Source organism: Calypte anna, chromosome 4 (assembly GCF_003957555.1).
Source record: "Calypte anna isolate BGI_N300 chromosome 4, bCalAnn1_v1.p, whole genome shotgun sequence".
Lineage (NCBI taxonomy): Eukaryota > Metazoa > Chordata > Aves > Apodiformes > Trochilidae > Calypte > Calypte anna.
Window position 1 is genome coordinate 1521239 of NC_044247.1, and position 144179 is coordinate 1665417.

At 43.5% G+C, this 144179-nt stretch overlaps 1 protein-coding gene across 1 annotated transcript; it reads right to left on the reverse strand.

The window, feature by feature from the left end:
- Positions 1-4364: 4364 nt before the first annotated feature.
- Positions 4365-85596, reverse strand: MAMLD1 (mastermind like domain containing 1). The gene is made up of 5 exons (XM_030449271.1): positions 85428-85596; positions 35908-37665; positions 7702-7848; positions 6164-6245; positions 4365-5868 (listed from the first exon to the last, which is right to left on the reverse strand). Exons 1-5 carry the CDS (start codon positions 85479-85481, stop codon positions 4847-4849), a joined length of 3063 nt encoding a protein of 1020 aa, XP_030305131.1. The 5' UTR covers positions 85482-85596; the 3' UTR covers positions 4365-4846.
- Between the last annotated feature and the right edge of the window lie 58583 nt (positions 85597-144179).

Consider the following 144179-nt stretch of genomic DNA (forward strand, 5'->3'; position numbering starts at 1 on the left):
TTTGTTCTGTGCAGTGTTACAAAACCATTGAGTGAGCAGGGAGGGGGCAAAGAAAATGGCTGTGATTAACTACAGCTCTACTTGTTTCAGCCTGGCTGCTTTAATAAGGCACCTTTCCCAGGTTTTATACAGGATTGTACACAGGAGGCCTCTTGACCAGCCAGAGTCTTAAGTTCTCAGGAACTCTTGCAGCTGCCAACCAGCACTTCTGTTTTAGTTTGCCCAGGAGAGACCTTTATTGGTATTTAAAACACCTCACTCTCCTCCAGACTGTATATATATATATTTTTTTTTTTTTTTAATAAACTCTGGTATATATATAGCAGGGAACAGAGGGTGAAATAGGCATCAATTTGGCATTAAGCAGCAAAAACTGAGTTCAGCCTGAATAGATGTCTGGGCAGATGTGCCCAGCCCCAGGAGGCTGTGCCACCTGCCCTGCAGCAGCAGCAGGAGGGGAGGCAGAGCTGGCACAGCAGCTGTGTGCTCACCCTCTGCCTCCTCTCCTCCTTCCCTGCCCCCCAGTCAGGTGCCAGCACGGAGCGGGTCCTCTCCTGGGGCCACCCTGCACATCTGCAGGGCTACCAGGGCAGGACAAAGAGGCAAGAGCCAGACTCTCACCAGGTGCCCACTCCTGCTGCCAGAGTGGTGTAAATCAGGGGTTACCCTGCTGCAGGCAGTGGAGTAGCTCCTGATTTACAACATCCTACACAAAAGGAGAACTTGACCTTACACTTCAACATCAGCGCAGCTTCCTTTGTTGAAAGCTTCTTAAGCAAGACATGTAATCAATCCTGGAGAGCCTATGAGCAGCAGAGCTCAGGGCCTGCATAAGCCAGGGATAGACTTCCCAGGGAAATTGCTTGATCCACGCTCCCCTGGAATCTATTCCTAGGTGTTCCCTGAATGCTGATAGGAATGAGTGTGTTTTTCTGTTTTGACTTTGACGAAAACGGGCTGCTTTAAATTAATACAATCCACAAAGAGAATTTTTCCATAATAAGTCCGACTTACCTATGCTACTAACCTTTCAGACAGGCTTTTAGTGGGCTCAGGTCTTTGGAAATTCTGGCAGTTTCAGGCATTTGATGTTATTTTAGAATCCAAGAGGAAAAAGCTTACTGCCTTGCCTCTGTTTTCATGGCCATAATTATGAGGGCAGTCTGGTGACGTAACTTGTTTGGGAAATAAATGATAGCTTTCAACAGCCAGTGCTGTCAGACACTTCGTCCCTTGTAACTATTTTAGAAATCCTAATTCATTTTGTGCTTCCACAGCACCAGATGCTGCTCTTATTTATGCTTCTGTAAGTCCTGTGCTGCAGCACTGCCTTTAGGAGACCTATTCCATGTTTACACTGCCTGCAAGACAGCAGAATGGAAGTCTATGTACACCTTGTGGTGTGATCTGCTGGTTCAGTAAGCACAACAGGACAACCACACAGACATATTTAGTCTTATGCCCTCACTAGTTTGAACGATTCATCTTGGTGATACAGACCATGAAAGCAAAGGCAGGATCAGACTTCAGGCATTTTCAACACTTTAAACCGGGGCAAGGGGAAGCAAAGTACAGAACAAGACATTTTTTTTTTGCAGAGCAAACCAGACAATTCATTGTGATAGAGGTGTTACCTCTATCACAGCAGCCTGACCCCAGCCAGAAGTGCAGTGCTAGTGCTCCAGTTGTGGAAATGTCACCCCACAGCCCTCACGTCTCCACCCTGCACATCCCTGAGCTGTCGGCTCAGCTCTTGGGCTGCATCCCAAGCAAAGCACTGGCCACAGTGGTTGTGTGCCACCCCCCCCAGAGGATATATTTAAGAATCAGCAGTTACAAGTACAACCAGAGACAGCAAGATAATAATACGACTATAATACTGCTTAGTCCTGTTCCTCTTTCAAGCTGGTAGAGTCCCGGCTCCTCACAGCACTCCTGTGGCAAGGAAGGATCAGCTTTCCCTTTGAGATACGAGGAGCTGAGACACAAAGGGGTCAAAAGCTCTGGCAGCTTGAAAGCTAGACAAAAAAACCCAGAGTGAAAACAAGTGGGTACACAACAGGTACCAGATAAACCGTTTTCCCTAAATCCTGTGGGAAACAGTTGGCTTTTGTAGACATCTCCTTCCCGTGTTTGTACCTCAAATCCCACAGAACAGAAAAGCTGAAAGCCAGATTGACACAAACAAAATGAAGGACGAAAAGAGGGCATTTCGGTTATTTTTACTAATATCCAAAAGAAGAGTGTGTGGGCAGTAGCCTTCCCTGCCATCTGTGACTGCCGTGCTGCCAGCCTGGGGGGAGCCAGGCACTGCTGGCTCCCAGAGCCATGGTCAGAGCCGCAGCTCCAGCGGGCAGGGCAGACCCGGCCCAGCCAGTGCTGCTCCCGGCAGGACACAGCTCACGGCTGAAAAGCTGCTGAAATGGTGCCAGTGTTCACAGCCAAACAAACTCACCTTTGTCCTCACCACAGACGTACTCACAGGCATTTCTCCCCCCCCCTCTCTGCTGTCTGGAGGTGAGTCGGCATTTCTGGCTTTTTCAGACACTTGCCGAGTTTGGGCAATTGTTTGGTGGGGCTGATTTGTTCCTTTGCTGGAAAAACTGGCTTCTCCTCCTCCTCGCCCTGCTCTTACTCAGGTGCATACCATTCCCCAGGTGAAGCTGGTTAGGGCCATTTCCCTTGGGGCCTGATGTAGCACAAGAACTTGCCTGTGCCATTGAGAAGCCACAAGATCTCTGACAAGGGCTGGGGTGGCTGTGCTCCTGTCCTGGTTTGGGCCAGAAACTACAAGAAAGCAAACTGGTTTCATCCTGGCCCAAACCAGGACAGCTTGGGAGAAGTTTCTCACCCTCCTCAGCACCAGAGCTTGTACCTGACTGCTTCCCTCTCGTTTTTGATTTCAGGAGCTGATTTCTGCCTTTTTCAGCTCTGGAGAAAGGGTTTCTAGGACTCCATGGTGGGGATGACCTTGCTAAACCCCTCGCACCAGCATGGACCCATTTGAGGGAAATCCCCTCCAGGATTTTTCCTCAGTGCACTCAGGACAAAGGGCAGCACTGATGTTTTTCCCCAGCAGCCCCAGGAAGCTGGACCAGCGTCTGGGTCTGTTTAAATGAGGCAATTTTAGCTACTGATTCTATTTGTGAATTTATTTAAGACTGCTAAAATTTTCCTGTCTCTTCCTACCCCTCCTCCCAGCCTCAGCTCCTCCAGGGCAGGCACCAGCTCTCCTGTCAGATGATTTCTGTGTCAAAAAAAATGAAATTCTGTATCTGCCATCACCCTCGCAGGAACTGATGAATGAGCAAATGAGCAAGGTGGGACTGCTGCAGCTCCAGCCCTCCTCACAGCTTTATTTGCTGATGGGCCAACTGATATGGGCATTTAAACACAAGAACTGTCACTTAAAGAAAAATGCAAAAAAAAAAAAGCAAAACCAACAGAGATTAATTTTGTGTTCACCTATAATTCCACTGGAAAAGGCAAGCAGACATATGAAATTCCACCCGAAAATAAAATTAAAGCCTGCTTCAATGCTTTGTCTAGCCTATTTCTTCTACTAACAGCACGCGTGCATTGTAGCATCCTGCACAAATCAAATTAATTCAAATATCTGCAGGTACGAAATGTCAGAGCTGAGAAATGAGGACATAAATATATGCAATTTTCCCCTGGCAGTTTATTATGGTATGAAGAAAAAAACATTCTGTGCTTGAAGCTGACGTTATATTACAAATGTATTGCGAAGTATGACGTGACTATTAAAATATGATTACACAATGTATGAACATTTTAAGAAGTTTACAGTACAGTGAATCTTTTATAAACAGACTCTTAAATATACATAGGACAATAGTTGCTGACAGAAAAACATCAAAAATTAACTATTAATGTTTATAGACTTTTCCCCTGAAAAAAAGGCTCACGTTAAAACAGAAATTATGAAAAGCCTTAAAACCAGGAACAAATCACCTGTACACTACAAATATACATGGCAGAGGTGAGCAAACCAGAGCTGCCTTGTCAGGTCCATTCTCTGGGGAGGCCCAGCCCAGGCTGCCCGGTGCCACCCGCCCCGGTTCGGCAGCGCGGTGCCCCGCACCCTGCCGCACCGCACGTACCGGGCACAGCACCAGCACACACTCACTGCATGACTGTGGATGACACGTTGCCAGTGCCAAATCAACATGTTGGAGTGTATCGTGGTGAGAACTTGCCCAGGACCTTGCAAATGGATCTCTGTGGGCAGATCCCTGAATGCACTGGGAGCCTGGAGGGGACCCACATACCAGAACAGAGCTGCGAGACTGAGGCAGGAGAGAATCAGCAGCTCCTCGTGTGGATTTAAAAAAAAATTATTATTTTTTTTTTTAAATGCAACTTTTCAATCTTTCCTCTTGATATGAGAGAACAGATGCCACATTTGATTTCTGCTTCGTCTGGTTGCAATGACACCCCTAGTTCATGTGTTAAGTTATGTCAAAAACATAAGTATTTTATGCTGTAATACACAGTATTACTGAAACTAACAATATTATTTGCATATTTATAACAAGGTATAATGAAATCCCTATAATAATACCAAAAGTTATGCTATAGATTTATTTACAAACAGTCCAGCAAAGAAGTATAAATACTTCTACATTTAAGGTTTAGGAAAACATAATTTACAAAATATTCAAATATACACAGTCATCTGAAAAAACGCCAATATTAAACTTTGATGCGGGCAAAGGATTGGCTGAGTCTTTTCATTCTGTATTGAAAGAGGCTTCCACGGGTTGTCTGTTACTTTCCAGAGCCATACCTAACGTTATTTACAACGAGGATGCTTCTCTCCCAGCTAAACGTGTCCGGAGCTTTGAGCGTGCTGTCCCAAAATGTCATCTATCATTGTCAGATTGTTCAACCACTCTTCATCATTGCTGCTGCTGCTGTTCTTCATGAGGGAGTCGAGGAAGTCGGTGTCAGTGCAGTTGCTGGGCATGATGGCACTGCTGTGCTGGGACACGAAGTCATACTGCGGCAGCTCAGCAGCAGCGCTCATCCTGCTGAAGGCGTCGGGCGCTTGGCCCGTGGCAGGGTAGCTCGGTGGGCCCAGGCCCGAGGCAGGGTTGAGCTGGTTAAAACCAGACACTCCTTGTGGCATCGATTTCATAACATTCATAGCTGGCAACGGTGCTCTGGTTAAACTGTGTCTCAAGTTCTGATTACTCATTGAGCTCAAGCCCTGGCTGGACTGACCCATGCTCAGTTTTTGCATCTGTCTGACCTGGACGCCGGGAGCGATCTGATTCGGTGGCACCACAGCCTGCTGGGAGAACTGCTGACCCGGCGCGCTGGGTCTGGCGTTCTGTTTGGAGAAGAGAGTGTTCCCGGAGAACTGCTGCATGCTGGTATCCATTTGGCTTTGATTTGGCATTCTTGGCACAGCCGTCGGCGTCCACATCTGGGCAGATGAGCTGGGGTAGACGTTAGGGATCCTTGGCACGCTCGGCTGCCTCAAGTGCTGCTGAGCTGCAGAGTGGTTTGCTAAGGAACCAGAACTGAAGCCTGCCATCGGCATTCCTGGCCGCACAGCAGAGTGGCTGTGTGCTGTTTGGCACCCTGAGTTCATGCCCAGCGAGTTCTGGCTTGGCCTCAGCGGGATGTTAAAGTCAGAATTAGGTGGAAAAATCCCTTGCTGCTTGCCAGGGTTGTGTGGAATCATCACCATCGTCCCGCTGCTCTGGCTGGCAGGCGCTGGGGACATGCCAGAGCCCAAGGTGCTCTGGAGCATGGCTGGATTAGAGGGCAGCATGCGGTGGTTGGGCGGAGGAGTTGGCATCACCTGGCTGCAGTCAGCAGGAAGAGGCTGCTGCACGGCTGTGTACAGAGAGATGTGTTAGCTGAGGAGGACACGTTCACCCTGGGAACATGGCAGAGCCTCTAAAGGCTGCTGCTCCATCTTTCTCTTTCATTACATGGGCCTCTCCTCTGTGTTCTTTGGAACAGAATTATAACTGGAGTGATAAGGGAATGGGTGAATATCATGACACATGGTAAAATGTGAAATGCTTTTATTTCAGGGCAGAGAATCATTAAGTGCCCTGTTTTTAATCAGCCCCCAGGCTCCAGGTCCTAGTATAAGTTCTTCAAGGGACACCAATTCCCTCCTTACCTTGAAACTGATTTATCTGCTGAGCTGCAAACAAAGTCCTCTGCTCAGATGTTACTCCCAGCATGTTTTGTCTCTGCTTTTCCTGGAAAACAAGGGGCATAATAGTTAAGTTGCAGCCTCCTGACAAACAAGAATATCAGTAGACACGTGAAGTGTAGCCACTGTCACCATTAACAGCCTCTCCCATACACACACACACCTCCACACCCCTGAGGAGACTCAGCCCAGACAGTTCATTTCAGACCAGATCTTAACTGCTCCCATGCTCCTTCTTTCAGAGGTGTCTGACAACAGCACCAGGAAGCAGAGCCTTTGGCACACACTGTGTAGATGGTCCAAAGCCGAGGGGGAGCTGGACAAAAATAGAGACCCTTCCATTCCCCTGCTTATGAGTGCAGCACAGCTGGAGGCTGCAGGGATCCTGGTGTCTCCCCAGCACCTCTCCCGCTGACTATTCTCTGACGTGGGGACAAAAGGTGGCCAAAAGTCTCTTAGTGACCAGAATCTGTGACAGCATTGCAGGGGACAGGAGACTGCTGATGTCCATTACCCGAGCTGGAGGTGGCTCTGCTCCTGGGTACCAACATGTTCTGTGCTTCTCTATCACTGCTTCTAACTGAAGCACAGCAGTAAACCACAGGAAGGCAGGGATCCTTAGCAGGTGCTTCTTGAGCAAGGCACTCATGACTTACTTCAAGTGATCCGATTTGCATCTCCCACCACTTAACCCCAGACCCTGCCACCACACTTGCATTCCTGCTGTGGACAGCAGCTGTGACCTGAGAAACTCTCTGTGGGCTGTGGAAGCTGAGGCCTGGCTCCTGCTGTGTTAGAGCAGCAGAGATAAACTTGAAGCCAATTGGTGATAAGGAAACAGAGTTGATTTTGAATGGAAGTTTGATTAATGAACAGGACAATGCTTTGTTGAGGGTTTTACATTTCCCATCCAAAGAAATGAGCTTCTTCAACCCAAATCCATCAGTAAGATCCTGAGATCAGAAGTACATGTTCAGTGCTACCTCACCCACCTCCTCTTTGGGATTTCCCCATCCCTGCTCCTTCACACAGCATGTTAGAAACCTCATACAGGGACTTCTGTTGCTAGAGAGACCAGCCAAGTCCAGGACAAGCTGGAGTCTGACATCTGCTCAAGTAAATCCTCAGGGAACCAGAGAGAGAAAGGCAAGCAAGAAGAATATCTCTTCTGGGGCTGACTCACTCTCCAAGCCTCCCTTCTTTACATCTTCCCTCCCAGTTTTGTGGCTGACCAAGGATGACAGCAATGATATGGAGGTGACTGAATCCTTCCCTTGCATACAAGTGGGCAGATCTGCACTTGGACTTGCTGAGCACCACTTGGCCCTGACCTCTCTTGGACACAACATCCTGGACCTGCCACAGCCTTAGTCTGACTCAACCCAGCAATTCTTGGTCACTCCTTAGTATTTGTGAACTGGTGATTTCCCTGTTCCAGTTATTCCTGTCCTTCCCCGTGAGGTGGACTGCACAGCAACCCACAGAGGCACCCAGCATCATACCTGCATCAGCTGTCGTTTCATTATTTGCTGCTTCAGTAAATGGTTCCTCATGGTGTACCCATTCACCGTGGCTGGTGCCGGCACAGAGCCTCCACTTGGGATGGAGCTCGGCTCCTGGAGCCTGGCAACAATTCCAGCATTTTGATCCTGCCAAGACAGATGAAAAAAAAATAAATTAATCTCATCAGGGAGATAACAACAGAAGCCCTTATCCCTTCTGCTGATGCCCTCTCTCTGGTCTTTGGCTGTCCCAAGGCCAAAACACCTTGTGGATTCACATGGACCCACGTGTCACAGGGAGGACACTGAAGGGCTGGGGACCTCTCTGATTTCTGAGGATCAGCAGAAGAAGTGAGAGAAGCAAAAGGTTAATCCAAAATTCTTTGTGACTAGCCCCAGGCTATGGGACTGATTCACTAGCATTACTGGAGTCACATGGCTGCCTGGCTGGCAGAAGGGATGTGAGTAAAGCGTCACATTTCCCACCAGTTCCCCAACTGTTACACTGAAAGACATAAGGGAAGAAAAGTTGCATCAGAGTAGGATTTGGCATGGAATATAAAGGAGAAGCTACAGTAAAAGCAATCAGTAAACAAAATGAAGAAGAAAGGAAGAGTGACCTGGAAAGACTGGGAAGACATGAGCTTGGGACTGAAATGGTTCTTGTGGGTTTGAGGATCAAAGAGAGCTAATTGTGAAAGGAGAAGAGAACATGTAAAAATGCAGGGTCAGATTGTAGTCAGGCACAAATCAGTAATGCAGTGAGCCTGATTTCTAGATGGTATAAACTAGCCTTGCTGTAGACTTCCCACTGAATGATCTGAGTTGATTTTCACCAGCCAACCACTTGCCTCCAAAGAAAGAGGGAAAAAAAAAATCTCACAAGAATACCGTGAAGACATAATCCCAAAATATGAATTAAAAAAAAATTAAAAAAAAGAATTTAAAAAATACTGAAGTCTAAACATCTTGGGAGCTAGAAGGTAGTCAGGGAAGTAAAAGAGAAAATTGAGGGAAGAAGTTGAGGACACACAGGGGAGTGACACTCTAAGTGCTGTACTAGGCACAGCAGTATCGGTGTGCCGTGCCCCTTTCTCCATTTTCACATCCAGCTTCTACATTATTTATGATGTTTTGTTATTATTGGCAGGGAGAAGTACATATATTATATCCAGCATCCTTAGCTGTGCCACGCTTCCTTTGTTTTCAGAATGGAAGCCCACATCCTTTGTTTGAGAATCAATGTTATCAGGAGATAAGCAAGAAGAAAATGGTTGTTGCCTTTTGACATCTGACAATTAGAAGCATGCTCAGCTGGAGAAAACAGGATACAAGCCATGTTTTAGAGTGGCCAGAAGAAAGCTTTGGGAGGCATTTGTCAGCAGGCAGGCTCCTCAGGCCTGGGGCACCTTTCCACAGCTGCTTCACCATGAGGAATCACCCAAGTCCTTCCAAGACATCCCTTGCAAAAGCAATTACCAAGAAGGTCACTGAAATTACTCATTTTTATGGTGCCTCCTTTTGTTGTAGCACTTTTGTCCATCATGCAAAAACACAATTGATGAAATGTAAATGCCTGTTGGATAATTTACTAAAAGACACAAACCTGGACCTCATCACTGCTCTCATTATCATTCCTATTCATGGACATTCTTGTAAGATTCGATGTTATTACTGGTGCTTCTGGTGCTTTGGTTACTATTCTGCTGGATGTCTCTCTTCCTCCCCCTTTCCTTCTACTCATTTCCCTCCCTCTCTCCCATGGAAAAAAAAAAAAAGAGAAAGGGGAGGAAAAGAGTAAATATGATTTACTACAGATGTAAATATGAAAGTTCATGTAAAGCGAGCACTCTGCTTTCATGTCAGACAGGATTCTGCAGCCACAGTTAAGCTTTGAATAATGCAGATTGCCTCTAGGGGAATATTTGAAAGTGCAGGGATTCAGTTTGTGTACTCTGCACATGAAAGACACTGAAATGTTCATACCACCAAAGTCCCTGCCATCTATCCAATTTCCTCCAAACTTGTCTCCTTGCGTGCAGAGGGCCTGTGCTTACTGAAGCAAATGAGTTTAGTGCAAGGACAATCATTCTGATGTCTCGCTCAGGGCTATTGCATTAACAAGTCATAACATTAAAGTCTCTTTTTCTAATCATGTCCACCTCATTCTAATTTCTCCTGAACATCATCAAGAAAATAATGTTGATTTTCCATAGTATTAATGGTAAAGAAGTGTAAATCACATTACTAATTACATCTCTTGTGCTGTGGTAGTACAACAGCTTAATTATATGGGATTGTCTGCAGGCACCCCATAGCAATAATGGCAATCATCAAAGTTCATCTGCAAGTACACAGGATGGGTTGCTGAGTTTTTCAAAGCAAAGTTGTATAACAATTAGCCAGTAAAGAAACAATCTCAATCTATAGATATAAATATTGCTTTGGGGGAAATTAGGACACAATAGCATAGATGGGAGGACAAGGAATGAATTAAAAATCTTGCCTTCCATAGTTCACATTTAGGTGAACCATAACAGCCAAAAAAAAAAAAAAAATAGTTCTCTCTTTTCACCACTAGTGGGAACTACTGTATTCCCTTACAATAAAAAAAAACCAAACGTCATGACTAAGAATAGCTCTCGTGTACTCTAAAGGACACTGCTATATGTACTAAAGGTTAATGAACTTCAAACATTTTTCCTTTTCATCACTCCCCAAGAAAAATCACTTTCCTTCCCACAGTAAGGTCGAGCCAAACAAGCCACCATCTGAATCTGTCTGTAGTTTGGACTTCCCCGTTTTAAAATCCAGGAGGACAGCAGAGAGAGGAGTTGTCCAGCATCAAAGTGGGGAATGATGGAAGTGGGTGTTCACACCCCAAAAGCTGTGAAGCCAAGCCACCTATAAACTACTCTGGGGGTACAGATGGCTAGGGGGGATTCTTACTCTTCAACTTTAAAAAAGAAAAAAAAACAAGTTTGCATGCAGGTATTAGGCTTTTTGCCATTTTCTCCTAACATTGGTATTATAACATGAAACGGGCCGAATCCCTAAAAAACAGAACCTGGAACTTGAGAGGCAGGGCTGGAGAGGGTGTGTTCCTGTTGCTAGAAAACTGTCACACAGCAGGACCCCAGGCTCCAGTGTGGCCATTTTGGTTCAAGAGGCACTGGGACCACACTTTTAACTGAGTATGTCGTCTTTTCAGAGAAAGGAGAAAAGAATCAGGCTCCAGGTTTGCAGAAATGTGCACTGTTTGTGTCAGTGTTCAGCCCCTGTCACTATAAAAGCCCCTGCAGAGCCCAGTGTCCCCAGTCCCTCCCAGCACAGGCACAGGAGCTGTTCGGGGCGAGCACATCTGCAAACTTCTGCATCCAGTTGTGGTGAGTGTGGGCCTGGCCCTACAACATATTCAGGTACACACTGAATGCAGAGGGTGCAAACAGTCCCACTGAGACCTGCTACCTATAGTTATGAATCTTCATCCTTCTGAAAAACCCACTGATGAGCCCGACCTGCCCAGCCCCATCCCCTGACAACACAGGAGATGCACAACTGCAGTAAGTGGGGAGATGGATTGCTCTGTGTGGAGGCAGCTGATAAACTCCAGTCCTCAGCACTTGGTTATGTATCCAGTAATCACTCTGTGCCTTCACTTAGGTGAGAATGAAGAAATCTATGGCTCCTAATTCCTCTGAATCCTCATTAACAAATAGTCCAAAAAGAATTTAAAAGCAAGACTTTCTGAGGATCTGAGCAAGAGCCTTAATTGCTTTTGGCAAATATGTAAAAACCCCTCTAATCTCTAATAAAGAGCATTCATTGTTTTTTAGGACTATGTGAAAACACTAAACTCATTTATTATTATTAAATTTTCCCATCTGCTCTTACTGTGTAACTCCAAAGAATGTAACAAAGAAACGTACATGTTAAATTGTATTGACTTAAGCCCAGAGCTATTGGAGATGTACAATTTATTTCAGTGAGGGCATGAAGGGGACTGCAGGCTGCTAGACAGAGTCATTTGTCCAATGCTGAAAAGACAGTTATCTGCACCAAAATGGCTCTTGGAAAGGCACATTTGCTTTATAAGAAATAAGCTGCCAGGTGAGACCATTCAGCACTACCTTACAGACCCAGACAATAAAACTAAACCTGAAACTGAATTTCAATAGTTAACAGATGGACTAATTAGAGACAGAATTCTTTGTGGTTCTAACAAACAGATAACCAGGTCACAGCAGGGTTACTGAGAGGGAGACAGGCAGCTTGGCAAATTTTGGTAGGTGTTTGCAGAGGTGGGGAAGATCAGCACTGCCTAACTGGAAGCATTAGCAGTGGTGGAAGAACAGCAACACGACTAATTAAAAATGCACCTAGTACCTGCATTTACAAAGCTTATTCCATTTCAAAAGACACTGCTGATTTGAGAAATATTCCCTCCACTTTCAATGGAGCATCCAGCTGAACCCAGTAATTACAGAGCTTAAACCATAAGGGCTGTTGAGATGAGCCACAGCAGCCCAGAATAAAAGGAAAAGACCAAAGGAAATGGGTCACTCAGGGTAGATGTTTGCTGTAAATAGGAGGAAGGGACAAACTGCTTTTTCCACGAGTTTTTTTTTTTTCATAACCAAAGATAACTTAGCTTGAAGTATTTACTGAGACATCAAACAGTAAAAAAAAATAACCAACAAAAAACCAACCCCAAACCAGCCTATTGCTCTGAAGTCAAGGACTAAGACTCCTAGGCACAACTAAGGCTCCTAGGCACTCTACAAATACTATAAACTAAGCAATTAAAACACTAATAGTACTAAAGTTGTCTCACCCATAGAATTCCATGCTTGTAGGAGTTCCATGTTTAGATCTACAGAGAAGCCACACACAGACTCCTGGTGTCCAGTAACCTAGTGCAGCCTGATAGAAAACCCTGATGCTTCCCTTACAAAGGAGGATCACTGCCTCCACAACTGTTAACCAAAGTAGATAATAAGATGATCAATCTATTTGGCCAGTGCACACAAATGAAACAAACAGAATCCAGGGTCACATTCTGAACACAATCCACAGTCATGGTTTGGCAGAATAATCATGTCAGCTCACTCCTGAGTGTGATGGCTGTGAGATGCCACGATCATTTGCTTCACAGAGAAGTCAGAGGTTAAGTATGTTTCTTGCCACTGCTTCTTGCTTTTTAACAACACTCTCCATTTGCAAGTTTTCCATCTTTTTTCTCTCCTCTATTCTGTTCACAATTCAGAGACACTCTTCAAGATAAAACAACCTTTCAGAGCAGAAATGCTCCAAAGCTTTTGGTTGTCTGTTTGTTTTAACACAATGTATGAACACAGATAAACTGTGTGGCTCAGTGGCCGGGTTTTTTTTACCCATTTTCACTCATTTACTTGATATACAAGCATGTGAAGTACTACTAGACTCAAGTTTCTAAGCTTATCTTAGGGCTAACAGTCAGGAAAAGGCTTTATTTGAAGACTGTAAGTGATCTGTGAATACGGTTTTGTTTTTTAAAAAAAGTTTGTTTAATTTTTTGTTCTTTTCATATAGCACGAGCATGCACAGCTTCCTTCAAAGGTAGTCCTCCTGCTTTGCTAGGAGCAATGACAAGATCACCACACCTGGCTAGCAATTCTATCAGGATATCCTTCCTTCAAACAAAGCAGATGAAACACTAATTTCCCTATAACTGCTCTTATGCTTCACGCTGTTCAAAACAAACCAAAATCCTTTCAAAGTATCCAGAGCACTTTTCAAAACACACCCAGAATGTTCAGATGGAAACCGAGTCCACTTGGACTCGCAGAAAAAAAAAATAAAAAGCACTAGTTAAAGCTTTTTGCAAAGACTCTACCAATGTTTTCAGAGCTGGTTTTACCCATCAAAACATGCCAGTGAAGAGCAGCAGCAATCAGACCAACAGAAAAACAGAAAACCCAGAGTGAATCATTGCAACACTGATTTTTCTCTTACATGAAAATGCATCCTGCTAAAGCAGGCAAGTTGAAATCAAACTGTAAGGCTACTTCCAGCACCATGTTTTTAGAAAGAACAGCGGGAACTTCTTAAGCACAGATGGGAGAACGGGTGTATCACAGCCACACATAACCTCCCAGGGACTGCAGTGTGTGGAAGGAGGCACAGTCAAGACTCCAGCAACACCAGCTCCACTGCAAACAGAACCTTTGGTCTAGACAAACTGCCAGGCCATGGGTGAAGGTAGCCTGGAGAACAGCTTTGCTCCACCATTCCACAAGAAAGGCAAACTTCCCAGCAGGACTAAGGGCTGCAGAGGCTCTGCCAGATGCCTGGTGGTGATGGGACCTTGGTACCTGCAGTGTTAAAACACTTCTCTTCAACCTGAGAAAAATGCTCTAGGGTAGAAGTCATTCCCGCCAGTCTTGTATCTGTTACTGTTTTTACATGTATACACCCAAAGATGCAGAGATGGATGCTTTGTACCTGTCTCTATAACATACAGTCAAGATTCAAAATGTAATTCTCTACAAAGAACAAAACATTTCTATTTTGCTTGTTACATCAATCATGATTCTCCAATCCTTGACACCACGCTCTTGTTCCCGGGGAGGGCAGATTGCCTATAAATTTAATGAGGTAATCCAAAACTGCAGTTATCTCACCCAGTTTCAGCTGGTAGTCCTTCTGCCTGTCTCTAGAAGGTTGCACTAGTTGTGATGACAAACTACAACATCTTGTATCTATAAAGCTGTCTGAGTCAAGTAATCCTCGTGTTATGTCAAGGTGTATTCTCAGAGGTGTCAATGAGATTCAAAAGGAGCTGGGTTGGTTCAGCACCCAGCAGAAGATGTGACAAGAGAAACACAATGAGTGGCTGAGGAATTTATCTATCAGGGAGAGCAGAAAATACCTGACCCAAAATAGGTGAAGATTTCACTTTAACAATGTGAAAGAGCTAATGGCAGAAATCAGTTCCCTCCCTGCCCATTTCTGAATAGTTCTGTGAACTGAAGAGAGGTTTGCAAATCCCTCGATTTCTCCAGGTCCTTTCCATGAGTTTCTTTTTCCTTTTCATGCAAAGGTTCACCCTGCCTGTGGTCACCCAAGTCTTGTTAACTTACAATACCAATAACCCCAACTGCTTCTGAGAAGGCCTTTGCATGGAAACTTGCCCCCCCCCCAGAACCCAACAGTGCATACTCCTGATTTCTCATATAAGTGCAAAACCCAAAGCAAGCTGTGGCACACACTATCACATCACTTTTTCAGTCACAACCTTACTCCTTCCTGACAGGTGAAACTAAAAAAAAAATGGTTGTATCACCTGCCCAGTCAGGTGCCAAAAATCACCACTCCAACTTACATAACAAAATCCAGTGATAAATAATATGCTAAAATAATGGATAGAAAGTAGGCTGTGACTAGGTACTCCTTATGATAAAATTTTTAAAAACATGGCATTGACAAGTTAAAAAGAAAAAAAATATTAAGGTGACCTTGAGTATGGGAAACAATGAGTGATTCTATTATTTTTTTAATGGAAATTATTATTAAAACACCTGAAGCTGAACTGCTGCAACCAAGTCAACTCAATCTCCCCTTTAAAATTCTTTTTCTCCCCTTCCATACAGATTATATTTACAAACTGTAGATGTCTCATTTTTTTCTTGTGTCATTTCATTATTACAGAGTTGAGATCACTAGCCATCTGCAGCTTCATTTCATCAAGCTCTGATTTGTCCTTGGAGCAAGGTCATCCGGGACAAGAACATAAAATGCTGCTTTCCTCCACCGACAGTTCTTTATGCCTTCCTGTAAATATTCCCCACTAATTTCCAATAATTTTACCACTTCATACTCCCCCTCACACACACTGAAAAGAGTGATATACACGCATATTAATAAGGATCTTGTCATTTAACCACTGCATGAACTATTAGAAGCAATTAATGGTGTTTATTTGCTGGTAACACAGCCATTTCCAACTCCAGCTCAAGAATCCTTGGTAGCTTCCTGTGACTTGTAGGATATTAGCTATGGGTCAGAAGTTGGGACCCCCCATTCAGCATCAGCATATGCTTGCAGCAACTCTGCTTTCCATTGAGCAGAAAAAAATATGCAGTCAATGCACAGAAATTACGAGCTGCTATACACCCTATGGTGGCTGAGTGATAATAAAACATCACTAGGTGTCTGTGAGTTCATTCATTGAAATCAACAGACTGGTAAGGAAAGATTTTCAGGCATATCATACAAGGTTCCAAGCTAAAACCAAAGAAAATCTGATTCTACTCAAATCAGATTTGAACTGTCATAATTTCTGAAGCATATTCTCCAAAGCAGAGACAGCTGCTCTGCATTATGGCAAAACCAAACTGAACCAAAAAAACCAACCCATAAAATAAATAAACAAAAAAACCCCAGCAGGGTAAGTTAACTCCAGACTAGAAGCACAATCATAAAGCAACAGGGAAGAACAACTGAGTGTCTGGCTGCAGATGCTGACAACAGTAGACTGAAGGTCCCAGCTCTCATCTCCAGCTCAAGGTGTCTGTCTTTTGGAACCTGGAAAATTCACTCTTGGGCTGATGTAGTGGATTCTGAGCTATGCTCTGGTGCACACAGCCACCTGGCTCACAAATAACAGTGGAAGAGTTTTTTATCAGTGTTCTTTTAATAGCTCCCATAGTCCAAGACATCTGAGAGTTCTGTTTGCAAATACACCTGGATGTATGCAGTGCAACAGGCAGACCTGATGGGTTTACCTGCACAAGCAAGTGTCTCTTTGGGTGCACAGCAGAGGGCTAGCTCATGAGACTGTGAGTGCCCAATTTGTCAGAAGAAAACATAGAAAATGGGACCACTAAAAGTGAATTTCCAAGTCATGCCTAAAGGAGATGATCTTGAAAGGTGGGGAGTTTGTTCCACGGCCAAGTCACAGGATAAAAGCTGGCTGTATGAACTCAGGCTCACACAACCAGGTTCCATCATACCTAGTTACTTCAGGTGACTACGGACAAGTAGTTTAATTTCTTTCTCTGTCTCAGTTTCCCTCTGAAAGCAATTGAGTTTCTTACTGTGTAGGAGGAGGAGGGTCATCTCCTGGGGCAGCATGGGGTTGATGTCTTCAGTCTCCTGCATCAGTGCCTCGCCCATGCCCTTGGGTTACGACTCCAGAAACCTGAAGCAGAACTCTGCTCCACTGGTGAGAGCTGGAAGGCCTTTTCCTGCTTGATGCCGCATACAAGGTTGTGTCGTGTCCTCCTCTCTGTGTCTCTTCTCCTCCAGGTCCAGCCACAGCTGGTTTTATGTCAGAACAGCACTAAACTACACCAGCTCCTAATGGTTCCCTAAGGCCTCTAACCTGGGTGCACAGACCAGTGGAGCGCAGCATGTCACAGCCACACGTCCTGTGATCCCATGACCTGCCTCTTATGTGCCAGCAAAAGAAGTAACTGCAACAACTATGGAAATCACAGCATCTGGAGAATCCCTGGGTGCCCAGCTGGGAGGGATGTGTGCTATGAGAAGCCAGTCTTTTTGTGTGTTGGCTGCTAAAAAAGGAGAAGAGGTTGGATGAGGTACTTACTGGTGAGGATCCTAGGATCTTCCTGCAAGTCCAGTCTGGTATCTTACTTGAGAGCTTTTACAGCACTGAGAACAGTCCCTGGCTTCTCCCCCCTACCATCCTCATTATATATCCTGCTCTGTCCTTTGCATGGCAGGAGATTTCATTCAAAATTTATCCACAATATAAAAAAACCATCCGACTGCCTCCACACGCCGTTCTCACAAGTCAGCCAACATTTCCCTGAAATTCTGAGGGACTTGGATGCCTCTGTCATTTAAGATAATAGGAATCTAGGAAACACGTGCCTTTGAACATTTGGCCAGCCACACTTTTGCCTCAAGGAAAGAGGGAAGCGTACAAAAGAAGCAAGGAGGCTGGAGCTCATCCATGTTCCCTGCCAGGCAGAGATGTTGCAGAGCACTGGCGCTTCTTCTGCAGAGACATTGTATGTCAACAGTTAACTTCCCTTTGTTCCCATCCCAATGATGAAGGTTAGAAGCTCGCCTGGTGACATCACCAGAGTTTAAACATGCTGGATATGGTCCAGGGAGCCAAAGTTATTGCTGACCCCACGGTTACTGATCCGCTCCGCAAGTAGCTGATGTCTGCTCTCACTTTATGAATTATTTAATGGGTTAAAGATTGGTCAGATCTTCTTTATGCAATGTACAGCTATACAGTGGGCAGGAGGACGTAAACATGCATTAACAAGGTTAAAGTCATATACTGTAACTACACTGTCTGTTTTCAGCTTGCAGCTTTATTGACTTAATCATGCCGGCACTGCAGCCAACAAATCATTAAATCCATTCCATTCTTTTGCTGGTTACCAACCACAAAAACAGAGGCAGGCAAACACGAAGCAAAGCTGGGAGGGGGTGGGGAGCAGCGGCGGGGTGCGGGGCAGAGGGAGAACAGTGGGATCACTATGGAGCTGGCCTGTCACTGCCAGCACAAAGACGCCAAATCTGTCTTTACGGACTAAGTGGTTTCATGGTTTAAAGTGACACACTCATTTGTTCCTGTTTTGCAATGATTATGGAAAAGAAGTGGGGGGAGGCACAAAAAGCAAACTGAGCTTCTTCATAGCCTAACAGTGTGTGTGTGTGTGTGTGTGTGTGTGTGTGCATCCTTACAGAGCCACACATCTTCTCCGTGAACACAGCCCAAGGCTGAGGCAGAGGAGATTCGGGCACTTGCTGCACCCCAGGGGGCTGGGGCTTGCACTGCACTCCCTGCTAATCTGCAGTGAAATGCAGGCATAATTAAGAGTTCAGCATAAAAGAAAAAAGACGTGGAGCATTAAATCAGGCCTCCCATTGCCCTCCAGGAGCAGCTCGGACCACTGCCAGCGATGGGAGAAGTCCCCATTTTCTGACCAAAGTAACAATTTCACTTTCAGACAAAGGCTTTAATTTTTGACCTGATAATTGCTGTAACTTTTCATATCCATGTCCAGGGCCACGACCCCCAGAAGCCCCCTGATCAGCAGCAGTGCAGAGAATGCAGGTGCCCACTGCAGTCAGCAGATTGCCAAAATACTGTTTCTAGGTGGTCAGTCCAGGGCAACTAAGTTTGAAAACAGACCTGTCAGTTTATTGGTTTTGAACCCACAAGATCTTCATCTGTTACTCCTGTCCCCATTCATTTCTTGATGAAAATCATCTTCTCTATCACCATAAAATACAAGTGGCTTGTTCTGCACGAGGGGAGCATCATGTCAGGACACAGCTCCTCTGTGTTACAAGCAGGTTTGGAGTAAGAATTCAACATGAACTCTAGGAAACCTTCAGACATCAGGGTGTTTTTCTTCTTCTAGAGATGCTAGACACAGCCTACTCGCAAACTTTCCTCCACTGAGACAACATGAAAGAAGCTCTCCTTTTCTGGGGAAGACTTCGCTGCGCCAGGAGACATCCCTGGCCCATTTCTATCTTCTATGACAAGAAAGAACAGTGAATAAGCTCCCTTTTCTCCACCTTCTGGGTACAGGCTGCTTAGAACTCCCTGTAAAAATAACCCAGACCTTGGCATCCAACTAGTGAAAGGGCCTGACGGACACATTTGCACCTTGTCCTGAAACAGACCACTGCAGACCTTTTTGAACACCCTCTATTTGGTTTTGTAGTTATTTTCTTCAGACCCAAACAAGCCTTCTTACAGCTTAAGTTCCAGCCTTGCTTTCTTTTGTTTACTAGTCTCCAGATCCCTATCACCCAGAGACGTCTCCTGGCTCCAGATACTGCAAATAAACATATCATTACTCTGAGCAGGAGTCGGCCAGAATTCCTCTGGAAAGAGCCGCCAGAGAAGTGCCTGTCTCCCAGCCACTTGCCCATGGTACTGAGGTGGTGGATCACCATCAAAGGTACTTCTTTCCAGCCACCTCACTGGAAAAACAGGACAGCAACAAAACTACTTTCTGAGGCAGAAGTCAGCTGCTTCAGGGACCTATATGACTTCCAACTTCATAGACTCTTGGATCACCACAGCTGCTGCTGCCTCCAATGATGGAGTACAAGGGAACTCCAGCAGGATAGGGCCAAGCTTAAGTGTTGTCCAGGCTTCCCTCACCACAGAGAACATCCCTCCATCCCATCTCGGGGATGCACAACAGGGTGAGGTGAAATCACCTTCTAAAGATCTCTTCCTCCACTGGCCACAGGAGAAGCCTCAACAATGAGAGCAGGAAGATGAACCCCAACCAGTCACTGAGGAAGGCTGGCAACAGAGAGCACTAAAGCTGCACCACACAAGCCCCAGAACAACCCTTAATCATGCAACTATGGTTTTGCCTTTGGTGAGGGGTTCAGCAGCCCTGGCCCCACAGCCTCTGCTGAGCAGAGCGAGCTCTGCTGTACCCCCCATGGCTGCACCCTAGCCTGCAGCCCCCCTGCCAGCCTGACCCCCCTGTTCCACCTCTGTGTGCTCACAGGCACAAGACAGCACAGGGAGAGCTTGTGTGATGGACACGTCAGCCTGGAGACCACCTTATCACTGACCTGTGCTTATCAAGGGAACTTAGGAAGGCAGAGGAGGCTCCACCACCACTGCAGTCATTAGCTGACAAGCTGCTTCAAAGGGAAGTGACAGTTGTGGTGATGTTTTAGGACTGACACACCCAGCCAGGAGTAACACACCACCCAGGCTATTTATAATCCCTGATCCCAGAGTCTTAAAATAGCACCGCTTTTATTTTTATATTTTTAGGCACGCTTGTATATTTAAGCAACTCTGTTCACGGGCTCCACATCAAACACATCACATCCAGTCTTGGAAGTGAGACACAGCACTCCGTGCCTCCTCACTGAAAGCAGGGGAAAATTCCTCTCCCTCTGTGGCCCCTATCTCCTCAGCTGATGTGATTAGAGTTCACAGGCCTATTGCCACGTATATTTATGTACAGACTGGCTCTTCCCAGTGCACAAAGCAAGGGATGTGCAGCATCTGCCTGCAGACATCCGAACGCAGCGGAGCAGCAGAGGCTCACAGGCTGCAGGCCAGGGCCACACGTGTGCTGCTCTTACCAACAGACACTGCAGTCCCTGAAGGAGTTAATGGGTCCTACAATAAAGCAATCCTGATTGTTTGTGTTTCCCTTAAAAAACAAAGGTCAATATACAGAAGTAGTCAAACAAAACATGGCTGCACTTCCAAAATTAGAGCTGTCTACAGCCTCAGCATAGGCATGGCTATTTGTTCTCGGCTCCCTGGTGCCACAATGTACCTTGGTTGGCATTTCTTAATGACTAGAGCATCCATATGCTCTTTGTAAAACAATTATAAAGTATTCAGGGCAGAAGAAAAAATTCCTTGCACAGCCGAGGCTCCAGTAGACTGCATAGGTGTCAAATGGTAAATCATTAGGTATTTTGGTTTAATTGCAGAGTTATTTATATCCTGGAACTTGTCATTAACATAGGAAAAAACAGAACCTATTGTTACCCATAATTAAAGGGACTATTATGGGACTGCAGAGGCTTGGATGGCCCCAGCCAGACCACCCCTCCTTTGACATCAGTGACTGGCATGGTGAGGAACATTAAATAGAGGCCCCGTCCTGAGACACTTCAGCCAAGAACTTCAGAGGGGTTGGTCCCAACATGTGAACCCCAATTCTTGTGCTAAGACTCACCCCCAGCATCCCTCTTCCTGCTTCTAGCCACACAGCTGGCATAAAGCAGGGGTGCTTTTGGGAGAGGGTACTGCAGGGGTGCACCCTTCCCAAACCAGCAAATCCTTTCTGACAAAGAGGCATGTGGATAGGACACATCCGGGATTTGGCCTGGAGTTGCATAACCATCCTTGTCAAAATTCAGGATTAACAGGTTGTATTTTCATTTGTGAGATTGTTATCTGCCCCGAGAAAGGTTTCTGATTTCACCAGCACTAATCAGGATGCCACAATGGCTTTCCAGTCCCAGCAACAAGGATCAAGAGCCTTTGTAGCTTGTGGAGCCGGTTTTAATTCAAATCTAACTGGCAGAGCTATTGTAGGCTGCATGTTGAACAGATTAAAAAAAAAAAAAAAAATCACTTACATGCTACTGTACCTCATTTTTAAATCCATTTCTCACAGATGCAAATCCCTCTGACCACCAAAGCATCTGGTGGCAATGCCACCTTTCCAGGAACGACACCCTGCATCTTTCCAGTGGCCCTGAGCAATGATCCCCATCCCAGTTTTGTGCCTTTGAAGAAATGTGCTAAAACCCTGTGCTGGTGCTCACTCTCAAGTTTTTGGTTTATGCTGTTAAAGATATCATAAAAATAAGCAGCAACTATGCCTCATTTTAAGAGATGAGCGTGCCACAACAGCCCGTGCTCCCAAATAGTGCAGGGCTGCACACGGGCTCTCTGGGCATTTCCCATGTCAGTGCTGTCACACAGACACAACACCCTGGCAGAGAAGAAGCAGTCAGCCTAGGAGGACAGTCATGCACAAAACTACTGATGCCATAATTATAACTGGGAGGCCAAACAGGCTCCCGAGAGGGACTATCTTTGTGGACAGAGAGGGGAAAGGCTTATTGACGACTGGCTTTACCAGATGAGTACATGAGACCTGGGTTACAGCCTTCTTGTTCACCCCCCTTCCTCCTCCCCCAGGCACTGTGTGAGTCAGTGGAACTGGAGGGAAAATATACAATAAATTCTACAAGTGCAGGAATTAATAAGACATCTAACAAAGCTTGCCTTTGGCTCTTGATACCAGCTGCAAAATTGGGTTAGCTTGACATTGTGCTGGAGGTGACCAGGTCCAGGAAGGCTGGTGGAGCAGCAGATAAGCAAAGCCCCTCTCTGCAAGGCAGGTGAGCTGGAAGCTGACTGCAGCCTCATTGCTAAGGCACAGAAACAGATTTCTAAAAGCTTAAGTCCAGGAGTGGAGCAATTGAGAAAACAAACTCAGCTTCCTGCACAAACACGAGGTTCAGACAGCTTGGGATTATGAGATACATGCAAATCTGAAAGTCTGGCCTGAGCCAGTTTTGGAAGGCTGGAGACCCCTGCAAGTTCTCTGAGGTTCAGAAAAGCTTTTACTTTAATAGTCAGGTCATGAACATTACGGTGTGGAGGCTCTTTTACTGGTGAGAGCACCATCAAATCAACCTCGCTGACATTCAGGCTGGCAGGCAGCAGGCTGGGAGATCTCTGTAAACGGCACAGCAGCTCCGGAGAGGAAATCTCAAATGTCTCATAAATCCAGCAGCAGCAAGTGCCACATGGCAGGGGGCTCCTTTGAAGGTTCTCCCAGTTTGTCCACTCGGATGGGATCCCAGGAGCTGCCCACGATGCCACCAGATGCCACCTGAGACGCCTGTCTGTCGCTGCCCTGTCCCCTGTCCCAGCCTGCCCTGGCCACCACCAGCGTTCAGAAACCTCTGCACAAACTAATCCAGAAACAAAGCAACACGTTACCAGGTCGTGCCAAAAAGTCTTTTTTCCCTTAATACTTTCCTCTCTCTTCCCATTTGCTGCTGGACTTGAGGGCAGGCTATAAAGTCTGATAAAAATGAGTCCAGAAACCTTGGTTGTTCCCCTCAAGTTGGGGAGGTTTCCTTGGGGCTCTGAAGCTGTGGCTGCTGCTGGGGTCAGCTGGGAGGAGGGCAGCGAGGGAGAAGGGGAAAAAATGAACAGCTGCCGAGCAATTAAACCTTCCTCCCTGCCTCACTGTCCAAAGCAGGAGGCAATCTAATTCAGCCTGGTGCCTCTCTTCCTTCAGCCGTCTGGTGCCTGCCTGGGATTCAGGAAAGGGGCTGTCTGACTGCCCACTTTGTCTGCTGAGCCAGAGGGGCCCTTCCCAGCCACAGTTTCCAAAGGAAAGAGATCTTGGCTGGCGGTGTCTCTTCTTTTCTGAGAAAAACATGCGCTGAATGTAGTGGCAGCAGCTTTATAACCCTCTCCAGCCCTTCCTCAGCAAACAACTGAAGTGGAGTTGGAGCAAGAAAATGACCCCGCTGCCTCCTCCTCAGAGCTTGTCTCCCAGCACAATGAATCAATTAGTGTCCAATCATTAGCGTGGTAACTGTATCTTTCACCAGCAAGATTTTATACAGAGATAGAATAGGATGTTTTCTGCTCATTTCCTTCCTGTCATTCCAATCACGAACTACTGTTAAAAACACAATGCATTTAAAGTCTGTGGTATTTGCAAGCATGTGCTGAAGGTCCCCAGCAGAATGCCTGGCCCTTTGTTTTCTGCACACTAAAGGTATGGAGGAACAGTGATGAAGGGGAACCTATAGTGCAACTGGGTTAGAAACTCACACAGGGCATGTACAGAAGGTCATCTCATTTCCACGTTCCTAATATCAGGGATTACTTTAATTCCTTATTCTGGCCAACTGTTTCAGTTTATAATCCGTGAGCCAGAACTCCTTCCAGCATCTCTAAGGTGGTACTTGTTCTGCCTTCTTCAGAAACTGGCAAAAATATTTTATTTGGAAAATGTTAGTGCAGCAATAAAAGCCTTTTTAGTACCCAGTCAGAAGAAGAAAATAGGCTGTTCAGAGAACAGAGTACAATTCAACTGTACTTTCAGTTAAATTTGACAGTAATCTATACAGCACGTAAGCAACCTCCCTTGAGCTTAATCAAGAAAGAGAGAGGCAAAAATGTGTATTTTAAATGCAGCTAGACAGCATTTCATCTTATCAAAAGCCTCAATACTGTTATCATAAGCCAAAAAAAAAAAAAAATCAGAGTAAGATTTTATTTGACCATACTGACAAGTGCTTTATCAAGTATGAAATTTGAGGAAACCTCTGTAAGCTAAAGCACTGCAGCTTTATATATAGTGTCAACCCAGAAAGCAGCATCATATCCAAGTTGGGAGTCCCTTTCTAATCTTACAGCACATAGGTCACTGATAAATGTCACAATTCTTTTTAAAATTAAAATATACATATAATCTATGTAGGAAAAAGCTCAGACTCTGGACTGGGCACAAAATGGATTTGTCTCTTTCTTCCCTCACTGCCAGTATTTTTTCTTAATAAAAAAAGTTCTTAATAAATGGTCAGGGGGAGGTTTGTTTGGTTTTGTGTTTGGTTTTTTTTTCAAGTGAAATACAACATAAATAAACATAAGAGATTTTAGACAAAGTCCTAAGTTATGGTAAAACACCAACTTGTCTGGCAAAATCTCTTTTGGTTAAAGTTTTACTCACGTTTCAGGACTATCACACAGTCTGTGGTGATGGTATCAGCATTCCTCTGTTCTTGCTGACCTTAAGCACTCTTAAACCATTAAACACCTAATATTTTCTGATAATCGAATGCCATTCACATTTCAATAACAATAATTCAGTTTAATGAGAGGAGAACTTACACATCAAACTTCTCTGTCTCTCTTTCAGAAATACCAGCACACTTTGGGGAATGGTAGAATCACAAATAATGACATCAAGAGTACAACACTGTTCCTGGAGAACCTGTAACTCCTGGTTACATCAATAGGAATCTGAGATGTGTAAGGATTGCAAAATCAGATGTTAATCGCTATGAACAACACAGGTATGGGCAGTCTGCATTTTTTGCCTTAAGCAAACAAGAACCAACAAGACTATTAAGGAGACAAAACAGCACCAGTTTCTATCCTAACTGCACGTATAAACAGGCATCCAAAAAACCCTGCATTCTTTAAGTGAGTTATTACATCGTAAAGAAACGATTCTTTTACCAGAACGTTTCTTTTACCAGAAACTTCATGTTTCAGTTTGTAAACAACTTCAAGTCGTTTACAATTTATTTATTTTTTTTTTAAGATCTTTCCTCCCTACTCCTATAACCCTTGAACCAACCTCGGTTAAACAGAGCAGCGAGGGACCGAAACCTGATGCTTTAATTGAAAAAAAAAACAACCACCAGAGATCCATCAATATTTACACCTGCCCTCTCCCCCTTTGGTTAACAGGTTCTCCACTTTTTCTGCAGTCCAATAGCTCGCACAATCGAAACACAGACCTTTTAGCAAACTAAAACAAGGTTTCTTCAGCAGAGGGAGAGTCGGTGCTGGATGGAGATGCCGGGTCCGGGATGCGGGAAGGGCCGCGCTGCCTCCAGCGCTCCCCCGGCGCGGCGCTGGGCAAAGCAGCATCACCAAGCCAAGGACGAGAAATACGGCAGGAATAGCTTAATTCCAGCCCTAAATGAGCTCAGCGGGGAATCTAAACACTCAAGTCAATTGCCAGAATCTGCACTTTTCAACCTCGTTCTGCTCCTTTGATCAGGCTGAATTTTGAGCTACGGCGATTAATGGACTAATAGAGGAAGTCACTGGGTGTCTCTGGGGAGAGGAGGGAAAGGAGAAAACAAAGTATTTTTCGTTCTTTTTTTCGGTATCTGTTCTGATAAAAGCCGCGTTTTCCACCTAGAAAACTAAAATGCTGCTGCGGAAAGTGTGCTGACTGAGCTGGAAAGGAGGAGGAAAAGGGGTTGTACGAAACAAAAATAAAATAATGTTCATAGGGTTATTCATTCATGGCTTAAACACGCCCTGTGGAGCAGTGGTAAGAAAACCCGACTGCCCAGATACAAGGGCCGTGTAAACTACCCTTCAATCCAGCACAGTAACAGTTTATGCTTAATAATCCTGGAGAATAAAGGAAACATGAAACACGTTTGCTATGGAAGAAGAAGCTTCCAAAAGCCCACATCTTTCTGGAAAGGGAAGAAACACTTAAGCAGCTTGCAAGAAAAAAAAAAAAAAAAAGAGAGGAAAAAATGTCTTTGTTACATTTTTTTTTCTTTTTTTCCTTTTTTTCCCTTTTCCTCTTCTCCTCCTTTGCTTTTCTCCTGCTGTGCCCAAGAGGAGAGGGCAGTTTTCCTTCCTGCAAGGGGTAAATTTCCCTGCTGCAATTCATGACTGCAAAAAAAAAAAACAAACCCCAGAGAATTGCAAATAACTGCTGAACTGATTGGAATATAAACTTACTCAAAGTCTGGCACGTTTATAAAATGTTAATACTGAATGCAAGAAAAAAAGGAAAAAAAAAGGAACAAACAAAAACAAAACAGAAAAGCGAAAAATAATTCAAATGTAAACTTGAGCTAAGGTGCACTTAAAGTTCCAACTCTCTTTTTATTCCCTTTGCTGCATCCTTTTCCCCCACCTTTGAGCACACAGAGGCTGTATGCACACACGATTCATTCTGCTCTCAGAAATAATCCTGTAGTCATCCTGGAATGACCTCCCACTGCGTAAATTTAGGTGTGTGTGTTTGAATCTTTACAAGATCAAGCTGTTAATGTGATGTCTGAGACTGGGATATCATACTATTTTGTCTCCATTATAGGGCTTACCCTCATTGCAGGTCTCTTATCAATTCTGTTATAGGGAAAAATAGCTCAGCACAGCTTGGCCATAACCTACATTTACATCTGCATCTGCCTGACACTGATCTAAGGTGGTGTGATTATTTTTTTTTCAAGACATATTAAATAATTTTGCTGGTTATACAGAGAATATTACTTATGCTGAACTAATCTGCTTCCAAACATCTTCTTTTAACATTCCTGTATGCAAAGGATTTAATTGTAATACGGGAGCACTTTTTGTTAACAGCAGTGCTTTTAATATTTATGTACTGATAATTCTGGTAATTGTAATATTTGCCTTTAAAGAGGCTACAAAAAATTTAACTTTTAAACATAGATGTAATAGACTAATTAGCCTTCAAAGCCCTAAGAAGAGCTGCTACATTCTGGTTGTGGATTTCTATCAATTATTAGTGTCAGCTGCTTGAAATAGTCCAAAGTGCTCAAGACAGAAATATTACAGAGATAACCCGGCAGCCTGAAATGCTTCCTAAATGTACAGGTTTTGAAGACAGCTCATAATAGTGTTTGGCTTTCAAACCTTAATGCTAACAGCTTTGATGGGACTGCTTCTAATTTGTATTTAAGACCCATTACCTCTTCCTCCAAGCAATCTCGGTGAAACATCATTTGTTCTAGGGGGATATTTGCCATCCAGCCCAGCTCTGTAATGGCTGTTAATTCACACCATTTTGCTTGCTCCTGTATTAATCAGCAAACCCTGAATCATCCCAGTGTTTCCAGACTCGCAGATGTACGAAAGAACCACTGAGGCCACTTCAGTTTCTCTCCCCATTCAGCTGCAGAGACAATATCAGTTCCTGTTTACAGCCACGGCTTTGTTTCCCCCCACCCACACGCTGAAATTTCTCCAAAATGCCCAGAGAAAAAGAAAAGGGGAAAAAAAAAATTAAAAAAAAAATAAAAAGAGAGAGAGAGACCGAGTTCATTTTTACCAGGAAAGTTATTTCTAGGTATTGCATCTGTAACAAAACATGTTTGTACTCTGATTTTCTGTGCAGCGTTCACGGCAGAAGGGGCAGGAGGACCAAGGGGGCTCCTCCAGTCACTTCCCCCCCCCAAACTGAGCCCGGCGCCAGGCACACGATTTAACAGCATCTCAGGGACTCTCTTCTTTATTTGTTTGCTTTTTATTCTAATTGCTAAATCAGACTTTGGTTCTGTAAACATCTCTGTCTTGCGGAAAGGGATGGGATTTTAGACTGCTAGGTAGAAACAGCCCCAAAAATCAAGGGTCCAAACCAGGCTCTCAAGGTACCACTGCAAAAAAAGTATTAAAATTAATTATTGATTCAGGCATCCAGTTTGAGGTAGTAAGAGGGGCATGACTTCAGGGAAGTGAGCACGTTTTCAGAAATCCAGGATGCTTTTAGTTCAAACCAAGCTCCTCAAACTGACATTTATTAAGAAAGATATGGAAAATGCAGACAAGGCACAAACCTATCTTCTAGAATTGGAGGGGGAAATGGAATTAAGATGTTCTGATATTAATGGGAATTTCCAGCACAGATGAACCAAGCTGATTGTACAACAGGATCAGGGACCCCATTTCCTCACCAGCATGCCATGCCAGGAAGACACCTTCTCAATATGAGGATTATGGGTTCACTGACTTCTAAGTGAGGATGCAAGTTGGGTGCCTTACCCATCACTGAGCACTGCTGCTGTTGTTATTTTTAAGAATGATACACAGGAGGAAGTCATGGTGTTCATTATGAAGCCAAATGGTGAGAAAGTCACTCCATAGATTCCAGCTATGTTTATAATTTCATTGCATCTAAGAGCACAGTTGAGACAAACATACATGTTCAATACCTTTTGCTCAACTGCTTATCATTTATGCACTTCTGCATATGGATATATATATATAAATATATATATTTTTTTTTAATAAAGAATGCAAAATTGGTGAATTGAAAGAATAAAGCAAGAAAATCTGCAGGTGGGGCCTGGATCAGCTAATGATTAGCCCAGGAAAACTTGTGATTGCAGCTACCAAGCTGCCTGGAAAATGAGAGAAACTGCCCTCCTGGGCTGGCAGGCTCACAGTGGTTTTGGTCCAAATGGGTGTCAGAGTATAGTTTCATATCAAATGAACCAGACACTTGTTAGCTTGGCACCACCATTTCCCCTACACCTCGGAGAGAAGAGGTTCTCTCTCCCCCTGCACTGCAGAGCAGAAGGAAACAATTGCCTGTTGCTTAAAGCTCAAGACCACAAAGGCAAAGGGTGGTTTTCTGAGTCAGTGCAGAACCCCAGTGCAAGGTTCACACACAGCCCTGACCTGCAGCCTGGGACCAGGGCACTGGGAAAACTCATTAAAGGCAGCCTGTCAGGCTGAAATTCAGCACCCTGTCCTAAATTTCTTCAGGCTAGGTCACATTTCCATCTACATGTTCATGGTCCACAAGTACTGCTTCCTCTTGTTTTTCTCCACCAATACCCCAGGCAATCCACACCAGCCCACACACACATCATGGTCCTGCAGGTTACAAGGAGAAAGAATTTTCTGAACACCTCTCAGCCCTCCCCAGTGGTGTTTGTAGAACCTTCTGAGTCTCTCTCTCTATTTTTTCTTTTTTTTTTTTTATTTTTCCTTTTTTTTCCATAGTGAATTCTAATTTACCCAGCATGAGATTCCCATAGAACTGCCTGTATCCTAAGTGCTAAACTCCTGGCAGAACATCTTCCCTATTATTAAACAGGTCATAACCAAGGGAAAGACCTGGCTGGATTGAGGAAAATGCTGCAGCTTTGAGGTGGTGTCCACATTAATTCTGGATGCAAAAGGAGGGTGATGGTAAGGGCAGAGGAGGATGCTCCTCACGTGGTGTTCAGAAGGATTTGATCCATTTAGAAGCTTCTCCTCTGCAGATTGCTTCCCCTAATGATCTGCTCCGTGGTGGCCAAAAGTGCTTTCAGCACAACAGAGAGCTGAACTGGAAGGAATGATGAGTGCATTAAGCAGAGCTTCTAGAAATATTAATGCCTGTAAACATTTTAAAATACAGGCCAAAGAACTGGGAAGGTTAAGGCATGGCTACAAGGGCTTCACCAGAACAGGGAAATGCTTTGAAATACCTGTAATCAACACACATGATTTAAAAAAACACTGCAAAAGAGTGCTGGCTAAGATGATCAGCTCTGAACTAAGTTTTTTCTCTTGATTACTGCCCTCCTGAAAATGCTGTATTACTGTTGGCATGTTGAGGCTAAATACCCCATTTGCTTCTACAAGTTTAGTCCTTACTTTCAGAAACCCATCTGACATTATTTATTCAGAGGGCAGGGAGGAGGAGGAAGATGGAACCCAACAGATTCAGCCAAGCTCCTCTCAGACTCTCCTGAAAGAAAGGAGACTTTCCAACTTTAAAAAAGAAAAAAACAGCTCAGTTGCAAGTGCATGGATAAATACAAATTCAGAAATGGCCATTCAAGAAGATGTTTTTACATCTGTGGAGAGGTCAAACTCCAGGCTCAGCCTTACTGCTCTCTGTAATCCAGATTCATGACCAGCTTCCTTTATTCCCCTATTCAAAGGCACTTAATTAGCTGAAGGGCTTGTTGCTTTGCCTTCAAAAGCTCTCTACTCCCTCAAAGGCTTTGCTTTGGTATTGTTCTACCATTGCCCTTTGAAATCAAATCTGTTTTTCTTCTCCACGGCATTAGTAAAAGAAAAAAAAAAAGAGTAATATTTTAAAAACTTTTTCCAGATTAAGAAAACAAAATAAGAAACTGAGAAAAGCAAGAAAGAGGGAAAAGAAAAAGGAAAAGGGAAAAAGGAAAAGGCAAAGAAGAAAAAAAAGAAAAAGAAAAAAAGAAGACAAAGAAAAAGGGTGAAATAACAGCAGAACTTGATTCAAAGTGGCTTTAAAGTTAAGATTGACACTTAAAGGAAGATGGGGTAGTGCTGAAACTGCAGAGGAAATCTGGCCAGTACTTTTGGTCGTATTAATACATAATACTGTAGTTGTTTTATGTGTTAAGAAGACTCCTTGTGACACCTTGGAAATCCCAATTAAAACGTGGCTTCTCCCTGTACTTACAAGAAGACAGCACACACTCAAATGCTGTGGGCTGCATCCTCTGCTTTTTGAAACTCTAAATCTCTCTGCATCAGAGCTTCTAAACATGAAAATTCAGCACATCACAACTGCTGGGTGAGACAGTTCTGAGCAGCTCTTCATGGGCAGAAATAACTTCACACAACACAGGACACCCAGGAATCAGTCTGTGGTGTGAACATTTCTATCTGTATTGATAAAAGCTCTATTTTATATTCCATTATATTTATTTAATCTTTGTCATCTGAGCTCTGCTTGTAACAGTGTGTGTCTTCTTCAGTTTTGTTTCTGTATTTAGAGAACTGATGCTCAAAACCAAGATTTTTTCTTTTTTTTTTCTCCTCCTAGTATATTTAATCTAGCTATGGGATTTTGGGGTTTCTCTGCAACCTATAATTTAGTCTGCCAACTCAGATACTGTATTACTGCTTTTACCACAGTTAAAGAAACATTCTCAAGTCCTTTTCAAAGGTTTTGTAGCCTTCAGCACGCTCCTCACTATCTCACATGCATTCCACACGTAATAAAATAGAGCCATTTTTACTGCAAATAATATTATTTCTCTCTGGCTCTTCTCCTATCATTTTTCCTCTACCATCATTTTTGGCAATGGAGCTGAAACAAATATACCCTTCACTGACAATCCAGCATACAACTATCTGGATGTCAGCAGGAATGTGGAGAGCTCTAAGAATAGCACATTTGGTTCCTCCAGCACAAGTGGAGCTCAGAAATGCAGTGTCCCCCTTAAACAAAGGCCATTTATTAGCTACACCATCATCCCATCCCTTCCCCCCCCCCCACCTCCCAACAGAACAACCTTTTAATTTGCATTTTCCATATTTTAGGTGCAGAGCAGAGGGCAGTACTGCCCTCCTCCCTCCCCTTAGGAAAAAAAAAAAACAACTCAGAAAAACTTGGGCTTGGACAAGGAATGGCCACCTAAAGGGCTTCTTTTATTCCAGACTGACTTCAACTGCAAAGATCATGGGCTCATTTTCCTGCCTTCAGGGGAACCCTCCCTTCCTCCCAGTTCACAGAGCTCAGTGTCTGTTCCTACATCAGGGGAGCTCTGCTGGAAGGGGGGGGGGGTTGTACCAGAGTTGCTGAAGGCAGAACTGGGGCCAATAGATCTGACATGCCAGAATAGATCTGCAAGTACAAACTGTATTTAGACATGAAAATCAGGGAGATGCCCAACTATTCAACCTGCCTGGGCAAATGCAGCTTTTCGTGCACCCACAAAACAGCCAGTAAGGTGAAGTGGTGAAGCTTAAGCCAGCAAAACAGTGTGCAAGAGTTTGGGAGACTCTCTTTGACCCTGGCGTTTACTACCACGGTTATATTGTGCATTTGTGAGCCTCTGAATATGATTTCACTCAGCAGGTATCAGTCCTACACGAGTGAACCAAAACCTTGCACATATCCACAAGAGATGTGTCAGGACCAGACTCTGCAGTACCCACAGTGTCATTGCCTCAAACTACATCCATCAGTGCCTGACAGTAAAGACACAGTGCTTCAGATGGGAAAAGATTAGCCCTTATCAGATTTACCAGTTGTCCAGGCAATGCAGGGATCCGGGATGCAGACTGATTACACTTAAGAGATAGATCACTAAGTACAGAAGTGTGAGGAGCCACCAGTAACCCAGCTTCTGGAATGTGGAGTCTTTGCCTTAATACTAGTTAAAAAAAAACAGTGAAAAACTCACTCTGGGTCCATGTCCCCACTGCTGCTCTCTTCCTCATGTTCCTCTGCCTGCTACAAGGATCAGATTTCATGGTTTATTGTTCTCCCTCCAACTGGCCACCATCCACATTCTTCCTCTGCACAAAGCTGCACCTCTTGCTCAAAGAAGAGTACTCTGCCTTTTTTAATAAAACTTAAGTCACATTTACAAACCCACAACAGAGTAAGGGGATGACTTTTAAACACTTAGTAGCATTCCAGGGAACGCTGCTATTTTTCTGGGAGCAAATTTCTGAGAATGAGGCTAAAAAAGGCAATTTTCCACTAGAAGGTCACTAATTTTTGACAATGCAGAAGTTGTCTCCCCTGTCACCTGAATCTTTAACATTTTGCCTTTTAATAAAACTACTGCTCTGTGCTTGGGAAGTTCCATTCATCAAATGCCTCAGGAGAGAGCTGGGGAAAAGATTCTGCAAAGCTCCAATTCAGCTCTGGGTACACTGCTGGAAATCAAACCCAGAGTCACTGGAGCTACTTTGCTATAAAAGAATAAACTTGGTATGTAGCAGGTTGGGACCAAAATTTGAGCAGTAATGTCTCAGTGTAAATAAGAAATCTATTGCAGATCTACATGTGACATTCAAAGAAACTTAGCAAGTACCTCAGAATTTTAAGGTTTCCAACCAAAGATATTTTTCCATGCAATTTGTCTTCTCATTCAGCACTTAGGATCCATTTTCATCCATAAGATTTGCAATAAAGTTATCAAAACCTAACAAAATGTTCCACTCCTGAACATCCACCACCTCTCCTCGGCAGCTCAACAGACTGTAAAACCTGAAGTACTGTCATCTGGTGTGTAATTATTGTAATAAGTCTTACTTGTAAAATGAGGGAGGCACCATAAGCTTACCTAACTAGTCTGAAAATGTGAAATGCTCATCACCTGTAATCATTGTCTTAACTGTCCTTGATCTTTACTGATATCTGCCAGATTATAATAACTCTGATGGTGAGAATCAGCTAAAATGCAGCAGAGGCAGAACACTAGGAAAACTGCTGGAAGAGGGGCTATTTTAGCCATTTAGAGATTCCCACTGCAGGAATTTTTCTCTCTTAATTTCTTTTTTTTTGGGGGGTAATCAGCGATGTAGGAGGTACAGAGGTGTAGGACAAAAATGCAAAGCAGGGAAAACTAGGACACAGGAAACCTCAGGAATCCAACAGGGATGTGGCAATTCCACACACCCAGCTGGGAAGCCAGAAAAAAAAAAAACAAACAAACTGTGCTCAAAGGTTATGGACATACAATCAAAAGTGATCGTGTTACTGCAGTTAACAACTTACCTGCCATCATCTGAGATATGGTAAAGCAGCATGAATGTGTTCTGCCTTCAGAATAAAACACCTGATGGGCAGCATCTCATGAAGCTGCAGCAACTTATTTTCATCAACTTTTTGATGAAATATAGTTGATGAAATAGTTCATCAACTATTTTGCAGCAACTTATTTCATTTCATATGTCCATCCATGTTCCTAGATCCCAAGCAGCAAGACTCCCTACTTTGTGTTTAATTTGGGCCCCACTGCTTAAAGCAAGATAATTGCTTCACACCTTTGTTGAATTAGGGGTCTTACATTGATAATCCTTTAAAGTGAGCTATGTATGTCATATCCTTACATGTTCCATAGCTGGATAACAAATTCTCCAGCCTCCAGTACCTCCAAGCTGTCTGTTTTAAACTGCTGTGTCCAAGCAAGGGAGCTCTGAGCATGCACCACTTGGGAAACAGTCAATTGCAAAGTGGCGCTGTGGAAATGCACCTCATTGATTTAACACTGAGAAGCTGACATTTAGCAACTACCCCTTTATTTCTCATTGGTATCACAGGACAAGGTTAGACCAAATCACCTACACCCAAGGAATTTGCCTCTTTAAGAAAAAGAGGAGTACAGAAATCCAGGCTCTGGAGTGTGTCCCCCAGCTCAGCATCATGCTCTCCAGGGGACCAAGCAGAGCTTCAGAGCTCAGCCCCTGGTTTGCTGGGTGAGAAGTGTTTCCATCCTTCCCAAGGAGCTGCTGGAGCACCTGTGTGCAGAGCTTGAGGGATTCTGCTTCCCAAGTGCTGGTTCAGCCTAACAATGTCCTTAGCTTTGGTGGGGAGGTTCAATCTGTTTCCTGTTATTCTTCCTAACAAAGATAGGTTTTTATTCCTCACACCCAGGTTGCTCTCAGAGTGCTGCCTAAGCCCTTCCTTGCTCTGAAGTCCCCGTTCCCAGTAAATCTCTCTTATTAGGGGTGGCAGTGGGTATTCCTTGGCACTGCTCCTTCAGTCTCAGGGTGAGGGTTGCTAGAAGAGAAATTGGGGCTGTGCCTCACTCCTGCCAGATGAATTTTTGCATTTACCAGCTCGGTTGGTATTGAAGATCAACAAAGGGTGGGGAATGGCCCTCATCCAAAGCAGGGCATTGCTTCTGGCAAATGCTGGTAACAGGTATTTCAAGTCTGCCTTTTTGCTATTAGGGAGCTGTACTGTTTGACATGCTGTCTGTGAAGGAGTCATAGTTTAACTTCACTTCTCCTTCCACCTGATCTTTCCCAGCCTCAAAAGCATAACACAAAGGTGAATTTGTTGAACAGGACTCAGAAAAAAAATTATTCCCACTACAAGATGATGGGAAACATGTTATGGCACATCTCTATACAGTTCACAATACAAGCTAAATAAGAATACCATCTATACACGTGAACATGATTTATTTTAGTGGCACGAAATATGTTTTGCCTAGTAGCATAAAGTTCTCCACTGGTCTAGAAGAGATACTCTATGGTGGAATGACAGCATGTTTCAATTGAAGAAATAAATGAAGTTACTCTGACAGCACCAGGATGCTGCTACTGCCTTGTCCTTGTATGCACTGTGCACACCCCACAATTCAGCACCGCAGCATTTGAAACACAAGGGAAAGTAAAAATAAGAAAATAAATGACTCAACCTTCTCACACAAGCCCTCTAAGACAAAAAGCTGTGTTCTCACCTGTCTGCTTTGAGATGGCAACGTGGCAGGCTGCATGTGCCTCTGCATCCGATGGGGCTGCATCAGCTGCCGAAACTGTTGCTGGAGGAACTGGCTGTTGTTTGTCTGCTGGGACTGTGGTGTGGCTGGAGATTGTTGCTGCTGCTGCTGTTGTTGTTGCTGTTGTTGCTGCTGTTGCTGTTGCTGCTGTTGTTGCTGCTGTTGCTGGAGATAGTGAATGAGAGACTGCTGCCCTTGTCCCGCTGGCAGAGGGGACATCTTCTGAGTAGCTGACTCTGAGGCAAAGTGAGACAGTGGTTTGGTGTTATTGAAAGAAAACTGGTCTTGGTTAACAGGGTTCTCATTCACCAGACCTGGCTGTAAGCTACTGGATGGCTGTTGCATAATTATGTTCATGTTTTTGGACTGGTTTGTAGTCATTGATTTAAAAAGAGAGCTCTGCATACCTGTGGGGTTGCTGGTGGGAGTGATGTTAGAGATTAATGTACCTTGAGGGCTGAAGGGCTGCTGATGCAGAGCTGGGCTTGATAGCTTTTCTGGCCTGTATGGTGGAGAAGGTCCAGTATTTGTGGAGGACATGCTGGCAACCAAGTTGTTCTGTGGACTTTTAATGTTGTTGGCTGGTAAGCTGGCTGCTGCCAGGGTGGGCAGGATGGAGCTCTGTGGGCTGAAGGGCTGCTGGTTCAGAGCTGGACTGGAAAGCTTCTCAGACCCATAAGGAGGAGAGGGGCCATTGGATGGGGTGCTGCTGGAAGTCATGCTTGAGAGCAGAGTGTTTTGAGGACTCTGAATGTTGTTTCCTGGTAAATTATTAGCAGGCATGCCAGACACCATAACACTTTGAGGACTAAAAGGTTGATGGTGTGGGGATGATCCTGCCCTGTAAGGCGGAGAGAGACCAGGAGGAGACATAGTTGGCCAACTGGGAGCCTGTACTTGTTGCTTAGGAGTAGATACCTGCTTGCTGGCTGCCAGCTGCTTCAGCTGCTGAGCGTGCCAGTTGGAGCCAGGCATGTTGGGTAAGGGTACTGGCAGCATAGGTGCTGGCTGGTTCTTGCTCTGAGGTGCTGTAGAGATGGGTGATGCAGCAGGTTTGTTTGAAGGAGGAACTTGGAAGTTAGCTCCAGCAGATGATGGTCTCATTTGTGGAGATCCTCCACTGGCTGGATTGCAGCCCGGAGAAAAATCTTTGTTAGCAACGTGGTTCTCCAAGTGGGAGTTCTGTGGGGAGGACTTTGGAGTGGTACTTAAGCTTGGTTGAGAGTGACTCAGCCCAAGTGGCTCTTCAGCCTTGCTGCACAAAATTTTTTCCAGATCCAGGTCGTTGGGAGAAGGATCAGGCATTTTTGTCAGCTCTTCCAATAGATCTTGCAGCTCTTGGTCAACAGACTGCAAGCTGTTTCCTTTCTCATCATAGTGGATGATGCTATTGTTTTGCCCTCCTATTGACCCCTTCTGATTGATTTCTGTGTTGGGTGGCACTGAAAAGGGGGAACCAATGCCACCACCATTCATGTGATTGTTTTCAAGGAGCACTGGATGACCTGTGACTCCCAGGGAAGAAGCACTGTGACTGGTGGAGAAGGCAGAACTTTGCATTTCTGGACACGCCACATTGGGATTGGTACCTTGGCCCATGGCAAGGTTTACATCATCAAGACAAAGTCTTTTACTATCAGTTGGAAAAATGACATCAGGCACACCACCCGAGGCAGGAGAGCTATCATCTTCCAGTTTTCTTTTAATGGATCCTTGTAACTGGGAAAATAAAAAAAGGAAGAAGAAAGGATCTGTTATTGACCTTATTCTAATGTGCTCTGAAGCTCCACACTGTAACTCATTGGCGTTGGAGATAAAGAAAATTAAATCATACAGTTAAAAAACCAATCATCTAAGACAAATTCAATCAGGATTTAAGTGGGTGCAACATCACTGAAATCGAAGAGTTATAGTCAGTCCAAGGCTACATCTCACATACTGCCCTGAAAACAGATCTTAAAGCCCCAAAATACTGCCTGTCATCTCAACTGCAATAGAAGTTTCTTTAATAGTTTCTGGTACCATTTCAATTAAGACATTATACTCCCTGAATAACAAACATGCCAACGTTTTTATGGTAACATTTTTTTAGGTCTAAACAATGGTAGATCTGAAAGCAACCCTGGACTGAAATCAGTGACCTTCTGCCAGTGACTTGAATTAAATTCAGACCTGAGACAAATAAATTCTTTTACATTCTTTATAGGCAGAACTTCTGAAATAACTGGCATACTTTTTAAACAAACCAAACCAATTTCTCAACGACCTATCTAAACAGACTTTCAAGCTTCCTAATCACAGATGTTTTAGATTTCAGAAAGCAGTAGATAGCAGCTAAACCTCTTAATTTTTGTTTATTTGTTAAAGTCTAAGACAGCATGGGCTTTGCTTTTTTGGAGGATTGAAACTAATTAATAAAAAGGGGGGTGTTTTCAAAATACACTTATGTAAGTATCTTGATCTGTAATAAATGGTAGAGTTGTAAATCCACAAATCTGAGGGGAAAAAAACCTGCATTATACCTATAAAGAAAGTGAAACTGAAAACAATGCTTCTAATACTAATTCAGCATCTTTTCCAAATCCAATAATCTGTGGCTATCAATTTTAACAAGCATTTCCTGTATGCCATAAGATTAATCAGACATTAACATTGCTGCTTCAAGTTAAGGGAAATAAGCATTACATCCTTGCTTATCAATACAAGGAGTTGGCATTTAGAAAAGTGTCTGATAAGCAATGGGAGAGCCACAGAAAGTCACTGCCCCTCTCAGCCAGCTCACAGTAAAGCCTCTCCCAGCCCTGGCCTAAAACTTCAAGTTCTGCCAGCCATCCAGTACCATGAAAAAAAAAATCACATCTAATACCAGCTCATATAACAGCTCTAAGAACTAGAAAAGCCCCACCACCTAACCCTGGTATAACCAGATCCATTCTAGGGCTGTTGTGGTTATGACTCATTTATAAATTTTACACTTCTTATTAAGTAGATCACAGTTTTGGCTGAGTCCCTGCATGGCCAGCAACTTTGGTACTGGCCAAGGATGATCCCTGCAGGGTGTGTGGAGGCTGTGGGGCATGAGGTGGGCACAGCTCCATCTGCAACATGCACATGAAGGTCAAAGTCCACCCCTAAACTCAGCCTTTCTTCAGGAATTCAACCACAAATGTGCATTTTTCTGACCTGGGAACACAGGAGAGCTGCCCAGTTGCTCACCCAGTTGGACTCACCCAAGTGCTTTCTCATCACTTATTCCTAAATTGCTGGGCAGAGAGATTTGTGCCTACAGCTGCTCAGGATCTAGATGGAGTTTGGGATTAATATCAAACATTGCCATAGCAGTACCCAGCTTACACAGACAGGAGGGGAGTAAGAGGATACAAGTTAGTTGTCCATGATGATGGTGACACATGGAAAAGCAGGTCTGCATACTATGGAGAGCTGCTGATCAGGTTTTAGGAGAAGTTCTCCTCCCATCCATCCACAGACACAGCAGTTTTGAATGGCACTGTGGCAAAGAGACTTTTTGACATGGGTGTTTTCCCCCTAGCCTGCAAGAGTTACCCCTGACCAGAGCACTCAGTGCTACTCTCCTGGGATCTCCAGTTGCATTGCTTTAACATGGGGTGAATGCAAAAACCACTGGCAAGTGAGAACCAGCACTGAATGGGGAGCTCTCCTTTCAGAGCCCCATGCTCTGGTTACCTGACAGCATCTCTGGCCAGCAGAGCTGTGTGTGGTTCAAATTGTCACTCTTTCACCTTTCCATCACAGCCAGGCAGTGATTTGATAATTCCTCTGGGCTAATCAGGCCAAAATTTGCTTAGCTTTAGGAAATGGAACAAATCCTAAATCTTCTCCCCAGTGCTGGTCTAGCGATGGATGAAATTGTTTTCCTTCATTTTCCTTGCTAAAACCAAGCCAGAGTTGCATGTTTCAACAGATGTTGCCCTGTGTAGGCTGAAACATGTCGGTAGAACGTAACTACACATATTTAAACCCAGATATGCACAGAGAATCTTTACAGGGGCTTCACACATCCAAAATAAACACATTGTGTTCCCAAGCTGCACCCTGGGAACCTTCAGGCAGGAAGTGTTGGGGGATCTCCCACACTTGGCCAGCTGACATGCTGGCATGCATGTCCTTGCCAGTGCTGCTTCTGCCACAAGACATTCCTATGCCCTGAGTTACTGGGGAAAAAATTTGGGCTTCCTAAACACTTTGAAAAATAGGTTTTTTTAACTCTTGCACTGGGGAATAAATGTGATGGGAAAACAAAACTCCGTTTCTCCAGGACTATTACTAGATATAAACAGATAAAATAAGGCCATAGCTTTCAGATGGCATGGGCATTCCAAAACTAGGACAGGGTTTTTAAATAGGATGCTGTTGCTTAGCCCTCGTGAGAAGCCTGGCTGTATGAGAGGCAACAAAATTAGCTGGGTGTCATATTCTCTTGAAAAGCAAGATTCCTGTTTCCCAGGTGACTATCTGCACAAGGACCATAAAATCCAAGAGACCAATTTCCCTCAGGGCAGGCAGGTATAACTCGACACAACTTAGGAGCATTGCTTCTGCTTAAGACAGATTTGCCTACAGCCCCAGATTTGAGTAAGAAAGATACCAGCCTTAAAGCAACTGAACAAATCACAGAATAATTCTGATTGAAAGGGACACCTGTGCATCATCAGCCCTCTGCTGCAAGCACATAAAAAAAAATAAAATTAGATGATGGTATTTCATCAGGCACTGAAGTATGAAGTATCAGCTACATACAGAAATCCTCTCTTGGGCTGGACAGGTGAGCTGGGAGGTTTCTTTCAGCGTTCCCCACTGGAGCCCAGGTGGTTGTTGCTCCATTTCTTCCCATTACCCAGTGACTGCTTCCCACCAATGTGCCATGGTGGCAGCTCAGACCAAGGGACAGCAATGCAGTTTCACATCAGGGGGATGCTGGCTGCCTCAGACTTGCTAACAACAGTGACAGATCAGCAGCAAGGCACTATGACTTAGGATCAGGAGATCCTGACTTCTCTCATTCCAGCAGCTCCTTGTTGCAGATCATTCATCAGTTGCTCTCAGATGCCTCTGGACTGTCTCTTCAAAGCCTATCTAGACTCTAGTTCTAGACTCTGCCCTCACTAAAAACACTTCTGCTGCCCATTTCATTTTCTTGGCCCTGGATTCCCCAGGAAGGAGGTGACTTATTCCGACGCTTTCTCCTCTTCTCCAAGAGGGCTTATGCTCTTTGGTAATATCAACAGAAATCAGGGCACCAAAAATAAGTTCTTGCCCTTTCTCTGCTGATCAGCATATTGGGCACAGAATCACAAAACATTAGGGGTTGGAAGGGACCTCAAAAGATCATCAAGCCCAACCCCCCTGCCAGAGCAGGATCACCTGATGTGGGTCACACAGGAACGTGTCCAGACAGGTTCTGAATGATTCCAAAGAAGGAGACTCCACAACCTCCCTGAGCAGCCTATTTCAGTGAAAAACCTTTTCCTGATGTTTACATGGAACCTCCTATGCTCCAGCTTGCACCCATTACCCCTTGTCCTACCATTGGACATCACTGACAGCAGCCTGGCTCCATCCTCCTGAGCACCCTTCACATATTTATAAACATTAATCTCAATCTCCTCTTCTCCAAGCTAAAGAGCCCCAGCTCCCTCAGCCTTTCCTCATAAGGTTCCACTCCCTTAATTATCTCTGTGGCTCTGTGCTGGACTCTTTCAAGCAGTTCCCTGTCCTTCTTGAACTGAGGGGAAGCTCTGTTCAAAACTGAATACCTGACAAGTGAATAGAAATATTTAAAAATATAAGCACACCCACAAGCTGACTGGAGGTTGCACGTGGCCAAGCACAGGGAAAGCTTTGCACGTGTGTGCAAGCAAGGATGAAGCAGAAAAGCAACAAATGGGCCCTCATGACCTTGCTCATTCCATTAATTAAAATGCATTAAAATGCACAGGCTAATTTCTGTTTGGGAATGCCCGGGAAACAAAGGCAGGCCCTCAGATTTGGGGAATATCTGATTATGAGGTCTTCACTGTCTCAGGTGTGCTTCCAGAAAGGAGAGTGCCATGATCCCAGCACTCCAATACTCTACAAGCCAACAGGCTTTCTGGGAAAGACACCAGTTACAGATGAGTGGTGCTGCCAGCTTGCCATGGCAGTCTAACAAGAGTAAGTAATAACTGTTTACCTTGCTCCATCCAAGGCAGCTACAACTGCTGCAGTTAACAAACATCTAATTTGTCTCACACTGCATCTCCTCACAGCCCCAATCCCCTCGGTGTGGGCAAGGCACTCTGCAGGCTTCTCTTGTGCGAGGAAGAAAAAGGTGGACTCAGCAAGTGAAACTCGTCCTCAGCTGCACCACTCCTAGACAGAGCTCTCTGAAGGTGCCTTTGGGAGTCAGGCACTTTCCAAACTCAGGAGGTGGTGCTGGCCTTGAGTAACTTGCTATTTCTCAATGAAGGGAGAAAGGAAGGCTGGAAGTGGCAAAAACTGAAGCAGAGAGATCAGATTATTACTAAATACCAACTGGTGGTTCCGCTGGGTTTTAATAACCAACTGGGTGGCTCTGGACTGGCTCCCTGCCTCGCTGTCACTTAGTCTTCCTCCTTCCTGTAAAGCATCAGCTGTCCCCAGCTGCCACCCATGGGAGCCATGGCCCTGCTACCAGTCCCTCTCCATTTTCCACCCTGTCCCTTGCTCCTTTCCCTATGCACTGTCCTGGAGGAAACAGCCACCAGGGGCTGCTTAGAGACCCCCAACCCTCCAGCCTTGCCACAATCCATCTTTCACCAGAAAAAAGCCAAATCTTACCAGAGATTCTTATTTAGGTCAATGTAGTGCAGAGATGAGAGAGAGGAAAAACATCAGGCAAGGCATTTCTGTGCCTCTTCCTGGCTTCTGCAGCCTGTCAGAGCCTTGATTTACACCAGCTGCAGGGGGTTGGTTATTGATCTGCAACCACCCCCCCTCGATTTGCTGCCACTGAAAGATCCAACCTACAGCAGGGATTCCCACACCCACCCAGCCTCTTTGAGCAAGAACCAAGCCTGATGAGACCCTGACATTTTGAACTGGTGTTTGTAGGGTCTGGTCTACCAACCCCTGTCTCCAGCATGCCCCATCATTACTGGAGATGACATCTACAGATGTACAACTGGGATCTACACACTGGGAGTCAGATAAACTTTCACTGGGAATCTCGAGAGATTTCTAATTTCTGGGAAATCCCAAGTGTTGTTTTTTCCGATTGTTTGATTGCAGAAAAGAGAGAAATGATGGCAGAGGAAGACAGGAGGTGGGGAACATTTCAGCCTAGCCACAGATACCAGTATTTGCTGGTGTTGTGCCAGCTTTGCACAAAGGCTTTCAAAGCAAGACATGGGTGCCTCAGAAACGTGGGGAATCCAGGTCATCAGCAGGCTCCTATGATAGGACATACCTGAATTATTTTAACAGAAGAACAAATTTTAATTTTTGGTGGGAGGGCTGAGCAATGCAACGTCCCAAGATGAGTCAAAGACTTTTTCCCAGTATTTTCCAAGGTATACTGCAAACTGGTTTGGGTTTTTTTTCTTCAAAGTATAAAGCCTGAGTCTATAGCTTGCTCCACTGAGCTGACCAGAGAACCTATCACTCCATGACTCTGAATTTCAAACACTAGACTCTGCCAAAACTGGAAGTATGTATTTGCCAGAGGCAAAGTGTTTGCAGCATTCAGCGATCGAGACTTCAGTCTCTGTGGCTTCAACAAGCTTCAGCGAGAGCTATCTGCCCATCAGCCCAAAATGCCTCTATCTGTTCTGACAAAAACAGTCATGTAATGAGAAAATGAAACTGGCAGTTTTCCACATAAAATAAGAAAACTTAGCAATTTTTCCTCCTCTGCCTTAAATACACAATTTGGAGAGGTTTGTGCTCTCTATTGCTCCTTTATCCACACTCTAGGTAGATTTCAATGTCCTTATCTTTGAGGACAGTTCATGGAAAAGAGGTGTGAATTCGACTGTGTGTTTAAAGGCTGGAAAGTGTATCTTATAAATTACCTTTTAAATGGCAGCACCTACCCACAGCCCTCCTTGAGCAACCCAATGTGCAGTAATGGGCTGGCTTGTACCTGAGCAACAAAACCCAACTGCTTGTGGGCCCCATTCAACTCCAGCAGAAACTTCAAATGCATTTAGCACATCTGCAAGGTTCCATTTGTGCATGCTGGCTGGAGTCTGGTAACAGAAACTCACCATACACATCTGCCAAAGCAGTCTGTGACAAGGAACATAAACTATGCTTTATCAAAGCCACATCTCAGGTTACAAGGAGAACTCATGAAAGCTCAAGCAATTAAAACTACCATTCACTTTCTCCATTCTAAGATTAGACATAAGCTAAAATCACATTTTTCCTACTTCCTTGGGGCCGTCTGACCCTTTTGATTTCAAGCCATTTCAGCATGGATGCATCTAAAGTTGTCATTTCACATTGCCAGTAAAGAAATCACATTGTGAATCCAAAGCAGAGTTCCAAGATACCAACAGATGCGTTTCACCATGCTTCAAACCAGCAACACTCCTCAGCTGAGGAGCACCTGCATAAAGCCTGCTCTGGGGTCTGTTGGGTATTTATTTGCAGGCTGGAAAGGTGGCAGCTCCTTTTGTATTGAGGTGTGGTAGTGGAGAGAGGATTATGAATAGGGAAAATTCACAGGCTGGATTTCCTTCTATTCATCAGGCTCATGGAAATAGGCAGCTGGGAGGGAGGGTGTAGGAAGAGGAATAGGGGATGTAAGCAGTCATTTTAACCACAAAAGGACATTGATTATTAGCTAGCTTGAATTATGTATATTATTTTTACCTGGAACTATGTTTTTCCCAATTTGTAATTCACAGTGGCAACATGAAATCTACCATCTTTAAACCAAGCATATTAACACAGATTGGAAGTTGCTAGCTAGGCTACCCACATGTCAAATGCCTCCTAAACAGTGCTGCTACATTTGTAGAATTTGATCTTCCATCAGCACAAACATCAGTTGACTTGATGGGCTCATGCTGTGATCCTTTGCCCCATTACTGTCACCACTTATTGTGATCTTCTCCAGTTATTCCCTCAGCACCTCAGGAACCTCAAGCTGTGTTAAAAGATAAAGAAGAACACAAAGTGTGTGCTTTTCCTTAATAAAGGTGGCAATGCTCCCTATTGTGAGTGCAAAAACACAGGAGCTAGCAGAGTGGTGGCTCTCATGCCTGTAGGCATCCGGGCTGACAGACATTTCATGTGCATCACTAGAGCCCAGGACAAGAGGTTTTTGCTCCCTCACACCAGAGCTACACAATCAGTTCCCCTTCCTGATGACATCCCTGCAGCACAACAGGTCTCTTGTTTGTCTGTTGAGGAAATGTGAAATGGTGACTGCTGACATGGCACTCTGTTTAGTCTGAGCCTTTTTCCCAAGTCACCTCATGGCAGAGGAAGGAATCCTGGCTGCCAATACTCAGAATTACACCGTTTGGCTGGCAAGCACAAAAATCCAAACCATCATGACCAGACAAAACCAGAAAGATGTGATCTTACAACAAGCTGAAACCACAGAAACTAACAGGAAACTCAACCTGGACTACTAACAGCTGAAGGTTATCAGCTTGGGCTTCTAAATCTTAACCAAAAATTAAAGGGAAGGAAATACTACAAATATGATTTTCTCATACTAATTTGTGTGATTGCTGTTGTGCTCACAGTGATGGAAACATATGTGAACAATATCCTGCTTTAAACTGAAACATCTTACAGGCTACTCAGCAGCAAGCTTGTGAACAAGGTTTTCCTGAGAATCCCTGTGCAAAATTACAGACAACATTACTTATGTCCTTGTGAAGATATCAAACTAGGATCTCTGCTAGGGAGGGAAAAAAAACATGGCCAAGAATATATGTATTTTGCCATCCCACAGGCATCAGCTGCATGCAAGAGACTAAATCACATTCATTGTAAAGAAAAAAATAAAAAAATCCTGAACTGGAAGTTTTGCTCCTTTTCAGGTCAGACAGAATCACCAATCTCATTGAGAAGCCACCAACAGAGCTGTGCCCTAACAAATGTTCAGAGCCTTCCCATCTTGTCTTTCCTTAGTAATTCATCTACTTTCGGTATTATTGCACTTCTAAAAAGGGAATTTTTCCAGGGGAAAAATTGCTGTTGACAAATGAATCTGGATTAACAGGACTACTGCTCACTCCTGTGTGGTACTGCTAGCAGGAGGTATCTGTATTAATTAGTCATCTGCAGACTTACAGCAATCACATCACGCATCTTGTTTGGCTGTAACTTCCACGTTTCCTTTAATGACAAGTGTTATTAACTAGACAGCTGAAGACAGAACAAGTTCTCTGCCTCTTGGTTTTTAAGCCATAGCACAAGAGCATTTCTTTCGAATCTGGCTGTAAATCAAGATCAATCTTAGACTCAACACCTTTCCATCACTATTACCTCATCTCACCTCAGTTTTAATACCAGCAGTATTGTTTTATATCTTTTTTTATAGTCCATTAATTTCAAAGTCCTACGGAACACTTTGCAGTAATTTTGTAGACTACATTAATTTCTCATGGCAATAGCTAGGCTGGAGAATTGCAGACACTCTCCACTGAGCAAAAAGTGATATTTTTGCTGCTTGGGTCTACAGGGATTTGAAAGATACTTTTCTCTCTTCTTTTCCAGTCCCTAGCAATGGCACAGTTATGCAATGATGACAGTAGCTAAGTATAAGAAACAGGCTGTCTATGACCCAAATGATGAGGTAGATTTGCCATTTACTAGATAACCAGATAGAACCCAGTCTGCCACTTCTTCTCTGCTACATAGTGCATTATTTTTTAAAATCCCCTAAGATTTACTGCTGCAGTTTTATCAAACTAGAGGTTCCATTTTGTCAAAAGGTACGGTTTGGGAATTAACAGCCTGGAGGCAGAGCCTTTAATTAGGTCAAATCTGGGGCCAAAAAGCTCTCATATTCTCAGAACAATAAGAAACAATGGGATTTCAGTCTGAAGAAAAGCCATTTTTGTTTCAACAGCTGAACTACTCACACTTACTCCCTCAAAGAATACCAGCTCCTACCTCTCATCTGTGGCTGCCCCTTCATGGTAAGACTGGCTGCTCAGGAGCCTTCTGCTGGGGTTTTGTGTGGGAAAACAATAAATTCCTGCAGCCAGAACTCCTGTCTGGGCTTGAGAGAGGACAAAACATTTAGAAGAGCAGCAAGAAGTTTCTCCTAAGTAAGTGGTTCCAGAAACTGGAACACAAGTCTAAGAATGATGGAACAAACAGACAAGGAAAGGAAACATCCTGAACAGTCTCTCCTTTACCCATCATCCAGGGCCTTTGCAAGCCTCCTGGATGCTCTCCAGCCTTTCAATAAATGAGACAATAAACAGCATCCAGATTAATACAGAACCATAAAGATGAGCCTTACTTAGAGTGAATCTCGTGAGTCTCTCCCTGAACCTGGGTGGAGAGAGAAGTCTGTGCAGCCAGAAGAAAAGATGTTTTGTAAAGCAGAAGAGTCTGGTAGTGAATATTTAATTTCTTTCTGATGACTTCACCTTATCTTACCATTTTCATCTTTACCTATATGACACCTCCACCATTCTCAGTGTGCATTAACTGGAATAGGAACGCTGTTCACTGGCAACATCTTCTTTGTGGGCTTCCTTCCTCCTGGACTAGCAAGATGATCTGATCTGAACAGTACCTGTTACTGAGCCAGGGACCTTTAAAGGAATTCTGCAAAACTGTGGTCCTAAAAACCCCAACCCAGACCATCACCCCACCCCTGACACACTCATTCTGTATAAAGCCATTGAAATCCTGGCCTCAACGAAAAATTTTGGGACAGTGACCTCAGCAGGGATGGGATTTCCCTCTCTGCCCTTTCATTATAATCAGCTAAAGGAGCGAATCAAAAACACACAGCAATGGGAGAAATTCTCTTCAGCAGAAAGTGCAATGCGTAGGTTACTCAGTTTTTAACCCAAGAACCTCTCAACTTCCTACAGATACCAGTTCCTCTCTGTCCTATGAGCAATGTTAATCACATTCATCACTGGAATCTGACAACACAAATGCTGACTTGTGCAAACAATGCTAGAGAAAACGGAGTTCTTGCTGCAGAAGTGAATTGTGCAACCATTCAAGCTTTCTACACATCTCAGTTTTAAGTAAACTCTAATTTCTAAGACTTTGTTCTGCCTTTAAAGGTCAAACAGTTGAAAGCTATGAAGCATAGCATGTGTTCCCATTGATATTAAAACACTGTTTACTAAATCGTGCATATAAATGTAAAGAAGAAAGTGCTTGCAACCCACTGTGTTAATAAGGGATGATTTATCAGACAACATGGTTCCAAGTATCAACACGTGGAATGTAAAAACCTGATGTTAATCAGACAACATGATTTTTTTTTGTTGTTTTTTGAAGTAAAGTCTCCACATGGCCATTCAGTCACACAAACTGATGACACTGAATTTGACTGATTAAACTCTTAATCTTGCCAACGCTAAACTTCAGGAATTCAAGCAGTCTTTTTAGATCCCAGCATATGATTGCACATTTGCAAGATCAGGATTTCATTTGCATATTTAAATTGCAAAACTGCATCTTCCCTTTGTCTGTGTCAGGCCAACTATAGCACTCCAAATGCTAAACAACCACAGTAGAGTTGGACAGTATTTTTAGCATCTCTGTGGTGCGCTTCTATCTTTAGCTGCTGTGTTCACAAACAATCACACAGGATGCTGCAAGAGCTAACATAGCTTGGGCTCTTCACTACATTCCATTTTTCTCCCAAAAAACAGAGAAAAAACTCTACAAAAGGCCAGTCCAGGACCTATCGAAGTTTCCTTAGATGCAGTGTCTTGAGCAACAATATCACAGCATTAAAACATAGAAACATCAGAGCATTCTGCTCTGGAGTGGCAATGGAGGTTGCCATGACTTCCTGGGGGGAAAATCCAACCCTATTCTCCAAGTTTGCTCTGTGTACCATAAATCAAGGAGGACAGTGAAGGATTTCTGTGTGCTGTTTCCTAGCAGGATGTGCCCACGGGTTCATGGCAAATTTCAGGTCAAAGCTTAACCCTGCAAGAGAAGTTAATAATTGAACTTGCCAAATCATCACAATTTCTAAATCCAACTGCATCTCGTTTTTACAAGGAGGCATCTTAAATCAGTGAGCCATTTTATTAGGCTCATGCTCATGTAACAAAAACATGTGTTAGCTCTTGAGTGCCAAGTATCATCCTGGAGGGTTACCAATCCCTGTTGCAGATTTTGTAGCCAGACTGCAGTTTTCTGTCATAACAAAGGAGGTAGTTTTGAACACACAACATGCAGCAGGCTGCTCGGTTCAGGAATACTTTATGTGGTCCTGGTCTCTTCGTATAACTCCAGGCAGGATGTTCTGCAGGGGGAAGAAAAATGCTTGAAACTTCCTGGTGATGTAGTGGGACTAGCTCCTGGAAGCCTCCTGGAAGGCTGTCTCCTTCATTCTTAGAGGAAGTTTTGAAAACAGTTGTAGCACCACCAGTTCCATCACATAACTGTAGGAGCTGGGTCAAGTCTGAGTGCACAGGAAATGTATTTAGAGTCATCTGTGTGAGGCATTTCAAAACTACAGGTTTACCACAAAGAGAGAAAAGACCTCATTATAGGAAGGGCGGCATTCATCAGTTGATTGACTTCTGAAGCATCAAATCTGAAATGTTTTCAACACCAAGCTGGAGTTGCATGGGGAAACAACAGCCTCTGATGTCTTGCTTTACTGAGAAAGCACTAATGGGATCCCATATATCCTGTAATGGGGGAAAATTATTTAAAGGAACTGTATTTTTCAGACCGTTAGCTAAGGTTTGTTGGTGAACCTGGACTCTTGTCTCTTTCAGGGTGAAAAGATAAGCTGAAAACCTTAGAAAACCTTGCAAATGCTTCACAAATGGGCTCCTTGTCTCCCCATTTACACTTAACCTCCTCTCCCATTCCTATGTGCTATCAAACACTGTCAAATTCTTTAAATAATGGAACTTTCCAAAGGAACAGTGTTCATTCACTTCCTTTACTCTGCACAGGCCATGTCTGGGAGGTGTAAGAAGTGAGGACACAGCATCAGGGTAAGGAAGGTGTCTCTTGGCTCTGCAGCAACACCAGAGCAAGGCCATGATGCACAGGAGGAAGTGGCCAGGCAGCACCAGGTCCCACGATCTAGGTCTGCAATACAAATACACAGCTGGTTTTTGGTTGGTTGGTTGGTTGGGTTTTGTTTGTTTATTTGTTTAGCTGTTTTGGGGTTTGGGTTTTTTTTTTGTCAGAGTTACTGTGCCCTTAGAAGCATAGCACGTGTTCAACCAAGAGTATCACAGTTACTCATTTGAAGTGCTCACATTATGTAACAGGAGCACTGGGTTAAGGAGAAAAGCAAAAACCAATATCTGCACATACTCTGTTTTTCCTAAGCCCTGGACTTGATTTTTAATTGAGAAGAGGTTTCCCCTCAACCCAGCATGTGAGGCTGACATCCTGGTGTATGGTCCTCATCCTCCTTCAGGCTCCTCGACTGAAAACTGTGGGTTTCAAGGCTCAGCCTTTACTAAGAAGCAATGATAATCCAGGAAAACTCACTGCATACTTTCAAACACTACCAGTAAATTACTATTCCATTTGCCAATACAGACACCATGTCTGGAGTTGAGCAAACACATTCTTGAAAGGTCAGAACACTTAAACTGCATGTACCTAGTTTAGGATGAAAAAAACCTGTTGATGCCTCTTAGTTATGACATTTCAGTTTACCCACAAGAATTACATTACTTCCCCTAAAAGCTTTCAAGCCCAAGAACATGCTTTTTTCCCCGGTGTTGGAAAATGCTGGTAAAACACTTTTTGTGTATTCATTTATTGCAGTCATCACCAAATCCAGTGATCTGCCTAGAATACAGCTGTTCTTCCTCAAAGGGCTGCAGCCACCAGCAGATCCATGCATGGGGAAGCCCAGTATTCCCTTGAGAAAGCGTTGAAGGAACCTGACTTGCCTGGGCAGTAGCTGATGGTGGTTGCTGCCCAGGCAGACTCTGCAAACCTGAAAGAGCTATGAGACCTCCTAAAATATAGAGCTGGAGGGCAGGTAGCTCTTTCTTTTTTCTGAAAGGTGGAGGGGAACTTCCCCTTTCACTTAGACTTACATGATCTGGTGAGGATATAACTGCTGTAATGACCAGGAAACAGGCATCAGGGATGGCACTAAGGAGCATTACTGGGAAGCAGCAAGGACCTTGCACACCAGGGACAAAAGTTTGGGTTTGCTGGAGGTGCTCTCATCTGTCAATAAACACAGAGCTGCATCCACCTTCAGGTTTCAGGGTGTTAAGGGAGTTGAAGGAGCAGCAGTTTAAGCCCAGCCCAGAGAGGTGAGGCTCACTCACAGAGCTGCTTGAGGTCACTTCACTGCTTTACATCATCTTCCTTCCCTGGGGCTCAGAGATCCTGAAGCCAAGGTGGCACAGAGCCAGCTCAGGGACTGATGGGTGCAGGTTAACACTGTGGTAATGTGACCCATCACCCTGGGACCCCAGCAGGACATTACATGTTGTGTAATCTCAGTGACCTCAAGCTGAATAGGACAGAAAGAAATTCCCCTTTGCTTATTTAGTGCTGGTGAGAAGGGATTTCTTAAGCATGGTGAGATGATTGTCCTCTGTACCAGGAAATGAAAGCTCCCAGGTGGAAGATGCTGAGCTCCAGCTGAGTAAATGCAACACAGACTGCAACAGGTTAGCCACCAACAAGTGGGTGAGGGAAACCATTTAATTTTATACTGCAATACAGGCTGTCAGGTACTGCTTTATTGAAGGGAAAAAAACTTCCAGTGGAGTAGCTTGAGCACCTCCAAGTAGTGGCTGCAACCCTTCATCTCCACCCTGACCTCCATGCAAAGCTCCTGCCAACTTAATTCTGGTCCTTGACAGTATTTCCAGCCTGCATTGTGAGCATCAACATGCTTTTCCTAAGCCTCCCATTCCCACTCTTATCTTCTGAATGAAATTTTTAGTGGAGTCCCTCCTGGTGCCCACCAGAGCCATTGGTACCATCTGAACACACCTCATCCCACTGCTGTGGTTGCTTTGAAGGAAGAGAGATCCAGTTCTTCAAAACACCCTATTTCCTACTGAAGGTGATTGCAAAGAATGCAAAGAAACCTATGCCTGATTTTCTGTGCTTCAGTCACTAGATTTGCCAGATATGATATAGGAAATGAGTTTGAAACATCAAGCATTTAGTATTGCAGTGAATTTTTCCCTTCCCTCCATGCCATTTCTGTTCAGCACACCAAGACCTGACCTTGCACTTTTTAGTGCAGCCTTTCTTACACAAACATTTGAGTCAAATCTAGAGGCAAAAACAAAATAAAAGGCCAAACACATTGCCTAATTTATTTTTTTTAAGAAGGCTGACATCCTGTTTCATAGCTATTTGTATTCAAATCTGAAACAAACTGTGTATTTTTATCTGCATTAATTTTTTAAGATCAATGAAAAATTTAAAAACTCAACCTATATTTTTGTCCTTCTGACAGCAGGGCAAAGACTGTTACAGAAATTAGATTCCTGGAGCTCTGTACAGACATGAGGGGTGCTGATGCACAAAAAGGGTGTGCTATGATGAAGCACATGAGCTGGGTGGTTTCAGCTGTTATATTTCTCCCTCTCCCTTTTACAATCATCTTTACTTTGCTTCCATTAAAAAACCCAAGACAGAACCCAAAGAAAGATGTAGTCCTTCACCTTGTTTCTTTACACAGTTATTAGGACAAGAGATGTAAAATAGTGCTTTTCTAACCTGCCAGCATTTTATATTCACTTTATCTAGGTGTAAATGACAGTATAACAAGTAAGGAAGTAGAATCAGACACAGTGTATATTTCTCTAATAAAACTATCCCTTTTGTCCTCTTAAACATCTTAAACTGAAATACAATTTTCCTCTTTTGTTTCACCATTAGATATGTCAAATGCATCTTTAAAGGAAAAAAATGCACTTCAATTTATCAGGCCTCCAATAAAATAAAAAACCCTCCTTCTTCCTGGATTAGCCCCTTCTTTTTACAGGAGTTGTCTTGTCTTTTTGTAGTTTCTATTTACTGCCAAGAAAACATGTTTTATTATACCACTGGAGAATCTACAGGCCCTAACTGATCACCCAATACCTTCCAGACCATGCCATCTGTACTGCTGATCATTTCTGAAAAATCAAGTCCATGTTATATTTTGTCACAACCGATTAAGAACTAACTCAGAAATACAGAACACGACGTGGAGAACTTTGTCATAGCACACAACAAGACAGCCAAAATAACTCCTGGGAGAAGTGGGGTGACATTGGAGTAGACTTTTGATTTCAGGAAGTCTGTTCTCCAGCACCACACAGCACGTTCCCTTCCACGACGTTTCCTGATTTTTGCAGACAAATCTGTTCTGTAACAAGACACTAAGTCAAAAGTGTCAACATGAGCAACTCCCTGAAAATAAACTTTGCTCATTTATGATACAGCATTTCTAACACGGGACATGAAACGGAACAGCAAGGAAGGAGCTTATGGGTTGCCTGATCATGAGCAGCACTGATGGTAAAGCCCAAGGCCCTGATTCCTCAGCCCAGTGAAGAAAATGTGATTCCCTGCAAGAACAGCAGCACAAGCCCATCATTCACTGTGTCACCACGTTTGGTCATCAAGCAGCTGCACAGTCTGAGGTTTTGGCTGCCAGTCCTCTGCTGGGAGGGCACCTCTGGCTGCTCTTGCACAACAGCTCTGAATACCACCAACTCACAAGGGCTGCCCCTTAATTGTGCCAAAATGGAGCTGAGAGGAGACTCCTAGCCAGCCACTGCATTGCCATGATCTGGATCTCTCATTGCCACGTCTTAGTTTTGGGTTTCTGAAAGAGGTTGAACTTCTCCCCCTCAATATGTAGAAGCTCATGGATTGAAGGGTAGGGAAGAAGAGTTAACCTCGAGTGCATTTCCTTTGCTTGCTAATGGATTGGGCTTAACTGTAAGGTAATCCAAGAACAAGGAACATTTTTTGTTATCCTTTAAAAACGTGTTTATGCTTATTGCATTACAAGAAAGTGGCAACAACCTTCACTAGCACATAAAATGCTTCTGGCCTCTAAAGCACATAGCTATCAAGGAACTAAGTACTTTTAAAAGAAATCCAGTCCATTAATGAGCTGAACCATCAAAAAATTATCTGAGAACAGCAAGCAACCCCAAGAAGAGCTTGTGTCTTTCCATGCTGAACAACAAACTGTTTACAGTGAGAGAAACAGTGCAACCTCTAATGCTGTTTGCCTCCCTCTCCAACACAACTGCACACAACTTTCCCTTGGTTCCTGATACAAATTCAAAGAAGGAAAACTTGCCATATTCTCTGCTCACGTGTTTCTGGGTGCTCCTTTGTGCAGATGTCCTCTCAGGACTCATTTGGCCACATGCCAGAGCCAACTGCAGATCCCATCAGGTCCAGGCTCTCCTCTGCGTCACGCATCAAACCCGTTCCTGTTTGTCTGTCTCAGGGCTTGTCTTTATTTTTTAAAAATCAAAGCAACTTGGTAATTCCCTCCCTGAAATCTCTATTTGTGATACTCTGTATGCAGAGTAATCTCTATTCTACCTCATAACCTGACCTGGGCTGCTGAAACAACTGGAAAATTTTCAGCTGATTTCAGCAGGTGTTTCTCTGCCCATCTCCGCACAGCTCCTGTGGGAATGCAATGATCACCACATCTTATGGAAAGATCCCAGCCCTTGTTCTTGCCTTCCACATATAAAGAGATTTTATTCTTTCTGTGTCCACAATATTTGACTTGTTTCAAACCCCATGTGCAACACAAAGAACCGCACTACACGGAAGAGAATTAGGTGTCTAACATAAATATTTATAATTCCACAGCTTTACACAACAACCCAGATAAACCTGGCCTCAACTGCAGTGCAAGCTGTGCCCTGTGACTCAAAGGGGGCCGCCCTGAAGGTGCAATTTGCATTTAATGTTGGGTTTTTTTTTGCCCCTAGCTCAAGCTTTAGGTGAAACAAAACCCCCTCTTCATTAGATCAGTGGAATAAATTGAAGGTTTGGGAAGAAGCGTGCTCACTTGACAGGCAAAGCAATGCTACATCCTGTGATGTAGATTTAATTTCAGTTGCTTTTTATTGCTGAGAAAGGATCAATCCCCCCTATTGTAAGTATGCTCATGAAGGAATTCCTAACAGCAGTAAATCTGCAATGCTTTCCTCAAACCTTTTGCATTCCAAGTACAGGACAGAGAGCTGCTTTCCAGCCAAAGCACCGGGCGATAGGAAGGGGCTGCTCTGATTTATAACTGAGGTGTTTAAAATCAGGCAATCTAATTATCGACTTGATAGCCCACAATGTCTGCAGTCAGCAAAATTTAAAAAATGCAAAATATTGACAAGAGCAGACAAATACATAATGAGGGAGTTATTAAAATGCAAATTGCCTGCCTTCTGGTACCGCTGTGGTGTACGGCACAGGACCCCAGAGCCTGCATCCAGCCCCAGCCTCCCCATCCCTCTATGCTGCTTATAAGGGAGGAGAGAAATGGAGCTGGGGAAAACAAATGGGCAGAGCTCTCACAGGCCAGCTGGATGGCCCCCACTTCACAGGGCCCCCAAAAAGAAACAGTGACCCCATGGGAACGGGGGGCACTGCAATGTGTAAGAAGAGGCAACCCTGGGCCCTGGCCACTGAGGGAAGCCCAGCAACTGCAGTTCAGGGCCAGGTCTTTTTAAGAGAATAGCCAGAAAAAGAGATTTTTTTGCAAGCTGGTGAAACTTGAGTTCAAAATTCATGAAAGGCGCTGCATTAAGATTTATTCAAACAAACAAACACAAAAGTCCAAAGAATGGACATGCTAGATTCTCTATCCAACCCCAAGCTTCTTGGATCAGACTGTAAGTGGTAGAAGCCCAGTGCCCCGAATCCAGTTTGAGAAGTCCTAGCTGTAAGGTGAAAGAGTATCATTGTAAGCCATATTATTCCTTTCTTTTTCATCTCTTCCCCCAGCTTCTTCACTCTCTTTTTAATAGCCTTAGAATCCTGTGGACTGTCTGGTATACGCTTATTATTTCCCTTTGCAGACACATTCTTGTAAGTCTGAGGGCTGTGTATGTGTCTGGATGTCTATAATAGAACAAGTAAAATAACACCATTGCCAGCTGTGGGCTGGATGATCTAAGCCCCCACCAGGAGTAAACTTTGATGGATATTAGGATTTTATGCAATGCATTTCAGTCATGTTAATAGTTCTCTAAAAACTATGCCAATATAGACGGTGACACTCAATGAACAAGCAAACACTAACAGGGAGGTTAGATGCTAATTTTACATTGGCATTTAGACTAAGAACTTCATTGTGCCATCTTCTATTTTAAACTGTAGCCACTGCACCTTGTGCTGTGCTTCTGTCTACTCTTAGTATTATGTGGATAACAGTAATTCCTTGCCAGACAGACAGGGTCACCAGTGTTGGTGGCAGGAACCTGCCCAAAACCAGAATAAAAGATGGTCCCTGCCCTCAAGAGCTTGCTGTAACTCTGAAACAAAGCTTTATGGACACTTGGAAGTGAGACCTGGTGCAGGGTGTTATAGTGATGGTTCAGACAGACAGATGTAGCTACTTGGTGCCCCTGAAATTGCATCAAGAGGCAAAGGACACTGCAGTGACACAATCTCCACTGAATACTGCCCATTTTCAGTATCTGCTTGGGAATGACCATGGGCAGTGTGGAGTCCAGCAATCAAAGGGCTGCTGAGCCTCCCTGGTCCTCAGTGAGCAGCACTGATACAAAGCCAGTTCTTTATCTCATCTCTCAAATAAATAAAATCCAAAATAGATGGAGCTTAACAGGCACAGATAACCACGGAGGTACAGAAACAAATTGAAAAATATTACAGTGTAATTGAAGCTACAGCCAGGACTATGATACTGCTGTATTGAATTTGCAGAGACATTAGATGCCTTGTTAACTGTAGATAGATGCACAAATGCCCAAATTTTAACTTCCTTCTTTCCCCAGCTCACAAAAGTCATTACAAATCCTGCAGCTGCCTGATAGCTGAAAAAGCACTTGGAACTTGGCAGTTTTGCTGCGGTGAGTCCAATAATAAATGAGGTAAGAAGGGTGGCAGCACTGATAATCTTTATATCAAAAACACATTTTCTACAATGCAACCTACTATTGTTCATATGTAAAACACATCATACTGGTAGTAGAGAACGAACTGTCCTGCATTTTACTAGTCAGTAACTTCATTAGAGGTTCTACCTGATTGTGACTCAGAAAACAAATGATTCATTCATCCTTTCTTTGTAACAAATGCCCAAGATGCACAACATGGCTGGATTATGTTACGTGGTTCTAGACAGTGGTTTAAAATGCAGTGTTGGAGGGATATTTCTACTGTGCAATACTGCACATAAATTATTAACAGAAGTTAGGGAATGAAAGCAGAGCAAAGCTTCATCTGTCCGACTGAAGTCAGCTCCTGGAATATGCTGAGCATCATCCCCCTGTTCCCAAGTCAAGTGGGCTGGAGGCAGCATGGTGCCCAGGAGCCCTGGTCCCAGTGGTATCTTTTCCTGGTCTTCCCATCTTTCTTCCTGAAGCAATTAAAAACACCTCAAGGCTTTCTGGCAAGCTGATTTTTTTTTTCTCTCCTCTTGCTCCCTCCAAAGCAACAACAGTTAGGTGGGGTTTGGATTTTCAAGTGTTTGGTCTTTTTTCCTAAAGCTAAAAATGTTTGGATAGATGTGAGCAGCTTTGACCACATGCAGGAAGATTCAGTCCATTGCTTATCAGCCGATTTGGCTTCACACCAAAAGTAACACACTGCTATAAAGGGCCAACACAGTGTGAAAAAGGAGCTGTTCTACTAGAATACACTCCGTTAATTCTGGTTGAGCTGACATTCTCCTAGGACAACAGCTCAAAATGCATTTAGACCATTGTACTAAGCATGGCAGGGAAGGGAGCAGCAGGCTGGTTTCTCTCTGATGTCACTGAGCAAGCGGCAGACCAAATAAATAAATAATTACATAAAAAAAAAATCTCATGAAAATCGAATGTGGGGCAAACTCTCACAGAGCATCATCTCTCACAAAAACAATACATCAGATTTTAAACAAAAATCCCCGCTATCACTGCAGGAAAAAAAACCACACTGAGAAGTCAAAAATTCCAGACTGCTACACTTACTGTAATTGTCCTTTATGCGAAGAGCCCTCTAGTTATGTGAAATGACATTACCTCAGAGCCCCGGGCTCCCCGCGCTGTGTGCAGGAAGGAAGCAGACACACATCTCTTTAAGAGCCGTTTCCTCTCTGCTCTATTAATTTCAGAGTTTAAGCAAGCCACTCCTTTGTGGCATAATAGAGCAAGATAGAGGCCATTGTGTTTGCAGAGAGTCCTGCTCACTGTTTTCCTACCTCTGAGGAGGGAGGAGGGGGGGGGAAGCCTCAGCACTTCATTCGCAGACGAAAAGCCAGAAAACTTGTGGCAGCCCCAAAGGCCTCTCTTTTTCTTAAATTCAAATTGCAGCATATCAGAAGCCAAGAGCCCCGTTCCTCTCCCCCCCCTGACCTCCAACTAAGGAGGATTTTAGTGTCTCACGGAAACAGTTCAGGATGGGGAAAAAAACCCAGTCGCATCAGACAAGAAAATCACTTTTCAAGGGCCCTGAATCAACAGGACTCATGTAATCAGTTCTTTTTCACCTAGACACAGACATCCCACCTTCCTGTCCCTCCCTGCAGTGTTGAAGCTGAGGCACCCCGTTTGCTGTCATTTTTTTTTCTTTTATTCTTTTAAAAATTCATACATCCTTTTTGCTCTTTTTCCTTCACAGCACAAAATCCCTTCAGCTTGTACCAGATGCCTGATGACCTTTAATAATACAGAGGCCACTGCCTCTGCGTTTCAAAGCCTATCAATGCATCTGATGTTGGAGCCCAGTATAACGTGAGCCACCCAAGTGACCACGAGCCGAGCAGAGCTCAGCTATTCCTGAAGGGTTTTTGAAGGAAGAAGAGAGAAGCAGGAGAAGATTCAGCCAATGCCAAAGCAAGTCAGGATCCCCACTTCCAGCCTGGGCTTTCAAATCTCCTTCTAAAGCTCACAAGGATGATTTATCCTCAACTTTTTCTTTCCAGACTCCAGCAAGAGAGGCTGCAAACCCAGGACCTTTTTGGAGTCCACCACTATAGGAAATGCCACTATGTGGGGACACACAAAGCTCCAGAATCCTTGGGCCTGGATTGTGTTTTTTTAAAGTGTGTAAACACAGCCGTTACTAAACAGAAATGCCACCAGCAGCAAATGGATTTCTCTAGGGGGAGAAGGAGAAAGATAACACACACTCCGAGCTTTGGAGCAGCAGGAGCAAGAGCGATCTCCTGGCTGGGGAGAGAGCGCGTGAGCCAGAACACTGTTTCCACTGTACCTTCCCCTGCAACACAGACTCAGGAACACAAAACCCATCCAGATAAAACAATTTCCCTATTCAGCAGCTTTCTTTTCATGAGCTGCTTCATCTTTGCAGGCTGCCTCTCCACCCCCCCCCCCCGCCTTCCCAGTCGCCAACTGAAAACTTCAGAAAGAAAAGGAGAAAGGAGTTGGTCAGACAAAGGCCTGATTCTCTGCAAGAGGAGGGCAGGCACACCAGAAAACATGGTCACGGTGTTTTGGGCATGGTGCTGGCATATTACTCAGCCTGTACTTGTAGAAATATGTTCCCCAGGTTTCACTTAAAGCCTCAAGACCCTTCAATAATGACAGGGATGGGAGCTGCAGCTCCTGCACCCTCAGTTGGCGGCCTGGATGTGCTTCTGGCAACACTGCTGGCTGGGTTTTTGTGACCTCTGCACCTTCTCCCATCAGAAAATAAATAAATAAATAAATATTTATATAAGAAGAAGAAAAAAAAGTGGGCAGATCTATCAGAAAGTTGTCCTGATGCCAATGGAAATCTTAACCCCTTCCCAATATTTTTACTCTGGGGCAGCCCCTTGCAAAAGTGCTTTTTGTTTTGTTGTTGTTGGGGCTTTTTTGCTTGTTTTTTTATGTTTTTTTTTTACTATTAAAGAGAAATACTTTGCTGATATATGAATATAAATCATCAGTTCATATTGCAGAGGTGACTCAACAGCATTAGGATTACAGCATGTAGTTACTTCTGGACAGAGCAGGATGTGATTCAGAAACTACGAGCAAGTAGCAGTGTATCCTTTACATCCTCCAGACTCCTTTTTTCCTAATTAATTACAAGTGCATTCATTTTAGTAATATTTATGTTAGTCTTTTTTTTATTGCAGTAGCTACTGATCTAACCATACATGCCTCTTACCCCTCTCTTCTAGTATTCACAGGACCTACGAGGAACCCTCCTTTTGCCACATATCACTAACACTGTATAAATCCTGAATTTGACATGTCTTAGCTTCTGAGAAGCTTTCTACACCATATTATCAAAATTTCACCCAAAAGGCAACTCCCACCACAGCTGTCTGGATATCAATGGCTGGAAGGAGATTTTCTGCTGCTCTGTCCATGTCAGAGGACACATCAGCCACTTCCAGCCAGTGAACTGCTCCATGGAAAGAGACTTTTTTTTTTTTTTTTTTAAATTGTGATCCCTGTGAGACACAGAAGGTAAGTGACTGCACTTGAAAACTTCAACCTATGAAGTTGAGCAAGCAGAAGACCTGTTTGGCAGCAATGATGCAGGATGTGCACAAGGAAGCTGGCAGAGAAATACCCCACGCTGGGACATGCTCTGGAGCATCTTCTCTAGAGCTGTTTAGAGTGTCTTCTCTGAAGTGTTTTGCATCAAGGCTGGCAGGGGAAGCAAACCACCTGAGCAGTCTTGGAAGATCTACCAGGTAGGATTTATTGGTTTTAATATTAAAATATTAAAAAAAAAAAAATCTACCCAGATCATAAACTCAGGGACTTTGAGTCACTGGAGAAAGAGACATGGATTTTCTTTTTTAAATGTAATTTTGGAGTTTAGAAGCCCAGAATAAGTGGCAATACTAAATCATCAGTCAAAGCAACTATCTCTAACATATATACCTTTTTTTCACATCCTCTAAAAAATCAAATCTTATTCTCATATTGCCTTTATGCCAAAACTGACAAAAGGAAACAAGCATGGTCATTGCCCCCCACTTCCCTAAGGGATTGCCAGAGGGTGTCTCCACAGGGCCATCCTTGTGCCTGGGTGTGGTTCCCTGCACTGAAGAGACTGCACCACTTCCAGGGATTAAGTGGAATTTGGTGACAGGGAAGGTCTGGACAGGGACTTTGCATTAGGGAAAATATCATCCTTATTGGAAGGTGTTTTGGCTCCCAGCTCTGGAAAATAACTAGCCATCTGCTTACACCTTACCTGCAAAAACAGATCTGTATTGGATTAGCTAAAAGTGTGAATTTGCACTGTTAGTAAAAAGAACACTTTTTCTTAAGCATGACAATGGCCTATGAGCTTTCATTGGAGTTGGTTCCTAATGGAGGTAAATACAACGAGAAGGAGTGGTTTCACCCCAACCTGTCTAAACCACAGCATACACTGTCTGATGATCACTGTAACTACCCTGTTCAGACAAAACCTGAATCCTGATTTCAGTTCTGTCCTGGGCATAAACAGTTTAGCTTTCAGATGTCTTAAATCTCATCTCTGCTCTGCAGTAGATACCTTCCAAAAGGGTAAAAGCAGAACACAGCAGAAACAAACTGCATAAACAGTGACCAGTGCTCTGTAATCATGTAGATAAAAAAAGAAAAAAAAAAAAAATTGAATTCATCAGAGCAAAATCACTTCAGAATTTGGTATGTTAGAAAAAAAAATGGAAGTCTTGCTTTGCACAAAGAAATACCCTTCTGCTGCTTCACAGGGAACAAAAGGAGGCACAAGGAATTATGGTGATAAGCTAAAAATTCTTCAACTCTAAAACCAGATTGCAAAGCAAAGAGGAAGACTCCTAGGGAAAGATGAGAACTAAGGCTCCTTAATCTTATGCTGAAGGGCTGTAAACGTGCAAGCTCAATACTTCACAACCCTTTCTGAGTAAATAAAGGTTTAAAATGTTCTTTCTTTAGCGTGACTGAATTCCTTTCCAATGTGACCTCAACATGCCATTCCTCTATCTTTATCTGCCGACACAGCAGAGCTGTTGACCTTTCACCAATGACCTGTGCAATCAATAAACAGCTGACAAACTATCCTAACAGAAATGCTCCATGGACAAGTTTCTCCCTTGCTCTCTACGTGTCCAAGCTCTGCAATTCCTGAACTTTTCCTCGGGCCCTCGGCTGTGCGTCAGCATCACTTACCAACCAACACAGGGCTCAGAAATACGTTTTCTTGGGCATTCCCTATCCAAACATATTAAATCTTTAGGTGGTTTTTGCTGCTTGCAGTCCCACAAAGTGCTTTCATGTTGTGTGTTGGACCTACAAGATCTCTACCTCACGCTACATGTTGACTTCCAAGGACAGAATCCCAACTCACGTAACACAAATATGCACAAACTGCTGGAGAGTAAGAGAATGACTTTAGAAAATAAAAAACCTTATTAAAGACTTGCCCAAACACCAGTTGGCTGTCTCATCTTAAAAAAGGTCATTAAACAAAAAAACTAACACCACAAAGTACAGATGTCTGTGATAAGAAAAGAAATGAAGGGTCAGAAACCACTCGTGTTATTATGAATGTCTTTCAGATGGCTTCTAATGCTTTAAATTCATCTGTACTATATCACATCAGCAAAGATCCAATGCAACATTTATATAAATCTGATTTAAGAAATCACTTCATGGATCTTGACTCGAACAGATCTGCATTTTAAAGGTGTTACAAACCAGGGAACCAGTGAAGTGCTGCAAAGTGTTTTCCTGGGGTACAGAAAAGAGAACAATAATTCCCTGCAGTGCTTACAGCAAACATGCTGAAGCACTGATCAACATCAGAGAAGCCAAAGGAATGAAAACTATTAGAGATCAGCCATAAGCAAAAATGAAACTAATTAGTCCACAGAGCCTTTATCAAACTGAGTGAACACAAGGTAAAGCAAGAGGTGCAAGTACTGAAAAGGAATTTAAGATTATTAAAACTGAAAGAATAGCAGTTAAAGAGCTTTTTCCCATGACATCTAAAATGCTTGGCAGAGGTTTTCTCTCTATGTATATATATACACATATGTATTAACTTTTCTTAGTGTATAAATATATTTATATATACCAAACCTAACGAACACTTACAACAACTCTTGCAATGTTAATACTGCTGATGCAAGATAGCTGAAATTTCAAAACCCAACAAGCTAAAATGTCTTTGAAATACTCCTTTGTTTGCTCCACATACTCCAGAGATTGATCTATTGTTTGTTTCCCCACCTTTAAAAAAAATGGCAGGGTAACTACAGTTGTGTTGTGAATTGTTGCTACATCAATAATGTAAATCTGTACTAAGTGGAGCATAACACAAGATTTTTTAATACAGATTCTCTTTCAGTCTAACAAAAATATGTTCACTGGGCATTTTCTGGACCCATTAGTGACAAATATCAGCTCTTTAGAGAGCAGTGGCAACAAAATTTTAGTAAAAGTGATCTAGTGATTAACCTATTAATCACAAAAGTGTTTGCATTATTATCTGCACAGCAGAGAGCTGAAATATATGTAGCAGCTCTGATTTGTTTATTCTTAATAAAGGCAAGTATGTGGCAGTCTTTAACAGAATGCATTAGTAGATAAATACAATATTCCACTGAATTTAAAACTCCAAGCAGACAAAAGCTAGGAAAGCCTTGGATTAAAAACTCTTGGGTTTTTCTCATTTGTGTCCAGATCTCACAGTGTGATCCTCCCAGCAGGGTTTCACAGGCAGGAGCCCCTGCATTTCCCCTACACTCAGGCTGCTTTCCCCCAGGGCTGGGGTGCCAGCAAGAGCCTCCAAGGCTCTCTGCAAGCACAAGAGAGTCACCCACACCAAGCCCCAGCTATTTCTGAGGCATATGCTAATAATTTGGTGAAGTGAAAGCTTAATTATTTATTATTAAATTTTTTTAAACTAACACTTAGGAATTTTACATGTTACAGGTTAATTCTCAGTGCCAGAGTGGGAGCCAAATCCCATGTTTGGAATGGCTTAAATGGAATGGCTTAAATAAACTGCTTGCAGCCCAGGACCAGTAAACCCAGCTTCCAGAAAATCCAGGCATCCCTCTGCTCTGGTTTGTCAGTGCAGGACACAGGCATCAAGGCAGGATGCTGGGTCAGGAAAGGGAGTGGTGTGACTGCAGGACGAGGCAAAGATGCAACTAAGAGCCCCTGGCTACCAGCCATGGCCCTCACCTGACTCATGCTGTGACCAAAGCACCATCACCCCACCATGCTGTGTGGCCACAGTGCTCTGACAAGGGGGATGAGCTGTGACTAATACCCATGGAAGAAAATACAAGACCACATTCCCTCTCTCTCTCTTTTTTTTTTTTTTTGTTTTTTTCTTTCTTTTTTCCCCCCCAGAACATGCAGAAAGCCATTGAGATCCCAGCACTCCTCAGGTCAAAGCTCTGTGTTTTGTTTGTTTGTTTGTTTTTTCTTTTAATCTAGATGGAATGAATTTAAAGTGCTGCTGCTTAAGAAGAAAATAAGAATGTAAAGCTGGAGAAGTGCCATAAGTAGGTATATTAATAAACAGCCTCCTAATTTCTTATCTTTGATGGTATTCAGGACTATTTTAAATATTCTCAAAAGAATCACAAACATACAGAAGGTCATATATAAAATCCCTGATGAAGCAATTTAATGCTAAATTAAAGCTGAAACTAGGTAAGCCCAACTCTTGGGATCTTGGATATTTTCAAAGACTAGAATAGAATCAACACTACCCGAGAACACCATGCGGTTTTCAGATTTTTAAATGTTTATTTCCTAAATTAAATAGAGGAGGTTTAGCTGGTTCTTACAGCTTAGCAGGAAACAATTTAATTTCCAAGCCAATTGTATATTGACAGTTGGCAACAATGGCTTTACCTTATAAAAAGAGGATGGGAAAATAGTGTGTTTCTGAAACGCTTCCAGAAAATTTCCTTTGAGAACATATTCAGTGAAAAGTATACAAACAGGCACTAAACATGAATGTAATTTAATAAACTCAGCTATATGGTGTGATAAATAGGTAATAAGAATGTAATACAGGCATTTAACTTTCAGCTTCCAAAGGAGCTGGAAGCTAAAACAATAATACTTTCATTAGACTCTCCTGCCTGGCACCAAGAGCCAATTTCCACCTATTAATATGGATTTCTATTACCTGCCTTGTGAATACTGTTAACCCATTTATCAAGCAAGAAGCTGTACTTTTGTCACTTATTACAAGCAGAAGGGGAGCAGAAGGATTGCTAAACCATGTAACATTAGAGCATCAGATTAAATCATTTGACCTAGAAGATAAAAACATTCCACTTACATTTAAAATAGAAAAAAAAAAACCCTCAGCCCTGCTCGTATTACAGCTACCAAGACCTCTTGCAGGATCAAACCTTTCCTTGCTGCATCAGAAGGAAAATAAAATAAAATAAAAATCACTGTCTGCAGACTAATTGTAAACCCAGTGCATGTGTAATTAAACATGCCTCATTGGTTCTCTTGATATGTCAATAGTGGGTAGGAGGAGGTTGATTTAAGTTAGACTACTGAAGACTTACTGAATATTTGCCCCTTTCTGTGTCCTTTAAACAAAGCATCATTTAACAGAACGACCTCAGCCAAACATGAGGAGCACGGAATTAAATGTTTATTAGTCAGATTCCAGCAGTGCCCAAACCACACCAGGCACTTTCCTAAGCACAGAGAGAGGCACCACCACAGATCCCTTTCTTGGCTCCTCATTTACACCAAGAGCAAGGGTGCCCTGCAAGCCCAGAGCTGTTTTCCTGCTCTCTTCTGCAGCATCCAGGGAGATGGATGAGGGACCATGGTGCTATCGCAGGGATGACAGGCACACAGCTATTAATCACATGTGTGTTGCTAAACACACTAAATTCCCACTTCCCCACAGTGCCAAAGTCTCCTTGTCCTCACACCCCATTCACAGCTGCAGAGAGCTGCACTCAGCAGCTAATGGGTCCAAATGAGCATTTAGCTTTGCCCCCCTTGTTATCTCACTGCTGCACCACTCATCTTCCTGCTAGGGTAGTAAGACCATCAAATTCTTCTTGCTGTTGACACTGGATAAGATTATTAAAGATGTCTGCTTCCATGCCCATGCTAAAAGCTCCACAATATGCACCTCACTCACTTTCTCTGGAGCGATGAACAAGGAGCAGCACTTGTATTCCTCCCACTCCACACATCACAGCCACAGATCCCAAAAATACTCCAGACCTCAATCCGCAAGGGAACGGCAGGATCCGGTAAAGCAGCAGATTGCCAGCAAAGTTTCTAAAGTTATAATGCTTCAGATTTTCTGGTCTCCCATTCGGTGGAGTCACTGACAAGATGCGAGTTCTTCCACTGGGATGTCTCAGTTTTCCTTGCCCCCTTTTCCCTCTCTTTAAATCAGCAAACATAATTCACTTGATTTCACTGGCTTAGTGCTGGTTTACCCCACTCACCTGCCTGTTCTGGTCTTGATACAATTTTGTCAGATCACTGAACCCTCCCAGTGTGGTTTTTTTGGTAAGACTTCCATACAACTTCCAGCTCAGGCACAGCAAAGTTTCCTGCCCCACACACACTCCAGGAAACCCCAAAGCTTCTCCTGAGGAAGGCACATTTCTTTCCTTCTTTGAAATCTTGCAGGGATCAGTAAATTAGCAGGTTACTTAGAAGTCATTGAGCAATAAGGCTGATGATACTCTTCAATGAAATAATTATTGCATGTAATTCTCAGTGCAGTACTCCAGGCTGGCCAAGCTTAGATCCTTTGCAAAGAACTGGAAGAAGTACTGAAGTTTTGTGAAACAGATTTTTAATTCCTCTCGTACTCTTGGGTAGTAATTTTATTCTGTATTTTACCTTTTTTGCACAATCCAAGTTCACCTGTACCCATTTCTTCCTTGGTGGTCCTCTAACCCTTTCCTGTTTGTGCTGCAGCTCCAGCACAAGGATGGGTACATTTCTATAAGCCAGGTACTCACAAGGCTCTGTCCATACACATGCACAGTGCAAAGAAGAAATATATTTTTTCTGAAGAAGAATCTGAATTTAGGCTCAGACATTTTATCTTTAAGCCAGATTTTAATAAGCCATATTAGGAATTCATAGGGCTTTTATAATTTTCAACAGCAAGAGGACAGACCCTATGCTGACACGAGCAAGAGCATCAATTAAAAGAAATTAGTACCACACTGAAATACAGTAGAGCACCTGAGAAAAACGTAACAAACTGTCTGATAAAAACACTATAAGCACTTGCAAATTCAGGCCAGTGATGACTTGGCACATTCAGTGCTTCATTTGTCTGGCAGAGCCAAAATTACAGTGACTTCTGCTCTACTGCTCAAAAATGCAACAGAAGTGCAAAGGAGCCCTGACTGAAACCATGGCCTCCCACAACAGCAGGGATTCCAACTGCAGATAATACACTGGTGCTGTCACAGGACAGAAGGAAACAGAATCTTTATTTGGATTCAAAACTTTTATTCAGCAAGCTTGTAATATTGATGAAAAGACTCAAGTTTTAGTTAAATCAAACAAGCAAAACCCACAGAAAACCCCCAGTTTGTTTTTTTTTTTTCCAAATTCAAGGGAAAGTAGATATTGAAGGTAGATATAACAGTTACTGTCTGAAGAGAGACCCCAAAACCAAAAAGCATCTAAAATTCATCCTTCTTCCTCATAAAACGTTCAGAGCACTGCTAATATGTTACAAACTAAATGACTTTTTGTACTGAACTTCTAAAACCCTTGACTTTTAATAAGGTCGTGCATCATTTGATTTTAATTACAGATTTTTTTTTATCCCTTAAATTTGACTAAAAATGATGTGATTTACAAAGCAAACAAGCCAGTTAAACAAAGCTAATTAAATTCACTAGAGACAGCCTTGCTTTTCCCCTCAGTGAGTGTTTATTTCAGCTCCCAGTGCTCTGATAGCTCCTGACAGCTTGCTGGGACACAAGAAAGAAGTAGGTCAGGGTAAGCTGGAATCAGCAACAGAGGATCCCATTAGACAGGCTTGTAGGGTAATATGGAGATCGAGGAAGTGTGTGATGTAGTGACAGTGTTAGAGACACATAACAAACAGCCTGAGGACAGCCTCCAGCAGAACCAGTACATTTATCTTCTCTCTGTTATAATGACCCCTCACACAGCTTATCCAGTTTGTGATTCCTCGTACAAGAGGTGCTACATAAACCTAATGAGACAAAAAGGTGCTCACAGGTTGGGAGATGCTGCACCAGGGGAGAGACTGCAACTGCCCAGACCTTGCTCCCACCCAGGGTCCCACCAGCTCCCTGTGATGGGCAGCCAGTCACACACCCAGGGAATGTCCCCCTTGCTCCAGCTGGGAACACAGTGAAGCATCTTGTGCCCACAGATCAAAGAGGAATAAGACAGATTTCTCCCAGCCAGCTCCTCAAATATTACACTGATGGTTATGGCTGCAGTGCCTACCCTGGATCTGAAAATACCCAGCAGCCTGCAGCAAGAAGAGATGCCATGGCAGCAAAACAACCCCATGGGGCACAAAAGATGCCTGTTTCCTACAGAGATGATGGTTGGGGGCTCCTGGAGAACCCCCCACCTGGGTTCTGAAGGGCCATATGAGCTGGCAGGAGGGCTTGGGGATGTCCTCTGACAGCAAAGCCCTGCAGCCCTTGGGAGCAGCTCTGAACAAAAAGTGCCAAAAAGGCACTGAAAAACCCACAGTTTCTACTGAACTTCCCAGCTGGGATTTCTGGGTGATGAAGAGACATTAGGAGAACCAGGGAGGAGAATGAAATCGAAAAGAACGAAGTGATCAATGTCAAATATAAAATGCTTCATGTTTCTACCACTGTATTAGGCTATTTAATATAAAGTATAATTTTACTGGCTACGTGTATATACTTGGACACTTGCAACTCTCCCCTCCCAAAGGCAAGGGTAAAAGTATCATTTTTTAAGTGTCTTAGCAATAAGAGCAGAAAACTGCATCCTGAACTCTGAAGTGTAATATTAAGCCAAAGGAAAGTGGAAAAGCACTAACTCTCCTTGTTCTCATGACTACTGCTCACACCACTAAAGGTTCAAAGTCTCTCTGCTGTCCATACCCCAAACATTTCAATTTTTAGAGGAAGTTTCTGAGCCTTACACCCTGGGCCAGAGAGATTCTCCTCAACCCCAAACTGTGTAGCTGACATTAAAGGAGAGCGTGAGTGTGCTGTCTCAGAACATAGGTATGTTTGATGGGAACAATTTAAACCACCATGGGCATAAACAAACACAAATGGAGAACTTGGGTTTACTTTGTTCAGAACCCAATACATTCGCTTTCCTTAGATATGTCTCCAGCATCCCCTTTTCCTCGAAGTGCCCAAGTGACTCAGTTTTCTGAAATGATGGAGGCCATTCTGATAAAACTGCCTGATTTCAGCAGTTTAAATTTTGTCAGCCCAGCTTCATTTTCATGTTTATTCAATACAGAGTCTGTCACCTTCAGCATTTATCCCCTTCTTTGTTTCTGTGTACAATCCTTCCGCAACACAATTCACCTCCTGTGCTAGCAGAGCTTCCTGCTCTTCAGGGGGGGCCACACTCTATGCTGGCTTTGCACCCACCCAGTTTTATAATACAACACATCCCTTTCCTGCCATTTTTCCCAAAGCAGACAGTTCCACTGAGTTCACAGAGGTTTGGTCTGAGTGACGCCTTCTTGCTGCAACCCTGAGCATCAAGGTAAAAATCCCCACCCCGTTTAATGTCCTAAAGAAAAAAACATGTGTGTCCTAACGAAAATATGCATTAAGATAAAAGCATTAAAATAAAGGAAGACAATGAGAATGATCAGGGTGGCACTGCCTGTGAGGAAGGAAGGAAGCTTTTAACAGCACTAAAATATAAAATTGATTTGTACACATATTTGATAAAAATCAATACAATTAGCAAGTAACTGAATACTAGAAAGGGAAATTGATTGCTCGAGGGCCCAGAGGACTCAGGGTAATCAGTTCATTCTTCTAGCTCCTCCACTCTTAATAAAAATTTACTTTTTCATAATCCTGTCTGAACTCTTTGCCCATTAATAATGCTGCTAAACAGCTCTTCTTTTAGCACTATTATTGCAGACCTGCTTGAATTACATTTAGAGGCAGTTTCAAGAGGCATGTCCTGGCCATTTTGCTATCTGCAGCACAAACCTCCAAGCAATGGCATAAAAGAATACCAGCTAATGAACAGGAGCACAGGAACACTTGAGAAGAGCTTATAAAATTAAGTACCAAAGTTTAAATAAACGGATTACCATCAATTACATCAATTTGGTCAGCTTTTAGCTTGTACATCATTCCTTCCTCAAAGGAGAAGAGCCACCGTTTTGAAACAACTAATTAAAGATTCTGAACCATGGCCTAACAAGGGCTGCATTGCTCTGCTCTCCTGTCTCCCTTCCCTTGCCCAGTGATTTCTCACTGCAGCATAAAAATCGTTACTCCACATGAAACAGGAGACTGAATTTATAGTCAAATCTAGACTAAATGAAGTAACTTCCACAGCTGGCATCTCTGAGCAAATTAGTTTCAGGCAAGGGCATCTTCCTTGCAGTGGGACTGGAGGTATTTAATTGCTTTTCCCCACACACAGGGAGGAAGCTCCAGGCCTGGTGGGGGCTGCTTCCCCAGGTGAGGGTCTCTACATTACACTCACCTGGCTGTACCAGCTGATAGAGGGTGCACACAACTTGTATGCAGCTAGAAAGATTTGTTTCCCTTTCAAAAAGGTCAGATGCCTTGTCAGAGAAGAACTTTCTCAGATGTCAAGTTTTGTCCACTGACTCATCTTGATAGGAAGGCCCTGATTCAGCAATGCACTTCAGCGTATACTTGCATTAAGCACTGTGAGTAGTCCCAGCTGAGCCAAAGGTTGACAAACAATTTTTCAATATTTATGAGACCATTTGCATGCTTAAATTTCAACAATTTAAGCACTTTCTAGCACACCTCCAAAAGAATATCTCAAGAAGTCATTGAGTTGAATAAAATTATGTATGCACTTCATCGTGTTCATTCCAGCAAAACCTCTTTTACTCCAGAAATCTCAACACATACTTCACGTCTCCAATGGTCCAGCCAGACCAGTGACTAAAATAAGCCATTGTATCAGCCTAAGAAAAGGTCCACAGTTGCTCTGCAACCCAAGCAAAGGGTGTATGAGAGACTGCAGTGCCAATGAAGAACAGAGCATCGCTCAGCAGGCCACCAGTGTAAGTGCCAGAGGGGCAGCTGCAACATCTGCTATACTGCCTCACTAAATTCTCATGATGTTCTTACTCAAAAGTGTGTCCTGCTGCTGCTTCTTACAAAGAAGACATTAGTCTGGACAGAGGAATAGTAGACAGAAATAAGAGTTTCAGTGCTGTCCTCCTTTGTAACTATGCGCAAGCAACTTTAATCTCTTTGTTTCAGTTTCCCTGCCTTTATTAATAAAGCAGACACAGTAAAACTTATTTCACCTAACTCATACATCTTCTGTGAAAATTAAATGCTTGCTCTGTGTAAAGTACCTGGAAGATGAAAGGCATCGAGTAAATATTAATCATAGCCACCACACCTACCAACAGGATCTCCAGTATGCTGATTTAGATCCTTGTTTGAAGAGTCTGCCTTTGTGCAATTCAGGAACTATGTTTTCCTGGAGTAGTAGAGCTGAATTAAAGCTAATCAAGAATTCCCAAGTTAATCACCTTTCTAACCTTCAAAAGATCATGAGAAGGGTGATGTTTCCATTTCAAAAGACAGCATAAGGCCACAGAATGAATTACATCAAACTGGCTGAAGCCCGTTTACAGCGTGGCCAAGGAGGAAACTACAGGAGTTCATCGCCCGACATTCATCTTAGAGCACACACACTTGTAAATCATCTCCTATTCAGTAATGAAATGTCGAGTGACTCATTCCTTCTACGTGTGAAAAAGTGCTCAGAGAGAACCAAAGAATCTTTTACTTTCCTGTCTGCCTTTATAAACACTCAATTATGTCTCCTAACTTTGAAGAAGCTACAATGCTTTGGAGACCTCCAAGAGAACATCACTACCTTCAAATGACAGAAGCCAAAGATCCCAAATGTCTGTTGGAGGGGATTTGGGAAGATGGTTTGTTAGCAGCTCTGCTGATCCTGGGAGCCAGCTTCCTGGGCACAGCAAGGTGCTGATCTCCTGCAGATGTGCCCGTGGGGCTGGCCCAGGGAAGCCTGGCATTGCTGCTTCCAGGCACTTTTGTTCTTTGTGGGTCAAGTGCCAGATTATTTCCTTCAAGTCTTACGCAACTTCTGCAGCTAAAATTTAGCTCAGGCAACCATCATAACTATCCTGCTGGCAGTAACCAAGAAGGTTAGCCTGGTGAAAGTGGTCTTCACTATTTCTGCCTGAACCAGGGAATTTACACAAGGAGAGGAGGGCAAACATACCTTGACTTTTGTCCCAGCCTCAGTGCTGGCTCAAAGCCAACCAGCTCGTCCTGCAGCTGCACAGGAAACAGAAGTTGTGTGCTTCGGTCAGCTGCTTGGTAGCTGGGCTGCCCAAGCACAGTGCTCACACCAAGAAAAATCCTTCTAATAAAATAAACCAGACCAACACATGCCCGTGATCACAGGGCAATGGGAGGTCTCCGTGCTGTGACTGCTCCATGCCAGCTGCTGGAGGGGCAACACAGAAGTAACTCCCTGGAGCATCTCTTCCCTGCTGCTGGGGGAGTCCAGTGTCTCCAGCAGAGCAATCACAAAAGGAAAAGAAGAGCACAAGGGAAAAAAAAAAAAGTCACAAACTTTAAAAATACAACATAGCTAAAGAAGAGCACCATCTGTAAGTCGGTGTGAAGGAGCACAGACATTGCACACAGGAAACACTTACTGCTGGAGTGGAACCATGAGGAGGATCTGGCGGGCCAGGCACTTGAGCAATCTCAGCCCTCCCGAGCTGGGCCTGGACCTGCTGTGCCTCCATCCTCCTCCAGATACCTGCCTGGCTTCCTCAGCTCTGCCTCCGGCTTCTTGGCTTTGCCCTCCCTTCGGTCCTTGCCTGTCCCTGCTCTCTCTCCCCTACCCTCATACTTTGGACATCTCCATGCCCTGAGGTCTCTGTCTCTCTCCTTCAGCAGCTCCGGCAGCACCACCCGAGGAGCTGGGCCAGCCAGAACCGCAGAGCAGCTGCAGCAGTGCCGGGTCAGGATCCAGCAGCAAACACAAACAAACAAATTACCCTGCAGAGACTGAGCTACCCTCCAAAAGGAAATGACCACTGGATGTTGTTGCTTAACCTTGATTAATAATGAATGTGTACTTCTTGAAAATTTACGCCACCTAATCCCCTCGGCATTGAAAGCATCTTCAGCTGGAGGGTAATTTGAGTTAATCAAGCCCTAAGTTCCACCTGGAGTTGAAGTTTGCTTCCCTACATTTTGGGTAGCAGGTGGCAAAGCATTGGGTAGCACATCTTTAGCAGTCCTGGTACAAAGGCCCGTACCTGTTTCTGTTCTGGGTGTGAAAGGCAACAAAGGGACATTTGCTGGACTGGCTGAAGGCTGTATAGTGCATGGTGACCATTTAAAATCCTGAAATAACAGACATGTTGTAGTTCCCTCTTGTGCTCCACAAGAGGACTTCTGGGCAGCCAGAATCGGTCAATTTCCTGCTAGTTCACCATCACTACCATTCGTAGATATCACAACTTTTAAGCTACAGGCTGGTAAAACACTTCTGGTAACTGGTTTGCACCTTCTCTGTACAAGTGCCAACAGCCAAAACCACTTCCATGCAGGGAAGTAGCAGAGTTTTCTTACAGAACAGCACTCGCTGTAGCTCACAGTATTTCCATGCATGTATGTCCTTGCAAGACTGCATGTAGCCTGGCATGTGGGTGTCAGAAACCAGGTTTAGAGGATAATTTGGATTTTAAACTGTGGACAGTCACTCAGATACTCTATTTCTGGTTAAATTTTTGGGTTCTGGGGTAGAGGGAGGAAAGAGTTGGCAAAGGGAAAAAAAGGAATTTGTTAGATGATGTGTAGATCCAGAAAGAATTTAAAGAAAGGGCAATTAAGACTGCCTAGGTCAAGCTTTTTCTAGGTAGAATAACTGGGAAGGAGGGGGATGAGCAATAAACAGTTCAGCCTGCCACATTCAAAATGTTAATCATTTATAACCAACACAAGACACACAGTTCTTCAAAACACTAAGCACACCCCCCAGCATCCAATTAATGGTGGTGTGTACAGTGAACATACTTGCACTAATTGACTGGTCCAATAGCCATGGCTGCCCCCAAGCATTTCTGGAAGAAGCATTTCTGCAGCAGCACCATGCAGAAATGCTTCACATTTATTAACTTGTTTGTTTTGGGCTGCTGGATTGGTTCCCCATTCCCAAGGCACTTAGATTTATTCTTTCAGCTTAACACTACAAAGTAATCAAATCATTCCCTTACAGCTGATGGACTGGAGAGCCCTGAGTTGGGGGAGAGTGGCATCAGAAGAAACATCTACATTTTCCCTTACATCCTTCACACTTCAGATTTGACTCATCTCTGAGATTCAAGAACACTGAACTTTAACTGACATGGGAAGTTATTTGAAGATGCAGGATTTTCACTCGAAATTAAGGCTGATTCACTTTCTGGGACCAAGGACCAAGATTTGCTTCTGATAAAACTGAAAAGCCTGAACACTCTCCTTCTGCTTCAAATCAAACACAAGTTTTTCCTGCAACCAAGAAAACATCCTTCCAACACTATGTAAAGTTCAAACCAACCAATCCATAAATGAGATGAGGTGGAGGATTAAAACATGCCTGTGTGCACTTCCATCAAATGTCTCGAGTAGGTAAGAACAGGAAGACAACAGAAACGGCTCAGAGAGTCACGAGTAATGCAGAAACTGAGAAAAAGGGCATAACTTTCATTGGATTTTGACTGTGTCTGCTCAGTACAATTTACTTTCAGCTTTATACAATGCAATATTAAAAATGCTTAGCACACAACCCTTGATTTGGAAGAGAAAGAGAATTTTTTTATTTAGATAAATTCCAGTGTCCTTGTCTAATGTTACCCAGTGCAAAATGAGAAAGAAATTAGTGCTTGCTAGTCCTGTGTGTTTAACAATAATTTGGATGACCCATTGCTTAAGGAATGGGAAGGGTCCTGCTATTAAAATCCAAACATAGTTCACTTTAGACTGTACTCAGACTGACAGGGTAGAACATGAAGAAAATCCCCCAGCAGTTTTTGTTGTTGTTGGTTTTGTTTTCAATTGAGAAAAACAAACAAACAAACAAACACACAAAAACATTTCATAGAACCTGTGATCAAATAATCTTACAGAGTTTGGACTTACCACAGTGTCAGGCATTTCAATGCAGTAGCATCAAAACTGGATATTTACTGCTTGGTAGTGAGTAACCCTTTGAAAAGGGAGGAACAAAAATTCCTTTTTAATGAGTCACCATTTGGCAGTCAGAGATAAAAACCTTTTGCCTGTATTTCTGACTGCAAGATTGTATATACTTGTTGGGGTTTTTTTTTTCTCCAGTCTGTGTGACTTTATTTAAATCAACACAGTTAATTAGGAAAATAAGTAAGTTAAAGGAACACAGAAAGTTAAGTCCCTAAAAGTGCCTCATGGTCAGTATGATCGACCGGGTTACTGAACTACCAGATTAATTCAGAAACAATTTTCATATATGAATTTGGAACTGTGAAAATCCTAGTAAGATTTAAAGTAAGTAGGCAAACCAAAATGAAATTATACTGAAATTCTGATAGCCACATGAAGTGAGTGTTGCATAATTATACTTAAGATAATGAAAATGTTTACATACTAAATGTTACATCCTAACCAATGGAGAAAAATCTAAAGTGTGAGTGGAAATATATGTGACAAATGTCTTAATTTACCTTTTCCCAAAACATGACCTGTGATGGAGAATAAAATATTTAAATAAATGCCTGAGAGGAGATGCCATTTTGGTCTTTAAATATTTTCTTTCCCCCTACGTAAAATTCTGAAGTTACAACAAGGAGGACACTGACAAGATATCAGAAGGGGAAAAAAAAATTAAAAGATCCACCTGCACTGGCACTACAACCAATGCAATGAAATAAAAGCTATCAGTCACACCGAGAGGGGTTTACCTGCCTTTATTGTACATACCTTTATTTTTAATATAAATTCCAATTATATGAAATATCCTTACAGATCTCAGCTAGTAACAGGCACTGTGATTTACAAAATATATAACCAGTTAAGGATGCTGAGTGTGAAAGTTAAGGTAAAGCACCATTATTCCCATTTTTTTTACAATGGATGAGTAAGAACCTGGGAACTCCAGGAGGAGTTCCACTTCTGGAGGCCTGCAGATGCTCTGACCCTATGAAAAAAATCCTAACAGCTTTGAAGTTAGAGTAGGCATTATTCAGGCTTGGCTTCTACCTTAGGAAATTTACAAATTGTTGTATGAAAACTCTTATCCACATATATTAGACCAGGGACTTACTGCTCACTCCACACAGCCATCAAACAGCCATGCTGTGAAACTCCCATCAACGAAAGCATCTCCACACCTCACTGCCAGCTCACTCAACCACCCCATCCCTCACATCAGCTGATCTTAATTCATGTTCAATCCAGTTGTACATTGGAAGTTATTAAATAACTGCAGTTTGATACAGTTTGAAAATTCAGAAAACTGAAAAAAAAAATAAAATCAGAGAAATAACCTGAACTACTACTGCAAAGAGAATCAATCACCCATCCCCTTCCATCAGTCTTTTTGGCAATCCTATGTCACTGTTGTCACAAGCCTGGGTAAGATGTCACATTAATTCTCTTTTTTGAGAAAGAGAGTACCAGATCTGACTCTGTAACTGTGTCCTATCCGACCTTGGGGAATCTTTGGGGGAAGTTTCCCACCAAATGAAGGTTTTACTGAAGGAGAACGACTGTGCTGGGCTCATGTTTTATAACCCAAATGCGTGACACAAAAATACAGAGCCAATCTTTGTTTTTACTAGAAATACATAGCCAATGATTCTGCATATCCACAGATGACAAATCTATGTGGGAAATTACATTTTCAAAGCCATTTCAAGAAGTCTGCTCCAAGGTGATGGGCATGGAGCAGAATGAAGAGATGGCAACCGACAAATTATTATGTCACAACCAGAGTTCTTCTAACTACATTTACCTAAACTGGAGACTGGCCACACTTCCCAAAGGAAAAAAAACCAAATATTACAGAACACAGAACTGGAAAAGAAGAAAGTCATCCTCAGAAACACCCTCACTCCCTTCCCACTGCTCTCAGCACAACGTGAGCTGTGGCACTGCTGCTGTCGGTGTGAGCAGGCAGAAGAGGACATATGGCCTTTTGTACTGCTCCCAAGATGCAGCATGTTAAAAAAAAAAAAAAAAACAGTAAAAAATTTGAAAATTCATTATCCTAGCTGGAAGAAACCCAAATCTTTGTAAATGTTCGTTTATTGCTATTTGGAAGACTTTTTTTTAGAAAAAAAACAACAAAGTACTCTTTGACATGTAATCCTAAACCCAAATGGTAGGTGGGGATCAAGCAGAAATCATGCATTATTGTGGGGAAACTGTGAATTATTTGGGGGAAACTTTTGCTTCCACACTTATTAGAGTATCTCTCTGTAACTAGACATAATTTCTATTATTGTGGTGACAACTAATGAGTTAACACCACTATTTACACTAGTACAGTTGTATCATTAGAAACAACAAGATTATGTACTTTAATTCTAATGCCAGCACAATTATTTTAACACCAAGTATGTCAGATCTGACTCTATACCCCCTAAATTAATTTCAGGGTAGTGGCTAAATAAAATGACATACTTCTTTGTGCTTTTGTTACAACACGCTCGTGTGCAGCAAACTGTGAAGAAAATGTAGTAATTAGAGGTTAAATTAATCCCTGACAGACAGGCAGCTTAGTAAAGCTGGGCCCTCTGCAGAAAACAGCAGAAAGCTTGCCAGTCTCTCACAACCAGGCAGAAAGAACAGGCAAGATTGGCAAGTCCATCACCACTGCAATCCAACCAGAGGGAAACACTGAAAAGAAGTCAAGAGTTTTTCGAGCAGGCGATGCTACCAGGATGATCTTGTGACAAATGTGCCTGAGCTCAGAGCAGTTGTTGCTGCAGCCGCTCTGACTGCCTGATCAGGACCAACCACTTGAAATTAAAGGCAGCCTTTTGCACAGCAGAACAGGCTTCTCACCGCCGTGTAATCAACCCTGAGACCTTAATAAAAGCCAACAATGGCATTTTATTTCACAACGTAACTCGAAAGTTACCTTGCTGCTTCTGATTCGAAACGCGGGTAATGGATTTCATTGCCCACAACAGAGTAAACAGGCTGTGCTGTTCTGAAAACAATAAACAGCTATGTCTGGGGTAGGTGCAACTCCCAAACCTGCTCCCCAGTTCTGAGTACTTAATTCTAGAAAAAAGCAAGTTCCACAGAAATGCAAAATAAGAACAGCCGAAGACAAAAGAGGCAGCCACATCATGCTATCCACCAAGTACTTCTTTTTTTGTACCTGTCAACAGAAGTAAATGTGGGTTTTCCGACCTCTCTAGCTGTGGCATGACAGAAGAAGATGGTTTGTTTTTTTTTTTTTTTTTTTTAAAATCCGTGCAAATACAACCTGTTAGAAGAAGGGGAGAAACTGAGGGGTGCTTGTTGTGCATAAAGTGCCCTGGTTTCCCCGGGCAGACACATCGTGGGGTGGGAACCTCAGAGGCACCAACACCACCTCCATCCCACTTGATTCATCCGGAGCTCCGCAGGGGGAAGGTGCAAAGCCCTGGCTTCCCCCTGGGCTAATAGTGGTGCCAGGGAATAGATTGCCTGACATGGGGTGAAACAGCAACACCGTTAACACCCTCCCCTGCAGAGGTAATCTATATCACAGGCTGAGCTCCCAGCTTTTCCTGCCTAAACAGGGAAGCACAACAGGCAGCTGAGAGGTTGAATCACCAGGTAAATTCCAAAGATAAAGAAAAACCAAACCAACCAACCAACCAAAAAAAAAAAAAAAAAAAAAAAAAGCACCAACAAACCTGTATTGCAATAAAGTAAAATCAAAACAGGGGGCTTGTGGAGACTGCAGATCAGTGTGGGAGTGCATTAACAACACTGGTACTACCTAGCCAGATCATCAATTATTAACAAACGAGGACATGCCTGATGGGGTACTTATGCAACACTATCAATAAAACTGCCAAGTCCCTTGCAGGGCCAAATGAAATCCCACATCCCTATGCATCTCCCACCCCTGGGCCCCGCTGCCATTTCACTGGCCACATGGAAACAGCCACTGGCCACCAGCTCCCTGGGCACAGTCTATGTCCCCAAGCCAGTCCAGCTGGCTGGGCTGCGACACAGAGAGAGAAGGAAGGAAACCCACAGCTCTTTCCACTGCTCTGCCCTTTGAGTACTACTGCTCCCCTACAGGAGCCAAGGGCCTGCTAAAATTCAGCCAAGACCCTTCTTTATTTCCATTGCATTTCCTCTAACGGGTGAGAGCAAGCCCCTTGCCTACTCTAGGCCCTTATCCTTGAGACTCAGATTTGGTCCTACAGTTAAGGGCTTATCTACAATAAGATGAAAAAGGCAGGCTAGGCTGGACCCTGGCTAGAGCAAGACTGGTGCTCCTGCTGCCAGGCCTAAAAAACAGCTTCCAGTTCATCTGAGATGCACACCAAAGTAAACAGCTCTAACAAAAAAGATCCTGCAACTTTGCAAGTAAATGCTGCACAGTTAAGTATTTTCCTCTTGAAGGAAAGAATGACTTTAAGTGACACATTTTCTTCCATTTAAAAAGAGAAAAAAAATTATCAGTAAGGAGCATTCCCAAGAGGGATAAAGGCTCTTTGTAGCTCATTTATTTGCATTTGCCAGCTACTCCTCTCTGACTGCATCACCTCTGGTAGTGCTACTGGTGACTTCAAAAACGATGGAGTTCTATCCCAAGAGCCATGAGCCCTGCTTACACTGTCATCCTGAAATATACTTCCATTTGGAACAGAGCTAACAGGCTGGTACATAGCAATTGTAGTGAAAAATATCTACGGGTAGAGAAGGCCATAAATTGAAAACTTTAACTGACAAAGACTCTGGTGTTCTGTGCAAAGCAGTAGCAGTAATGATCGAGCACATGGGAGGAAGACCATGATCAAGCACAAACTGTTTGGCAAAGTTTCCCTTCAGCTTCTGTCAGCCCTGAAATGGGTTACAGAAAGTTAAAACTCTCTTATTGGACACTGCCTGTTCTGCAGTGCTGTTTGTATTAGTTTTTCTTTTGTGGGATTTTTTAGGTTTGTGTTCTGTTATTTTGGGGGTTTTTGTTTGTTTGCTTGTTTTCCCAATAAAACAGTATTGTTCTTTTGCTATTTTAACTTAAAACAATACATCCAATATCTTCCAATATCTCGTCCAACCTGAAACAACACTAATGAGGGTAGTTCTAGATGCCTAAACAGTTTTTTCACATATTGCCTTTTTGGTGCCCCCGCTTCACTGGTGGAGAAAACAAAACTTACAATGGTATCGTGCACATTTGGCATTTTACAGAAATGCTCTGAAGTTCCCCCTCAAAATTACTGGCAAGGAATGAAGCTACGCATAATTTTAGCACTCAACATCTGAAAAAATTAGAACAGTCCCAACTGTTCTTTGAGTTGTATAAAAGAACAGTTGAAAAACTTACAGTTGGCTGGTGCTACCTAGGTTACCCATCAATGGCACTGAAACTGGGATATTATTAAGAGAGGTGTATGATGGGAATTGGTTTATTGTGCTGATCCATAGTAACCAGCTCCTGTTCGTCCATCATTTATCTCTCTCACCAGCGACATATGGGTTTGTCTATTCACAGTCTCAGCATTCTCTCTGCTCCAACAAACAGTCAGCCTTTTCTGCTGGGATAAGGAGATTTTTTAGTTACATCCATTATGTGCGTATCAACATTTATGGCAGGAAGATAATTGCCAAAGAGCTCGGGGGGATAAAAGCTCCCTCTTTATAACACAAACCCCCCTTTAAAAAATCAATATTGATATAAAACAGTTCAAAGCAAAGCTTTGGTGTGTCCACTGCTTCCTTCAGTTCAAAATACTCTTTTTTTTTTTTTTTTTTTAAATGTAGCAAGTCAAACTGGAACATCAGGTACAAAGCCTTTGTAATAAGTTACACTACTCTCTTCCCAAAGAGGAAAAAACAGCAGTGTTCCTTAAAGAAGTGAGTGGCAAATGTGTCAGATACAAAGATGGTTCCTTGGAGAGGTGCCAGCATCATTTAAACTGATTTAGATACCTTTATTTGGAGACCATACCGATTACTAATGACTCGTAACTTATAGTCACCTTCTCCCAAATGCTGAAAAATGCTGACACTCAGGAACAGACAGCACAAGGGAACAATGACAACCTGGGGATCTTGCCTTTTTCCCTCTTTAAGGAGCTCAGACAACCTTCTACTACTTCATCCCCCAGTTTGGATAAATCCATTTGTCACAGCTTCCACAAGATTTACTTCACTTTCCCATGGCTATGTACTCATAAAAGTTATTTTAAGGCAACTTCCATCAGAGTAGCAAGTAGCACAGGACATTTATTGATTAAATGACTGGGAACCACTGAGTTGCACTGTACTTAACCTATAGGACGACTCAGGGATTTTACTTACTATTTCCCTTGCTTCTGACTTCCTAACTTTTGTCCCTCTCAGGTAGCTGGTTCCCAGGTTAATCCTTGTTATAATGCTGCATCCAGGCAGGTTAGTGACCATTTAAGTCAGGACAGGAGTGCCAGCCTGACACCTTGGTTCATGAACTCTTGGATTAAATCTTCCTGTATGTTCAGAAAGCATCTAGCACAATAGTTCCCTAATCCCATTTTAAATCTCTGAAAGCTACCACATTGTAACATTCATAACAAGGTCACTAAAAAAACCACAAACACGCTGTATTTATAAAACACTTCTCCCTGTGTGAGAGGAAGCCATAAAAAAAAAACTTTAAAAAAAATTATAAATGCCTCCTGAAATTACTAGCTCTCCTGAAACCCTTCAACAACTAAAAAAAAAAATAGCTTTAAAAATATCTAAGCGACTTTGCAGGTCCGAAGTTCTCAGTTACAAGGGACTGAAAGTGTAGTCCTGTCAATATTTGCTTTTCTGATTCGGAAGTATTAGTTAAACGGATTTAAAATAGAGATGAAAAAGCCTCAAATTAAAAAAAACAACAAACAAACCAACAAACAACAACTCTCTGAAAAGAAAAACCAACCCTAAATTAAATTCAACCTGCTCAATGCTTAACATTGAACAGCTCTTCACTCACCTGCCTTACAATATAAACTATTTGTTTTCTATCCCTGAGCAACAGACTATTTCCTGGTTGAGTTTAAAAACTCAGTGACGTTCCAATTTCAACCCACACATGTGTGTCACTGTCAACGTCAGTGGCAGGAAAACATTAGAAGTCACCCCTTGCTAATGCTTTCCTAACATGGAATTTCCTCGTATCTCGCTCCCTCAGCCCACCTCCTCCCCTTAGCTGAGAGCATCTTTCCGAAATTGATTTTTTTTTGCCTTTTTTTTTTTTTTTTTTTGCAAACATATGGCAGGAAGAGAGAACTGAAAATGGTCAGTGCCAGAACTAGATCGCTGCTTTTTTAGGTGCTAGTATCTAACTTACTCCAACTGCTCCTGCCTGCCTTTCGCTTGGGGAGGGCGGCCGTGGGCAGGCAAAGCCCTCCCTGGAGTGGGCTCCTCTCACCCATGTGGATTCTCCTCTCACCACCACCACCCCCCCCCGTATTACCAGTGCCTCCCACCCCCGCCGTTGTTCTCCTGGCAGCTTCCCGCACGGTAATGCACAAAAACACGGGTCGCCCACCTTGTGGGTGGGGGGAGAAAAAGTGATGGGGGAAGGCAGGGGGCAAAGCTGCCGCTTCTCTGGGGGATGCCCGTGCCCCAGCCTTCGGGGGAGTGGGTGGGTGGGGGACAAGCAGCTGCTGTGTCCGGCAGGTTCAAGGCCGTTCCGTCTCCCTCTCTCCTGGAGGCACCATATGGTCCATCTCGCACATCAGCAGTTTTATTTCCCCATCAGCTCGGCCCAGAGGGGGAGCCACGGGAGGGGGGCAGCTCCATCCCCCCTACACAGACCCCCCCCAAAACAGCCCCCCGGGGCACAAGCATTAGGCATTACCCAGGGATTACAGGGATAAGCGGGCAAACACTCACATTATATAAGAGTGGGAGCACCTCTCCCCTCCTGGACCTCCCACCTCCCCTCTGCCCACCCACCCAACAAGCCGGGGTGGCCGCACGGCTGCCGGGGGAGCCCGGAGCCTCCGCCCCCGGCGCGGGGTAGGGGCCAGACGCGGATAATCTCCCCGCTGGCGGGTCGGGGGAGGGACTGCGGGGTCCCCCCCCCCGCTGCCAGGGGAGGAGGAGGCCGGTTCCTCGCCGTGCAGCGCCCGTGCCCGGAGGAGCACGGAGGTACCCGAAAGGCTCCGCCGCTTCCGACGGGAGGAGCCGGGGGCGACCGCGCGTCCTCACCCCGCACCGAGGAAAGGACCCGGCCGATCGCGGCTCCTCCCTGCCCCGCTCCCCGCCCCCGCCGCCCTGCTGAGAGCACCGCGGAAAACAAAAGCGGCCTTTTAATTTATTGTTCCGGGGGAGGGAGGAGAGGGGGGGGGACGACGACACACCAAGGGGTGGAGAGGGAGGGGGGGGGGGGGGGGGGGGCGGTGTGAAAGGAAACCAAAGCCCGTTTTCTTCCAAGAAACGGCCGTTCTCCCTGGGATCCCTCCGAGTCACCCTGGTGACAACCCCCTGCCAGCCAAGGCCGAACAAAAGCCGTGGTGCCCTCGGCCCCGCCACCCCCCCGGGTAGAGCAACAGGCCGAGGAGGGCGGCGGAGGAGGGACCGGGAGGAGGGATCGCCGATTGACGGGGGGGAGAGGGGCAGCCCCTGCCTTAGGAGGAGACGTGGGACCGAGTCAGTGAGCGCCTTGTTTATCCTGCAATTGCTCTGAACCCCGATCTTAATCACAGGATGAGAAACCAAAACAGTTTAAATCGTGAGTCAGCATGCGTTTTATTTCAAATACATGTATAGTCTCGGAGAGAGTGGCAAACGCGCCGGGTTTGCACCATCTCCCTCACTTCTGGGCTATTCCCGTCTAGAGAAACGCGCACGCAGACGCGCAACCTACCCAAAAAGGAGGCTGAGGGTTTGTCTCCACACTCTTTTCAGGAATAACCCAGGGCTCCTTCTGGGTTCGGCGGAGCCTTTTGTTCAAAATCCTGCCTATATAACGTGCGCTTCAGACTCTTAAAATGACCAGGCAACACCTGACCAAGCAACGCTGCCAACACCAACATCAATACCGGAGTTACTAAAAAAAATAAAATAATAATAGAGCCTAGCGCTAGCCCCTCTACGCGTGCCACCTTCCCGGAGGCGTCCCCGTGCCGTGACGGGTTTCTCTCTCCCTACCCGTTTAAGTTTACAAGAAAATTCCCCCGCGATGTGGCTGAGCGAGCCCGGCTGTGTTCACACAGAGCTACGACGAGCCGGGTGGACCGGCAGCCCCCCACCCCGCTGCTCCCCAGGCCGGGGCTGGCAGCACCCATCGCCTCCCGTGGCCAAACGAGCCGTGACCCGGCAGTCCAGCAGCGTCCCCACCGTGGCCGCCCGGAGCCAGCCCCCCCCGCCGGAGCCCGCACCGCCCCGCAGATCACCTTGTCTGTCCACCACCATTTTAAACACCACAGACCCCTTTTCCCTCCCTCCCTCCCTCCCGCCGCCAGCAATAGCCGCCCTTCTCTCCTCGGGCTGATACCAGGTCCCCCCAGAACGCAGAGCGAAACCTGTACCCCAAGTTTTTGGGGTTTCCTCTCCCAAAGCCCCAGCGCAGCCCCCCCCTCAGCCCGCCCCGGCAGGGCAGAGCTACCGCACGGTGGGCACTTTGGGGAACCGCGTCTGCAAACTTTACAGCCCCGACCGAAAGCGGCTCCGGCCGCGCCGGGCAATTATTCCGAGGGTGTTTTAAGTCCTTTTAAATCAACTCCTACTTTTCCAGTCCGTATCCATTTCAAATGCTACTTACTGGAATATGTGGCTCCATGCGTGGTGCTTCTACCCGCTGGGAAACCAGCAGCATCTTGGATTGGGGATCAGCCGGCTTTTAGATCCACTTTGGCTGTATTTAGCAAAACCCAGCACCGCAGAGGACTCCGAGACTGTTTTCTCCTTTTAGGTTCCAGACAAGTTCATCCTGGCGTTGCAGTTTGCTAATGATTCACTGTCTGTCTCAATCTGCTCACTACATTTCCATCAACCCACAGCTTCCTCACTTAGAAGGTGGAGTTTGTGGGGTTTAAGTTACTGATAGGCATATCTAAGTGCTGTGTCACTCAAAGAGGAGGAGACACACACACACACACACACTCTCACACACGCAGACACACACACACTCTCACACACGGACGGCTCCAGGCTTAAAGGGGAAGTAACACTTTCTTGTCTTCACAAACTGGAGACCTCAGAGATCCAAGGATTATTTTTTTCTTCTTCTGTGCATGATGACGAAAAGCATGCAGCCTACGGAGAGTATTTTAATACGCAGAAAGCAGCTTAGCGTGTCTAGAATCTTCTTTGTAGACCTTCAAGCTTATTTGGTATAAAAGTAGGGGAGCTCAGAAATATACTGGCAATTAATGGATAATTATTTTTTTTTCCAAATTAAAGTGCAAAAATCATTGAAAAGATAGCCCGAGGCACGAAGTGTAAAGGTTTGAGTCATTCTTAAGTGTAGTTTCCTATCTCTTTATGCCATTAGGATAGACTGTTCAGCACTCTTATCACTCATAAAAGGGTTAAATTAATCTCACACAGGTGAACCCAGGTTACCGAGAAGGAAACAGCGGAGTTGCTTCGTTTTCCCCTTTTGTGCTATGCACATGCATTTCTGAAGACAGATACAGTTCTGAATAGTGAGCTCCCATGAAAGCACACACTTCTCCTATGACTATAAATGTGCTTCTTACAAGATGCAATCTCTGAATATTAATTTTGACAGACCATCAACTGAAAGCTGAGAACCTATTCAGACCTCCTCTTGGATTGTGCAGAAAGAAGTGGGAAGAGCAATCTTTAGGCAGCTGGGAGAGCACACAAATAATTGGAGTCCACAAATAATTGCTTGTGTAATTTAATTTTGTTACCTTGCTAAATCAGGATGATTGGCACTCCTGTCCTGATACACTGGAAATGCCAGAAACCCTGTAGGGGGGGTACACAGACTCAATGGATGGGTGCAGAAGACAGAGTACCTTTTCTTATAAAACACCTTTTTTTTTTTTTTTCTCATTCCTAAGAAGTAGTATTAGCAAATTATGCTCTATGAAATAGAGAATAGTTATTTGAATAAAAATCAGTTATCTGTGATCAAATACATACAAGAGGAGCCAGAATCTGGCCTCAATTTCCTGAAAGTTTTCTACACAGCAATCATCTTTAAGTGGCAATTAAGTTACAGACCAAACCCATCTTTGTAGCCCAAGTTAATAAATACAAGGAAGAGCAGTTCATCAACAGAGAAAATTTTGTTTCCACCTTTGCTGAAGCCTCTAGCTTTCCTGTGACTGCTGTAACCACGGGACTACTACTCTGGGTAGTTATTTGTGTCACTTCAGTTTGGATTGTTTAGAAGTTTATTGGTTTGCTTTTGTAATGACCCTGCCTTCTATTTTACTTAAAATTACTTTGAAGTATTTTGTTACTGAAAAATAGAAGCACAAAAATAATAAACCTGTGTGGCTGTCAGCACCCTGAACTCTACAGACTCTGAGGGCCAGATCTGAAAAGGATTTGGTGTGTAAGGGAGGCATAGTGACATCTGATGTTCGGGCTTGTGGGGCTGCCCAGACTGAATCTACAACCCTGCCTGAGGTGCTGGTGCTCAAACACAGCTTTTTGGGATAAGCATGGGATCTAAAAGAGCCAACATGCTCAGGAGAAGTCACCTAAAATGACCAAGCTCAGTGGAGACCTGTTCATCATGCGTGAATATAGCTCCACTTGCAAGGAGATGCTTCTGCCTGCCCAGCATGTCTGGAACCCTGCCCTGATGGGGTATTTGTGTGTGTGTGTGTGTGTGTGTGTGTGTGTGTGTGTAAAAAGGGCTCCCATCTATCTGCCTGGGGATTTTTGGACTAACAAATGCATGTACAAAGCAGGTGGGACACGGGGATTCTGACATTTTGTATTCTGTCCATGACCATGCTCAGACAAATACAAAGCAGCTCCATAGCAGGTTTTCCGTGCAGCACCCAGAGTGCATGCAAGTCATTTGTCCACAAGTTTTGGACAAACCATGTCATCCACAACTCTTGCCAGACATCTGAACTTCCTGACAAATAGCTGAAGTCCTTAGGACTGTCCTATGCTTGGTTCACTTCATAAAACTGGACCAAAGGACTTTCCTGGGGAAGATGACATGAGTAGGTGATATAGGAGTCCTACCTGTACCTGCTTATGTATCAGGAGTGATGCTGCTGTCTTTAGTTGTCAAGGGGATCTGCTTGCCAGAAAGTGGTTTGTATTCTCCTCTGTGAGATGGGATAAAAACTCTCATGGAAGTCAAACCGAGACAAGTAGTTTTATCAGGTTTTTTTAGTCCACAAAAGAACTGTGGCAACATTTTCCTTTTTTTTGAACCTACTGGCTAAAGCTGCAAGAGGTCTGGAGGTCTGGATTTCACTCTGGCAGTCCCCATGCTGCCAAGCACAGTGCTCTGGACTGACCAGGTGAAGCTGTAAGGTCAGAGCTGGGCTGCTCAACAGTGTCACAGCAAGGAGAAGTCTGGGTCCAACAGGAGCCTCATTCCAGGCACTATGAGCAATGAACAAAAAAACCCAACACCCTTGCAGAGATCACTCATTCTCAGTGATGGTGGATGGCTAAGCAGGGGATTTCAGGGTTGCAATTTTGGTCTTTGCATGATTGAATTATGAACCATTTTCTTTAGACATATTTACTGTGGCTGACCTGGGGGCATCCCTGGCTACTCAGGAATCAGTGACAAAACTTTCACTGACTCCTGTAGGGCATTATTTTATCTTCCTAAGTTAGACCTACATTAAACAAGCTGCAGACTGTCCTATTATTGTGCTTCTGTCTTATTTTGAAAAGATGAACTGTGGGATTCTAAAGAGAAGAGGCAAATTGAAGGGCATCAAGGCTGTTTTTTATGGCCACAGGCCAGAATGTATTCCAATACCTCAAATGCTTTCCCCAGGGCTGGGCATCAAACCTGTCCATCTGGGATTAATCCTGTACTTTATCAATTTCACAGTAATTGGCTATATATTACTTAGTGTCTTTAATATGCATAGAAAATATACTTTGCTTTGTTCACTTAATACAAATAGTGAGATTTCTTTCCAACTACAGATGTCTTACTCAGGAGTGGAATTTGAGAGCTGAGAAGTTATAAAAATAAATTAACGAGGATTGCACTGAACTGCATCTTCTCTGAGAAAAACCCAAACAGGACCAATGCTGGGCCTGTACCCCATGGATTTTGAAAAAAGTAATATCTTAGTATCTTTTTACCTATTTAAGAAGAACTGTTAGTTGGAGAGCTGCAGTGTGCTACAAGTGAAAGGACCAGAGGCTCAGAGAGAAGCTTGATGAGTTGTGTGAAACACGGGCACGGCCAATACACAGTGGCCAAGGGCTAGGGAAGAGATTTGCATCTTTCAGGTTGGTGTGAACTAAACATGCTCAAAACTGAGCATCCAAGGAACCTTCTTGAGACTCTGTTCTCCCAGGAGAACCATGTCTGGCTCCCAGCTGGCCTCTCAGTGTTCCTGACATCAGTAAGGACAAGGGAAGTCTGAGCACGTCTTGTACACTGCCAGGAAGCTGTGACTGAGCAGTGCAGGAATTCACCACAGATTCACTGAAGGATTCACAGATTTGTCAGTGACCCAGAATCAGCTGGATGGAAATCGTGTGGTGCTTTGCTACTTGCAGGTTTTTGACCTGAAATCAGGTAAAATCAATGGCTCTAGCTGAAATACACTTTGGTTGCATGTTTATTGGAAGTTAAGATGCAAAGCAAAGCTCCTGGGGAGTAAAATCATGTGAGCTGCAAGAGTTACACAGGAGCCTTCACAAGCTAAACCAAGAGTTTGTCCTAATTCTACCCAAAACACAAATTCTTAGCATGTTAGAATGAGATGCAAAATTCAAGGGAGTGATGTATAAATCGGGATCTAGGTACTCCACCCCAGAGCATGGTATCTTGCCTCTGACCACAGGCAATAGCTGATGCTTCAGCAGATAGAAAATAAACCTGCACTGAACAAGAGGAGTGCAAATTGCATGTGGAATGTGAGTTTCTCAGCAAGTTTCTTCCTCAGGACTGACAGTTTGTAACTGGCTGATGCTCAGAACCAGGGGGTCTCGTGTCCCTTGGGTACTTGCCCCATGGCACATTGTAACAGACTGGGGGCAAGATTTCTGACACATTCAAAGTTTCAATTAATTTCTATTATACTGTTTCTATTAGCTATAGAATATGCCTGAAAATAGATAAATTGTATCAATAAATAATTTTAATTTCCTTGGTAATGTTTGCTACATGAAGTAATTTTATAAGTTATGTAAAGAAAAGTGCAATTATTAATCTATACCTTCTGGTTTTTTTGAAGAATCATTATTTTAGGAAAATAAGAAGTTTCAAGGAAAAAGATTTTGTTTGTGAGCAGTTAGCTTAAGTTTTTCAGCATGACCTTCATCAGTTTGGACATGAGGGAACACCACAGTCTATCATTTTTCCTTTCAGTAGGTTATTATTTACATGAGTGTCCTGGAAAACTCTATAAGTGAAAGCAGCAAAGGAATGGAGTGGCACTCTAAGATTTCAGTGGGTACATGAACAAGTTTAAGAAATTACATAAATCAAAGTGAATTTAGATTTTGTCTTTTGTACAGAAAAATACACACAGATTTAACCAGAATTTCTGTCTTTAGGAGATAAGTGATGACAGCACTATCAATAATTCCTTCATGTTTTCACAGAAATGTGCACAGCACAACCTGTCGAGCTTCTAATAAAGTGAAGGTTAAAATAATGTTGTTATATATGCTTGGCTGCCAAATGCTTGTTCCAAAATGATCTACTTTGAACTTATACTTGAAATACTGAAATAAATAATTTGCCTGGCTCAGAGATACACTTAAGCACATACTTAACATTATGTATGACTCTCTCAGAAATGGAAGGGATTACTTGAGTGCTTAGGTAAGCACACAGATACATCTGCATCATCAGCACTGTTGTGATCAAGCCTTGCTTGCATGAGGCAAAATGCAGCCCTGCTGTCATCCCAGCCTCAAGACCACTAAGGAAAATCTTTCAGCTGTTGATCTCATCCAGGCATTTCATTTCAATGCGAGTGAAGTCTAGCCTGCAGGATTTAGCTCTTCAGTATTTTAACTCTCTTCATCTCTACTGGAAATCAGGCCAGATGAAGCTGCAAAGGGCTCTAAGCACAGATCTCCACCATGGCTGAGGCTGGAAAGCAGTGCTAGAAGAGTATCAGATACCTGATGCCCTTCCCTCAAGGCCAAAACATTCTACAGAAAGGCTGAATTATGACCAACATGCTCAATTGTCTTTGTCCAGGACTTACAGTAATTTGAATTCTGATTCTCTAGCAGCTAATAAGACTTCTCATTAAACTACAGAAGATGATACAAGTGAACACAGGATCACATTTAGCAGCTGCCTTGTTACTAACAACACATTGAGAAAGTTTGCTAATGAATGGCATTTCTCCAGTTCTAAATTGTCCATAAAACATCTTCCCTCTTGATTTACAGTGCATGGGGCCCTGTGAAGCTGCTGTGGGCACAGACCACGTTCTGGCCTTTCTCACCAAAAATGAGGCTGCTGGGGTGTGGGATGGCAGGGCTGGGGCCAGCACAGGTTTCACCTGCAGCCTCAGACACATCTCAGAATAAAAAACCATCATATACTCAACCAAAATGTGCATGCAACTCCAGAAGCATCATTTAAATGAGCTGGTGTTGGCAATGCCTGTCACTACCCAGGAGATGCCTTTCCTCCAAGCAGTACATTCAGTGGTGTTCTCACATTTGGCAGCTGCTGGAGCCAAGGAAGCACAAAAGGAGCTTCCAGCCAAGGGAAGGGGTATGGGATCAGGAGCAAACAGTGACAGGTGTCACTTGCTGAATTTCCAACTTAACAATAGGTCTGGGCAAGAGGACACACTTATTTCAGTCCTGTACCTGACTGCAGGTAAGGTGCTGATAAGAAAATATAATAATGAAAAAAAAAAAAAAAAAGGCTTAGCAATAATTCCAGATTTGCTATTTTCTCACTGCTGGATCATTCAGTTCAGACACACATGCAGTGATCAGTAACATATGGATCTCCCTCCACCCCTCTAGAAGTCAACAGAAAAGCATATTCTGCTCCATACCTGACACAAGAGATTCAAAATTGCTTTAAATATCGAAGCCTGCAAAAATGTTTCTAGTTAGAATGGCTCAGTTAGAATTAAATGTAGCCAGGGAGATCGAGGGGAGTAGCAAAAATTTCTGTAGGTATATTAACAGCAAAAGGAAGACTGGGGAAGGTGGGGGCCCCCCCCAGAAAGGAAACAGAACCAGTGAGAAGTGCTGTGGAGAAGGCTGAGATTCTTAATGACTTCTTTATCTCAGTTTTCACTGGCAAGGGCTCCAGCCACACTCCTGAAGTCACAGGAAGACAATGGCAAGGGTTGGAAGAAAGAACTGCCCATTGTAAGTGAAGATCAGGTTTGTGACCATCTGAAGAACCTACAAGTCCATGGGATTTGATGGGATACACCCACAGGTACTGAGGGAACTGGTAGATGTGGGTGCTAAACCCCTTTCTATTATATTCTAAAAGTCAGGGCAGTCTGGCAAAGTCCCACTGCCTGGGAATAAGGAAATGTAACCCCTGTTTTCAAAAAGAGAAAAAAGGAGGATCCAGTCTCACCTCTGTGCCTCGTAAGATCATGGAGCAGATCCTCCTGGAAGCACTGCTGAAGCAGAAGAATAATGAAGAAGTGATTGGGTATAATCAACAGGGCTTCACCAAGGGCAAATCATGCCTGACAAGCCTTGTGACCTTCTCTGAAAAGGCCACAACATCAATAGACAAGGGAAGAACAACTGACATCATTTGCCTGGACATGAGTAAAGCCTTCAGCACAGTCCCACACTGCATCCTGGTCTCCAAGCTGGTAAAACATGGGCTTGATGGATGGGCCACTTGGTGGATTAAACAGTGGCACGACAGCTGCACCCAAAGAGTGGCTGTCAATGGGTCCATGTCCAAGTGGAGGCCAGGGACAAGTGGAGTCCCTCAAGGATCAGTATTGGGATCAGTCCTGTTCAACATCTTTGTCAGTGACATGGATGGTGGCATTGAGTGCACCCTCAGCAAGTTTGCTGCTGGTGTGACTGTGTGATATGCTGGAGGGAAGGGATGCCATCCAGAGGGTCCTTGACAGGCTGGAGATGTTGGCCCATGTCAGCCTCATGAAGTTCAACAAGACCAAGTGCAAGGTCCTGCATCTGGGTTGAGGCAATCCCAAGCACCAGTCCAGGCTGGGCAGTCAGTGACTGGCTTGAGAGCAGCCCTGAGAAAAAGGACTTTGGGGTGCTGGTGGACAAGGAGTGAGACCCCACCTGGAGTCCTGCATCCAGTCCTGGAGCCCCTATTCCAGGAAAGCCATGGATGTGCTGGAGTGTGTCTAGAGAAGGGCCACGAGGAGGACCAGAGGGCTGGAGCACCTCTGCTATGGGGACAGACAGAGAGTTGGGGTCACTCAGTCTGGAGAGGAGAAGGCTCCAAGGAGACCTCATTGCAGCCTTCAGTGTCTGAAGGGGCTACAAGAAAGCTGGGGAGGGATTTTTTAGGATGTCCGGGAGTGATAGGACATGGGGGAATGGATTTAAACTAGAGGAGGGGAGATTTAGATTAGATGTTAGGAAGAAGTTCCTCACTATGAGGGTGGTGAGAACCTGGCACAGGTTGCCCCACAGAGAGGTGGTGGAAGCCCCATTGTAGTGAAATGAGGCAATCAGGTGTTGCTAATTACAAGATGGGAGGCATGAGCGTGTGTTAAGCTCACCTTTTATTGGCCCCCAATCCTGTCCATGCACAGCTGGGATCAGCCCTAATTGGGCACAGGTGGGCTTAACACAAGCTCACGCCTCCCACCTCACAATTAGCAACACCTGATTGCCTCATTTCACTACACCCATCCCTGGAAGTTTTTAAAGCCAGGCTGGATGGGGCTCTGAGGAACCTGATCTAATGGGAGGTGTCCCTGCCCATGGCAGGGGTTGGAACTGGATGATCTTAAAGGTCCCTTCCAACCCTGAAAATTCTATGATCCTATGATTAATTGTTTTTAAGACAGGATCACATCGTTTGCTTCCCTCAGGAAACACACACCTTTCTTTGTTAATGTTCCCTTTTGTTCTTAGAGCTGTTGTCTCTGCTAGAGCTGACACTATTTTTTAAAGCATTTCCTATTTTATGACTGTCAAACTATTCTTTCCATGCCAGCTACATGGCAAAGTTACATATTCTTCAAATCAAAACAGTTTATATGAATATTCATAAACTACCTGATGGCAGAATTGGCCCTGAGATTTAAAACCATAAAGCCCACAAAAACAAATGTTCCCCTCTTCCCTTTGTCAGAGAACCCTTGGATCAAACATAGAAATTACACTTTTATGCAGTTGTCAAGAAAATGCAAAACCAATGTATGAAACATTATATGTTCTGTTTATTAAAGAAGGGTGTCTGTGATGATACAGGTATTCAGCCAGACTAGGATGTTACCCATGGCAGTTTGTGATTTACTGGAAATTATTGATTTCAAGTCTTGGTTTCCCAGGGCTATTGAGCATCTCCTGTCATATAAATATGCATCCATTTGCTAGTGGCTGCAGCCTTGTATAAAAATGTGTGTTGTCTCAACTAGTGTCAGATTTCTTGAGCCAAAAAGAGAAAGTTCTACTTCCCTTCAGTGCAGGAAAGAATACCAGCTGTTAAGATACATTTCTGTGTCAAATACAATATCAGCATGACTTCAACAACTACGGCATCCACCCAGCATTATGCAGTTTGTTATTAAAATTAAATGAGAAGGCACTGAATCCTGAGAAATTCCACCACCCCCCCCCCTTGCCCTCCAAAGGAAATTACTCAAAAGATTTCACAGAGCATTTGTAAGTTATGGGACAGGTACAGCCTCAGCCTTTTCATATAGCTGAAGAAACAGCTCCAATTTAACTACTTTTAGGTACAAATCTGTCATAAGCAGGTTACACAACACGAAAGAGTGAAAGGAAGGTGGGGACAGTATCTGTGTCCACCAGGGCCAAGAGTGACAGCTGAATAGGCAGCACTTGTCAAGATTAGAAATAAAGAAATTAGATGAATAATAATTAGATCAATAAAGATAATTAGATTAATAAAGAAATTGGAAATAAAGAACACTGTCAGGGTGAGTGTGGGGGGTTGAGTCCTGTGTGTCCCCTCAGTGTGTCCCCCTGTGTCCTGCTGTTCTCCTGCCCATCCTCTGCTCTTGCTCACCAGACACGTTCCTGCACTGTGGTTTTTTCATTTGGCTCTACTACCCCTGAAGACTTTCTCTTGGTCCTCTAATCCCAGCCACCCACTCCACTGCCTTCCCTCCTCCAAGGGGAACACTCCTGGATGGAAGGGGGTGGGTCTGTCTCTGACCTTGCTGAAGGCTGCCAGGACATGCTGTTCCATAGTGTGGACTCAGGCTACCTGCCACTGGCACTGGACCTTACACACCAACAGAAGAGTCCAGGAGGTTTTGGACCTTTATGATTTAGCCATTAGCTGGTTATGGAAGTTCAATGGCATTTGTGGGATTTGGTGAAAGATACTGACAATTCTGCTGTGTGATCTCTTGGTGGCCACCTCTCTCAATGTTCAGAACATGTTTTTGTTTGTGTGTTTTTCTCCAAAAATGTCTCTGTTTTTCCATCACTTCTCTTAAGTCACTTGTATGTCATAATGAGTTCTCTGTTTACAAAACCTTCAGGGATGACAGCAGTGGCAGAAACAACAGAATCAACAGGATTACATTTTCTTTTGTCACTTCACCCTCACTTGTTTTTGTACAGTGCAGAATGGATTCACTTCACGAAGAGCAGAAAAGGGTGCAGCCCTCACACAACCACCCAGCCCAACCTTTGCAGATAAAGACTGCAAGAGGTAGATGAAACAGCTTCCCTCCTACCTTCTGCCACAGCTGGGGACAGGACCAGAGAGGCAAGTTCATTGTCAGAAAGGCAATGGTGATCACCCAGCTCTTGGGCACTCATTGCTATTTTGGCCAGCATCAACTACATCTTCCCTACTAAACCAAGGAAGGCTGCATTTTACCATGGGAAGATGGAAAAGGTGGGTGGAGAGCTTCCAAGTAGAGGATGCCACCTGACAGTATAGCCCTGTGAAAGCTTGGGAACTGACAGAGGTGAAGGATCAGGCTCAGTCATTCTGTTCTGCTCTTGTGAGACTGTGGCCAGTTCTGGGATTCCCAGCATAAGAAGGACCTGGAACTCTTGGAGCAAGTCCAGAGGAGGGATACAAAGATGCTCAGAGGGCTGGAGCAGCTCTGTTATGAAGAGAGGCTGAGAGAGTTGGGGTTGTTCAGCCTGAAGGCTCCAGAGAAGCCTTATAATGGCCTCTCAGTACCTGAAGAGGCTACAGGGATGCTGAGAAGGGACTTTAGAAAAGAGCATGGAGTGATAGGACAAGGGGTAATGGCTTTAAAATGGAAGAGGGGAGACTGATTAGACATTAGGAGGAAATTATTTAGTATGAAGGTGGCAAGACACTGGCACAGGGAACCTGTGGCTGCCCCATTCCTGAAAGTGTTCAAGGCCAGGCTGAATGAGGCTTGGAGCAACCCAGCCTAGTGGGAGGTGTCCCTGTCTGTGCAGGGGGGTTAGAACTGGGTGACCTTTAAGTTCCCTTCCAGCCCAAACCACTTGACAATTCTATAATTCCATGACAATTTTCAGCTGGTTTGGAAATGAAATTCTAAATTCCTTTCAAGCTCACTGGTTCTTCCTAAAGGACTTGAAAACAGTTTATTCCCCAGATTATGGTGAAATCTTCTTGCTCTTGAAGGAAAAAGAGAGAGAGAAAAGGAAGGACAGCAACTTCCCAGGCCACTTGAGCACTCCAGCACTATGATCCCCAATCAATGCAGAAGGGCTGACAGCAACAATAAGTGTTAACTGCTGCACTGAAGGAGGCAATTTGACCTGGCTACTAGAAGTTATTTCTGCCACAGCTATTTGAACAAAACATTTGGCAATTAAATTAATTCAAGCATAACCTCTCTTTTCATGTAGAAAAATGCGGGAAAAATCCAGGCAGGGAATGAATGGCATCTAGATTAATGAGGAACTGCACTAAAGGGGAAAAATAATGGTTTTCTAAAACATATTACATTCTGCAGTAGCACCATATGCTAGTTTCCTAGATGCTGGTAATCCTGATGTATTTTTATCTTGGCTAGTACTAAGGGGGGAGCTATACAAGGCCAAGTTCTTCCCACATATCTATGTTGAATGCAGTTTACCTTCTCTCCATGTTGTGAATCTGAACCAACAGGCAGCCACTGCAATAGCTTAAGATCACACTCCTATTTTCTGGCTGTATCTGACTTTGGTATTTAAATATCATAATACTCCATGTCTTGATTCTTTGATAGAGCCTGGAAAAAGTTGTACTTAAAAAAATCACAAGCCTCTATTGCTTCAAATTGAGGATGAGACTCACTAATTAGATGCAGCAGCAGACTTTAAATTGCTCACGTTCCAGACAGAGAAGAACAACAAAAAGCCATTCTGTGTTAGTGGGAATGTATTAACATATATGTAGGACTTCATTCTTCCCCAAGTTGGACAAATATTCTTTAATCAGTCCCTAGAAATCACTTTTACAGCTGGCAGCATACTTCCATTATTATACAGGGAAGAACACCTATGACTATTCTAGAAAAAAGAACCACCACTAATTAACATTGTTTAATTAGATTGATTTGAAATACCCATAGTACAGGTGACCTTAGCTTGCTAGCTAAATTCTTGTACTCCCTTCCCTGGATGTAGTATCCATGCCACCCTGCTGTAGCTGCACTGCCCTCTGGACACATCACAGATCTTGGTACAATTTCTGGCACCATGATCCTGAGGTTTTGGGGGAGTCAGCACTCCTAGGATGAAAGCAATTCCACCTTCAGAATTCTCCAGGATTCACACTATATTCACAGAATCATAGAAGTGTTTTAGTTGGAAAAGACCCTTAAGATCACCAAGTCCAACCATTAACCCAGCACTGCCAACTCCACCACTGAACCATGCCCCTAAGCACCACATCTCTGTGTTCTTTAAATACCTCTGGGGATGCTGAGCCAACCACTTCCCTGGGCAGCCTGCTCCAGGGCCTCACAGTCCTTTCAGTGAAGAAATCTTTCCTTACATCAAATCTAAACCTCTCCTGCCACAACTTGAGGCCAGTTCCTCTTGTTCTATCACTTCTTACTGGTGAGAGGAGACCAGCACCCACCTCACTACAACCTCCTTGTGATAAGGTCTCTCTCCTCAGCCTCTTTTTCTTCAGACTAAACAACCCCAGTTCCCTCAGCTGCTGCCCCTGTAAGACTTGTGCTCCAGACCTTCCATCAGCTTTGTTGCTCTTCTTTGGTCACACTCAACACCAAAATATCCTTCCTGTAAGTGAGAGGCCAGAACTGAGCACGGTACTTGAGGTGTGGCCTCACCAGTGTTGAGTACAGGGGGACAATTACTTCCCTGGTTCTGTTTGCCACACTGTTTTGAAGGCTTTTTGCAAGATGCTAGTATGAACACCTCTCACTGTTTCTGTAGGGGCTATAGAAAAGCATTTTCAAGACAGCTGACGTGAAGTCAACGACAATGAAATGGAGCAGCATGGAGCCAAGAGCAGTTTTCTTAGTTGGGGTTCACCTCTGAGACAGAGATAATGATAGAGCTGTGATTCAATACACAGTGGATACAATTATATTTATTTCCAGAAAGTTCTTCTGTCTTTGAATAGGATACCTCACCTCTTCAGTGTTAATGACCCCTGTTTGACAGCAGTTTTGAGCCTGTGCATTCAACTCAGCCAACTGATCCCCTGCCCACCTCCACCCAAAGCTGGGACTGCCCACACAGTCTGAAGAGGTGGGCAACCAGGCAAGCACTACTTTGGGTGTAATGACTACAAGAGAAGCAAGACAAGGTTTGTCCCAATGCAAGGAGAGCCAAGCAGCAATTCAGTCCCATATTTACAGTACAGAGGGAAAAAGAGATTTGCTTTTGTCAGCTAGAGATTCTGGGTTGAGAGTCCAAGTGCCCCTTGACCATCTAGTTAGGAATTCAAGTTATGCTCGTCACCAGGGTATGTGCCTCCCTCTGACCACATTGCCTCTTGGTAACTTTTACCCAGTTTAAAGTTAGGTGTGGTAGCATCTCAGAGTCACTCTGGAAACCAGGAATACACGTTTGGGAGGCATCTTTTATAATTGGCATGGCTGAGCTGCAGCTCTGCCTCAGGCAGAAAGTAAACTCTGTCTCACTGGGGGTGGTGGAAGGAAATTTCTTAGCATAGAAAGAACATGGAGCTGCTCCGAAGCCTGCAGGAAGGGGTTGGCACCTGGGGTTGCACAGAACCTTCTTGCAAAGCAACTGGAGGCAATTTTTTTTCCCCAAGTGAGGATCCTGTGCAAAGGATGTCACCAGGGAAGCCCAAGTCACCGGGGAAGCGGGAGAGAAACTGAAATCACAATCTACAGCAACCTTTCTGCATTTTGGCAAGATCCGAATCCACAGCTGCTTACAGAAATGTAATTAGTGGCCTGCCAAGCACTTTGAAGATGTTCTGAATGCTAGAAAATTGTGATAAACTTATCTTTCCGTGCCTGTGTATCTTGTGAGTGATTATTCAATCAGTGGGTTGTTGACTGGAAGACTCAGCCAAACGACTGGGCTTCTAAACTATTCAATTATCTCTAATGAAGAAGGATCAGGGAAACAACCCTTAAACACCTTAAACAGAACAGCAGTATAAACAGACAAAATGACTCTCAAGAGAAACCCCCAGACACTTGCCAAGGTTGGCTTTGGAGCCAACTGTGATACAAATGCATAAAATATTAGTTGCTTAATGGCTGTGAAGTGTTGCTCTTTAAAGGTTACAGTCTTCCTGTCCAGACAAGGCTGCAGCTGAATGATGAATGAAGAGATCCATATATCTGAGAGATTTTCAAACACCTGCAACTCCCATTGGTGTCAACAGGAATTTTAGGTAAGCAGGAAAATTTGGGGCCAGTAAAACCTGACACTGTGCAATATTAGGAATTCCAAGAGCTATCACCTCCGTGGCCCCAGTGTTTAGTTGATGGAGTACTTGGAGGGAGGTTTATAGAAATGCTGGTTATTTGAATGCATTTGTGGTGGGGGACCTGATCTCTAAATCACAAGGGCAAAGTGTCTGTGCCAAAAATTTAGGCTGCCTATTTGGGAAGATGTCTATCTGTGTCTTGGGAAGAAGCACAGACCAGATTTTGCTTCTGAACAGATTTCTGTCTCCTCCATTACAAGTTTCACCATATACAAATAGCTGACTTGTTATTGCAGCTCAAAGGAATGAATGAGCTCAAAAGAATGTGAAGAGGAGAGAGCACTACAATTCCACTGGGAAGAGCTGCTTCTTTTTATTTAACTTTTCTCTTTGGGTAATGTTTTACTGCGCCCTTCCAGAGCGGTCTCATCAGAACGCCTCCGTCCTGAGTTTGAAAATTGGACAGTCAGCTGAAGTGTAAACTCTGCACCTGCCTGTAGCTGTCTAGAAGTGTTTTGTGTGTCTGTATTTTCGAAAGTATCTCACGGTTTTGTTTCCTGTGAATGTGCATTCAGCCCTGCACACTCGCAGGACGCCGAGCTGCGTTTGGGAGCCTCTACATAGCGGGGCACGGCTGGGGGATGGGGACAGGGGAAAGAATGAAGGGGCTGTAAGGCAGCTTGAGAACTGATACCATGCTAGTGTGAAACTTCTTTGTGAAGGGAACAACACTGTCAGGTTTTGGCTTAAGGAGTCTCAACCACTCCAGCAGCTTTAGAAACCCGAGCGTGCGGTGGCCTCAGCTGTGCGGAGATAAACGGCACGGAGCAGCCTTGGCTTAAAATGGGGCTGAGGGCTCTGACAACTTCTGAAATTCCAGGATCAGGCCCTAAAAATAACAACACTTTTGACCCAATGTAGCCAGCAGAACAAGATAAGATCATAGGCTGCACAGCATAGTTTTAAGCTTGCTTGCCTAAACTGCAAACCCATTAAATATTTAGGTGGCCACATGCAAATCATTTAAATTCTGTTTCTCAGAAGCACACCATGTCATACAGACAGGCTTTGTGCTGAGATCCTCTTCCTAAGCTTTCATCAGCTATTTATTTAAAACCTGCAAAGAACTTAATTAAGGGCTAATGGTGTGCTACCTTTTTTTCCAAGGGTATTTATATATGAGAGAGGAGAAGCAGAAATGCAAAGACCTGGCTTTCTGTCAGAAAAAAACCCCTAACGTTGAAAAAACCACGTTTTTGTGATCGTACCAAAGAAAATCCCAAGTCTTCTCCGATATTTTTCAACCCCCTCCCAGGGTAACAGTTTGGTAATTCAACAAATAAACAGCCCTTTATGTAGGAGCTGTCTCATGGACACTGTGAACACTTCAGAGAGGAGGGCCCCAGATCTTCTTTTCTTAATGTCACTGTGAATTTGCTTGTGGAAGTGTATGACACCATGCACGGAGCCTGCACAGCTGAGCTCATGCTTCAGGCATTCTCCCAGGACTGGGGGGGAGGGGGCTCTCCGCCAGCTTTCGGCCGCCTCTCCCCTTGCATTTACACACACACAAATCATGTTATCATAGTGAAAAAATGTAAGAATTCCAGGAAGCAGAGGAAGTTTGTGTGTTGACCTTAATTTATTTTTTTTTTTCCAGGGGAAGATCGCTCTGAATGTTAAAAGGATGGTGGATGCTAGCTAAATTCATTTGCAGATATTTTAATCCTCATCGCAACTCTTCTGCTGGACTTTGTCTTTTAGGATTAATGCTGTTTGTGTTTTTATCCCACACGGGTAGTTTGACTGAGGGAAGCAAAAACGCTTGGTGAGAAGCTGCGTGGGACCTATTTGGACAATAAAAATAATCAGGATAGGAGGCCCAAGTGCATTCTGGTTTCGATTTTCCATTACAGTCAAAATGGGTGAGACTGTTTCTGGAGGGGAGGGAAGGAAAGGGTGGATGGAAGAGTGGGATAATGCATTAGGGCTTCTGCACGCAGAGGCTTGGGTTTATTCTGCTTCAGAATTCTGGGCTTGAACTCTTAAAATACTGATCAATCTGGCCCCAAAGCCAATTGTGCTTTTAAAACCACACTTGACTTTAAACCAGCAAGTGTCTTTGTGGAGCCTGTGGGACCTTACAAGTTAACCACATAGCCTCAAAGTTCAGTCACTGGGCACTGGGTAGTGCTCAGGATGTTGCAACACCAGACCACTGCTTACGAAGCAGCTGAGCCCCTACACCCTCTGCTGCCACACACCATCAGCCTCAGCCTTTCCTTGTGCTCACAGGTCTAAGGGTTTGCCCCCATCCAAACACTGCCATTCCACCCCACCTGGCACAGGGCTGTCTGCCTGCATGCACAGAGCCAGGGAAGCACAACCCAAATATCTGTCTCTCCCTTGTTTTCTGTGAACAACCTGGTCACACATAGGCAAGTAAAAGTACCCCATGCCAACAAAAAATCCAATCAGTGAAAACACTTCAGTTTAATTGCATGGGTCGGACCTCCCCCAGCCTCATAACCTCTGTCAGCAGCACAGGCCATGCCTTGTGGCCCCCCCAGCCCCCAGCCCCATGCTTGTGCCAGCAGGACCCACACCCTGTCCAGTGCTGGGGCTCACACACCAATCCATAAGCACTTTGGGTAAAAACCCAAAAGTTTGGGTAAGATACCCTGTGACCACTCATGCATTTAGCTTGCAAGATGACTGGGCATTAATCCAGGACAAATCCTGAATTTGGTTTGAGAATCTATCAGATTGCTCAAGGTTTTTTTTTGCAAAATATGTAATTTCTCATGCTTCTCTGTTGCAAACGTAAGCTCCAAGCCTGATTCAATTTTAAATGAGCAAGCCTGTTCTTCTAGCTAGCAGGCAGCTTCTGATGTATATTAGAGCCAGGCATCCCCACCCAAGAGCTATGCTGAATCAAGTCAGGCCATCCAGACAAAATATCCTGAGCAGCTTATAGTGTCAGAGGCCTCATTGCAATCAGGGGACCTGTGACAGCAGCCATCAGTGTAGGACTTGTCCCACTGAAGTTATTTCTCTATTGAAGTTTTTATTCCTTTCTACAGGTTTTCAGAATTCTCCCCTCCCTCTGCTTGCCCCCACGTTTTACTCTTTTGTCACACATTTCAAACACATACCTGCCTCCCTCCCTCATCTCTGTGGAGCTCTGGCAGAAGAGGGCAGAAAAAAGTAGTAGTTGAATTATATTTCAGTTTTCAGACCATTAAGACTTAGAAGCAGGCAACACAAGCTTGCTACTTCGAATGTTTTGCTGCTGATGCCTTTTTATTTTTTTTTTTTTAAGCATCCCAGCCCCTACCAGCTGCAGTCTAGATTTATACCATGGGGAAGAACACAGTGGAACCAGAATGACAATTAATCAAGGCAAATTCTGGCCCTCTGTTCCATGTGTCTCAAAGATTTAAAAAGTAAAAATAAAAAACGTGGGGGCTTTGTTTTGGCAATAAACATGACAACAAAAAGGCAGCACTTTCCCAAATATGCTGTGACCAGAGGACAGATGCCTTCTGAGGCTTCTTGGTGTCCCTGGCCATTTTTGTGGGTTCAAGGCTTTAGCTGTCTTAAGGGTGCTGCTGGGTGGGTGCCACTCACAGCACAGGGAGAGCATCAGAGCATCTGAGCTGCCCATTTCAGGTGGCTCTGCAGTGTTACAGAACCCAGGCTGCCAGCCTCCTGGCCATCAAGCAAATTAATTATCCAGATGTTTTGATGTAACGTAACCACAGTGCCCAGGAGAGAACCAGAAAAACACCTTGGGTCCTTTCTATCCACCCATTTCTAATTTTAAATCCCATAGCTCAGGAATAATAATACAAAAAGTCATATGCAATGATGAATTATAAGTTGTCCTGAAATTTGATATATTCTTCAGCTTTTGGGATATTATTATTCTATAAGGATTGAATGAGGTGGAAGTTGTAGTTGTCAATATGTAGAATAACATAGCTGGTTTTCATTAAGAAAGTTTACTTAAATAAACTTCTGGGATGCAATCCTCAGTTGGCATAAATTGACAACTCCACTTAAGTGAATGCTGCTATGCTTGGCTAAATCTGCTGGGGAGGCAGCCTTTGCTCTCATGTGCAGAGGAAAAAAAAAAAGGATCAGTGTAGTCAAAACTATTTTTGAAAAATATATATACAGGCAAATCATTGTCTTTAGATACAAGAACCAAAAAGGCACCCAGAGCAGTGAAAACCCATCTGTATCTAGCATGTTCCCATCTTTAATGACCTGGGTGAGATACTTCAGAGACCTCACCCATTCTTTTCAACATCTTTCTCAGTGAAGACATGGCTGAAGTGAACAATGTGTGTAAGCAGGGCACTGGTTATACAGGAAGGCCCCAGTTCAGCAAAATGCTGAAGCACAACCTCACTTTTGGACTCACTGAAGTCCTTAGTAATTATGTGTTCTGCTGAATCAGGACCTGAATTTATTTGGGGCAGGAGGACCTTAATATCTTTCAAGGAATTATACTTATTAAAGGGGACAGTCTATAAATTAGTGTTTAAGTTAAAATCAATTTCTAGATAATACATATCCCTAAAAGACAGATTGTTAGTTTGTATGAGCTTTGTAACAAAACTGTAATTAAACCCTTTTAAAATAAAACCTGTCATACATTATACTGCTAATTGACTTGACCTGGTACAAAGAGGACTCTGCTAGCTAGAGGAGACTAAAGGAGATTATTCTGTCTGGTGCTGCAGTGATTGTGTGTTAATAAAATTTATTTCTGCAGTCTTGCCCAACTCCCTATTGTGTATTCAAGAAATGTGTGGGCTCGAAGCCAGTCATCACAAAGCAAAAAGTAATAAAACCTCAAAAGCTACTTTTTCTACCTCATGTTCTGCTCCTTTGCTGTAGCACAAACTGCATGGAATAACCTGCTTGCATCACACCTCAGCTAGAGTTCTCTTCTTAATTTAAAAAATATATTTATTTTCCCAATTATGTAAAACCCTGCACCTTATTAATGTGAGCACAGTACCAAGAGAAGGAAAATTATAGGATCCAAAAAGCTTGGTGATGATATATTCCAGGTGTGGCAATCATATTTTATTGCCACTACACTGATTACCTGCAATGTAACACATCTAGCAATTAGAGAAACATGTTTAATCCTCCTGGCCTAGACCTATTTCACACAGAATTCATTTCAATGGACCAAATTCTTCCTCTACCCTCATGCAAGTTAATCTGAAATAACTTCTTGCCAATCAGCAGAATCATTTGGATTGACATTCGTGTAAATGACAGCGAGAGGTGACCCACTGACTTCAGGGTTACTCCTGATATATGCTGGGTGCTATCACAAAAAAGTAATCACAAGAACTTATGCAAGAAACACAGGGCATCAACAGGAGGACTTGGAAGTTTCAATACGTGCTAAAAATTTTGAATTAATTGGCACCAGAAACTTGTTGGGGTAATTGACATGACTGGAATATTAATACAGGTAGCACGGTTTGTTCAGGAAGAAGAGGGAGGAGATGCTGTCCATGGGCACACTGACTCCACAGGGTAATATGTAGAGAGGGATGAAGCAGTTGAAAATCCCTGGCTGATAATAACAGGGGGAGGGAACACAGGTGCTGTCACAATGGGGGTGTGTGGGGTGTCTAGAGGAAAGCCACGAGGAACAGATGGACGGAACTGCTGCTTTTGGAGGGCAGCAAGATGAATCATACACACAGGGCACTGGGAGGGAAGGGGATGGAGGCACACAGCAGGGAAGAGCATGGAGATACCTGCTGGGACACAGGGTATCACAGGACACACACCCCATGCTGCCAATGCCTCGCTACCAAGGCTGGGGAAGCAAAGGGGGGGAAGTTCCTTACTCTTGATTTTAAGAGTCAGGAGAAACAGGTGCAGAAATACAAAAATAGAAAGCCACGTGGGTGATGGTTATCATGGAATGAGAAAGCTGTTCCTGGAAAGGAAAAAGAATAGGAAAATACAAACATGTTCTTGTTGCTCTTTGAAGAAACAAAAAAGAAGAAAGCTGTCTTAAACAAACTCAGAGAATTGTTAAGCAATATCTCATGGGGAACAAGCTCAGAATAGCTGACAGCTCCTTACAGTAGTTCTATTAAGTGAAAATTATCCCAAAGAAGAAAACATATTAGAAGAGTTGGAAGAAACCACCTAAGCCACATCATGAACTCCTCAGTGATCTTAAACACCAAAAGTGCACAGAAAGTTGAACCTAGGTCAGATTACTGAAGACCAGGATGAGAGGGAACAGAGGGCCCAAATCAGGAAGGTCAGGTGAGAACAGGGAACACATTGGTGCAGAAAGGATAACATGCTGCAAACATAAGAGGAAGATGAGAAAAAAGTGTTGGCCTGCTCTTGGACAAGATAGGGAAGGTTATTGACAGGTGATGCTGAAAAGCTTGAGTGCTTAAAGCTGTTTTGCTGCAATCTTTACTAAAAAAGGTCAAATGGGATCAGGCAGGAACCAGCACTAGTGACAAAGGGGTAGAAACACAAGTGAAAACAAGGAAAGAACAGATTAAATAGTACTTAGATAAATTATATCTTTCAAATTGGCTGGGTCAGATACAATTTGTCCTAAGGTATTCTGCTGGACTGTCTGAAGGATCTCAGAGTTGTTATTGATTTATCTTTGAGAGCTTATGTAAGATGGGTAAATATCCAGAAGAAAGAAAAATGGCACATAGTGGGTTTTACTTAAGAGAGAGGAAAAATATTGTACCAGGAACTGCAGAGCAGCAAGTGAAGGTCAGTTTTTGGAAAAATATGGAAACAATAAAATTATTTGTAACCACTCAGGAAATAACAAGGAGAAGAGTAACAGCTAGCATGGCTTTGTCAAAAACACAGATTTGTTAAACCAATTTAATTTCCATCAGTGGGAATAGGAGAGAAGCAGTAGATAAATCTCAGCTTTATTAAAGCTTCCCAGAATCAACCTCCTCATGGTCAGAAGTGAGATACAGTCTCCCTCCACCTACAAAATTCCCTGTCAGACTGGAAGGATATTGTTAAGTACATTTCTGCAGGCATCTGCCCTGACTTTGCTTCAGTGAAATACTTCTACTGCAGTCTTGTTTTTCAGAACAGTGTCTTACTTTCTACAGAGAGTAAAACCAAGAGGGGCCACACAGGTGACAGCAGGCTAGTCCAAGGATGCTTACTTAGAATGCAGTGTGACTTTGATGTCTGGGGAAGTGCATTCAGATTGGGGTAATACATTTCAGCTTCAGAACCAAACAGAACAGAGCCCTGAGAGCAGCTGGATGCCTGTAAGGAACACAAGCTGCAAGGAGAATTCAAAAGCCTGTTCTCATATTCTGCAGAAAAGGCTGAGGAAGTACTACTGTGTGATACGTGTGCCTTTAAAGGGGAAAGGAGTAAGTAGTCCTTATCCACTGTGGATAGGATAAGAAGTATTGGGTTAAACAGGAGGATAGGAAATTTAGGTTAAACATTAGGAAACACTTGGTAATAACATGGCTAGTTAAGCACTGGAAAAGATCGCCTGGGGAGGTTGCAGAGTCTGCCCCCTCGGAAGCTTTCCAGAGTGTGCAAGACTTCAGCTTATCAGAAGTTGCACTTTCAAAGTTGCAGGTGGGCTTGGTTGACCTCTCAAAACCCACCTGGCTTTACTAGGACTGTTTTCCCGCCAGCTGCAAAGGATAATTCAGTCTGGTGACATGGAAGCCTTGCCTGGATGCCACCAACCCCACCCCAGCCCTCACAGGGGCTCAGCAAGGTGCTTAAGCAGGTGCTTCACCTCCAGCAGAGAGCTGATCCCCCCCTCCTGCAGGCATTCCCCTACTTCAACATCCATTTCAACACTTTATGACACTGGGGGCTAAAGTGACAGCCTTTTCCCTGCTAAGCTGCAGCACAACTGTCCAATTTTTTACCACCTCCTGCTTGGTCCTGTGGCAAGGTGCTGATCCTGGAGATGTTTCTGAGGGCTTTACCCAGCACCTCCTTCTGCTCCACATTTCCTGAGGTGATTTAACCACTGGGAGAAAGTGTAACCTGCCCACTGGGCTCTAGCTAAGCATTAGTTTCACAGGGAAACAAAGTACTGAACACTGTCATTAAAACCCTGGCAGGCTGAAGGCCAAGCTGCAGCCTCATGCAGCAGATCATGTCCTCCCCATGGCGCCTTCTGTCCTGCTCCATCTGCAGGTAAGGCACAGGCGAAGTGGAGACTTTATCATTGGCTGCCAACCAGGGATGCATCCCTGGGACAAATGCATTTAAACACAGACCCAGCCATGTGTAGAGAGCATGCTGAACCTTCCCATTAAAACCTTCTCTACAATCTTGATCACTTTTTCAGTCACAGAGATTATTTGCATTCCTACTACCCACAAGTCCCAGACAAACCTGACTCCATCTCTGCCCATTGAAGCCACAGTGTTGCAGAAAACCAAGGAATGAGAAAGTTAATGTATGTGAACTTACACAGGGTGAGCTGACATTGCTGTAAGAACAATAAAATGGGGGGAGATCAGAAGGCAGAGCTTGTCTGCTGGTAAACACAAAGTTTGCAAGAATCCTTGCATTCCCCTCCTGTAGAAGCACTGATGAATTTCTGAGGGTGGCAGTTGTAAAGGAGGTGTGTTCTGTTACACAACAGATTTCATTCAATTACACGTTAATAAAACTTGGATTAAGACTATGGTAACCTAATTATTTAATCACAACTCCTTCCCCCCATTCCAGCCTGGACTAGATTTAAGACACAAAGAGGATGCATTAAATATTTTGTTGTTTTAGTAGATTATTTTCCTAGCACATTGGGCCACGTTGCTCAAACTTGTAGCAGGAAAGAGAAAGGCACAGCACACATGTGCACACATCCACCCTGTGGGGAGCCAGGGGCTGGTGTAGCCATTGGCAGGATGTGTCTGCCCTTGATTTCCCAGTGCCACCCAGCCCTGCACAGGGCTGCAGAGTGGGCTTTTTCCATGTTATTTTGTGTCTCAGTGCCAGGTCTGATCGTGATGATTGATTGACTTAGCTGGTGCTGCGGGATTCAAAACAACAACACTGGCAGCAGCAGCTCAGGGAAATACAGGGAGAGAGCTGGCTGGGTTAATCCAAGGAGAGAAGAAACAAGGCTGGTGATCTGCCAGCTCTGAGCATCCTACAATAAATTAGGAATAACTATATTCATTGTTTTGAAATGAAATATGTGAGCAGAGCCTGGCAGAAGCATTTTAAACATTCTGCCTTTTGCTTCAGCCCGAGGGCCCAGAGGAAAAGCCCTTTTTCCTTCATGCTGAGCTGTTCCTCACACACCTCATCTCACCAGCTTCAGCACACAGGTGCACAAAAGCCATTCCCCCTGCCTTTGGGGAAAAGGGGTTCTCTGCCTGCCTGTCCCCACTGGGAAAATTTACTATTCATAGACACTGAACAGTGAGTGAGAAGAGTTCCTCACAAAAAGCCTCTCCTCCTCTCCAAGTCCCCTTCCCCATGGTCCAACCCCTCTCGCCGAGGGTCAATGAAATCCCCTCAGACCTTCTTACCAGCACAACTGCTGAAGTATTGCACAGACTTTTTTTCCAGAAGTACTGCTTCTCTTTGTCAAAAAAAAAAAAAAAAAAGAGAACGAGAAGATGACTCTTGAGGTCTTTGACTATGTTACTTTCCCTTTATCTTGTGTCATCTTCTGTCCTCCTTTCTCCTGCCCCTGCTCCCTCCACTGCTGCTGCCTCTTAATTAAACATCCTCAGTTTCACCCTATTGTCATTTTATCTAACTCTCCTCCCTACAGAAGAGGAGAGTCCCACCGACCTGCTCCCCAATCTCTTCCTCCTCCCAGTCAGCTTGTAGTAGTAGCTACTCTGCTGCTTCCCCGATAGTAACTCAGCCTCCCCTCAGCTGCATGATGAAGATAAGCTGCTCCTCTACTGACAAAGGGATTGCTAATGGATGTGCCTGATTTCCCATCCTGGAGACAGCAGCTGCTTCTCTCAGTAACTTTTTCCCTGGCACAAATAGTTTTCTAGCATGCTCCATAAAATAGCCCACATTTATGATTTTTGGCATGCTCACAGGGCTTCTGGGTAGCTTTTTTTTTTTTCAGGATGGACTTAATAACTTGCATAGAGATGGACCCAGACGTGGCTCCAGTTAGACACAATGGGAGATTTACTATTGCATGTATTTGCACCAAGATTTGGTGTCTTTGTATGAACAAAATTGCAACAGAAAATAATTATTTGTTTGCCAACTCACTGAATGCAGGGGAGAAGCACAAAGTTTTATTCATTTGCAAGCTCAGCAGATGTCAGTGTATGAATGGCCTGATTTCAGTCTCATTTTTGGACTAGTGAAGATTTAATATAGCTAACAGAAGCATGAGGTAATTCTGGTTTTGAACAGAAAGTGATTCCATATCATCCCATAGCTTGCCACAATTAAACATTACCTAACTCCACCAGTTTTGGTGGTGGTGTTTTGTTAGAATAGCTTCTGAGGGAAGCAATAGTTCAGTCATTATTTGAATGCCTGCTCTAGTGGAGTCTATCACCACTGAAAGCCTGGAATAATGGCCTGTGTTATTCTTTTGCATCTTTTTCTATACAGCTTTTGAGGGAGTAGTAATTGAAGAAAAATGAAAGGGCAGCCAAGCAAGAGACAATGCTGCAAGGATCAGTACTGGAATGTGAGACAACATACTTTAAAAGCTGAAACTTTCAAACTCCTGCTATGTGTGTAATTTTGAAAAGGTTAACATCAATAGCAAAAAGAGAAACCCCAGCTATTTTTTCCCCTGATTAAGAAATAATCAAACCCATTTTTTTCCAGCTTCATGTTTATAATCTGATGGCCTCCTGTGAAGGCATGAAAAAAAGGATTAATGCCTTCATTGGATACCTATTTTTAACTGCTGTTTTCTTTAGAAAATATGATTAACTGAAAGAAGGTGAAAAAGACCAGTGGAATAGAGATGTGAGAACACCACGGCAGGGTGTTAGAAACAGGGACCCTACAGCAATTTACAGAAATATGGCAAAACATGAACTGTTAGTTAGCATCAGGGCCTGTGTCCACTGGCTCTCCTGTTATGTCAGGGTTGTAACCTCCTCACTCCCAGTGTTTACAGAGAGCTGAAATACCACAGACACCATTTGCAGTATTTGAGTTTCAGCCTCCAATACTTGCAGGATTGCCAGAGGCTTTCCTGGTGTGCACTGACTGAGGCACTGAGCTTAACATTTCCTCCTGTTTCTACAAATATTAACAAGTGGGAGCTCTCTGAGGGCCTGGTGTAAAGCTACTGAAGCCATTTTAAAGCCACTAAAGTCAGTAGGAATCTTTAAAGCTCTCTCTGGAACTATTAGATTCTCCAAATACTTAGGTGCAGGCTTCACACCTGCATGAACAATCCCAGTGAAGAAGCTGCTTGTCTTAATCACAAAAGATGGCTGATTTTTAGATGGCTTTAGCTAAACCTGAGCCCAAACTTGAGCTTTTCCTACCCAAACCAATTCAGCAAGACTATAAATTTCTGAAATTATCTATGCCTGTAAAGCTATTTGGGATATATTTGTGATCAAGACTTAAAATGATATAATCAAGGACTGGGTTTCCTCAAAATAAGCTGGATCCCAAACACAGGAGCTGTTGGATCACAAACATAAGAGTATTGCAGCTATTTCAAACTATAATAAGCAATGCTTAATCCAGTATACACCCCAAAAAGATTAAGTTTATGTTGCTTTTAATGATGGAGAATCGAACAAAGAATAATTTGGAACCAGTTCTCAGTAATCCTGCCAAACTCTGAGTAAAATATCATTTACCTCCTAAGTGAACATTTTTCTGGCAGTTTTGTATGAATTAAACATTTTGGTCATTTAAAGGAAAAATGTTAAAAATCTGGAGTGTTCTTAAAATAGCACATCAGTTTATTTGAAATATCTTTTCTGATTTCAGGGAACTCCCCCTTTGCATGTAACTTGCTACGAAAAACCACAGCTCTTTTGCACTAATTTCAGAGCAAGCTTATGAAAATACTATAACGAGGCAAAGCACTCAGCAATGCCAGAGCATGGGGACCACAATGCTGTAATAGATGAAATCAAGATGATGGCAAAATAATGTCACTGCAGTCACTGGAGACTACATTACTGTGTCAAGATGATGGCAAAATGATTTTGACGCAAGTCTGTTGAAACTGTTAAGATATCCAGATGATTGCAACATATCAGGCAAATTCCCCAGAGGCAGTGACTGATAAATTTGTGTTAAAGTTATTTCAAAGACACCACTATAACCTATGGCACGTGGGCAAGATCCTGGCTGACTAAGGTGTTAACCTGATCCCACCAAGATCAGCCAAGGCTCTAAAAGGGAAGCTTTGCCTTTTGTGTGGAAAGTTCTGATGATCCTGAGCATCTCAGGCCATGTAGGAATCTTGTCTTCTGTGCATGCAGAGCTGTATTTTGAGACTGCAGTGACAAAAGGACAGATACATCTGGGGAAACAAGCTGACTTGCAAATGTGGCATCAACTGAGGCTGAGCCCTTCTAGGAATTTATGCCATGGAGAGGCCAAGCATGCCCTAATACCCCCAAAGTGAAAATAATCAGGTGTTAATTGAGAATTGAAGCCAAAATAAGGTATAAGCTTTCCCATCTTGTGGAACAGGACACACACAAAGGTAATGAGAGGTAAGGCAGCATCTTCATCATCTTCCCATATGAGATACTCAGCAAAGGAATGCCAGCTCAGATGAAGTCAGCATTTATCCAAGAGGGCTTTTTTTTTTTTTTTTTTTCAGTACAAAAGACTGCTTCTGGAAGTCACAGCTCAGCTCCTGAACACTGATAGAAGTTAGCTGTGGAGATCCTGAGGGAAGCAAACACATTTATTTCAGCAGATTACAGCGAAGCAGTGCATCAATAACAGGCGATAATGTACTTTCTACCTCTTATGCAAGAAGAACTTGCAGAACATCATCCAGCACTGCTCCCTGTTTTTACCAGGGCTGACAGTCCTTTAGTTTTAAGAGCAGCATGCTCAGCAGGAACTGTACGTACTAACAGCAGGATTCAGCCCTCGGAAGATTGTTAGAGCAATTAGTGCAGAAGCAGCAACATTCCTGTTATCAGAACTAACAAGAAGCTGCAAGAGCTGTTTCAACTGAAATAGCCGAGGCTGCTCTAATTATATGTTTTTTGCATAGGCTGGCGAGTACCATGGCTCTAGAAACTGGGTTACTCAAACCTCTGAGGTTACAAACGCTGCTGTGCCAGCTCCACCCACTGAGTAAAAGGTTGGAGGCTGCAGCCGGGCAGGGGACTTGTAAGGAGGTAAAATAAAGCTGCTCAAAGGACAGTCATGTTTAGAAGGTGGCCTTGCTAGACTTCTGCTTCTGCTACAGGCAGATTTCAAGCAGCAGTGCAAAGAGTTTTCTGCTGTTTTCTAGAGACAGCAGCCTTTGCCCTCTGTTTTCTAATCTTGCTGCTCTGACCCACTTGTTCCTCACCACCAGCTGAGAACTCGGGGCTGGTCATTGCATTCAGCTGTGCCCTGGATCTTGGGCTCATCAAGTCTATTGTGAACAGATGGAGCTTGGGGTTCCTATGAATCCCATCTGCTTTTGTAGCAACCCTGGGTGAGTACTCCTATAGGAAGAAGGTGAGGTCCTCCCAGAAATCCCACTCATCTTTGGTGCTTTGCATTGTCACTTAAGAGGGCAGATGGACTAGGGAAAAAGGGCAAAATGTGTCAGCTGCATACCTGGCAGCAGCACCCCCAGAACTGGGCACACCCCATCTTTCCCAAGGAATACAAACAAGGTCCTTCAGGCTAGGGTGGACTTGGGGCTATGTCTGCCAGAAAGATCCCTCCTTGTAGTGTAAATTCAGCTAGTGGAGTCACTATCTGACTACTTAAGTGTGCAAAGAAGGCTGATAAAACCCCATAGTTTTCTAAAACATGATTTAGAGTCTTAGTTGGCTCCTGATTAATTTTTTTGAATCAGATTTAAAGTTCTAATCCTAATTTACAAAATTTTATTGGTCCAAGACTAAGAGACATCAGGTATGCTTCTCCAGGCAAGAGAAGCTTCTTGCAAGAGAAGCTGCATTTAAGCAAGATGAATTTTGTCCAAACTCTGAGAAAACAGTGGGCAGCTTGATAGCCTGCAGGAGAAACAACTAAACTGGAACCTGGGCTGCTTCAGCTCAGCATTTCTGCTCAGGGAAGACAGGTGAGAAATGAATGGAGAGAATGGGAGCAGGGAGAGCAGAGCACATTCCATGCAGATCTTCAGTTCAGGTGCTCTCCAAGGCTCAACTGGGAGATGTGGGAGCATGTTCCCATTTCAGATTCCTGCCTGTCACCAGGATACCCAGCAACCCACCACTCTGATTTTCCAGGAAGGATCCCAGCTGCCTGGGAAGTCAGGGAACACATTTGGGTAACTGGGGGACTGGGAGCTCTCCTAAACCATTCTGTCCAGATGCAGCCCCCATGTAGGTGACTTAAAAGTTGTGTTAGAAAGCCAAATGCTGCACAAGTGACACAAAGGAACAGATTTTGCTTCAAGTAACCAGAAAAAAGCCTCCCTCAGTACAGGGATAAAAAAAAGTGGAAATTATTTCTTTGCCTTTCCAGTCTCATTTGGGATTTCAGCTGGGAACAAAGGGGAATTTTGGAGGCTCTGCTCCAGTGATTCTCCATTTTATGTAAACTTAATTCCAGTATAGATCGGAATGATCTGGTAAAAATACAGATTTGTTTGTTCCTTTTGTTTCCTATTAAGACAAAATCCAGTTGCACCAGCTGAATACAGAGCAATGCCATTAAACTCAGCTGGTAGCTATGAAAAATAAATTATTTGGCCCTCAAAGCTCAGGGATGCAAAGCAGTGGTTGAAAGACAGGTATGTTTACTGTAGTCACCTTAACACCCTGTAGGAGCAAGCAACTGGAATGTGTACACTGGTCTTTTAACATGAAATTTGCTGTAGTGGCTCGATTATTTCCTTTGTTTTTCTTCTGTCACTAATATAAATCAATACTTTTCCATCTGCTGCCATTTCTAGGCTTGAGCTGTGCATTTGAACCATATATTGCCTTCTCACTATTATGCAACCTCTTGACAGAAACCCATTATAAGCCTTTCAATTTATTCTGCAGTGCAGCTCTGCTTGTGATATTTACATCTATAAGATACACATCTTATGCTATTTTCTTTCTTGAAGCATCTCTTATTGCATCACACTTGCACACACTTCTCACTTCATCCTCTCGCCAAGGAAAATACAGACAAAAGTATACTTCTTAGACACATTTCTGTTTGAACAGCAGACTTTGGTATTTTCAGTGAGAGGATCATAAAGATCTGTCAACTGCAAGTGGAGCTGATTTCAACTTGTAATGCCTGCATGATGGAGTAGACTTGTTATAGATCATGTTACTGAGCTGCTTGGATCAGTGTGTGAAGCTGCTCCTTGGATGTGCAAGATGTAGGCACCCAGGCCAGCTGCTGCTCCCTGCTGCTTGCATCAGAGAAGCTTACATTTTTTTCCTACAAGTGCATCCATGGATTAGTTCCTCGGCACAGAAGTGACAGCCAGACAAGACCCCTCTCTTTTGTGTCAGGTTCCATTGCTAATCCATCAGGACCACACTTGATCAGAATCACCCATGCTTTCCTGCCCAGCCCACCTGCAGTCTTTGCTGATCTTGCAGTAAGGCAGGTGACTACTAAAGAAGCAAGACCCATTCTCCAAAGAGACCTTATTAAGTAATTTCCCAATACAGCCACAATAGTTTGTTTTGTTTTGGTTTGGTTTGGTTTTTTTTTCAGGCTAACTGGGAACTCCTCTTGAAGATCCATTCTGCATAGCCCACAGCCAGGTCTTCAGTAGCAACATGCACGTATGCAAACACTCCTTGCTCACACCAGTCACTGGCTGATTGTGAGTACAATCAACAAGAAGTCCAATTCAAGTTTTCAAACAAAGTTACACGTATGGGCAGAAGGGCAGAAACTTAAGATGGGCGAAAAGAAAGAAGTGGAGAAACCCCTATTGCCTGCTGAAACCTCAGGGTGGACTCTGCATGAGCAGCAGGCATGACTCTGGGACACCAGAGATCATCAGCCAAACTTGACCTTGCAGGAAGATGGGAGCTGCCACCCTGGGTCACAGCAGCTGACCCTGTGGTCTGGTTCTATGGACCAGTGGACGTGTGCCTGTGATGGTTGATTATGGAAAAACCTGCCCTAAAGGGAAATGTTTCCTTAAGTCTCATCAGTCAGTGCTTACATCTGCTGTGAATCATAAGTGTTTAATTCTCTTAAGATTTTTATCCTAGTTAATATCACTGCAGATAAGCTCATTACCTATTTCTAAGCATTTAATTGTCCTTCCTTGAATACTAGTTAAGGTCTCAATATTTTGTTCCACCCATTACATATGGGCTGGAAAAAAATACTTTGTGCTTGTGAGTATGAAGTCTCACTAGATACTACTCTCACTTTACTCACTAGGAAATCTTGTGGAGGGAGGACACAGCAGTGCAGGCAGGTGGAGGAGAGGTTCCCACTCCTCTGACTGGGAATAACATGTCAGAAAAAGAAAATGATTCCATAGCTTGAAAGAAAACTATCTTGCATGGCTTGTGACTTTGTTATGATGAAAGGCATCTGAAAACTTCCTGATGCACCTTTTGGTTTACATTTGTTATTTTACATCTCTCTATTTTGTCAGAGCTAATTTGCTCGTTTCCTGAAGTACTCTAAAAAGCATTTTTCCTCAGGTACTTCCACGTGTTCTGAACAATAGAGGAAGCTTTGTTTTTAAACAAACTAAAACATCACTCACTGTACTCACTGCTGGTTAGCAGCTGTAGCTACATCTTTAGCCAACTTGTCTATGTTAGGATACAGCTAGGAATAGCCTCCCTTCTTTTGTGCTCTGCAGCTGGTTATTTCAGTTGTGATTACTGAAAGCCTTAAGAACTTGGTTTGTTCTGTCCCATTCGACCAGTTTATAAGAGGCAAGCTGGACTCACCAATTATTTTTATTTAAGTTTTTTTTTCTCTTTGATCTCCCACAGTATTTCAGTCCCAACATTTTCTTGAGCTGAAGAAATAAATATGACTTCATTTATGTGTCAGGATTCTCACTGACTTGGGATTTTTCTCACTGTTTCTAGCATAGTCCAGTCCACACAAAAAAGTCATCTGCACACAGGCTCTGGGCTATAGCATTAGTTGCTGACAAGCTAGTCTGCTCTTTATATTCACTTTATACCTTGGCACCTTGTCATATTTCAGTTCTGTGTCAAGAAAGGATATAGGATTGTACAGAGAAAGATACCAGAGCTACCAAGGGAACATTAGGAATGAGGTATCTAGTTGCAGGCAGGAACATGACTAAGAAATGAAATCATATCATTTTGGTCTGGATGTGCTTGGGCTGATATTCATGCTGAACTGCTGAGAGGATCCTGTGTCTACCAACAAGGTGAAATCCTGGTTCTACTGAAGTAAAACTTCAGGAGTTTCTAAATGCCAGAGTAGAATTAGATCGAGCTGACTGCTCATGCACTTCATAATAGGTAGCGTGCCTTCTCTCCTGAAAAACCTGCCTCTTGAGTATTTATAAAACACTACACGGTGTCAGAAGTTATCTTGAACCAAAGATGGAACAATTACTTCCTCTAACTCTGCTGGATTTATGAGAGGAGCTTGTGGAAAAAGGGTGTCAGCCACATTTTGAAATACTCTTCCTTGCCTCGGGGGCTGCAGGGGAATCACCTGCAGGGCAAGCTGCAGCCCTTCCCAGGGTGAGGGGTGTTTAGCAGCCTCCCAGGTACAGAATGCATTTGGAAGGAGAAAACCAAAAAGAATTTGACACACTGATGGGAGCAATAAAAGCCTTACAGTGGTTAGGAAGAGCAGTGACATGAACTTGCATGGAAATCTCAGAACAGGAGATCAGCCTCACATTCAGTGGGAGACAGAGGGGTCTGAGAATTACACACAGTGAAAGGGATCACAGCCAAATATACATTCATTTCAACAATTTCTAACCTTCTGACAGCCAAACCACTGCCAGACCATGAAGAGCACAAGGTTTTCAGCTTCCTCATTTCCTTGTGCCTTTACGTTAGGAAAAAGGGACTACAGCAGCTGGTGTAACCCAATAAAGCAGCCGTTTTACCTAGCTCTGCTCTGGAAAAGCCACCAAGTTTGGCTCTGCCTCCTCCTTCAAGATTTCCCTCAGCAGCTGAAGGAGCCCCAGCAGCTCCTGCTGCCTGGAACCCCTCAGAGGGTCCCAGCTTGGCTGGAATCATAGAATCATAGAATTGGCTGGGTCAGAAGGGACCTCAGAGATCATCAAGTCCAACCCTTGATCCACTACTGCTGCAGTTCCCAGCCCATGGCACTCAGTGCCACATCCAGGCTCTTTTTAAATATCTCCAGACACGGAGAATCCACTCCTTCCCTGGGCAGCCCATTCCAATGGCTGATCACCCTCTCCAGAAAGAAATTCTTTCTCATCTCCAACCTAAACCTCCCCTGGCACAACTTGAGACCCTGCCCTCTTGTCTTGCTGAGAGTTGCCTGGGAAAAGAGCCCAACCCCCCCCTGGCTCCAACCTCCTTTCAGGGAGTTGGAGAGAGTGATGAGGTCTCCCCTGAGCCTCCTCTTCTCCAGCCTCAACACCCCCAGCTCCCTCAGCCTCTCCTCACAGGGTCTGTGTTCGAGCCACCATCAACTTTCCTCCCTGGGTGTGCCCTGTCCTGCCGGGGATAAAACGGAGCATTCAGCCGGTGCTCACCACAAGGAGTAAATAAAACCAGGAAGGAACTACGGGCTCGGAGAGGAGCAGGCGGTAACAGTGACGTCTGTGACGGGTGTTTGAGCCTGCTGGGTGCTGGCCCCGTGCCCCGCATCCCTCAGTGCCCGCATTGTTCCAGCCTCAGGCTCAGCGCTGCTGCTCCTCACCTCTGCCCTGGGGACACAGAGATGTGGTTGGTGCTGGAGCCTGGCCCCACGGTGCCACAGTGTTGGGCAATGCGGTTCCGGACCTGCCAAACCACTGCGGGAGAGTCGAAAGTGAATTTAAAAAAATTTTTTTCGTTTAAAATAATAAAAAAAACAAAGGAAAAAACTAAAATGAAACAAACAACCGAAAAAACAAACAAACAAAAAAACAAAAGGAAAAAACAAAAGAAAAAACAAGAAAACGAACAAAAAAAGGAAAAAAAAGAAAAAAAACAACCCCCAAAACCAAAAGGAAAAAAAACACAAAAGAAAAACAAGCAAAAACCAAACAAAAACCAAAAAGCAAACAAAAAACAAACAAAAAACAAAAGGGAAAAAAACCAACCAAAAACAAAAGGAAAAAACAAAACAAAAAACCCCCAAAACAAACAAAAAAAACCAAAAGGAAAAAAAAACTACAAAAGAAAAACAAACAAAAGGGAAAAAAGAAAAACAAACAAAAAGCAATAAAAAAACAAGAGGAAAAAAAGGAAAAAACAAAAGAACCCCCAAAACAAACAAAAAAACCCAAAAAAACCCAAACAAAAAACCAGAAGGAAAAAATACAAAAGGAAAAAAACACAAAAGAAAACAAACAAAAGGGAAAAAAGAAAAAACAAACAAACAAAAAAAAGGGAAAAAAAACAAAGGGAAAAACCAAAAGGACTCCCCCCAAACAAACAAAAAACCAAACAAAAAAACCCAAACAAAAACAACAAAAACAACAAAAAGAAAAAACATAAGGAAAAAACCAAAAAACCAAAACCTAGGAAAAACCCTGGGAGGGTGTCACAGGGCCAGGCCAGCATGGCAGCAGTGTACTCCTGAATTAGCACCACTTGAGCAGGGCAATTCCCAGTATCAGCTGGGAAAGGGCAGGAGCAAGTGAGTGGATGCAGGAGGAGGGGAACATCTAATCCCAAACCTGCCTGAGGGAGTACCTGGGGCTGCTGCCAGGAGCACTTTTCACCTGCAGGCTCTGCCTCCCTCCCAGCTGAGGAAGATGCTTGGAGGCAGCTCCTGGTGGGGTTCAGGGGGCACAGAACCATTACCTGCTGCCCCCCACAAAGTGCTCAGTGGGAGGGAGCTGACAGCCCCACTGCTGGGGAGGGAAGAGAGACACAGAGGAAGGAAGGGGCTGAGGGGGACAAGTCATAGAATCATAGAATAATTTGGGTTAGAAGGGACCTCTAAAGGTCATCCAGTCCAACCCCCCTGCAATGAGAAGGGATACCCTCAACTACACCAGGTTGCTCAGGGCCTCCTCAAGCCTCACCTTGAAAATCTCCAGTGATGAGGCCTCAACCCCCTCCCTGGGAAACCTGTTCCATTTTTCCACTACTTTCTCCTAACGTCCAGTCTAAATCTATTTTCTCTAATTTAAAACCCTTCATCCTATCACTACAGGCCTTTGCAAATTGACCCCTCCTCTCCTGATACTGGAAGGTCACTGGTAGGTCTCTTCAGAGTCTTCTTTTCTCCAGGTTCTTTTCTCCAGAACAATACCTTTCCTGTCTTCATAGGTGTTCCAGCACCCTGATCATTTTCATAGCCCCCTCTGGACCTGCTCCATCAGGTCCATGTCCTCCCTGTACTGAGGGCTCTGGAGCTGGATGCAAAACTCCAGATGGATTCTTACCAGAGCAGAATCAAGTGCCAGCATTTCCTCTCTGCTGACCACATTCTTTTGACACAGCCCAGGATGCAATTGGCCTTCTGGACAGCAAGCACACACTAAATCCTGGTAACAGAGATGGTTTTTATGAGTGGTGCCCCCAAGCACTGTGCTCTACCTCTGCTTGCAGATGAGCTGCTTGAGGTGTCACCCAAGGGAGGGGACAGCCAGCACCAACCCCAGCTGAGTGGCCACAGATGCTTGTGATAGCCCAGTGGGTCACATCTCTGCCATGTTTTGAAGTCCAAAACATGGTTTAAATGAGGCACTTTCAGATCATCCATTTGGTGACCATACTGGTCCACCCTGGAACAAAAAGATGAAATAACCGTAGAGGAAAAGGGATATGTTCAAAATAGCACAGAAGTGTTTTACCAGCCAAAACTGAGGAAGGAATCAATTACTAATATGTGAATTCAGGACCTGATTTCCCACTTGATAAATTCTAAATTTCACTATGTCCCTAAACAAGTGCCTAACCCTTAATTCACTATTTCTGGTTTGTATTCCAAAGAACCCACAAGATACGATGTGAAACAATTTATGTTTATACATTACTTCCAGGCCTTAAAAAAATTGGCATCCAGTTTTCTATGACATAGTTCAAACCAGTGTTTTATATAATCACTGTATTTCAAAGACATGAAACTGAAAACATGATAAGAAAATGAGAAATGGAGTGTTTAACTTCAAAGAGAAATAATGCCTCACTTCCTCCTTCTGCCCCTGCTCCCTGTTGCAGTTAAATGACTGGTTTCATACAAAGTACAGTGATTTATCTTCATTCAAAAAGCATAATCTAGCTTGTACATTAGCAGAAAAGACTGCTCAGTTTGTAGAATTGTGATGTCAAACTGTAAACATACTTCATTAATAAAGTCCACTCAAGAAAAAGACACACAGGAAGCTTCCAGATGCAAAGAAGGACTTTGCACTAAGAAACAGCAGGCTCAACACTGACCACATTAACTGAAGATGTGCAAGTTTCCTTTTTTTGGTTAATTTCTTATAATGCTAAACTAAAGAGTGAAAGTAAAACCCCAAGGCAAAGATACCAGTAGAATAAACACATCAGTGAGCAGCAATACAGGAAATTTCTATGGGGTTGTTATGTTCAGGACTCAACCATCCCGATACTCTCTCCTGTTTCAAGTTACCAAAAAACAAACTGAAACACCGCCCCCCCCCCAAAAAAAAAAAAAAAAAAGACAAACCACCACCAAAATACAACATACAACCATAATATTTTCTTTTGCCCCTGCTATTCCCAGCCCCAGAAAGAACTAAAGGGAAGCAGGCATGTCCCAGGCCTGCCCTGCCCTGAGCACCCATCAGCTAAGGCAGAGCAGCCTCCCAGGGCTCTGGTCCCCAGCCAGGGGGAATTACAGCACAGAGCAAGGGGCAGCAGGAACCCAGCTGGGATCTGGATTCCCTCCCTTCTTCAGTGTGTGTTGCCTTTTATCCTGGGCTTGTGGTAACTTCACAATTAAAAGCTTAATGCAGGCAAGATATACTCTGCAAGCGAAACATTATCCATTAACAAATCTGATTAAACTGCTAATGCAGTGAGCACCAGCACAAGTTCAGAAAGACAAATAGTCTCAGTGGTGCAGTGTTTGTGAGGAACCTTGCCCGTAAATGGATTTTAACTATTTAAATTGGCTTCTGTTCAGAAACTAGGAAAAGGCACAATAGGGCACAGAACACTTCATTTAGCTTGCTGTGCTTAATGTAAGGGGAAAAAACATTAAAACTTCAAAATAGTAATACACACAATTCTGCAAAGATACCTGTATTGTAATCTTAGATTAAAAGAAAACAAAAAACAAAAAAAACCCCCACAAAACAAACAAGAAAACCCCACAAAAAAGCCCAACAAAAACCCTTATTTTCCCCAGCAGCACTTTACTGATTATTACTGATTTGTTGGTAACTGGCATTTCTTACTATAGGTAGAACATTTAAAACTCATTCCACACAGATTAAGTCACGTTCAAATCCTGAATTCCACAAATGTGCACTGAGGCTTTGCTGCTGGATCAGTAAGTTGTAACACTTTCATCCCTTTGTGAGCATTGTGATATTTCAGATTGTGGAGGCAAGTTGTTACAGGAGAATCTGAGCTTTTATCTTTTTACTAAAGGTAGATTGTCACCGTTTTGGCAGGACTAAAAAAAGTTCCTGCTGGCAATGACAGACACCTGATGGCTTTCCCTCCTTGGACATGCATCTTTTCATATTTTTTTCCAGAAGCCTGGTGTCAAACCCTGGAAGCAAGTAACTCTAAGGCTGATAGATGCAAATAAACCAGTTGTCTCCAAACTAATAGCTGCTCCTGCTAGATTATGTCCCTGCTAAATATAAGTCCATTTTGAGCCCTTTGAGAGGAACCTATTTCTTTGCATTCAGACAACAAGCCCTTATCTCCAGCTCTCCCACTCTGCAGGGAACAGCCTGGGAAGGGTGTGACAGCCCATGGTGTGGGCTGTCTTGGAAAAATTGCCAGCACTGGGTTTTATTGCCTTCCTTTGATCCCTATTTGTGCAGCAGTAGGTGCCAAGCTGAGCTCTGCTAATATGACCAGAACATTCCAGTAATTATTTCATTGTATGACCACGAGGTTCTTTTATACCTGAGAGCTCTGATTGCTCCTGTACAATGTCAGCTCACCAAAATGCATATTCCTCTGTAACTTGAAAAATGAGCAGTTCAAAAAACCCCAGGTGGGTTTTTTTTTTTTTTTTTTTTTTTTTTTTTTTTTTTTTTTTGCTTTTGCCATTGGTCTTATATTTTGTTCTCTAAAACTCAAAATGAGCCCCAAACCAAAACTCCAGAGATCAATAGTTTTGACTAAATCAGAGATTGAAGCTTTGACCCACGATTTCTAGAACCATTCTTGCAGCCTGGCAAACATTGCCAGTCAAATCTCCCAGTAATAATGAGCTGCAGAATTACACTGTTTACAGCTGCTTGATACAAACTTTCTAATAAAAATTCAACATCTTTCTTTTAAAGAAGCCTATTTCATACATCCAAATCTTGTTTGATGGCAGTCACAGAACCCAAGCAGTTCAGAATTTCTGAAGCATCTGGGGAGACAGAAATCAAAGGGTGCTCAAGCTAGCTAATTAAAACATTTCAGAATCTTTCACCTGTGGTGTCAAGCTGTTTTGTTAAGTGAAGAATTGAGAGACTAACAGAGCAAGGGCTCCTGCAAGCACAGATTGCCATAGAAATTCATTTTACAGAAGCCTATCAGAAGCAGCCCAACTACAGGATCTAATAGAGAGGGCAGCGAATGCTCATTGCTTCTCGTTACCTGGTTGTGAAATTTTTGGCTAGGAAAAGCTCTCACTGAAGTCATTAGGGATTTTCCCAGAGTAAGACTGCAGGATTGGGACCACACTGTGCCATTATGGAAGATATCACAAAGACCAGGCTGCTTATATTATGATTTTCAATGGCAGTATCTGATCTGAAGCCAAATTAATTTAATAGAACACTTCCCATTGATTTCACTGCAGAACAGAGCAGGAGAAGAATCTCCACACAGCTGGTTCAGGATGAAATAGTAGAATGAAGCATCCTTGAAGTTCTTTAACAGGTTGTGTATATATTCCATGCCCTTCCTACTACCTCCCTACTCCATCTCCTCCCTCCGCCCTCCCCCCATTCCTAGAGAAAAGAAAAGAAGAGGAAAGAAGAGGAAGAAGAGGAAGAGGAGAGAAGAGGAGAGAAGAGGAGAGAAGAGGAGAGAAGAGGAGAGAAGAGGAGAGAAGAGGAGAGAAGAGGAGAGAAGAGGAGAGAAGAGGAGAGAAGAGGAGAGAAGAGGAGAGAAGAGGAGAGAAGAGGAGAGGAAAAGAAGAGGGGAAAAGAAGAGGGGAAAAGAAGAGGGGAAAAGAAGAGGGGAAAAGAAGAGGGGAAAAGAAGAGGGGAAAAGAAGAGGGGAAAAGAAGAGGGGAAAAGAAGAGGGGAAAAGAAGCAAGTAAGTAGTATTTATTGAAGTAATATCAAATGATAGCATGGAAATGAAAAACCTAAACAGCATTCAGGTAGAATGATGTGAGTGGACTTCTGCTTGGTATTTCAGGGCATCATTTATTTATTTTAATGGAAAAGAATACTAGAAAGGTCAGAAGCAAAAATCTGCACATCACTGCACATCTGAGCACTACAAATGAAGTCAATGATGCTCAATCCATCTGTGCAGAAGGACTACAGCCAGTGCTCATGGTACCAATTGTCCAAGATGTGTTCTTCTGGAAGGTTTCCTGAGTCTTGGGTCCAGAAGACCCCCCCTTGAAATCATTGCCAATGTGTGTGAGCAAGAGTATTTCCCTCAGTCAGCAGTTTGCAGGACAGAAGCTGCAGTCTGCATGATCCTTGGGGCAGAGGGTGTCATTTATCTGTATACAGATGGCAATGGTAGATTATTTAAGTAGTTGCATACCATAGCTTTCCAGACAAAATAGAAGAGAAACTGGAAAACATTTGAAAGTACTTTTCAAAGACCAGTTACTTCAGGAAGAAACATTCCCAAACATTTACTTTCTTACTGTGCTTTTAAAGTGCAGCCACACTTTCCTTCTTAACCTGATGAAAGTGATAACCAAGATAAAGCATTTTACTGTGTTGAACCTTGTTTTTCCTGGGGCACTCCTCTCCTCCCAGAAGTTTGTCTGTACTAGGATGGATGTGGATGTGTTCCCTCACTCCCATCAGAGCAGCTTTGTGTTTGTAGTTATTTTCTGTTGTCCCAGAAGACTCTGCTTTGACATGGGCAGAAGAGAGTGAGATGCTAAGGATGGAGGAGTGGAACAAAGATGGTTGTACATCAGTGAGGGTTTTCCAACCTATGTGTTTTAACATAAAGGAACCAAAGCTACATCTAGTAAAGTGTGCATCTAAGACCAATTGTATTGCTTGATATACAGGTGTGAATCAAATGCAGATACAGCTACAATTTACAAGAGTTGTCTTGTAACGTAGAGGATTTTTTTTTCCTTAAATAATGTGAAAAGATAATTTCCCCTCAATACATATTCTATGCTTGCAAATGGACTATTGTTTGCTAGGTGCTAATTCCCCTGCTGCCTGGTATGCAATTACTCTCTCTCTCAAATGAGCACACCAGCCAAAATGTGGCTTTACAGAGGAACTTTATTTTTCAGAGGCAATCTGGACCCCTAGTTCTCTCTTCTCCCTCTCAGCTGTTCTTTTGGAGATAAAAAGAAACTTTCTCAGAAGTCCTTTCCACCTCAGTTTCTTTCTAATAAGAGATGGCTCAGTTGCAGGAGGAAGGACATCACATTAGTCAGAAACCTGACATTCCTTGAGCCTTTATTTCCCTGCTTACCAACTACTACAACACTGAACCAGGGTGAGTTCAGTAATCTCTGTTTGCTATATGGATTTGTATAAGAAGCAGCAGAGGTACAGATATTCTTCTGGTGTGGTTGTCATTATAAGGCAAGTCTTAATGCAAGTTTTTCTTCTCTCTCCCAAAGAGAGAATGAATAAATCAAACTGTCCTTCTAGCTGGATTTTCATCAGGCAGGAAGCCTGGACTTCCTCTCTCTAAGCATCACCACCTCATAGGAAAGGACCAAAACTATTAGATGGATGAGAAGCAAGAGCAGATTCAAGCCTCTGTGCACATCTGATTGGGACAAAGAGGCACAGGAGTAAGGATGACACATAAGTACATAAGAACATGTTTACCCAGCACCTACTGCAGAAAAAGCACTGCCCATCTCGAGCAGGAACAGCTCCTGTGTGTGCACACAAAGCATTTACACTCGCCTTAGTGATGAACAGGAATGGAACCACCTTTTTTTTGTTTAAAAAAAAATAAAAAAATTAAAAATACTGAAGAGGACAAAAAAAAAAAAAGCATATGCTGAGGTATGATTGACAGCTGCCATAATGGACTGTCATGTCAAAAGAAGTGCCTTGCTAATTCTCTTACATAATGAGCTAGATGCTAGGCTCTCCTCACAAGTCTGATTGTGCACCCTTCCATCAATCTCGCCATCTTCCATCAATCTTGGCATCTAAAATACAGCAAAACCACTTAACAAGGGCTCTTTAAACAGGCAAGAGGAGGGATGTCTCTGTGTATTAAATGTGATGTGGAGGTTGCTATGGTAAATTTCAGCATGTGAACACTGCAGCACAGAATTCCACACTGGTGGCTAGAGCCAAGGCTAGCCATGCCTCCAAGTTCTTTAAGTGTACTCAGGCTGCATTATTTAAGGAATGGAAAGAATATGGTTCTGGTGCCACATTCATGGTAAGGGGAAAAAAGTGCCTCTGCTTAATCCTTTTTGGTGTGTGTGCAGATCTCTGTGGTGTTGAGAAGGAGTATCTGAAATGGATTGGAGTATGGTCTCTCTGCAGCATTCAAATATGGGGCTCCATCCCCTGGACTCCTTCAGTAACCCAGACTGGAAATACAAATGCATTTCTCTCTTTTTTTCTGCTTCATCTGGTTGTCACAGTTACAAAATGCTGGCAGCTGCCATCCCAGCTCATGGTGTTGTCAGGCAACTCACTTCACTGTATTTATTGAATTGGAAATTGCCACACAGGTGTGGATGATCTGCCCTGGAGTTCTGGTGATTATAGCTTTAAATAGTGGCACTTTCCTTAGCACCAGCTCTCTGACTTCCCATTTTCCTTGCTAAATTTATAATCCACAGAGTCCCTTCAGCTGTGAACTGCTCCCTCCCAAGCAATTGCAGATTAATTGCCAGCTCCACCCCAGGGCCCTGTAGTGGAAGGGGATTGAACTGCAGATCAGAGAGTGAAGTTTAGTGTGTAAACATGTACCAGGATTTACTGTTCTCTGGGTTATTTCACCTTTTCCTTTTAGAAAGTTCCATGGGAAGTGTCCTGGTTCCCCAGCCCCATAGTGCATTTCTTAGATTTATTTTGTTCCTGTTTTGTTGTTACTACTCACTTATGATTGCAAAGGCACCAAAACAAGTAATGCACTACAAGGTAACTGATACCTCAGCAGCTTAGAGAAGCCACCACCACTATTCATGCTGTTTTATCCACTCCCTTTGGAGATGTTTATTCAAATATATTATTGTTTCTCTTTGTTCCCTCTATCCATGTGTTCCTTCTTGCTCACATACATCAAATCTAAGCACCGATTCAGTCCATGTTCCCTACAACTGCCTTTTCCTTTTGGTCAAGAGCCCACATGCCCCTCCACAAAGAATGATTTCTTGCATGCATGATTCCATTGTTCTCACTCAGCAAAATCCAACTCTCTGGCAGATAAGTTCTGGTCTGACTGATCACAAATGCTGATCTGACTGGTCACTATGATCCTCACAATCAGAGCTATTTTCAATCTCCCCCAAACTTAGAATCATAGAATTGGCTGGGTTGGAAGGGACCTCAGAGATCATCAAGTCCAACCCTTGATCCACTCCCCCCGTGGTTCCCAGCCCATGGCACTCAGTGCCACATCCAGGCTCTTTGGAAAGATCTCCAGACACGGAGAATCCACTACTTCCCTGGGCAGCCCATTCCAATGTCTGATCACCCTCTCCAGAAAGAAATTCTTTCTCATCTCCAACCTAAACCTCCCCTGGCACAACTTGAGACCCTGCCCTCTTGTCTTGCTGAGAGTTGCCTGGGAAAAGAGCCCAACCCCCCCCTGGCTCCAACCTCCTTTCAGGGAGTTGTAGAGAGTGATGAGGTCTCCCCTGAGCCTCCTCTTCTTCAGCCTGAACATCCCTCCTCAGCCTCTCCTCACAGGAATTCTGCTGGATCCCTTCACAGCCTCCTTGCTCTTCTCTGGACCTGCTCCAGGACCTCAATCTCCTTCCTGAGCTGAGGGGCCCAGAACTGGACACAGGACTTGAGGTGTGACCTCACCAGCACTGAGTACAGGGCAACTTCTGCCTTTCTAGCACCTGAGTGGTTTGGACTTCTAGACTTTTATACAATTGCTACTCAATGCTAGAGCCTTCTCTACATTTTTGTTTAAACATGTGTTAACAGGACTGTCAACTTCATGCAACAGGGAAGCATTTTCCTAAGGCAGTCCAGGGGCTCCAAAGATCAATGCTGCCCATCTGTAGCAGCCCCAGCTCAGTCCTCCATAGCAGCCCCACGGCCTTCACACTCAAACACCAGCCCACAGGGAAACAATTTGATATCTGAAGCATCATTTCACTTCTCAAAACACTTCCAATACAATACTTGCTTTGCAAGGGTTTCTTACCTCATGCTTTCCTCTCTGTGACTCCAGACTCCTCCAAATGCCCTGGGTTACTCCACTCTTTCTCAGCCTTTCTCTCCTCCCTGCAAACCTGCATCCTCTTTCCTAAACAACCCCCAGCAGACATCACAAGCTTTGCCTTCCTACAGGATCCCATCCTATTTGCCAAAGCTGTTGCTAAATTAATGCCTTGAATGTTCAATTAGTCAAATTGCACTAAAGTCCTTAAAGGCTTCAGGCTGTATCTTGTGAGTTTGTGGAGTCAGAGGTTGTTTTCTGAAAGGATGAACATTACCAAGTCCATTTTTTAAACATAAAACTTTGTTAGCTGTCTATTGGTTTCTTGACAATTCTGATAAACGTTTTTCCCCCAGTATTTATTTAGGGATTTTTCAGAGGTGTGTCTCTTTTGGTCACACAGCTCTTCAGTTGCCTTATGAACACATTCACTGTGTCAGCAAATAATCATCCTCTTTGGTAATAATTTCATCCTCTAGGATCAAGAATTCTGCTCCAGACAATCTAATATACAACAGAAGTCTTGCCCATCCTGCCCAGAGCAGTTCAATATGAGAGACATTTGCATAGACACTGGGAGTGGAATTTGGGGTGGAGAAAATATGTATGTGATGAAAGCATGTGCCAAAACCTCTGTTCAGCTCCTGATTCTGTCACAGGCTTTTTCTCAGTGATCTTGGACATATTGCTTTATTCTTGCATGGCTCAACTTCCTAGCTGTAAAATAATGAGGATAATAATCTGTTCAGAATGACCAATGCTCATGGGGCTGGGAGGAAAGAGGTACAGACAGGTAAGGAAGTAGAAAGATGAAAAGCTTTTTGCTTTCATAGGAGGGAGAAGGATTTTTTCCACCTACCCCTCTTAAGAGTACTTGAAAGTGAGGAAAGGATTATGTTTCTCAGTGGGCCAGATAGTCTCCGAGAGAGCATTTCTCCATTTTTAAAAAATATCTCTCATTTCAATTGTCATTCAGAGAATCTTTTTTTTCTATTTTTATTTTTCCCTGCTTGTGTATCTCTTCTACCTTTGCTATCCTGAGTTCAAAAACATTTCCACGCTCACTATTCATATGGTTTTGTGTTTCAGAACTCCAGACATCAGCAGTATGTTACTTGTTACCTGACATTTAATATATTTTTACATGTAAGTTCGCTCTTTGGGGCTTTTAAAATTGCTCCTAATAAGGGCAATCTCTTAAGAGAAACAAACTTTTCATGGCTGTCTTGCTTTGCATTAGCATGTAAAACCACCTCTCTACTTTCTTACAATTCTGTTGCTGTTTCTGCAGATTAATGGATGTATTTTTTGTTCCTTAGAAAGATCTAATCATAGCACGGGAAAAGAAGAGAACCAGTGAAAGTTCTCTGATCAGTCACCTCTCCCTAGATCAAATGCTCTCTATTTGGGAACATCTGCCTCAAAAGATCCAACCTGTTCACAAAACAATACCAATTATAAAGTGCTCATGTCAAATATTGCATGGAATGTTTAAAACCTGTTAACAGTAATTGCTTGTACAGTACCTAAGTTATTCATTTAAGATGAAAATAGCATTGAAAAAACAAAGCCAGTATATCTGCTTCTGTGGCTGGGATGACAGAATGCTGCACATACAGCCATGAGCACATTATAGCATTTGATATTTTTAATCAAATCCCATTTTAAGACGTGATGTGTTTTACTCCATAAAGGTCATTTTAGTTACAGTAGCATTAAGGGTTTTCAATAAAACATTTTAAATGCCAGTTATATAACTGCTTTTAAAACATTTAACAGCCACATTGGTTACATGACCTGAGACAAAGGATATTTTCTCAGCACTTTGATATATTATAGCTAGATTATCCTTATGGGAATGTTCAGTTCCATAATGGCCTCAGGTCATCCCTTAATATGTGGTGTAGGATTTTTTTTCACCAAAACAATAATTGCTAATGAAGCCAATGGTGATGGAAGTTCAATGACATAGCAGAGGATAGAGACTGTAGTCAATAACAGCAGCAGACACTGGCCACTACAAGGAACTCATCAGCACTTATTCAAGGACAAGGAGACCTAGCAATAAGGAATGAACACACATGGATCTGGGTCTTAGTGCTGCAGGGTGTATTCAAGCAAAATAACACAGGTAAACAGTTCTTCCCACACCTGCATCTCCAAGAGGGTTGTTAAAATATCTAGGGTATAAGGATCTCTCTCTCTCTCTCTAGGATGTAATAGGATATGAGATATATAGGCTTTAATGTGGGATATAATTTCAGGACTTCATGCAGTATGTACCTGTCCATACAGCAACAAGGGGATGCTGTGAAGTGAACAGGCTCTGTTTGATATTCCAGAGACTCACATCAGATCTTTTCACTGAGGGTAGACAGCTATTTCCTCCTAGGTTCTCCATGTCACAGGAGCAGCATTTTCAGCTGTGGCATCTCCTTTGCCAGCACTCTCAGGTGCTGGATCTCATTCCCAGACCCAGCAAACTTCCTGACTCAGAAGTGAGACTCCACATGACAGATCATCATGAATCAGTCAACAAGACACACTCCTCTCACTTTATCTAATCTTTTCCTTTAGATTTTGTGTTTTTTTGTGTTTAAAGCCACCCATCCACGTGTGATTCTGGACTGTGTAGCATGGCTGGGCTTGGCACATGGTTCTAGCCATGCTTGCGTGCTAGACTTCTGCCTCCTCAAGCCAAATCAAGCAGATCTTGTCTGGCAAACTACTACCAAAAGCATAAATAAATAAATAAATAAAAATGAAAAGCAAGCTTCTTTAAGCCTCCTTTTTAAAAAATAAAAAAACCTCTCTGTTACTCTGCTACAAAAATGAAATAAAAATTACATAAATGATGTACCATGTCTTTTTTTTTTTTCCTTTCAGCAGGAGGTACTAGAGATGACCTTCCAAAGACCTGTCCAGCTTGAATTATTCTAAGAAAACATGTATGTTTCTTGAAAAGCAAGATAAGCAAAAGACAGAGTGACAATCTTTTTTCACAGCTCCCAGGCATCGTGTCTGTCTCAGTGACTTCAGGTCGTAATGAAATTAAGAAGTCGCTGTGTTTCAGAATAATATCTTCCACAGCCAGTTTTATCATGAGCCAATGAAATAAATGTTTCCAAAATGAACAGCTGGCATCTCTTTTCATAAAAGATTCTCTTGTAGAACACTCTTTCCAAATAATATTACAGTGGCTCCATTCACATGGCTATAGTTAAGACTGTGTCAATACTTCTCTTATAAACCTTGTTTTTCAAGGGTTTATAACTTCACAGCTGAGCCATAATTAGCTGGGATTTGAATTACAGCACAAGAGTTCAGTCTGTTTGTGAGGGCATTTTCACTTATATTAATAAAATCAGTTTTAAATCACAGAAGAGTAAAGCATAGTACTTTATATGCATAAAAAGTATTCTCGAACATTAAAGAGCTTTGATTTACAAAAAGAAATTTTGGCAAGTGATTATAATATGATCTCAGTCTTTTTTTTTTTTTTTTTGTCCTTCTAAAAGGAAAAGAGCAAAAAAAACCTGCTTTAGAAACTCAGTTTGACAAACATATGGAAATTCAAAATTACAGTTGACGGTCTCTCCTTAATTTGTGTTGTTATGAAAAATAGGCACAATGGTCTCATTAAAAGGCTCAGAAGTAACTCATGTTCTGTTCCTTTTCTTAGTTCTTACTTTAGTCTTGCTGCTATGTGAGCAGAGTTTTTAGTACCTGAGAGTTTTTAGCACCTGATATCATTTTCTGCTTTATGATAACACCGATTTGCACCCTGCCTGTGCTTTTACAGTCCCTTCAGCCTCAGCCCATCTTTCCTCACCCCTTGTTTCCAGTGCCTTTCTTAATTGCAATGCAAAACCAACTCCTCCTGTTTCCTATTCCAGTCACAGGGCTCTGTGCTCCACTGTGAGCCCAACTCACCCTTTCAGCCTGAGTCAGCTTTTGTTTCTGTTCACAGAAGCTCTCCTGACTGCACCAGGATTTCATGGCAAGGGGAGACATATGTGGTCCACTCACTGCCTAACTTCGTGGCAACATCTCCTGAATGTCCCAAAAGAGCTAATGAAGTCCCAGGAAACGAGGCCAAGTAATTGATGTCCTTATGCAGGGACCAATTTGTTCCTTAAAACTTGCCCTTTGGATCATAAATTATGATACATAAAAAAAAAGAAAAACCAAACAACTGAGGACCTTATTCATAGGTACTCAAAGCTGAGCCTCTGCATTAGTAAAATCACATCACACTCTTTCCCCTTTCTATAAAGTGACCATGTTTTCCTCTTCTTCCCTTACCAGTTAATCCCTCATACACCCAAAATTTGATAACAAGAAGGTTGTTAAGCCAGGATACTTTTCCTAAATAGAAGGATAATCAGGGTGATGTGGAAAGCTGCCTCTTTTAGCTTAATATATTATCTCCAATGATACTGAACAGAGCCAAAAGTGTAGGATTTCACCTTGGCCTTACAACATTGGCTAAAACCCCACGAATCTTGCTAGGGTGCAAACAGCAAGCAAAGAGCTCTCCTTGTGATCCTTGCTGACTGCTCAGGATGATACTTGCAGGTGAGGGTGACTGTAGCCCTCTCAGCACAGAGTTAACTCTTCCCTCCACTCAGCTGCCTTACTGAGTTCTGTGGCCACCACCCTGCACAAAACCACCAAGTTAGAATTGTTTCTTCAAATTCAAATGGGATCAATACCTCTCAGGAGACAGATGGGGTTTTCTTTTCTGCACTGAAAAAAGAATCAGTGTCTGGAGTTCTGGCTCATTCAGTGACAGAACAACACCAGGGAAAACTCAGCAGAGAGTGGGCACCTGCTCTTTTCCTTGAGCAGCCCTGGATCTTAGAATTTCATGTTTTATATAAAAGGGAGCTTGCTGTTGCTCTGGCATGCTGCTTTTAAAACTACACAGACTGGCTCAGGCAAAAAAGGTATGTTTATTCTTTTTTGGAGCTTTTTCATTTTCCTTGTAGCTGAATCCTCTAGGTCAATTGTATCTGCTGGGTAGGAGAGGATTTTAATTGCTTTTACTTCCTACCTTCATCTCAGGGTGACCAGTCTATTAATAATGCACAGGAAGCAACTAGGAAATGCATGGCAGATTAGGGATTAATTGATATTTGGAAAGATTTCAATGCACATTTGAAAGAAAAGGTTACGCACTGCAGTCCAGCTCTAGTTATTATATGAATCTTACAATTTATTTTTTTTTTCAGACAGCCCTGCTTCTACTGGTTTCAGATCCTTCTCCCCTTTCCTTGGACAATCAGGTTTTTATAAAAATATCCTGGTTTGTTTCTTGCTAGAGATATTTGTTACATTTCTGATAGGCCCTCCAGCCCCCCACCCCCCATATCAAACTGACACATATATTTCTCTGCATTCTCCAGCAAATAAGTTGTTTTTTTTTTTCTGCACTAACACCATCCACAGATCCTTTACAAAGTATTTGATTTCCCAAAACGTTACTAATTTCTGTGCTTGGAAGTTAGAAGATTAATAGCTTTAGAGGCAAAAGTCCTTCAATTCCTTCACCAAACGGGTGCTGCCTGCTGGCTGCTTCAGCACAACACTTTTGGTAAGGAACAGGAGCAAGGCATCCTCAAATCAACAAGGCAGTAAAATCCAGGAAACAGATGGGTGATTCCAATGATGTCAGGGCAGGAAGGTGGGATTTAGTGTGAAAATGATGAGTGTGACACCTTGACTTGTTTTGCCTGTGCTGCCCCACAGCAATGACAAAGTAACTCCAGCACTTCTAAAGGCTGCAAACCAGTGAATATTGATACCCATAAAACCAGTAACTACTGGTAGCAGAACTTGATTCTACCTGTCAGGAGCAAGACTGTGAAAACAGCAGAAGAGCCTTTAGAGAAGATATATTAGATTCTCTTTAAGACCCTGAGAAATTCACCATCTTCTCCTGATGCCAGTTGCATTAAAAATAGACTCAAGTTAGGAATATAACATAAATGTCCAGTTACAAGCACTGTGATGATGTGAGGTGAATTGGACAAAGACCTTTTCGGGACCTCTGGTGTAGCAGCAGCTTATACAGTGCTGTTTGAATTGAAGAGTAATGGAATCTTCCGAGCAGCTGAAGCCAGGCAATTTGAAAGAGTTTAAAGGCTTCTTAAATACACTCTGCAGAGAGACACTGACGACTGTAAAATCTGAGTGGCCACCTCCATTAAGTATTAAAATGTCAAAGGAGAGGCAGACCTGCATTTCCTGTGTTGTACCATGAAGTGTTTGGAACAATGATCATGGAAACATGGAATTTCTTCTGTAATAACCTGCCACTCTGGAGGCACAGCTAGACTAGTTACAAAACTGTGTTAAGATACAGCAGGTGAGGCCTGGCCTGGATCAGGAACAGCGTGGCCAGCAGGTCCAGGGAAGGGATTCTGCCCCTGTGCTCAGCCCTGGTGAGGCCACAGCTTGAGTCCTGTGTCCAGTTCTGGGCCCCTCAGCTCAGGAAGGAGATTGAGGTGCTGGAGCAGGTCCAAAGGAGGCAACTGGGCTGGTGAAGGGACTGGAACACAGATCCTGTGAGGAGAGGCTGAGGGAGCTGGGGGTGTTGAGGCTGGAGAAGAGGAGGCTCAGGGGAGACCTCATCACTCTCTCCAACTCCCTGAAAGGAGGTTGGAGCCAGGGGGGGGTTGGGCTCTTTTCCCAGGCAACTCTCAGCAAGACAAGAGGGCAGGGTCTCAAGTTGTGCCAGGGGAGGTTTAGGTTGGAGATGAGAAAGAATTTCTTTCTGGAGAGGGTGATCAGCCATTGGAATGGGCTGCCCAGGGAAGTAGTGGATTCTCCGTGTCTGGAGATCTTTCCAAAGAGCCTGGATGTGGCACTGAGTGCCATGGGCTGGGAACCACAACGGTGGATCAAGGGTTGGACTTGATGATCTCTGAGGTCCCTTCCAACTCAGCCAATTCTATGATTCTATGATTCTATGAATGGAGCAGTGATGATGACTCCGCTTTGCAGTAACTGGTTTGGGGTTGGAGAAGTTCACTTGTCACTCAGAGGTAGCAAAGGCCACATCACAAGTGACTTTCATAGTTTTCATAGTCCTAACAGCAAGTTCTTTGCACCCCAAATGCAATTCTCTTCTTATTTCCCTATTTGACAAGAGAAAAGGAAAGTCACTGAAATATAAGATGTAGCTCAGTAAGATGCCCTGGAGAAACCTTAGCTCATGACACCCCATCATGGTGATAACAGCTGCTGGAAATGCCATCTTTTTTTCTGCTGCAGGATAGCTCAGTCCAGGCTTGAATTTTATTTAAATACCTCCTGTCTAATGAGTAAGAACAGTAAGCAGCATATCCTGTTACCACAGTATTAAGTGAGAAATAGACACTATTTGCATCTATTGTTAAGAGCAGTTTTCCAATCCCTTTAGTATTTTTCAGCCACAGAGGTATTTGGGGAATTTTGCTAATTCTGGTTTTATTAACACATTATCTGAGTTTCATCTTTTAATCTAGGAGACTCTAAACCCACTGTTTGCTGATTTATCTGCTTTGGCCGATTAAATAAATGAAGAAAGAATTGTAAACTGTAGTGGTGTCACAATGGGGTAGTTATGCTTTCTTTTAATTAAAATCAGGATCTAAAAAATATTTTATTCAGTGGCTATCTACCTGGGTATGCTTGGCCTAGTTTCTTCAGGTATCTGGAGATTCTGCTGAAGTCTTTATTTGCTCAGTGTGCCAACTCCACAGACCTGCACTCTGTGTACAGCTCTGGCTGCAGGCACATTTTTAGGCAAAAGAATCTGAGTTTGCTGGTCAAAATCATTTGTGTAAGGCCTGTATTGCTTTAATACAAATCTGTACTTTCTACCTCTGCTCCACTTTCCACAAGCTTCCAGGCTCTACAACTCACCATGCTTTCAACCCCCCCTGCAACATGAGGAAAAAGAAGACTCCATGAAACTTCCATTTTTATCTTATTTTCCACCTCATCTCTTCTGGAGCATGGAGACTGTCCTGTACAAATCTCTGTCCCCAGTGAGTTTTCTGACAAAGAGGAATGGCCAAGAATCCCCCCGGAATAGTGAACCTTGTGAAATCATTACAGCACAAAGCAGCACAAGTTCTTGCAAACCAAGGAATCAAAACTTAAATGGCATTAACTTACCCTTGGTGAAATTCCCAGCTACATGGCTGTGCCCATGTTCTTAGCTGTGCCCAACATGTGCTGGATGCTGCTGGAGGAACAGAGGCTTCCTGTAAATAAATAAGATTTTCCATCATAGCTTATTTTCCATTTTAGGTGGCAATGATCTCCTCGCTTTCACAACAGTTACACATTGCCTTGGAGACCAACAGGTTACCTGGGTGTTGCTAGGATGCACCATTTCCCTGATTCTCTCTCCTTTTTCTCAGCCACATTGCCCACTCCCTGTGCTGTTAAACCATTTGGACATTGCCCAGCATACCCTAATGTGGGGAGGTCTTTAAGTGGCCATCTGGAAAGTCAGTTTAAGGCAGCAGGACACAGGCAGTAATGGGGGTCAATCTCTGTTTCTAGTTGCCAAGCTGAGAAAAGCAGGCACGGAGGCTTACATGTGGATAAATAGAGAGGGGAGGTGAAAGACAGCAAATATCTATTATCTAAACCTACAGACAATCAGTGCAGCTTGTGTGATTGAACTGTAGGAACAGCAGTGGGGAAGAGCTGCAGCTGGGAAGCCCTCAGTGATGCTGAGCAGCAAAGGGAAAGGAAGGGAAGAAACTTGAATGAAAAACCACTAGCCCAGCCACCCTTTCCTTCCTAATCATCATGTTTTAATACAACAGAGTAAAGTGGCCTATGGAAAGGTAATGTGCATTTTCTTCAAGGACTTGTTGAAAACTCTAATACAGTGTCTTTGTAATTTACTGGTAATAGGTACACAATGCACAAGACCAGGAGCAGGGAGTACTAGCACTATATTTAGTGATAATGGTGCCTTCCTTTCATAGGCTTGATATAAACTTTGATTACATAGCATTTCTTTAATTTGCTGCTATTCAAGAAACCCCTCAGAGCACTGCAGCGAGCAATGCCTCTCTTTTTTACATTTGCATTTTTTAATTTGCATTTTTTAATTTCCCAGACTACAGCTCCACACCTACACAGGCTTCCCCTGTGGGAGGGAAGAGAATATTTTTCAGTATGAATGATACTGTTTCTCTTCACAAATAGCTGCAGTTATTAATTCCAGAGATTTACAAAAATTATACTTTGCTACCGTATAGCTTAAGTGTGGCTTTTTTTTCCTAACTAACATCAGATGCCAATCTAGTGCTCCACTGGTACCCATTTTAAACAGGGCATCCATGCAAAAAGTTCAGACTGCTGAGCTGCCTCTCTCAGCAGCCTGCTCTCACATTCCTTACATACCCCAAAATGCCACCGAGTTCAGGAGGAGTTTGGTGCTTTTAAAGGAAGAGCCATTATGTCTGTAATAAATCAAGTCCCCCATGGCACACACTACTGACAAGAATCCAGACCAGGCTTCTCAGCAGAGCAAACCTTAGGATCTCCTATTACTAATCAACAAGGACCCGTTTAATGGACACCTTTAAAACTCAACCCCATGTTCTGGGAGCTGGGGTGTTTGCCTGTGGTCTGGGTGATCAGCATTTTAACCCTCACCAGGATGGGGATCTCAACCCAGATCTCTTCCAGCTCTTCAGAATGTCAGGGTCTTCTCAAATCAGAGAGGGAGATCCTGGGAAAGAGCAGGATCACTCACATGGCAGATGACATAGTTAGGACATCTCAGAGTCATTCTCTCAGCTCCTGGTATTTCACTGTGTGTGAACACTGGAGCAATGGCACTGGAAAAGCCTGGCAGAGCTCAGAGCACTCAAAAAGCCTGCTGAACAGAGCCCTCTCTGAGATATGGAAGACTGAAATTTAATTCCACACACCAGATTTGGCAGAGGGACATTGAACATCCCACTTCCTAGAAGATGCCAGGTTAACGGAAGCAAAAAGAAAGGTTCTCTCTCCCTCCTCTGTTTTGGTAGGCAAGGGTCAACTTCTTTTGTGTTCCTACCTTCAAGAGAAACCTCAGAATCCCAGGAAACACCTCTTCACTGGGGGGCCAGGCTGAAGGGCTGTCCTTTCCCAGGACATCCCCTCCCAACTCACTCCTTAACTCCCCTTCAGCCTGCCAGATCCTGGGAACCTCATTTTTAAGTCCCCAGCCTGCCTCCAGCTTTGCAGGCAGAGTCAGCACCCAAGCTAGATTTCTGTAAGGCAGAGTCTTTGCTCTTAAAAACCTGGGATGTTTGAGGCATGACATAAAGAGGCAAAATTAGACCCGGGAAAAAGAAGGCAAGAGCAGGGCAACGGAATTTTAGCCAGGTATTAATGCTTGTGTATGGGGGAGTGACTGTGTCCAGAACGACTCCAGCCAGAGGCTGAGGCAATGAAACAAATTGTTTATTTGACTTTTTCTATCCAGGGCCTTGCAAAAGAAAATCTACAAACACGTCTTCTGAAGACTGAGAGTTTGCTCACATAATAAGGTGGAAAAAAAAGAACTCTGAAGACTTCGTATAACACCACCATCTCATGACACCTGCCATAACAATATTTTATTTGTCTTTTCTCATTCTATGTCTCTTGAAGCTTGACGAGGTTACTGCATCAAAGGGAAGGAGTAATAGTATCATTTCAGAGAAAGGAAAAAGAGAGAAGAACATAATCTGCCCATCATGTCACCTCACAGTTACATTAACACATCTCCAAAAACCACACAGCCATATGAATATGGTAACCCATGAACACCAGAGCTTCTCAGGTAAGGTGAAAAAATTCTCCATTCTCAAATGGCACCCTGGCCTGGTTCAGGAACAGCGTGGCCAGCAGGTCCAGGGAAGGGATTCTGCCCCTGTGCTCAGCCCTGGTGAGGCCACAGCTTGAGTCCTGTGTCCAGTTCTGGGCCCCTCAGCCCCTCAGGAAGGAGATTGAGGTGCTGGAGCAGGTCCAGAGAAGAGCAAGGAGGCTGTGAAGGGATCCAGCAGAATTCCTGTGAAGAAGGGCTGAGGGAGCTGGGGGTGTTGAGGCTAGAGAAGAGGAGGCTCAGGGGAGACCTCATCACTCTCTACAACTCCCTGAAAGGAGGTTGGAGCCAGGGGGAGGTTGGGCTCTTTTCCCAGGCAACTCTCAGCAAGACAAGAGGGCAGGGTCTCAAGTTGTGCCAGGGGAGGTTTAGGTTGGAGATTAGAAAGAATTTCTTTACAGAGAGGGTGATCAGACATTGGAATGGGCTGCCCAGGGAAGTAGTGGATTCTCCGTGTCTGGAGATCTTTCCAAAGAGCCTGGATGTGGCACTGAGTGCCATGGGCTGGGAACCACGGGGGGAGTGGATCAAGGGTTGGACTTGATGATCTCTGAGGTCCCTTCCAACCCAGCCAATTCTATGATTCTATGATTCTATGTACCTATAATACAAAATGCTTTACACAGATTAATTAATGGAACAGGCTTGATGCACATCAATGCACTGAGGCAGAGAAAGATGAAACAAATAACAAAGCACAAAATTTAATAGACTCAGGAAGTGGCAGAGCCATTACCCACAGAGAGCTCCTGGGTTCCAGAATTTAGAAAAGTAAGACCTATTCTAGAGCAACTATTTCCTTTCCCTTTCTGGAAGTACATGTTAAGGCAGCAAGTTCTGCTGCACTCAGCACTGAGCACATCATCAGCTCTTAGCAAGGACTGAACTGAATAAATAATATTAACTATAATCCCACTACCATTTCCTAAACCACTAAATCTATTGAAATTTTAAACCTTCGTATTTAACTGGCTGTGGTAAAGATAATTCTGAAAGCTGCTATCTCTTGATACTACTAATTAAAATATAACAACAGTAATAATGACTAATAGTGTTGCTCTAATAAGAATTTAATCCTACAGATAATTTTTATGAAAGTAATTTGATAATAATGATTATTTACAGTGCATTTTTCATGTTAGCAACTTCAAGTGCCATACTGATTAATAAAGCCAAAGAAATTGATAGATACAAAAAATAACAAGTTTATAAGACTTCCAATGTGCCCATCTTATTAAATAAACATTAAAAAAAATAAAGCTGCAAAGGAGAATCTCCTGGGAGAGTGGAAAAATAAAGAAAAAAACCAAACAAAACCCCCTTGAGGCTATGTCAGAAGGATTGAATTGACCCGTGTATCAATGTAATTTCTACCATCCCTCTAGCAAACAAAATAAAATAATAAATAGCACTTAGTGAACTGTGGGCTAGGTGTCAGCTGGCATAAGGAGATGCATTGGCATCAATCTAAAGCAGCTCTGCAGCTGGCCCTACATTTACAAAGGGCTGCATAAACCTAAGAAAACAGCTCATACGTCTTGTCCATGATGACTTCAATGCACAGCAGAGGACAGATGAGCACTGTCAGTGCCCACATACTCTGGTGGTAGTTGATATAAATCTGTGAGCTCCCTCCCTGCACCAGACATAGTGGTGCTTTTTTGTCTGCAGTGCCTGGGATTTCATTTCAGGAGAGGTGCCTCTTGCCTTCCTCCTCCTCCTCTCATCTTCCCACTCCTGCAGGTTACACCAAAGGCTTCAGCATGACTCAAGTTAGATATCCATGGATTTTCACAGTGGGTGAATCAAAAGAATTAGTCTGGTTCAAAAAAAGCCCCCATAAGGGAGCAGTTCAGCTTACAAAGCACTGAATAGGCAGCATTTTGCCAAAGTAGCTAAGAAAGGAAAATCAGCCTGGCCTGGCATGATTTACAGCAGTAAAAAACCAATCTGCAGGGTGGCTTCTCTAATGAGAGAAAGCTGGTTATCAGTGCAGGCATTTTTTGTACTGAGAATTTGATCCTTCTCAAGGAGAATCTACTGGTTTGGCTTCTCTGGCAACATCTTGGTACAAATGAACCTAAAGAGATATATTTAATAGTGAAGACCTCTCCTGGAAATACAAATAAGTAGGGAGTGTGTAACTTGCTAGTTGGAAGTCTCCTGACTTTGTTTCTGTCAGGATATCGCTCCAGGAACAATGTGAAACCAGAAAGAAGTTGGTTATGGGATACTCAGGGAGAAGTCCCCAGGTGAAGGTTTCCTGAGACAGCAGATATAAATGTAAATCATCCATAGGAACTTGCTTGGGGGCTCCACAGCAATGTCCACATGTGAGGATCAGGGAAGTAGAGAAGTGAGCACTGGGTTATGTCAGGAGTTACCTGGGGGTGCCCAAACCTGAGAAAGGGGGAATGGAGTCTCTGGAATTTGTTGCAAGGGAATTCTGCAGATCTTCCATTTCACAATCATATTTACTTAGGCAGTTTAGGAAATGATTGTTCAGAGAAAGAACAAAAAAAGGTGTCAGGAAAGCAGAAGCCCTCTGATAAAATAGAAGTCCAGCCCCTGGTCAGAGAAACCACACGATATTAAGAAATAGTTGGGGTGTTTTGAATCCACACTATATAAACACTGTCTGAGGTTCATGGCAGTACTGAATGGAACCAACTCCTTCTTTGTTAAGAGGGTGAGCAGTGTTTCATTCCAAATAAATATCAAGAGTAGCCTCCAGCAACAGAAAGCAAATCTGAATAGGAGGAGATCTTAGCAGATCTACTACAGGCTTTCTGTACTGCTGGTCGATCCTTCTCCAAACTGATTTGTGAGCAAAGAGAACAAAGGGCTGGATGTTTTTCTGGACACTCATATTTTCTAATTCAGAAGTGAATTATGTTGAATGAGGATATAAAGTCATAAAATACAATCGGGCTATTAGCAAGGTAAAAATCATGGGGAAGATACAGCAGTCCAACATTGAAATCCTGGAGTTACATGTGATAAGTAGAGACAATAGAAATCAGTGGGAAAATCTGGCATGCACTGAGTTCCTTCCCTGGGCCTCCTGCAATCTGCAGAACTCTGCAGAATTTCTTGGGCTGCTTGGTCAGCTTTCTCTTTTGCTGAAATATACTTGGTTTTCCATGCTAACTACCACTAGTACAAAAGGAGAGTAGTTATAAAAGGCTGCTTTGCAAAAATATTTATCAATTCTGTAGCTTTCTATTTTTAGGTGTTCAATTTAAGGCTTCTGGTGTCTGCAGACATCTGTCTTGCCAGAGATTTCTCTGTTGTGCTAACAGAAGTGAGGCTGAACTGAAGACTTAGATACATCATGAAATGGAAACTGGGACTTTGATTCTAGAGAAAATAGAACCCCTAGGAGAATCATAAACATGCACATTCTCTTTGCATTCTATTAGTCCTAGGATTAGCAAAAAAATCTTGAAATAATCACATGAGCCAATTTGTGCAGCACTGGAAATAAATAGGAGTTTTTTTTGGAACTTCCAGTGGGAGCCTGGTTGTGTCAGGAAGAACTCTGAGGACACCAGCAAGCTTGTCTGTTTGTTGGACTCATCTCTTGCTGTTCAGATGTTCTGATGTGAACTTCTGAGGCTTGCATTCCCTTTGACTTTGCCCATTTTTCAAGGAAATGCAGCCTACTGCCCATGCTCTTGGTTAATGGTCCCTTGGTTCAGTGTGTCAATGCTCCCTCTCTCATTCTTTTTTCATTTTGATAGGTATCAGAATTTGAAGTAAAATCAAAGTTGTCAGCAGCCCTTTCACTCAGTGTTTGTGCTAGGAGACCAAAGCCCCAGACTTAAAAGGGAAACTTTTTCCTTGAAGGATTAATCCCAAACAACATTTTCACAAAAACTGGAGAGTATATCATGCACAAAGCAAGACTTCTCCTGGAGCCTCACCAACACCATATTTAAACAACAGACTGAAATCCAAAAGAGGGAGGAAAAACCTGCATGGATGTCAGTGGGATGATCAGCAGGCAACATGTGATAGGTGTGTGGTGTCTTAGCTGAAAGTTCTGATAGCTAACAGAAGGCTTTAGCACAGCAGAGCTTGAAAATGTAATTATTCAGGTTATGAAGAACAGGAGGTGCTGAAAAGTTCTAGAGTACATGGAAAGGATGTTGAAGAATACAAACTAGCAGTGCTTTTCAGAAAAATCACCCTGCTTAAGGGAAATGAGGTAAAAGGATCAGATTTTTAACACAAGACTTGTTCAGTAAACTAAGAAAACCCAAAACAATCAGCCAAGTTACAGTTACAGTTTGGAGATGCTAATATTGCCCAAAGGATTAAGGAATTAATTTTCAGCAACTACAGGTACACTTTGACCAAAAAACCCAACACAGAGCTAATTCAGGGGTTAGAATTTGGTGAATGGGTGCAATGGGGGAATGGGTATAAACAAAGGCAATGAGGGACTCAAGTCAGGCCTGTTTTACAAGGCAAGCAGTGGCTTCTGGCATCAGCAAGGAGCAGGGC

Coding starts and splice junctions, on each gene's coding strand:
- MAMLD1 (XM_030449271.1), bottom strand. CDS start 85,481: ATGCTGCTGGTTTCCCAGCGGGTAGAAGCACCACGCATGGAGCCACAT. Junction 7,849..35,907: donor TGCCATCTCAAAGCAGACAG/GTGAGAACACAG, acceptor CTGTCTTGGCAG/GATCAAAATGCTGGAATTGT. Junction 5,869..6,163: donor GCAGATAAATCAGTTTCAAG/GTAAGGAGGGAA, acceptor CTCTGTACACAG/CCGTGCAGCAGCCTCTTCCT.